Raw genomic sequence first — 105,401 nt, forward strand, 5'->3', positions numbered from 1 at the left:
AGGTGGGGCACCTGAGGCCAATTAAAGGCCTTCTGGGAACTGTAGTTCTCTTTGGTTAACTATTCCAGAGCTTTCTGGGAATTGTAGTTTTCCCTGCACCTTAATCCAAACTTAGCTTTTTTTTTTTTTTAGCTTTCCTGAAGACATGACCTATTTACCCCAGACAAAATATGACCAAACAGACTCCTGCTTACAATTTCCGTGGGCAGGTTGGCCACCTGTAGTTCATCCCTAGCACTGATCCTAAGTCCCTCAAATAGAGTTCATATGCATCCCCACGACTGCCAATCACTTGTACTGTGAGGTACCTGGCTAAGTGTTGAGATTGCAGAACTGGTGGAGGGCTGGGGGTGGGGACTTGGGGGAGTCCCTGACCAGAGGAGCTCACTTGTCACACTCCTCTCCCATGTTTAGGGCTGGGCTCCTTCAGGCAAGGGATATGCAGAGTTGTGACCTCTAGGTATTAAGAACGCAGCGTCACAGGGAGAGGCTGTCTAGGGCAGGATAGTCATGTACACGCAGTTGCCAGAGTGTAAAGGAAAAAAAAAAGTTTTTTTTTTATTTTTTTTATTTTGTGGAAAACAAAAGCAGAAAAACTAAAACCCCAAACTCCAGAAAAAATCCTAAAAAATATGTTTTTTCTTAAAAAATACTGTATGTCTCTACTCCTCTCCCTCCCTCCCAACAGCCCTTCTTGTGTTCTTTCTTTTCTAAGTGCCCTATCCCCCCCACCCCCATGACTATCCATTGTTTCTTGCTATTGTACCCCCACTTCCCAATATCTACCCAGGATGCGCACCCCACGTTCTCTTACCTGGCGTCTTACTTTGTTCTCCCTCAAATTTCAGCAAGCCTCATACTCGCAGTCTCATTTCCCCAGCATGCAAGAACTGTCTCCCACTTCCTTTTCTGGGACTCAGTAATCTTTTCCCCTTACCACTCCCTCGCCCCAGGTCTATTCTAAGCAGGAGCATGTCCTCCTGCCAAATTCCCTCCCTGTTCCCACCCACCCCCCAACCCTTCTTATCTCGAGAAATGTCAGAACCTTCCCCTGGGCAGCCTTAGCCAGGAATAAAACATTTTTGTCTTCCCTCGTTCTATAGGACCCTTTTCCCTCCCTCCACATATACATGCACTTCTAAGAGAAGGAAATCTTTCTCTGGGACCCCGTATTCCCCTGGCCTCCAAGAACCCTGTTCCCAGCTCCAGCTTCTTGCACTCTCAAGAGCAAGTCTTCTCTCCAAGGAATCATCTTCCCTCTCTCAGGATGTGTGCATCTGCTCAGCCTCCCACTCTTACCTTTCTGCCCCAGACCCCCCACCCCCCAATTCTCCTGGGCCAAAGAGCCCTTTTCCCACGCAGCCCAGGGGCCCCAGCCTCCTGGCCTCCACGCCTGCGCGGCTAGCGGATGAGGACGTTGATCTCGGCCACACTGGCCTCCAGCACGTTCTCGGCCGTGGTCTTGCCGTGTTGCTCCTTGAGGTGCCGCCTAATGGCAGGCTTGTGGGCGAAGCGCACGTCGCAGTAGGAGCAGCGGTAGGGCCGCGCTCCCGAGTGCAGGTTGAGGTGGTCGTGAAGGGTGGACTTCTGTGTGAAGCACTTGCCGCAGATGCCGCACGAGTGTGACTTGACACCACGATGCACGTTCATGTGGCGGTTGAGGTTGCTGCTGTGGTTGAACTGCTTGCCACAGCGAGGGCACATGAAGATGAAGTGCTGCGCCCGCATGTGGAAGACCAGCTTCTCCACGCCCTGGAACACTTCCGGGCACTTGGTGCACTTGATGTTCTTTAAGGGGTTTCCACCTGAGAAGCCCCCAGGCAGGGGTCCCCGGCTGCCCCCCGCCCCCAGGCTGCCCCCCGCCCCCCGGGCAGCCATGGCCACCGCTGCTGCTTCCATCAGGCCCGAGGTGGCCCCCACGCTGGCCCGGCCTCCGGGAATCAACAGCAGGCCCTCCCCTTCTGCATCTTCCGACAGGCTATAGCAGGCCTTCACCACACCCTGCGGTGGGGCTACAGTGCTGGGGGGCACGCTGCTCTGGGCCAGCTCCCCAAGGTGGCCACCCACGGAGCCTCCAATACCCAGACCCCCTCCCAGGCCTCCAGGGGGTTTGAGCCGGTGTGCCACCTCCAGGGCCGACTCCACCTTGACGATGCAGATGTCAGACACGTCCTCGTCCTCATCCTCATCCTCATCCTCGGCTTTCAGCTCCAAGTCCTCATCCAGTGGGAACTCCAGCTTCACTGGCCGCAGGAGTGGAGGGGGTAGAGGAGGTGGGGGTGGGGGCTTCGGGGCTGGCTTTGGGGTTCTGGCTGGAGGGAGGAGGGACTTGGTGGCGCTGACGCTGCTCACAAGGCTAGCCTCACTGACCCCATCCTCTTTGAGGCCTATTTTGGGCTCAATGAACTGGCTGAGGGCATTCCGGCATTTCTCCACCACGTGCTCCATCTGCAGGTAGGAGGCGGCTGTAAGGTAGTTGACGATGTCCCTAACAGCGAATTCCAAGGCGCCTGTGTAGCAGGAGAGGAGCAAGTCGGCCACGATGCGTGCACTGTGCATCAGGGAGACCTGCAGCTCCGAGCTGGGGTTCAGCAGGAACTGGTCCCGCAGGAAGGGTGAGCAGGCGGCCAAGATGACCTTGTGGCCTCGAAACTTGAGGCTGTCGGCCACAATGGTCACGTCGCAGAACCGCTCCTCTGCCCGGAGCTGGTTCATGTTCCGTAGCGTTGCGGCCTCGTGGCCGGGCAGCTGGAAGCGCAGGACTTCCACCCCAGAGGCCATTGTGGCGGGGGTGGGCAACCCTGGTTGGGAAGGAAACCGGTCAGAGACAAAGGTCTCTGGCTCTCCGAAGCCAAGGCTCCAGGACCCTCGCCCCCATTCTTGCCCAGCCCCCCGGCATCCGATCTCCCGGTCTTCAGATCTCTTCCTCAGTTTCCCCAACCCTGGGGAGGTGCTGTCCCTCTGAGAGGAGGGAGGCGTGGTTCTCGGGGGCGGGGCAGCGGCGTCCACACCCCCCAGCCCAGCAGCCCGCTAGGATGGGGCGAGCCCGCGCGCCCACGGTGGAAGGACGGAGAAAAAGGGGGGCCAGAGGCCTGGGGCTCTGGACTCCAAGGTGGCCCCGGTTGCAGGCTCTTCTCACCCCGCCCCCTTTACCGGCTGCCTCATTCCTCCGCCCCCCCCTTACACGTTTGCACGCGCTTTTCACGTCCTCCCCCCCGCCGCCAGCACGCACCGTGCACGCCCTGCCCCCACTCTCAGAGCTCCGTGGCACGCCCCCCCAGCCCCACGACCCTGAGTGCACGCTCCTCTCACCTGGCCCGGTTCCGCGCGCTGTTTTTTTAATCCCTTATTTTCCCCACCCCCCCCGGGGCCGGCAGCGCCCCCCACACACGGGCAGGGCCTGGGCAGCGCGCAGGCGCGGGGATGCACGGGGCGCGCGCGCGCGCGCGGGGCCGGCTCCGCGTGGGCGTAATGGGGGAGGGGCGGGGGTGGCTCGTGCCGTGTGTTCCAGGCCTCGCGCGCGCGGCGGCGGCGTCGGCTAGGACTCGGGGAGGAGGAAGAGGGGAGGGAATTAAAGGAGCAGGATCCCCCCTTCCCGACCCCCCTTTCTTCACCAGCACCCCCACGCGGTTAAAGGGCCGGACGGCCTTGCCTCCTCTTTGGCCGGGATTATTTGTCCGCCAGAGCGGAAATACGTTCCACACCCCCCTCTTTCTCGCTCCCCCTCCTCTGTGCCTCCAAGCCCCGCGGCCAGTTTGCGCGTGCGTGCCAAGTGCCGCGCGGAGGCCCGCTCACTCGGGCCCGCCCCCCAATCCCGGCTGCCCATGGCGCTACTCGCTCCGCGTCCCCGCGCGCCCCGCCCGCGCCGCATCCCGCAGCGCGCGCGCGCACCCGTTCTCTCGGCTGCGGGCGCTGCCACCTGCTCCCAGGGGTGGTGCGTCTCCGGTCCAGCTGTGCCGAGCGCTGCCCTGGGTGCATCCGTGGCACCTCTCAGGGCTCCATCCGCCCCGTGGCTAACAGAGTTGTTGGTAGCTATTACCCACGCCTGCCTCCTCTGCTGAGTGTGCTCACAGTTGTTCCAGACACATTCCCAGGCTTTTCCAACTCTTGTAAAGCTAGTAACCGCCTCAGCCCTTCAGGCCTGAAATATGATTTCACTTTCCACAAAGCCAGACGATCCAGTGCCCTCAACTTTCCTCCACTCCATGTCAGTCCTTTAAAATCACACCCGCCCTCCCCTCCATTCTCAGGATTGATCCCAACTTCTTGCCAAGGCAGTCGCCCTCCGCTTGTGCTATCGATGACCTTGCCCATTTCACCTTTAGTATATAATTAACCCTAGGACTAATTTTAATGATGTGATTTATTATGTTAGTATGATTCTACTCTAATCTTCCACCGCTCCGTCCCCCTTATTCCTCACCTCTCCTCCAGACTGACAAGGTCCAGCTCTAAACAAAACTTCCCTTCAACACTGCGCCCGGGTCTTCTCTTTCTCTTGTCTCTCTCAGACTAAGTTACAGCCTCCACAGCTTCAGCGACAGCACTTAGGAGCGTCTTGAAGGCTGGTGCCTTCCCTTCCACTTCCTCGTACCTACACCCACTTCCCCACCTATCCAAGTCCGCGTGAAGATGCCACTGTTTCCTGCCAATTGGATTTCTTTTTTACGTCCTTCAGGAGACTAGTGCGTTTTCCTTACATTTCAATTCTGATGAAGTTTCTTATTATGTGTTCAATATCTGGTTTCCCCATTAGACTATAAACTTCTTGGTTGCAGGAATTATGTTGTGGGTTTTGTTTTGCAAATAAAAATCATGCAATAGGGAGGGTGTGGTGGTTCACGCCTGTAATCCCGGCACTGTGGGAGGCCGAGGCAGGTGGATCACCTGAGGTCAGGAGTTCGAGACCAGCCTGGCCAACATGGTGAAACCCTGACTCTACTAAATATACAAAAATTAGCTGGACGTGGTGGCAGGTGCCTGTAATCCCAGCTACTGGGGAGGCTGAGGCAGGAGAATCGCTTGAACCTGGGAGGTGAAGGTTGCAGTGAGCCTAGATTGCGCCATTGCACTCCAGCCTGGGCGACAGAGCAAGACTCCTTCTCAAAACAAAACACCAAAAAAGATCATGCAACAAATGATTGTTGAAGTAATTCCTCTTTGGCTCAGCCAGCATCCACCCATAAAAAGTTTGTTCTTGAGCTGAAACTGAATTCTTGAACTCAAGGGATGCTGTTTGGCAGGAGGGTGGAGGCAGCGTAGACAGCGTTTAGGTGGTACCTTGACTTTTCGCCTTTTTCTTTTAAATTCTCTGATTTGTATGCCCGCACCCAGGTCCCTCTATTGAATCTAAGAGTCTGTTCTAAACTGCTCTCTTTGTATTTAGGCCTTGTAGATTTGAGGAAGAACACCTGATTTTGTGTCAGATGCACCTAGGCTTAAAGCCACATTCCTAGGAGTTTCTGAGCCTACTCTGGCTCAGAAGGCTGCCAGATTCGCAAATCATTAAAAAAATAAAATAAAAGCCCTATTCCTGTACCAAATGAGGCCCACTGGGCAAGTTACTTAATTCTCTGAATCACAGTGTCCTTATCTTTGTCTCCCCCACCCATCCTTAGCTCATGTGAAAGCATTTTTATCTTGAAGGCCCTGATCTCTCACAGGGCTAATGTGAGGTTTAAATGAGCCTGGCATGCAGTAGTTGCTGAGTAAACAATAGCTCTGTTCTCCTTTTCCTAATCTGGGAGACGGACTATGAAATTTTCAAAAGAATTTTATTTTATTTTAATTTATTTATTTAGCTGGAGTTTTGCTCTTGTCACCCAGGCTGGAGTGCAATAGCACGATCTTGGCTCACTGCAACCTCCACTTCCCAGGTTCAAGTGATTCTCCTGCCTCAACCTCCCAAGTAGCTGGGATTACAGGTGCCCGCCACCATACCTAGCTAATTTTCGCATTTTTAGTAGAGACGGGGTTTCACCATGTTGGCCAGGCTGGTCTCGAACTCCTGACCTCGGGTGATCCACCATGCTCAGCCTCCCAAAGTGTTGGGATTACAGGCGTGAGCCACTGCGCCTGACCCAAAAGAACTTTAAAAATTCTGTTTTTCTGTCTCATCTCTTCTTTTCCACATTGCCAAACTTCTCAGAAGAATAGTTCACATTCCAGCGAGAGCAGAAATACAAAAAGCTGTCAAGTTAAGAATTAGAGTTTGTAAAATTTTGTTTCTTGTCCCTTTCTTGCTACTTTTCCTTTCTAGGAATGTAGATGGGACAGGGGGCCTAATCTCAGCCCATGGCTCAAGACAGGTAGTCCTTGGTGGCAGGTGGAGTTGACAGCCAATGAATCCTTCAAGTGTCCAGCCCACCCAGTTACAACTCTGCGTAAAAACAAGCAGAGGTGCACAAACTCTTTTCCAGGTAGTCTGGTGGAGAGATGATGTGGAGCCATTTCCCATGCATCCCATCCAGGGGGTTTACAATCATCTAGATCCTTGTCCCTTCTTCCCCAACTTCTGCCAGTATAAAACCAGGGGCTTTCCTGTCCTTAGCTTGCAGTACCAAATGCCTTGGTGTGGTGTCAAGAACAGATAAATTTAGGAGATACTTTTAGGATTTTTGGGTCAGGCTCCGTGGTTCATTCCTGTAATCCCAGCACTTTGGGAGGCTGAGGCAGGAGGATCCCTTGAGCCCAGCAGTTTGAGACCAGTCTGGGCAACATAGCAAGACCCCATCTCTACAAATAATAAGAAAATTAGCAGGGCATGATGGTGTGTATGTGCTTGGGATCCCAGTTACACGAGCGGCTGAGGTGGGAGGACTGCTTAAGCCCAGGCAGTTGAGGCTGCAGTGAACCATGATAGTGCCACTGTACTCCAGCCTGGGCAACAGAATGAGACCCTGTCTTTAAAAAAAAAAATTAGGATTCTTAGTGAGCTTTAGAAATAAAATCTGGGCTGGGCACTGTGGCTTATGCCTGTAATCCCAGCACTTTGGGAGGCTGAGGTGGGAGGATCACTTAAGGCCAGGAGTTTGAGACCGGCCTGGGCAACAAAGCGAGACACCTGTCTCGAAAATAATAAAATAATAAATAAAAGTAAATACATTTTTTAAAGGAAATAAAATTTGACTAGGGATGCAAGGAATAACTAGGAGACAAAAGGTCCAGGTTCCAGTCCATCTTGAAGTCATCAAGGCTCCCCAGGTTTCAGTATTCTCTTTAATAAAATGGAGGGATAACTCTCTGAAGTATTTTCCAGTCCTATGAGTCCATAGCAGCTTACTTTGAAAAGGGGTGTTTATGTTTGTGGGCATGTCTGAGAGAAGCTAGCTCACAGCTTAGAGCACTACCCTTGGCTACTCATAGAGGTAAGGAGTGGCCTTGATGATCCAAAACCGTAGCAAACATCGGACATTTGTCTAAGACATTCAAAGTATTTTAGGCTGTGGGCTTACTTTTTTACAACGATGCTTAGCACGTACTAGAATAACCATATTTCCTGAGCAATCTATAGGAAAGGAAGAGGTAAGTCAGCCTGGACTTTTAAATCCAGAGGCTGATGAAACTGTCTTGCATTACAACAAAACCTCCAACTTCTTTCTCTTTCTCCTTTGATCTGCACTCAGCTCTGCCCTCAGCGCAGGAACCCTGGTAAAAACTGCAGGATGTTTTGGCAATGTTGGAAGGGGCTTACTGCTTGGGGAAGGAAGCCATGTGAAAACAAAGTGCCTGCACCACTCCCATCCATCTGCAAAACCACCTTTTCTAAACTCCCATCCATCCCCCTTGACTGCTCCTCAATGCTGGCTCCTCCTCCTTCTTCAGAGCTCGTTATCCCTAGCTCTTCGGAGCCCTCTCCCAGCCTCAACCAGCCTCCAGACAAACTCTTCCCTACCCCTCCTACCTCGGAGGGACTTTACTCCCTGCAGCCCACCACCTTTGCCATCGTCCAAGTCCTCCACACACCCTTGCTGACTCTGCCCAGATCCAGGTCTATCTGGGGAAATGGAGGCAGACTCTCCCAGCACCTTGTGAATTCCAGACAGAAAAAGACTCTTCCACTTCTCGACAAACATTCTATCCTCTGAGCCTCACCAAGTCTGCTCTGCTACCCTATGTCATCCTTGCTGCTTGAGCAACTGACTTTCGGGCCTGTGATACCTGCCTGGATCAGGTTGTCCTCCCCAGGTCTGCCTGTGTCCCTGCAAATGACCTAATCCATATCTCAAGTTTAAAAAAAAAATTGTTCATTTTATTTTATTTTTTTCATGGAGTCATTCGTGAGAGCAGAAATACAAAAAGCTGTCAAGTTAAGAATTAGAGTTTGTAGGACCGGGTACAGTGGCTCACACCTGTAATCGCAGCACTTTGGGAGGCTGAGGTGGCCGGATCATTTGAGGTCAGAAGTTTGAGAACAGCCTGGCCAACATGGTGAAACCTCGTTTCTACTGAAAATACAAAAAAAATTAGCTGGGCGTGGTGGTGCATGCCTGTAATCCCAGCTACTCAGGAGGCTGACACAGGAGAATTGCTTGAACCTGGGAGGCAGAGGTTGCAGTGAGTTGAGATCACGCCACTGCACTCCAGCCTGGGTGACAAGAGTGAAACTCTGTCTTAAAAAAAAAAAGCAAAAAAAAAGCATTAGAGTTTGTAAAATTTTGTTTACAAACTCAAAATTCAAAGTTCAAAATTCAAAATGTAGTTTTGTTCAAAATTCAAAATGTGTAAGTACAATTCCAAATTCAAATTGTAAAGTTTTGTTCAAAATTTAAAAAATATAAGAGGGTACAAGGCTGGGTGTGGTGGCTCACACCTGTAAACTCAGCACTTTTGGGAAGCCAAGGGAAGAGGATCACTTGAAACCAGCCTGGGCAACAAGGCAAAACCCAGTCTCAGAAAAAAAAAAAAATAGCTGTGGGAGGTGGTGTGGCCTGTGGTCACAGCTATTCAAGAGGCTGAAGTGGGAGGATTGATTCAGCCCAGGGAGGAGAAGGCTGCAGTGAGCCTTGTTCGCACTGCTGCACTCCAGCTTGGGTGATGGCGCAAGACCCTGTCAAAAAAAAAAAAAAAAAGTGGTTTCTTTTGCTCAGGCTGGAGTACAGTGGTGCAAAGAAGGCTCACTGCAGCCTCGACCTTCCTGGACTAATTTATTTATTTATTTTTTAGACAGAGTCTTGCTCTGTCGCCAGGCTGGGGTGCAGTGGCACAATCTCGGCTTACTGCAACCTCCACCTACCAGGTTCAAGTGATTCTCCTGCCTCAGCCTCTGGAGTAGCTGGGACTACAGGCGTGCGCTACCACTTCCGGCTATTTTTTTTTTTTTTTTTTTTTTGAGATGGAGTGTCGCCCTTGTTGCCCAGGCTGGAGTGCAATGGTGCAATCTCAGCTCACTGCAACCTCTGCCTCCCAGGTTCAAGCAATTCTCCTGCCTCAGCCTCCTGAGTAGCTAGGATTACGGACGTCTGCCACCACGCCCAGCTAATGTTTTGTATTTTTAGTAGAGATGGGGTTTCACCATGTTGGCCAGGCTGGTCTCGAACTCCTGACCTCATGATCCGCCCACCTCAGCCTCCCAAAGTGCTGGGATTACAGGTGTGAGCCGCAGCAACCGGCCATTTTTTTTTTTTTTTTTTTTAATTAAAAGTGGCAAGACTGGGTCTTCCCGTGTTGCCCAGTCATTGATCTTGAATTCTTGGGTTCAAGTGATACTCCTGCCTTGGCCTCCCAAAGTGTTGAGACTACAGGCATGAGCCACCGTGCTCGGCCCAGATAAATCTTTTATAAAAGTTAGAGTCAGTGGATACAGCAAATTTCATTGTTGTCTTATTTTAAGAAATTGTTGGCTGGGTGGGGTGACTCACTCCTGTAATCCCAGGACTTTGGGAGGCTGAGGTGGGCGGATCACCTGAGGTCAGGAGTTCGAGGCCAGCCTGGGCCAACATGGTGAAACCCGATCTCTACTAAAAACACAAAAATTAGCTGGGTGTGGTGGGGGTGCCTGTAGTCCCAGCCACTTCGGAGGCTGAGGCAGGAGAATTGCTTGAACCCAGGAGATGGAGGTTGTAATGAGCCGAGATTGCACCACTGCACTCCAGCCTGGGTGACAGCATGAGACTTCATCTCAAAAAAAAAAAAAAAGAAAAAAAGAAATTGTCACAGCCATCCCAACCTTCAGCAACCACCACCCTAATCAGTCAGCAGCTATCGATATCAAGATAAAATCCTCCACCAGCAAAAATGTTACAACTCACTGAAGACTCAGATGACTGTTAGCATTTTTTAGCAATACAGTATTTTAAAATTAAGGTTACATACATTGTTTTTAGACGTATGCTATTGCACACTGAATAGACTACAGTACAGTGTAAACATAACTTGTGTGCACTGGGAAACCAAAAAGTTGTTGATATGACTGGCTTTATTGAGGGGATCTGGAACCAAGCCCAAAATATCTCTGAGGTGTGACCGTGTATACTTCATTTGCTTATTGTAATAGTTTCAGTATCTATGCAGTTGTAGGTTTTCCCAGACAGTTTAGTTTTGTCTGTTTGACCATCACACAGATGAATCATACCGTACATGTTCTGGGGCTGGCCTTTTCACTCAACATTATGGTTTTGTTGACTTGTGTAGCTGTAATTCATTCATTGTCTTTTAATTGGATGCTTATACTAGAATTTGTTTGTATACCTATTTACAGTTCTTTTGGATATATACCTAGGAGTGGAACTGCTGGATTATATGGCAATTATATGTTAAATGTTTAATGTATTATTATTATTATTATTATTTTTTAAACAGGGTCTCTGTTGACCAGACTGGAATGCAGTGGTGTGATCTTGGCTCACTGCAACCTCCACCTCCCAGGCTTAGCCTCCCGCCTTAGCCTCCCGAGTAGCTAGGACTACAGGTATGCACCACCATGCCTGGCTAATTTTTGCATTTTTGTAGAAACAGGGTTTCACCATGTTGCTCAGGCTGGTCTGGAACTCCTGAGCTCAAGGGATCCGCCTGCCTTGGCCTCCCAAATTGTTGAGATTATAGGCGTGAGCCATGGCATTTGCCCTCCGCCCACCTCTTTTTTTTTTTTTGTAGAGATGAAGTCTTGCTATGTTTCCCAGGCTGGTCTCAAACTCCTAGGCTCAAGCGATCCTCCAGCCTTAGCTTCCCAAATTCCTCTCAGCCTGGGATCACAGGCGTGAGCCACTGTGCCCACTCTATATGTTAAACCTTTTGAGGAACTGCCAAACTGTTTTCCACAGCAGCTGCACCATTTTATGTTCCCACCAGGAGATTGTATACAAGCTTCAATTTCTCCATATCCTTGCCAACAGTTGTTATTTTCTGTTTTTTTTTGTTTTTTGTTTTTTTTTGAGACAGCGTCTCACTCTGTTGCCCTGGCTAGAGTACAGTGGTGCGATCTCGGCTCACTGCAACCTCTGCCTCCCGGGTTCAAGTGATTCTCCTGCCTCAGCCTCCTGAGTAGCTGGGACTACAGTCACGCGCCACCACACCCGGCTAATTTTTGTATTTATAGTAGAGATGGGGTTTCACCATATTGGCCAGGCTGGTCTCGAACTCCTGACCTCGTGATCCGCCCACCTCAGCCTCCCAAAGTGCTGGGATTACAGACGTGAGCCACTGCGCCTGGCTTGTTTTTTTTTTTTCAATAGACATTCTAGTTGATATGAAGTTGTACTCATTATAGTTTTATTTTCATTTACTTAATGACTAATGATGTTGAGCATCTTTTCATGTCCTTGTTGGCCATTTGTGTGTCTTCTCTGGAGAAATATCTATTCAAGTCCTTTGCTCATTTTTTTTTTTGACAGGGTCTCACTCTGTTGCCCAGGCTGGAATGCACAATCATGACTCACTGCAGCCTTGACCTCCCCAGGCACAGGCGATCCTCCCACCTCAGCCTCCAGAGTAGCTAGGACTACAGGCGCACGCCACCACACCCAGCTAATTTTTGTTATTTGTTGTAGAGACAGGGTTTTGCCATGTTGCTCAGGCTTAGAAGGCTTTCAAGCACAAAATGTATTACATTAGGATAACGTCTTGGGGGTAGAAATAGAACTATGAAAATAAGAATTCAGAAGAAATAGAACAATGTGAAATTTCTGACTGTTAAAGAAGATTATAATCATGTACTTTAAAAATGAATCATGAGCCCAGCATGGTGGCCCACGCCTGTAATCCCAGCACTTTGGGAGGCTGAGGCAGATGAATCACTTGAGGTCAGGAGTTCAAGACCAGCCTGGCCAACATGATGAAACCCCATCTCTACTAAAAATACAAAAATTAGCCAGGCGTGGTGGCGCGTGCCTGTAATCCCAGCTACTCGGGAGGCTGAGGCAGGAGAATCTCTTGAACCCGGGAGGCAGAGGTTGCAGTGAGCTGAGATCGTGCCACTGCACTCCAGCCTGGGCGACAGAGCAAGATTCCATCTTAAAAATAAGATAAAAAATAAATAAATAAAATGAATTGGGCTGGGTGTGGTGGCTCATGCCTGTAATCCCAGCACTTTGGGAGACCAAAGCGGGTGGATCACCTGAAGTCAGGAGTTCGAGACCAGCCTGAGCAACAAGGTGAAACCCCGTCTCTACTAAAAATATGAAAATTAGCCAGACATGGTGGCAGGCACCTGTAGTCCCAGCTACTCGAGAGGCGGAGGCAGGAGAATTGCTTGAAACTGGGAGGCGGAGGTTGCAGTGAGCCGAGATGGCGCCACTGCACTCCAGCCTGGGAGACAGAGGGAGACTCTTGTCTCAAAAAATAAACAAATAAATACATAAAAAAAAAATAAAATGAATCATGAAGGGAATGGTTAAAAAGTGAAATAAGACTTTTTAAAAAAGATCCATGTTTACAACACACTGGAATGGCATTCTTTTGCAACTAAACATTTGGGGAAAGTTTTAGATAGCAGCATAAAAACATGCAAGGGGTACATAATTTGCAAAATTCTTTTAATGTGAGCAAAAGGGTTTGAAGATTAAATGCTTCTTGAAATCAGCATGCACATGAGTCATCTGGAGTTTTAATTAGGAGTCTGAGTCAGTAGGTCTGGGTGGGGCCTGAGATTCTGTGTTTCTTTCTTTTTTTTTTTCTCTCTCTTTTTTTTTGAGACAGGGTCTCGCTCTGTTGCCCAGGCTGGAGTGCAGTGGCACACTGCAGCCTCCGCCTCCCGGGTTCAAGCAATTCTCCTGCCTCAGCCTCCCAAGTAGCTGGGATTACAGGCACACGCCACCACGCCTGGCTAATTTTTGTATTTTTAGTAGAGATGGGGTTTCACCATGTTGTCCAAGCTGGTCTCGCACTCCTGACCTCAGGTGATTTGCCCGCCTCAGCCTCCCAAAGTGCTGAGATTACAGGCATGAGCCACCGTGTCTGGCCTTTTTTTTTTTTTTTTTTTTCAATTTGAGACCGGGTCACTATGTTGCCAAGGCTGGTCTCTAACTCCTGGGCTCAAGCGATCCGCCCACTGCAGTCTCCCACAGTGCTGGGATTACAGGCGTGAGCCACCGTGCCTGGCCAGATTCTGCATTTCTACAAGCTCCTGCTGATGCTGATGCTGTCTGTCTGTGGACCACAGTCTGAGTAGCAAGCATCCACATATTCGTAAGAGTGGAGTTGCTGGATGTTGAGGTCTGCACCTGTTCAGCTTCCCTGCTAATGCTAAACTATTTTCTGAAGCAGTTGTACACCAGCCATGAGACTGTTGCTTCTTGGGAAAAAAGATATAAAGGCTTCAAATTTAATGGATATTATTCAGTGCTCATCTTACTTGAGCTTTCTGCAGTCTGTGACATACTTGACCACACTGTTTGATCCACTGCTTTTCCCTGGTTTCCATGACACCCCTGTATCCAGGCTCCCTTCCTTCTATAATTTCAGTCTGTTCTATAAACCCTCACTCCTTTCCTGTCTTGACCTTTTCCTCTGTTGATGCCTTTGGCCTTCTTGGCCTTTATCTCATTCTCTCTGGGTGGTACCATGTGCTCTTTAGAGATTGGTTACCAGGCCGGGCACGGTGGCTCACACCTGTAATCTGAGCACTTTGGGAGGCTGAGGCAGGTGGATCACCTGAGGTCAGGAGTTCGAGACCAGTCTGGCCAACATGGTGAAACCCTGTCTCTACTGAAAATACAAAAAATTAACCAGGGTGATGGTGTGTGCCTGTAATCCCAGCTACTCAGGAGGCTGAGGCAGGAGGATCGCTTGAACCTGGGAGGCAGAGGCTGCAGTGAGCTGAGATCATATCACTACACTCCAGCCTGAGCGACAGAGTGGGACTCCATCTCAAAAAAGAAAAAAAAAAAGAGAGATTGGTTACCACATTGATGACTCTGTGATGGTTAATTTTATGTGTCAGGCCAAGCGCAGTGGCTCACGCCTGTAATCCCAGCACTTTAGGAGGGCAAGGTGAGAGGATTACTTGAGCCCAGGATTTCAAGACCACTCTGGGTAAGATGGTGAAACCCTGCTTCTACAAAAAAAAAAAAAAAAAAAAAAAAAAAAAAAAAAAAAGATGTGTCAATTTGGCAAGGCTATGGTGCCCTTGGGCACTATATATATATATATACATTTGCATTATTATTTGTCTTAATGAGATAGACTCTCACTACGTTCTCCAGGCTGAACTCGAACTCCCAGTCTCAAGTGATTCTCCTGCCTCAGCCTCCTGGGTATCTGGGACTACAAGCATGCCACCATGCCTGACTGTAGTCTGGATACTTCAGTGAAGGCATTTTGTAGATAACACTGACATCTTGGCTGGGCACAGTGGCTCACGTCAGTAATTGCAGCACTTTGGGAGGCCAAGGTGGGCAGATCACCTGAGGTGAGGAGTTCGTGACCAGCCTGGCCAACATGGTGAACCGCTATCTCTACTAAAAATACAAAAATTAGCTGGGTGTGGTGGCGGGCACCTGTAATCCCAGCTAGTTGGGAGGCTGAGGCACAAGAATCATTTGAACCTGGAAGGCAGAGGTTACAGTGAGCTGAGACCGTGCCATTGCACTCCAGTCTGGGCAAGTCTGGGCAACAAAAGCGAAACTCCATCTCAAAAAAATAAAACAAAACGAAGCAAAGACATTGCCATCTATACTCAGTTGACTTTAAGTAAAGGAGGTTACTCTTTTTTTTTGAGACGGAGTCTCATTCTGTCACCCTGGCTGGAGTGTAGTGGCGTGATCTCGGCTCACTGCAACCTCCGCCTCCTGGGTGTAAGCAATTCTCCCGCCTCAGGCTCCCGTGTAGCTGGGACTACAGGCACCACACACGGCTAATTTTTGTATTTTTAGTAGAGACAGGATTTCACTATGTTGGCCAGGCTGGTCTTGAACTCATGACCTCGTGATCTGCCCGCCTTGGCCTCCCGAAGTGCTGGGATTACAGGCATGAGCCACCGTGCCTGGCCCTTTTTTTTTTTTTTAAGACGGAATCTCGCTCTGTCACCCAGGCGCGATCTCGGCTCACTGCAACCTGCGATCTGACTCCCCGGTTCAAGTGATTCTCCTGCCTCAGCCTCCCAAGTAGCTGAGATTACAGGCACATGCCACCACGCCCAGTTAAGTTTTGTATTCACCGTGTTTCACTATGTTGGCCAGGATGGTCTCGATCTCATGACCTTGTGATCCGCCTGCCTCGGCCTCTCAAAGTGCTGGGATTTCAGGCGTGAGCCACCACGCCCAGCCAGGAGATTCTCTTGATATTGTGGCCTAAAGAGCAAAGACTTAGGTTTCCCAGAGAAGGAATTCTGCCTCAAGACTGTCACATAGAAATCCTGCCTGAGTGGCCGGGCACGGTGGCTCACTCCTGTAATCCCAGCACTTTGGGAGGCCGAGGTGGGCGGATCATGAGGTCAGGAGTTCGAGACCAGCCTGGCCAATATGGTGAAACCCCGTCTCTACTAAAAATACAAAAATTAGCTGGGCGTAGTGGTGTATGCCTGTAGTCCCAGCTACTTGCGAGGCTGAGGCAGAAGAATCGCTTGAACCTAGGAGGCAGAGGTTGCAGTGAGCCGAGATCGTACCACTGCACTCCAGCCTGGGCAACAGAGCGAGACTCTGTCTCAAAAAAAAAAGAAGACTATAGTTAATGAGCAAGCAATCGGCCGGGCGCGGTGGTTCACGCCTGTAATCCCAGCACTGTGGGAGGCCGAGACGGGTGGATCACGAGGTCAGGAGATGGAGACCATCCTGGCTAACACGGTGAAACCCCGTCTCTACTAAAAATACAAAAAAATTAGCCAGGCGTGGTGGCAGGCACCTGTAGTCCCAGCTACTCGGGAGGCTGAGGCAGGAGAATGGCGTGAACCCGGGAGGCGGAGCTTGCAGTGAGCCAAGATCACACCACTGCACTCCAGCCTGGGCGACAGAGCGAGACTCCATCACAACAACAACAACAACAACAACAAAAACAATGAACAAGCAGTCATGGTGCAATGTGATAAGACACCCAGGTGTTCTGAGAGTCAGAAGAGGGCTCAGGGGCCCCGTGGTCTATGCCTCAACATTGGTGCTGGCTTTCCCTTCCTCATTTCTGTGCTTGCTTTTAGCCCCTGTTGTCTTGCCAGGACTCTAAATGTCTCTTAACTGGTCTTCCAGCCCCTACATACTGATTCCAGAATAATATTTCTGAAATGCAAATCAAATCATATCACTTCCTTATCTAAAATTCCATATAGCAAATCGCCTTACAAGCTGTAAATGCTGTTTCTTCCATAAGGCATTCTCTCCTTCCTCCCTGGTCTAGTGTCATTGTGGCCTTCCTTCCCTCCCCAGCCCTGAAAGGTCATGAACTTGCAGTTCCTTTAATGCGCACTAGGGTTTCATTGCTCACCTGGATGCTTGCATCTCTTCCTTGTCAGGTAAACACTCATCTTTTAAGGCTATCTCAAGTTCATTGATGAAACCTTTCTGATCTTCTGGAGAGACCTAATATTCCCCTGTTTGTGTCCCTGTGAACTTTATATGGACTCCTATCTCAGCTTGTATCAGTCAGGATGGCTACATCATGCTGCAGTAACAAACAACCCTGGAATCTCAGTAGCTTAACACAACAGTTTTATTTCTCACTATTGCTCTCTGTTGGGTCAGTAGGAGTGTTGTTAGAGTCTCTGATCATCATAGTCACTCAGGCATCCAGATCAAAGGAGGCTCCATCAAAAGAGGGTGCTGGAGTGTCTTGTGTTACATTGGCAGTTAAATACTTGTGCCTGACAGTAACAACACATGTGACTTCTGCTCTTATTTCACTGGCCAAAGCAAGCCAGTTAGGCCTCTTGCAGTGGCCTAACTTCAGGAGGGCTGAGGAATTCCATCCTATCATGTGCCTGGAAGGCAGAAAACGGGAAAATTCATGAAGAGCCTCAATGGCTGCCTCAACTCAGTGTAGTGCTGACTGGCTCACATATCTTTCTCCCACTGGACAGTGGGGGAACCAAACGTGTCACAGCGTTCCTACCCTTTAGCAGTTTGTGCTCCAGGAATGTGGAGAGACCAGTATATGGATGGATTATAACTCTGTGTTAATGTTACAGTCTGGGTTTGCTGGCGTGGAAGGAGTTTGTGGAAGAAGGGCAGTAGTTTATAGGGAGAGGAGGATGGAAAGGGATGATCTTAATTTTGGTGACCCTGAAAGCAGAGCTTGAGACAGGACTTGGCCATAGGTAGTTAATTTAGGTGATCCCAGAAAGCAGAAGCGAGGCTATAGGGAGTGTGAGATCCTGAAGGAGGAAAGGCCAGTTTAAGAGAATGATGTTGGCCGGGTATGGTGGCTCACGCCTGTAATCCCAGCACTTTGGGAGGCTGAGGTGGGTGGATCACCTGAGGTCAGGAGTTCGAGACCAGCCTGGCCAACATGACGAAACCCTGTCTCTACTAAAAATGCAAAAATTAGCCTGGCGTGGTGGCATGTGCCTGTAATCCCAGCTATTTGGGAGGCTGAGGCAGGAGAATTGCTTGAACCTGGGAGGCGGAGGTTGTGGTGAGCAGAGATTGCACCATTGCACTCCAGCCTGGGCAACAGAGTGAGACTCCGTCTCAAAAAAAAAAAAAAAAAAAGAGTGATGTCACTGTTGTGTGCAGTGGAGTTCGATTCCCCCAGGCCCTCCTGAGGAGAGAGCTGAATGTCTCCAGACGCTTTCCACCTGAAGGACAGGAGGCAGGAGCATCTGTCTACTGCTTCCCACTCTGCAATAATTGCAGGTTGACTCTGGGGCATTAGTTCTCTGCCTTTTTTTTTTTTTTTTTGAGACAGAGTTTTGCTCCTTTTGCCCAGGCTGGAGTTGTAGTGAGCTGAGATGGTGCCACTGTACTCCAGCCTGGGTGACAGGGCGAGACTCCATCTCAACAAAAAAAAAAAAAAAAAGGCTGGCTGTGGTGGCTCATGTCTGTAATCCGAGCACTTTGGGAGGCCGAGGCGGGTGGATTACCTGAGATCATGAATTTGAGACCAGCCTGGCAAACATGGTGAAACCTCGTCTCTACTAAAAATACAAAAATTAGCCGGCGTGCTGGTGGGCACCTGTAATCCGAGCTACCTGGGAGGCTGAGGCAGGAGAATCGCTTGAACTCGGGAGGCGGAGGTTGCAGTAAGCCAAGATGGCACCACTGCACTCCAGCCTGGGTGACAGAGTGAGACTCTGTCTCAGAAAAAAAAAAAAAAAAAAGAAAAAAATTATGATACAGAGAACAATGAGATGTTTTATAATTTTATAGTTCAAAAGAAACATTTTATTTTGGTAAAAGCCAAGAAGTGAAAGATAAATAGTTTTGCAGCCATAAAAAAAAAAATTAAATCATGTCCTTTGCAGCAACATGGATGGAGCTGGAGGACAGAATCCTAAATGAATTAGCGTAGGAACAGAAAACCAAATGCCTAATGTTCTCACTTATAACGGAGCTAAATATTGAGCACATATGGACATAAATATAGGAACAATAGACACTGAAGACTACTAGAAGGGGAGAGAGGGAGGGAGTGTGGGTTAAAAAATTACCTAATTGGTTCTATGACTTACCTAGTGCAATATACCCATGTAACAAACCTGCACCTGTACCCCCTGTATCTAAAATAAAAGTTGGAATTTTAAAAAAAGAAAAAAAGGCCAGGCATGGTGGCTCATGCCTGTAATCCCAGCACTTTGGGAGGCTGAGGTAGGCGGATCACTTGAGGCCAGGAGTTGGAGACCAGCCTGGCCAACATGGTGAAACCCCGTCTCTACTAAAAATGCAAAAATTAGCTGGGCGTGGTGTCAGCCGTTTGTAATCCCAGCTACTTGGGAGGCTGAGGCAGGAGAATTGCTTGAACCCGGGAGGTGGAGGTTGCAGTGAGCCGAGATCACGCCATTGCACTCCAGCCTGGGTGACACAAAGAGACTCCATCTGAAAAAAAGAGAAAGAAAATGTGCTCTTATGTAAGTGAGAAATGTTCTGAAAAAAGAAAAAAAGAGAAATATTTTAAATGAAAAATTTGAGCTTTTCCGTAAAAAAATTTTTAATGAATTCCCAGCACTTTGGGAGGCCTAGGTTGGAGGATTGCTTGAGGCTAGTTCAAGACCAGCCTGGACAACATAGCAAGACCTCATCTCTAATTAAAGTAAACAATTAAAAAAAACTTAGCCTGGCATGATGGCATATGCCTGTAATCTCAGCTACTCAGGAGGCTGAGGTGGGAGGATTGTGAAAGCCCAGGAGTTTGAGGCTGCCATGAGCTATGACCAGGTCTCTGCACTCCAGCCTGGGCAACAAAGCAAGACCCCATCTCAAAAAAAAAATATTCCTCGAGGCCAGGCACAGTGGCTCACACTTGTAATCCTAACACTTTGGGAGACTGAGGCAGGAGGATCACTTGAAGCTAGGAGTTTGAGGCCAGTCCGGGCAACATACTGAGACCCTGTCTTTACAAAAGTAAATAAATGAATAAATTAGCTGGGCATGGTGATGCATGCTTCTTGTCCCAGCTTCTTGGAAGGCTGAGGTGGGAGGATCATGTGAGCCCAGGAGTTTGTGGTTACAGTGAGCTGTGATTGCACCACTAAACTCCAGCCTGGGTGACAGTGAGACCCTGTCTTTAACTTAAAAAAAAAAAAAAAAATCCTGGCTGGGAGCGGTGGCTCACGCCTGTAATTCCAGCACTTTGGGAGGCCGAGGCGGGCGGATCACGAGATCAGGAGTTCAAGACCAGCCTGGCCAAGTTGGTGAAACCCCATCTCTACTAAAAATACAAAAAAATTAGCTGGGTGTGGTGGCGGGCACCTGTAATCCCAGCTACTCAGGAGGCTTGAACCCGGGAGGCAGAGTTTGCAGTGGGCCGAGATTGCATCACTGCACTCCAGTCTGGGTGACAGAGCAAGACTCTGTCTCAAAAAAAAAAAAAAAAAATTCCTGGAAGGAATGGTTGGTGGGTGGTATATAGACATGAACCCAGACCGTCTATGAACCCAGACCGTCTATGAACTGAAGCTAGATGATGGATACATACATGAAAGTTCATTTTACTATTCTCTCTACTTTACAATATGTTTGAAATTTTACAAAATAAAACTTAATCTGCAGAGAGATTGTATCAGGGTCTCTTGTTAGTAGTCCGGTAGGGTATTTCTTTTCTTTTCTTTTCTTTTTTTTTTTCTGGAGACGGAGTTTTGTTCTTGTTGCCCAGGTTGGAGTGCAGTGGCGCAATCTCAGCTCACAGCAACCTCTGCCTCCCAGGTTCAAGCAATTCTCCTGCCTCAGCCTCCTGAGTAGGTGGGATGACAGGTGCCTGCCAACACACCCGGCTAATTTTTGTATTTTTAGTAGAGACGGGATTTCACCATGTTGGTCAGGCTGGTCTCAAACTCCTGACCTCAGGTGATCCACCTGCCTTGGCCACCCAAAGTGTTGGGATTACAGGCGTGAGCCACTGGGCCTGGCCTTGAATAGGTATCATATGTACCCAGTGAAAACTACAAGCAGTAATAAAGGGGATTTGGTGAAAATTAAGTTGCCTTCTTTACCTCCCACCTCATTTTCCAGCCCCCAGTTCTCCCCAGAGGCAACTCTCCTCTCCAGTTTTTTGTAAACTTTTCCAGTGAAATTATATACACACAGACAGCATATGTGGCTACTATCCTCTTTCCCTCCTTTTTTTGCATAAATGGTGGCATCCCGTACATACAGTTCTGAATGTCTATCTAGTTTAAAAGTGTATATTATATTACATATATATCTGGAGACATTCAGCTCTGTACACACAGATAAGCCTTAAGCTTGCAGAGACTGCGTAGTATTCAGTTGTCCCCATACCACAATGTGGTGTGTCTGTCCCCTATTAATGGACGTGGGAGTTTCCAAACATTTCCTCTTGGTAACAGTGAATGCTAAAGCAAATATCCTGGTACCTTTTATACCTCTAGGGTAGCTGATCTTCTCCTTTTGATGGTCCTAATTCTCAAAGGTAACCTTAAGGGGAGTGTATTTTGCTGTTGGTTCTGTGGATGACAGGTGACAAAACAGGGTGAGTAAGGCTACGAAATAGCTAATGAATTTGCCAAGCCAAACCTGAGATTCCAGGCTGTCTTAAGTCAAAGCCTGAATTCCTCATACCACACTGGGGCTGGGGCCAGAGACGGGGCAGGAGGAGCTCTTCTCAGGTATAACCTTTCATTTGTGTTGGGCAGGAAAGCAAGGCATGAACGTATGTCTTTCTACTAGGCAAGTTCCCTCTTCACCCCTTGGCAGCACTGGAGGAGTGAGGGCAGGAGGCTTCTCCCATGTGAGCCCCGGGCTATCCTTTTGGCAAGAGGGGACTGGTACCCAGAACTGGGAAGGGGATGAATATCTCCCCACTCCCCAGGATAAAGGAAAACATTAGAGAGGAATTTTCAATGAAAGGGCAGAGGAGGCTAGTGAGGCCCCTACTGCCACCAATGCTAAGCCCAGAGCTGGGGTTGGGGTGGTGAGGACAGGAGCCAGGGCAATTCAGCCATAGGCCACCCCTCCCCCTGGCCCATCCTCAGCTGACCCCTGAGCACCTGAGTTGTGTTTACCACCCTCTTACCTGGGTTACCCAGGGCAGCCTCCCTGATGGGTAGCAAGAAGTGAGTGATAACATGCACCATGCCCCCCACCAGCCCAAGGACAGTGGAGACCTCAGAGGGCTGAGGTAAGAGCTGCGGTGTGGGCAGATGGACACCCTGGTACACCCCAGGCCTCTGAGTCTTTAGAGGTTGAGTTTTTGTCTGAAAGAGATATGGCGCCTACAGGAGGTCAGGGACAGGCCTTCTGTTTCTTGGGAGGCCCTACCCCACCCCTTAGTTCCTCGTTCCATTCTCAGGAATTGTTTGTGCAATGGATGGACAAGGACAGGAGGTTCAGTGTCTAACCCAGTGTCTGGGCCTGCAGGGTGGCCTCTGAGGCCCAGGGCCCTGGAAGAGCCTGGGCATGGGGAGGAGCCCCATGGGGCAGGGCAAAACCCTTTCTGAGGCTCTAAGGGTGATGTATGTGGAGATTCCTCAAGATCATAGTTGGGCAATCACTTCAAAGTTAGTAGGCAGTGCCTGCTAGGCTGGGGGATGGTGCGTGTACCGAGGAACTTAGCAGAGGCCTTTGTGTGGAAATGGGTGGGGTCTGACCCAATGTAAATATTTTTATTAAAAAAGAAATGGATGAGAAACCAAAGCCAATTCTGTTGCTGACCTGAAAGATGCTATTTACTTGGGGTGGAAATAGGACGGGGGAGGGCATTGGCTTTGACCTTACTTGGATAGCTCATTGTTTAAAAAAAAACTCCTGGATCCTTCCTCTGGGGAGCTTGAGACAAGTGCACAAGTAGCTAGAAGGTGGGAAATGGCATGGACAGGTCTTGTAGGAGTCTGGAAGATGAGGGATTTGAGAAGGATGGAGAAGAAGGTGTTATGGGAGAGGGGGTGCCAAGAGGAAAGAGCCTAGGGGAGAGAGGGCTTGGAAATGCAAGGGGCTGGGGTAGACTTCAGGGATGCGCAAGGAGCTCCCAGCAGTCACTAAAGAGAAGATGTGAGGAAGAGGCACTACCACTTGGTGGCTATGAGTGTGGACCCAGGAGCCATGCTGCCTGGGTTTGAATCCCGGCTCTGCTGCTTAGTACCTGTATGAACCTGGGGCAGCTCACTTAACCTTTGTGTGCCTCAGTTCCCTCATCTGTAAAGTGGGAGTAACAACAGAACCTGTGTCATAAGCTTGTTGTGAGGATTAAGTGAGCACCTACATTTAAGACTTAAAAATACTGTCTGGCACTATGTTCTGCTAATATGAAGTCTTCCTCCCCCAGAAGCAGACCTGGAGACAAGGGTTCCAGTGCAGACAGTGCATTCTGGAGGTGATCGCAAGAAACATGGGTAGTGGAGTGTGATAGAGAAGGAAGGCAGTCAATGAAGGGTGTGTTATCAGGCAAATTTACCATTGTGGGTGAGTGGAGGTCAATCCCACTCAGGAACCCTGGAGTGGTGCAGAGTTATCCCATGGTCCAGGGTGAGGGAGCCCAGTATTTATACCAATCAGTCATTGGTTGAAGGCCTTAATTCTCTGTCATTTCCAGCTTTCTGTGCACAGATGGTGCGGGACACCAAAAACAATCCTTGGGTAGAGACAGAGATGCTGCAGCTGGAAGTCAGTGGAGCACCCCAGTGATAAGGCCCAAGGGATATGGTGGGGCAAGGACAGATCCCCTAAAACCACCAAGAGGCTTGCAGAGCAATGCTGAATCCCCATCTAAAGTCACACATTAAGGCTGTGAACCAGGCCAAGCCAGACTAGTTTTCCAATTTGGGGGTTGACCTGCAGTTGCCATAGAAGGTTGAGGGGTGGCAGATCCTAGGATGACAGCGAAGTCCATGCCCAAGTGGCCAGACTGGATAAGGAGTAGACTGGCCACTAGAGTGGGGTCGGCCTCTGCTATATGCCACATTTCCTCAGAAATTTTCAGCTGCAAGGTGCTGAGCTCTCCAGGGGAGAATAAGGCATCCTGAGAGGCCATCAGAGCATCATTTCTGATTTTTAAACTCTGATTAGGGGGCCTGGCACAGTGGCTCACACCTGTAATCCCAGCACTTTGGGAGGCAGAGGCAGGTGGATCACCTGAGGTCAGGAGTTTGAGACCAGCCTGACCAGCATGGTGAAACCCCATCTCTACTAAAAATACAGAAATTAGCTGGGCATGGTAGCACATGCCTGTAATCCCAGCTACTTGGGAGTCTGAGGCAGGAGAATCCCTTGAACCCAGGAGGTGGAGGTTGCAGTGAGCCGAGATCGTACTGCTTCACTCCAGCCTGGGCAACAAAGCAAGACTTTGTCTCAAAAACAAAAAACCAAAAAAACCAAAAGCAAAAATCCAACTCTGACTAGGAGATGAAGTACAGAATTGGGGTATTGGTTTTTTCTCTTTGGAATTGTACCCTTGGAAGCAGATATTAGAAGCCTAGAATTGATAAGAAGAAATTTGGACAAGATGGAAGAAGCTGGCAGGAGAGGCACGTCTGTTTTTTTAGATATTATTCACCTGCTTCCCTCTACCTGGAGTGAAAACACGGTTACATTTGCTGGGCTTTTGAATGGTACAAGAAATAGAGAAGCCAAGGTCGCCCTCATCTGGTGGGGTCTACTGAAAAGCTAATCGGGAGTGCCGAGGGGAATAAAGGTCTGGCATCTTTAGCCCCACAGGTCAGGTCACGGTCCTTCCACATTCGACTGGGCCTCCTGGAGAGCTGACAGTGGACTATAACTGACTTTTTGCCAATGGAATATGAGTGGAAGAGTGGGGTGGCAGGCAGACTTGATGGAGACCCTGTTTCAACCATGCAGACAAGGACAATTTCCAAAGGCATGAACCACAGATGGAAGGAAGCTGGAGGCCTGAAGGAGGCTGATGAGCAGTTCTGCCAGCCAGGGCCACACACGCCATCTCAGCCTTGTCTGCTTACCCTGAGGCTCTTATTTTATTTTTATTTTTGAGATGGAGTCTTGCTCTGTCACCCAGGCTGGAGTGCAGTGGCACGATCTCCGCTCACTGCAAGCTCCATCTCCCGGGTTCACACCATTCTCCTGCCTCAGCCTCCCGAGTAGCTGGGACTACAGGCACCGCCACCACACCCAGCTAATTTTTTTTTTTTGTATTTTTAGTAGAGACAGGGTTTCACCATGTTAGCCAGGATTGTCTCGATCTCCTGACCTTGTGATCCACCCGCCTCGGCCTCCCAAAGTGCTGGGATTACAGGCGTGAACCACCACGCCCGGCCTCTGAGGCTCTTATTTGAAAGTACAGCAAAATTCTATCTTATTTAAGTTACTGTATTTTCGGGTCTCTTTATTACAGAAGTTTAACATGTATCCTAATAAACACACTTCTCTGAGTGTTGCCTTTGGCTCTCACATTGATTTCTTGCTAGGTATATCAGTTAGACATGGTTTGGCTTTGTTATAACCAAGCTAGAATAACAGCAGCTTAAATGGTCTGAGCATAAGTGGTCCAGGTCAATCCTATTAGCTCTACAGGATTGGAGAGCAGGGCCTCTTTAATTTTGTTTATTTATCATCATCCACATGTGACTTCCATTTTGTGATCTAGGTGGCTGTTCCAAAGTCCACCATTCTGTCCACATTCCAGCTGGTGGGAAGGGAAGAAGTTTTATACATTGAGGAGTAAACACTTCTCCTTAAGAACATACTCCGTGGGCCCAGAAAACTTGGGAGTTTTATTACTTAAGCAGGAAGGGAGAATGAATTCTGCCACACTGTGCCAAGTTGATGTAGCTCAACAAATACTGGGAAAAACTCATGAAAGAAAGGCCCTTTCTTTTGAAGGCAGCTGTTACATATTAGTTTGATGGCTTTAAAATGCACCCAAAGTTTAGTGATTTGAATGTTCAGTCAGGTTAGGCTTCATTATGTTCTGGTAACCAACAACCTAGAAATATTTGTTGCCATAGGAGGGCTTACAAAATATAGCCATCAATCTCTCCTATTCTGATGTGCCTGCCCCTTTGCCGTGTGACTTTGCCATTCCTCCTATCAAGAGGTAAATTCTATGCCTCCAGTCTTAAATCTGGGCTGACCTTGTGATTTGCTTTGACCAATAGAATGTGGCAGAAGTGATGTTATGTGACTTTTGGGGCTAGGCCTCGAGAGACCTTGCAGCTTATGTTTTGGATTCCTCAGAAGTTGTCCTGAGACTGCCATGCTATGAGGGCTAGGGATAAAAGACCCTGGGGAGGAAGGGCCTGCTGTCCTACTGTTAACTGAACTCAGCCCCTAGCTGACTGCCACTGCATGGAAGATCAGCAGAAGAACCTTCTGGCCAATATGAGAAAGAATAAATCATTTTTAAATTTCCTACATATTGGGTGGCACTTTTTTTCCTGCATTAGTAGAAATGCAATGAATTAAAATAACAAAGGTTTATTTTTTGGTCATATTACTTACCCACTGAGAGTCAGCCGAGTATTGTGCTTTTTTTTTCTTTTTTGAGACAGAGTCTCCCTGTGTCACCCAGGCTGAAGTGCAGTGGTGTGATCTCGGCTCACTGCAATCTCTGCCTCCCGGGTTCAGGCGATTCTCCTACCTCAACCTCCTGAGCAGCTGGGATTACAGGTGTATGCCACCACGCCCAGCTAATTTTTGTATTTTTAGTAGGGATGGGGTTTCACCATGTTGGTCAGGCTGGTCTCTAACTCCTGAACTCAGGTGATCCCCCTGCCTCGGCCTCCCAAAGTGCTGGGATTACAGGTGTGAGCCACTGTGCCCGGCTGGTACTGTGCTTTCGATATCACCCAGGGATCTTGGCTGGTGGAGCAGCCACCATCTCAGACGTTACCATACAGAGGGGAAGAGCAGGGTGAAGACTACATTGAGCTTCCATCAGGAAGTGGTACATATCACTTGTACTCACATCTTATTGGCTAAAACAAGTGGCTGGGGAAATCCTATCCTACCATGTGACTGAAAGAAGACAAGGCCACAGTATTTGTGAACATCCTTAAATACCCCCACCTTTACGATAGTTTATTTCTCTCTTGTAACAATCTAAGTGGCTGTGCAGGGCTGGTATGACATCAACACTGTGTCAGACACCCAGGCTCCTCTGTCTGTTTGCTCTGTCATCCCCAGCATGTTGCCCTCATCCTCCTGGTGGAAGACGGATCTCCACTAGGTTTATATTCCAGCCCATGAAAAGAAAAGGCACACTGCCTTTTTATTTTAGGGACATAACTTGGAAATGACATACATAAGTTCTACTAACATCCGATTAGCCAGAACCAAGTCACCTGGCTACCTAGATGCAAGGGAAGCTAGGAAGTATGGTCTTTAGCTGGGTGACTGTGTGTTCCCCTAACCATCTCTTACTGTGGAAGGAGGGAGAAAAGATACTTGAGGGGCAGGGGAGGCACTAGCAGCTCTGCCACAGCAGCCACTTTGGAGTCCCTAACACCAGCATGTCCTGATTTTCATGCACTTAGCCCTGTCCAAGGGGAGTCTCAATTTGTGTACTCTTTTTTTTTTTTTTGAGACAGAGTCTTGCTCTTGTCACCCAGGCTGGAATGCAGTGGCATGATCTCGGCTCACTGCAACCTCTGCCTCCCGGGTTCAAGTGATTCTCCTGCCTCAGCCTCCCGAGTAGCTGGGATTACAGGCCCCTGCCACCACACCCGGCTAATTTTTTGTAATTTTAGTAGAGACGGGGTTTCACCATGTTGGCCGGGCTGGTCTCAAATTCCTGACCTCATGATCCACCCGCCTCAGCCTCCCAAAATGCTGGGATTACAGGCGTGAGTCACCGTGCCCGGTCTTATTTTTTTTTTTTTCTTTTTGAGATGTAGTCTTATTCTGTTGCCCAGGCTGGAGTGCAGTGGCACAATCTTGGCTCACTGCAACCTCCACCTTCTGGGTTCAATCAGTTCTCTAAGGACTCACTTATAAATCAAAAGGGTTTTTATGAACCTAAATGATCACTTCAGAGAGGTTTCATGTTCATTTTTTTATTGGTCTTATTTATTTTTACCCTACATTGTTCAAAAAGGTATTGAAAAGACTTCTGTGGGTCAGGGAGACTAACACACTAGCTTCAAGTTTCTTTGCTTCCTGCATTTCATACAAGTGTAGGTTATGATTTAAAGGCATATCCCAGCCCCCGCAAAAGTTTTATTCCTTTGAGTAACCAACCCCAAATGTATTTACTTTGCCAGTTGGGAATTTCATCTACTAGACTTTCCGTAAAAATGTTGTAAACATTTTTCCTGTCTCCAAAACTAAGTGTTGATTTCATTTTTTCCACCTAGATTATCTCTAGGGAAGGATTGTAGGGAATAAAAAAGTATTGTCAATCTTCCTATTTATCAAGAAGTTCTAAAAAAATTAGTTTCACCCCCCTCGGAAGTTTATCTTCAAGAAGACAGAACTGTTCTAGGCTCTCAGGAAGTAAAACCCACTTGGTACAACCCAAAAGAACACTAAAACTTTACTTAAATGAAATATTTTGCAATATCTTGGGTGGTTTGTGGGTTTGTGTGCTTTAGACTATTCACACAAGAGCAAGGTGCATGTGTGCACACACGAGCCCAAATATGTGTTTGCCTGCGTGTTTGTGAGCATGCGTGTATGGTGCACATGTGCACGCATGGGTGGGTGGAGCGTGGGGGCAGTACACAAAGCCTGTGGGGGAGATCTATTGACCCTATAGATATATTAGCATCAGGGAGACAGGGCAAAGGTTTCACCCTTCAGTTCGGTCCCCAATCCCTGCTTATTATTTCCCTAACAGAAGACCATCCCCCTTGCCACTCCCTGGTTTTTCTTCTCTGGCAGCAATGAAGCAGCTGCTGACCCAGCTCTAGTTTTCGGGAAGTCAGATGACCTTTTCCCTCCCGCGGCTCTCTACCTCTCGCTGCCCCTAGGGAGGACACCATGGGCCCACTGATGGTTCTTTTTTGCCTGCTGTTCGTGTACACAGGTAGGAGGCAGGGAAGGGGGAACGTCAGGGTCCTGTGTGTGAGGTTGGTGCTCCCAGCTTGAATTCCCATGTGTGAAACAGTCTCTTTTGCTTTCCTTTTCTCATCTGTGTCTTCCTTCTTTCTCCATTGCTGTCTCCTTGTTCCCACGGCTCTAGGTCTGGCAGACTCGGCTCCCTCCTGCCCTCAGAACGTGAATATCTCGGGTGGCACCTTCACCCTCAGCCATGGCTGGGCTCCTGGGAGCCTTCTCACCTACTCCTGCCCCCAGGGCCTGTACCCATCCCCAGCATCACGGCTGTGCAAGAGCAGTGGACAGTGGCAGACCCCAGGAGCCACCCGGTCTCTGTCTAAGGCGGTCTGCAAACGTGAGGCTCCCTGTGGGCTTTGCTCAGGGTGCTACACCAGGGGCCACCCCAGAACTTTTGTTTAGGGGTTGCTCAGGGTGGGACTTAACCTGACTAGACGGCAAAGTTGCTTTTGCAGAGGGCTTTTCAAAATATCCAGAAAATGTCAATTGCCAGTAGCAAGGAATTGGGAACAGGTTTTGATGGAGACTGTGGGGTACTAAAGCCAGGGATGACTTTTTATGTACAATTGACTGCCTAGTAGTGACCATTCAGAACAGATGCTGAATGGTCCTGGAGTCCTCTAGACATCTGAGGATCCCAAGGGGAGTGTCTGGGGAGGCCACGGCCCTCAGGAGACTGAGGGAAGTGGCTATTTATCAATCAGTTCGCTTAGACTCTGTGAAATTGGCAATATTCAATCAGTTGCCAAAAACAGCAATTTCACATGTTGCAACCTAATATTTCAGTGTTTTGACAGCCAGTTGACCATTCCCATGCATTCCAGCATAAAATCACCTGCTTAATCCCAGCCCAGGTGTTATCCATCCAGTCCTATATTCCCCACCCACTTCCTCTCTCTCCAGCTGTGCGCTGTCCAGCCCCTGTCTCCTTTGAGAATGGCATTTATACCCCACGGCTGGGGTCCTACCCCGTGGGTGGCAATGTGAGCTTCGAGTGTGAGGATGGCTTCATATTGCGGGGCTCGCCTGTGCGTCACTGTTGCCCCAACGGCATGTGGGATGGAGAAACAGCTGTGTGTGATAATGGGGGTGAGTTCTCTGGCTGATGGGCTACACAGGGGGCTGGGGTCTCCTGGGGAACCCTGGGGCCCAATGTGCATCCAGGAAGCCTCTGTGGGGATAGGGGTCTGTTGTTCAGTGTGCCATAGTAATATTCCTGGATTTTGGTAAATTGAGGTCTACAGGTCACACATCACAAGTCTGCAAGGGCCAGGCCCCAGGCAGCTGGTGCTAAGCTTCAGATGTAGCATAAAGCCTCCACACACTCTGCCTGGCTTTTCTAAGTGCCTCAAAGCAAGACTTCATATTCAGGCCTCACAGATTGTTGTAGGGAAGATATGCTGGGAGAGAGTCAAGTACTGTGCTTTAATGCCTTGCCTTTAAAGCCAGGTTTGGGTTCCAAGCCCTACTCTGTCTTTGACAGACTTTGGGAAGGCTATTTAACCTTTCTAGCCCTCAGTTTTCCCATCTGTAAAACAAGGATAGTGAGTGCTGACCTCATGAGATTGCCATCTGGATTAAATGAGTTGACATTAGTAAGCATATACAACAGCCCTGGAGTGCGGTGGCTCACGCCTGTAATCCCAGCACTTTGGGAGGCCAAGGGGGGTGGATCACAAGGTCAGGAGTTTGAGACCAGCTTGGCCAACATGGTGAAACCCCGTCTCTAGTAAAAATACAAAAATTAGCCGGGTGCGGTGGCACATGCCTGTAATACCAGCTATTCAGGAGGCTGAGGCAGGAGAATCATTTGAACCAGGAGGTAGAGATTGCAGTGAGCCGAGATTGCATCATTGCACTCCAGCCTGAGTGACAGAGTAAGACTCTGTCTCAAAAAAAAAAAAAAAAAAAAAAATGCCAGCCTCGGTGCCTCACACCTGTAATCCCAGCACTTTGGGAGGCCGAGGTGGATGGATCACCTGAGGTCAGGAGATTGAGACCAGCCTGGTCAACGTGGTGAAACCTCGTCTATACTAAAAATACAAAAATTAGCTAGGCGTTGTTAATCCCAGCTACTCAGGAGGCTGAGGCAGGAGAATCACTTGAACCTGGGAGGCAGAGGTTGCAGTGAGCCGAGATCGTGCCACTGCACTCCAGCCTGGGTGACAGAGTGAGACTCTGTCTCAAAACAAACAAACAAACAAACAAACAAACAAAAAACAAAGAAAAAACAGCCCCTGGAATCTGATAAATGCCATGTACACTTTTTTTTTTTTTTTTTTTTTTGAGACAGAGTCTAGCTCTTGTTGCCCAGGCTGGAGTGCAATGGCGCAATCTCAGCTCACCGCAACATCTGCCTCCCGGGTTCAAGTGACTCTCCTGCCTCAGCCTCCCAAGAAGCTGGGATTACGGCATGCGCCACCATGCCTCGGTAATTTTGTATTCTTAGTAGGGACAGGGTTTCTCCATGTTGGCCAGGCTGGTCTCAAACTCCTGACCTCAGGGGATTCTGCCCACCTTGGCCTCCCAAAGTGCTGGGATTACAGGCGTGAGCCACGGCATCCGGCCTTGTTTTTGTTTCTTTAAGAGACAGGATCTCGCTGTGTTGCCAAGGCTGGCTTCAAACTCCTGAGCTCAAATGATCTTCCTACCTCAGCCTCCTCAGTAGCTGGGAATGCAGGCATGTGCCACCACGCCTGGCCATAAGCACTTTTGTCATGGTTATTGCTGCCCCTGTGAATGGTGAGGGGCTCTGCTTGGCAGAAGTAGGGCTCCTAGGATTCCCTGGAGCTGCATTTGCCTGTGAGTTTGGGAGCTTCTTGGATCATGGTTCTTAGCACATCATACAGAAGACACGGAGTCCACAAGATGGCAGGACCACCTTCACCTAGTGGCCCAGACCATGGATCCCCACTCATGCCCTTGGGTTTTGGCAAATGGCCATTTATTCTGTAGGAGGGTGAAGTAGATGCCTGGTAAGATTGTGATAAGTAATGCTTGAATTATTAGACATGACTCTAACTTATTTTAAAATTGAGGCATAATTTACCTATTGTAAAATGTACAAATCTTAACTATTCAGCTCAATGATTTGTTACAATGCATCCACTCATCTAATCACCACCCAAGACAGAATGAGGTTCCCTCTTGTCTCCTCCCACAAGGTAACTGCTCTTCTGACCTCTGTCTCCATGGACTAGGTACCTTGTGCTTACATTTCCTGTAAATGGAATCATGCGGGATGTGGTCTGTTGCTTCTGGCATCCCTTGTTCTATATTCTGCCTGTGAGATTTATCCATGCTGTTGTGTGTATCAGTACTTTGTTCTTTTTTATTGCTGTGTAGTATTCCATTATATGGGTATATTACAATTTATCCATTCCCCTCCTGATGGACATTTGGATTATTTCCAGTTTGGGGCCATTAGGAGTAAAGCTCTAGGAACATTCTTGCATGTGATTTTGGTACATGTATGCACTTGCTTCTCTTGAGTAAATGATCTAAATGTGGAATTGTCACATCACAGGCTGGCATATGTTTAGTTGTAGTAGAGGCTGAGAAAGTTTCACCCATGTACATGCCAGCAAGGTAACAGAGTGCCAGTCGCTCTGCATCCTCTCCAACACTTGGAATTACCTGTTGTTTCAGTGTTAGCCATTTTGATGGGTGTGTAGGGATGCCTCACTGTGGTTTATGAAATATAAATGTTCTCTGAAGGAGTGGAGGGACCATCAGCTGACTTCTTCCCTGGGTCTCTGGGGGCTCTGGGACAGACACGGGTGCATCCCTGGGTTGGAACTGGGAAGCTTCTGCTGGCAACTAAGGCCGCTGAGGAGGCAGAGCCTGATGGGAGGGGGCTACTCACCTCTGCCTTCCTTTGTTCACTCGCAGCTGGCCACTGCCCCAACCCAGGCATTTCACTGGGCGCAGTGCGGACAGGTTCCCGCTTTGGTCATGGGGACAAGGTCCGCTATCGCTGCTCCTCGAATCTTGTGCTCACGGGGTCTTCGGAGCGGGAGTGCCAGGGCAACGGGGTCTGGAGTGGAACGGAGCCCATCTGCCGCCGTGAGTAGCTGCCCTGCCCTCCTGAGATTCCCCGGCACACCCGGCCACTGCCCCGGCTGACTCCTGTGTGGCTCTCCCCACAGAACCCTACTCTTATGACTTCCCTGAGGACGTGGCCCCTGCCCTGGGCACTTCCTTCTCCCACATGCTTGGGGCCACCAATCCCACCCAGAAGACAAAGGGTGAGTGTTTGAGGTGGGGTTTCTGGTTGAGTAGGGTGCTGGATCTGGGCCGGAGCAAGGGAGGATGCAAGCTTCCTGGAGGCCAGGAGCCTTGGTGGGCTCAGCCACTGAAAGGGAGGGAGGCAGAGAAGCTGGACCTGCTTGGCGAGAGCGCAGGAAGGAGGTGGGGATCTGAATCCTCCCCTTCCACATTTCTCCAGAAAGCCTGGGCCGTAAAATCCAAATCCAGCGCTCTGGTCATCTGAACCTCTACCTGCTCCTGGACTGTTCGCAGAGTGTGTCGGAAAATGACTTTCTCATCTTCAAGGAGAGTGCCTCCCTCATGGTGGACAGGGTCAGGAATCAGGAGTCTGCCTGCAGCAGAGGCCTTCCTGTGCTCACTATCTCTCTCTGTCTCCTTCCCCTCCTCAGAACCCCACTCACAGCCCACCTCCTCCAAGAAGTCTTCTCAGATTATACTCATGCCATGTAGGAATCATGAATTCAATTTATACAATCATAATTTTTATTCCACAAGCACTGTTGGGACACTGTGCTGGGGCTGGGGGACAGCAAAGATGGAAAGGCTGAGGTCTTACTTTCCAGGAATTCATCATCTAGAACAGTGGTCTCCACAGAAAGGTAGTGAGATAACCCACAGGAGTGAAGCAGAAAAATACTGGTGCCCCTGTGGAATAATTTAAATCAGATTAATAATTTCATATTTAATAATTTCCTTTTAAAACTTCAACATTTTGTGCAGGCTTTAAAATGTGTGTGATAGACTGGGCATGGTGGCTAGTGCCTGTAATCCCAACACTTTGGGAGGCCGAGGCAGGTGGATCACTTGAGGTCAGGAGTTTGAGACCAGCCTGACCAACATGATGAAACCTTGTCTATACTAAAAATACAAAATTAGCCACGTGTGATGGCGCACGCCTGTAACCCAGCTACTTGGGAGGATGAGGCAGGAGAATCGCTTGGATCCGGGAGGTGGAGGTTGCAATGAGCTGAGATCACGCCATTGCACTCCAGCCTGGGCAACTAGAGCAAAACTCTGTCTCAAAAAAATAAATAAAATAAAATAAAATAAAATATGTGTGATAGAAGTTTGGAAGCCACTGGTTTAAGTTCCTCGCCAGAACTTTGTTTTGTAATTGTGCTTTTCACAATACTTCATGTAACATTATAGATGGTTTTCCCTCCCAGCTACATTTTAAAGAGGGCAGTTTCTGTGCTCTCTTGGGACTCAAAATTAAGTAACTCATTGCACTGCGAGGCGGCAACACACACCAGATGGAGCAGTGATTGAAAATCATGTGACACATTCAGATCCCACTTCCACCTCCTCCTCATGGTGTGATGGGGGAAGGGGGACAAGGCAACATGCCTCAATTTCCTTATCCATAAAATAGGGGTCATCATGCCCCCTCACAGGGTTGAGTGAAGAGAGTCTGTCAAAGAGAAAGATGTTCAACAAAGGTTTCTTCCTTAGCTGCTGCTGTTTCTTCTTCTTCTTCTTCTTCTTCTTCTTCTTATTATTATTATTATTATTTTTGAGATAGAGTCTCTGTCACCCAGGCTGGAGTACAGTGGTGTGATCTCAGCTCACTGCAAACTTTGCCTCCTGGGTTCAAGTGATTCTTCTGCCTCAGCCTCCTGAGTAGCTGGGATTACAGGTGCTTGCCACCATACCAGGCTAATTTTTGTATTTTTAGTAGAGATGGGTTTTGCCATGTTGGTCAGGCTGGTCTCGAACTCCTGACCTCAGGTGATCCACCTGCCTAAAGTGTTGGGATTCAGGCATGAGCCACCACGCCCAGCCCCTAGCTTCTTCCTAACAGCCATTTCCTAGTGTCTCCCCTGGTCCTTGCCTCTGTCAGTCTCACTCCAGTTTCTCTGCCTCCTCCAGGGCCCTTTGTTTGCTCTCTTACCATCTCCCCTTTGGCTTCAGGGCCCTTTACGCTGCCTCTCACTTGCCCCGCACAGATCTTCAGCTTTGAGATCAATGTGAGTGTTGCCATTATCACCTTTGCCTCCAAGCCCAAAGTCCTCATGTCTGTCCTGAACGACAACTCCCGGGATATGACTGAGGTGATCAGCAGCCTGGAAAATGCCAACTATAAAGGTACGGGTGTCATCAAATGATGGCGATGAGAGAGGAGAAGATGGACCCTCTCAGGGCCTGCAAACAAATTCTGGATGAGTTAGAAAGAGAGTGAGGCCTCTTGGTGGCACCTGAGTCCCACGAGTCTGGGGTAGTTTCAACGTCCAGGGTTATGGTGGGGGAGTCCAGCTGCCCCCAGCTCATAGCTCATTCTAAGATGCTGCAGGTCCAAAGACACTGTGCAGGTCTTCAATTCCTTCCAGTTGCCAAAACCACACTGTCTGGTTTGCATGGCTGCACACTGCCATCTCCCCATGTCATTAGCCACCCATACACCATGTAAAGCGCCTGGTTGGCACTTAGCAAATGGCTGAAGCCACTCAAGGTTTTGGAAACCTCATCTTTGAATCTTGGGACTTTAGTGTGGTCTTGGATTGGGGTTATGCAATGAACATTTCTTTTTTTTTCTTCTTTTTTTTTTTTTTTTTTGAGATGGAGTCTCGCACTGTCACCCAGGCTTGAGTGCAGCGGCACGATCTTGGCTCACTGCAACCTCTGCCTCCAGGGTTCAGGCAATTCTCCTGCCTCAGCTTCCCGAGTAGCTGAGATTTCGGGCACCTGCCACCATGACTGGCTAATTTTTTATATTTTTAGTTGAGACGGGATTTCACTATGTTGGTCAGGCTGGTCTCGTGATCCTGACTTTGTGATCCGCCCACCTCAGCCTCCCAAAGTGCTGGGATTACAGGTGTGAGCCACCTTGCCCAGCCCTATGCAATGAACATTTCTAAGGTGGAAAGGCTTTTAAAGTTTGAACAAGCAATGATGCCACATCTCTATCTGAACGGCAAATATCTGAGTTTATCAAAACAATCGATAAATTGCATTTCCAGGCCGGGTGCAGTGGCTCATGCCTGTAATCCCAGCACTTTGGGAGGCTGAGATGGGAGGATCACTTGAGGTCAGGAAACCAGTTTGGCCAACATGGTGAAACCCCATCTCTACTAAAAATACAAAAAATTAGCTGGGCATGGTGGCCGGCACCTGTAATCCCAGCTACTTGGGAGACTGAGGCATGAGAATCGCTTGAACTGGGGAGGTGGAGGCTGCAGTCAGCCAAGATCACGCCACTACCCTCTAGCCTGGGTGGCAGAGCGAGACTCTCTCAAAAAAAAAAAAAATTGCATTTCCAATAATTGGGGGAATAGAGTGATTCCCTACCCCTAGATGGTAGGTGGGAAGTTTCTAAGAGAGTCCTTCCTTTTGGCATATTCCAGATCATGAAAATGGAACTGGGACTAACACTTACGCGGCCTTAAACAGTGTCTATCTCATGATGAACAACCAAATGCGAATCCTTGGCATGGAAACGATGGCCTGGCAGGAAATCCGACATGCCATCATCCTTCTGACAGATGGTGGGTATCATGGTCTCTGAGTGTGTCTGGAATAGTGGAAGGGGCACCAATATGGGGTCAGAAGCCCTGAATTCTGATTCTCCCTCTGCCTGCCACTTTGGGCCCCAGTTTTGTTTTTGTTTTTAGAGATGGGGCCTTGCTATGTTGCCCAGCTGATCTCAAACTCCTGGCTTCAAGCAATCCTCCTGCCTCAGCCTCCCAAAGTGCTGGGATTACAGGCATGAGCCACCACACCTGGCCCAGTTTCTTATTTATAAAATAGGGCCAGTGTGGTGGCTTATGCCTGTAGTCCCAGCACTTTGGGAGGCCAAAGCGTGTGGATCACTTGAGGTTAGGAGTTTGAGATCAGACTGGCCAACATGGTGAAACCCCGTCTCTACTAAAAATACAAAACCATTAGCTGGGTGTGGTGGCAGGCGCCTGTAATCCCAGCTACTTGGGAGGCTGAGGCAGGAGAATTGCTTGAACCCGGGAGGCAGAGGTTGCAGTGAGCCAAGATCATGCCACTGCACTCCAGCCTGGGTGACAGACCAAGATCCTACCTTGTCTCAAAATAAAATAAATAAATAAATAGAATTAGTGTTGATGATGATGACCGTAACCACAATGACAGCAATGATGATCATGATGGCTGTCCTCCTTTCCTTACACAATTTTTATGGAAAGCTATTTAAGTTGCCTGTGTGAAAGTGCTCTGTGTTAGCTCTTGTTACCATCTGGGAGGTAACTTGGAGATAGATGAGGAAATGTGGCTCTTGAGCAGGAATGTCGAAGGGCACGGATGCAAGGAACAGTCTGTAGTGGATCTGGCCTTGTCATTTGCCTCTTGCTATTGTCCAAATTACACAATTCCTCCAGGACTTAGTTTATAAAATGAGGATACCCACTCTACCTGGGGTTTCATGAGAATTAAATGAGTTAAAGTATAGGAAGCACCTGGCCTGGTGCCTGGAATGTAGAACACTTCAGTAAAACTGTGTGTGTATGTATATATATATATATATATATATATATTTTTTTTTTTTTTTTTTTGAGACAGGGTCTCACTCTATTGCCCAGGCTGGACTACAGTGGTGCGATCTCGGCTCACTGCAACCTCTGCCTCCCAGGCTGAAGCAATTATTGTGCCTCAGCCTCCAGAGTAGCTGGGACTACAGGCATGTGTCACCATGCCTGGCTAATTTTTATTTTTATTTTTTGAGATGGAGTTTCACTCTTGTTGCCCAGGCTAGAGTGCAATGGCGCGACTTCGGCTCACCACAACCTCCGCCTCCCAGGTTCAAGTGATTCTCCTGCCTCCTGAGTAGCTGGGATTACAGGCATGTGCCACCACACCCGGCTAATTTTGTATATTTAGTAGAGGTGCGGTTTCTCCATGTTGGTCAAGCTGGTCTCAAACTCCCAACCTCAGGTGATCCACCTGCCTTGGCCTCCCAAAGTGCTGGGATTACAGGCATGAGCCACCATGCCCGGCCACACCTGGCTAATTTTTTGTGGTTTTAGTAGAGACAGGGTTTCACCATGTTGCCCAGGCTGGTCTGGAACTCCTGAGCTCAGGCAATCCGCCTGCTTCGGTCTCCCAAAGTGCTAGGATTACAGGTGTGAGCCACCATGCCCAGCCTAAAAGTATATTTTGAAGCTCTTACAGGCAATGTAAATGTTGAGGTTCCCAGGCTAAATGCTTTCCTACTCTTCCAGGGCCTGGGGAAATCCTGATATTACCTAGAAGAATTCTTTATTCTCTTTGTTCTAGGAAAGTCCAATATGGGCGGCTCTCCCAAGACAGCTGTTGACCGTATCAGAGAGATCCTGAACATCAACCAGAAGAGGAATGACTATCTGGGTGAGCCCCTGACACTGCCACCACATTTGTTCTGCTCCTGCAGAGGTCACGAGATCTTCAGCCAGGGATCCCAGCATCTTAGCTATGGTCCAGAGCCACATGGTTTTATTTCTGCGTTGTTCTGTACAAAGGCAACTCATGTTGAAGAGCCTGGAGTCAAACTACTGCCCATGGTCTCAACCTTACCTTCTTTTTTTTTTTTTTTTTTTTTTAAGACAGTGTCTCACTGACACTTGGTATATTCCTGCAAAGATGTCCACCCATGCTGGCCCAGAAGCTGGTCCAGAAAGTAACGATGTCCACCATGCCACCATGAAGTGCAGTGGTGCAATCATAGCTTACTGCAGCCTCAAACTCCTGGTTTCAAGTGATCCCCTCAACTCAGCTTCCCAAAGTGGTAGGATTACAGGTATGAGCCACTATGCTCAGCCCATCTTCACAAATTTTTTAAAATTAATTTTTAAATATTTTTTGAGACAGAATCTTGCTGTGTTGCCCAGGCTGGAGTGCAGTGACTCGATCTCAACTCACTGCAACCTCCACGTCCTGGCTTCAAATGATTCTCCTGCCTCAGCCTCCAGAGTAGCTGGGATTACAGGTGTGTGCCACCATGCCTGGCTCATTTTTGCATTTTTAATAGAGACAGAGTTTCACCATGTTGGCAGTCTGGTGTCAAACCCCTGGCCTCAAGTGATCCGCCTGCCTTGGTCTCCCAAGGTGCTGGGATTACAGATAGGCGTGAGCCACTGTGCCTGGCCAATTTTTAATTTTTTAATTATTATTTTTAATCAACAGCTTTAGACAGAGAACCTTGGTTTCATCTTCAGTGGGCTGTGGCCGTGGGCAGTTTCTTCATCGGCAAAAGGGGAGTAGTACTACGACCCAGCTCACAAGCTGACAGGGGAAGATGCTCAGACAAACACTGCCTGCCTGGCACAGAAAAATGCCCAGCATATGTTAGCTATGACCACGACCATCGTCGTTATCATCATCATCATCATCAGCATCTCATGTTTCAGGAAACTTTCCAGGAAGAAGGGACCTCGATTCCCTCTAGGGAACGTCCCTGGTGGTTTCTGTTTCAGCAGCACAGCTGGCTAACTAAGGCGTTGGCAGTTGCAGCCTCTAAAGGAACAATTCCTCAGATTCAGACTAAACACAAATTGCACTGACCTTTGATCAGAAAGTAATTTCAGAGAGAGATGCTCAGACAGGGAGGGCAGCTGGTTTTGAGCCCCAACCTTTCATCTTCCCCTTAGCTCCTCTCCTTTCCATTCACACTGCCCCCTCCCCCATCACCTGGCCCTCGGGGGTAAGCTGATTCCTCCTTAAAACTCTGGCCCAAGGAAGACAAAATTTAAAGCCCACTCCCTTCCTCCTTAGCATCACTGGGCCAAGGTCAAATGCTACAAAAACATTTTATTGAAAATAAGCAGGAAACCAAACGAAAATAGTCAAAGAAAACGCACAAGGCACGATCGTTGTCTAGCTCCAACTGTAACTGTTTCTATCTGGGCCATTGCCAGATTGCCTCCTGGCTGAAGATCTCTTGGTCCACCTAAGCACCTTGCTTTTTACACACAACGCGGGGCTCTCTGAGAGCAAAAATGGGCCACAAGGGGTGCAAAGGCTGGGAGAGGAGTAGACTCTGTGGTCTGTCTGAGGGCAGTTCTGACTGGCACCACAGTCGGAGGACAGGCGCGGCCTGTTGTGTGGGTCCAGGGCCTCCAGTGAGAAAACGTGGCTTTAGGCCCTTCTCCCAGATGCTACCTTTTACAGAGGAAGACCAGATCTGAGGTTTAGTTTCCATGTTATGTTCTGAGTTCTTTCTATTCATTCAGTCATTTAAAAGTACTTACCAAAGTACCACAAACCTGGGTGGCTTAGAACACAGAATTTCTTTTTCTTACAGTTCTGGAGGTTAGAAGTTCGAAATCAAGGTATTGGCAGGGCCGTGCTTCCTCAGAAGGCTCTTGGGAAGAATTCTTTCCTGCCTTTTCCGGCTGCCGGCAGCTCCAACCTTGGCTTGCGGCAGCATAAACCCATTCTCTGCCTCTGTCTTCAACTCGCCTTCTTTTCTGTGTGTGCCTCTGTGTCATTACATGCTGTTCTCTTATATAGATAGGAGACCCACTACCTGTGTCTTTGTGTCCAAATTCCTTTCTTCTTTTTCTGTTCATTTGTTTGAGACAGAGTCTCGCTCTGTCACCCAGGAGCCCAGGCTGCAGTGCAGTGGCGGGATCCCGGCTCACTGTAACCTCTGCCTCCTGGGTTCAAGGGATTCTCGTGCCTCAGTCTCCCAAGAAGCTGGGATTACAGGCATGTGCCACCATGCCCGGCAAATTTTTGTATTTTTAGTAGAGACATGGTCTCGCCATGTTGGCTAGGCTGGTCTTAAACTCCTGGCCTCAAGGCGATCTGCCTGCCTTTGCCTCAAAAAAACTGCCGGGATTACAGGCATGAGTCACCACCATGCCCAGCCAATTCACTTTTTTTTTTTTTTTTGAGATGGAGTCTTGCTCTGTTGCCCAGGCTGGAGTGCAGTGGTGCAATCTCGGCTCACTGCAACATCCGCCTCCCGGGTTCAAGCGATTCTCCTGCCTCAGCCTCCTGAGTAGCTGGGATTACAGGTGTGTGCCAGCATGTCTGGCTAATTTTTGTATTTTTAGTAGAGACAGGGTTTCACCATGTTGGTCAGGCTGGTCTTGAATTCCTGACCTCGTGATCTGCCCGCCTCAGCCTCCCAGAGTGCTGGGATTACAGGCGTGAGCCACCGTGCCCGGCTCACCTCTTTTTTTTTTTTTTGAGACGGGGTTTTGCTCTTGTTGCCCAGGCTGGAGTGCAATGGCGCGATCTTGGCTCACCACAACCACCGCCTCCTGGTGATTACAGGTGTGAGCCACCACGCCTGGCTCTGGCTTACCTCTTCTTATAAGGACCTCAGTCATTGGATTAGAGCTCACCCTAATCTAGTATGACTTAATCTTAACTTGATTACATCTGCAAAGACTCTTTTTCCAAACAAAGTCACAGATACTGGGGATTAGGACTTGAACACATCTTTCTGGGGGACACAATTCCACCATTACAGGGAATAAACAGGATAAGAAAACCATAGAACCCAGCAGGTGGTAGGTGACACAAGCTAAGGGGTGTTGCCATGTTGCCCAGGCTGGTCTCAAACTTCTGGCTTCAAGGGATCCTCCCACCTTGCCTCCCAAAGTGGGGATGAAAGTTTGTCTGGGGCATTGCAGTTTTAGACAGGAAGACCAGGGAAGGCCTCACTGAGAAGGTGACATTTGAGCCAAGACTTAAAAAGGTACGAAAGTGAGCCATGTGGAAGTCTGGGGGGGAGGAGTGAACTAGGCAGAGGCACAGCTGGGCAAAGGGCCTGAGGTGTGACCATGCCTATGGATTTGAGGAACTTCAAAGAGGCTGTGTGCTGCAGGAGAGTGAAGGGCAGGGAGTGGCAGGAAATGAAGGCAGACAGGTAGCAGTGGGGAGGACGCAGGGGTCCAGCTCATGTAGGTCTTGATTGGACACAGTGAGTTTCAGATGACAGCCTCCTGTCTCATGGGGTAGCCCCAAAGCCACAGGAGTCTGGTGATTTCCCTCTTCCCCACCAGACATCTATGCCATCGGGGTGGGCAAGCTGGATGTGGACTGGAGAGAACTGAATGAGCTAGGGTCCAAGAAGGATGGTGAGAGGCATGCCTTCATTCTGCAGGACACAAAGGCTCTGCACCAGGTCTTTGAACATATGCTGGGTGAGTGAGCTTTGCCCTCCTTGGTGTGGGGAGGACGGTGAGGAGCCCGCCAGAGGCCCGTGTTGGGAACCTAGACACAGTGCCCCTCACTTGCCTCCTTCCCCATCTGATCCTCACACCCACAGATGTCTCCAAGCTCACAGACACCATCTGCGGGGTGGGGAACATGTCAGCAAACGCCTCTGACCAGGAGAGGACACCCTGGCATGTCACTATTAAGGTACCAGGAAGGAGGGGCAGGGCTTGGATTCCAGAGGTGAAAGCGGCCATGGGCCAGACATACTGCAATCTCTGAAAATCACCTGTTCCCCTGCAGCCCAAGAGCCAAGAGACCTGCCGGGGGGCCCTCATCTCCGACCAATGGGTCCTGACAGCAGCTCATTGCTTCCGCGATGGCAACGACCACTCCCTGTGGAGGGTCAATGTGGGTAAGGCAGGGGATGCACCAGCCTCCTGATCCTGAAGCCACAGATCCTACCACCTCACCCAGCCTCTGGCCCCTGCAGGAGCCCTGGTCTAGCCTAATCCAGTGTATCATTTCCAGGAGACCCCAAATCCCAGTGGGGCAAAGAATTCCTTATTGAGAAGGCGGTGATCTCCCCAGGGTTTGATGTCTTTGCCAAAAAGAACCAGGGAATCCTGGAGTTCTATGGTGATGACATAGCTCTGCTGAAGCTGGCCCAGAAAGTAAAGATGTCCACCCATGCCAGGTGCCTGGAGTCTGGGATGGGAGGGTGCCCTGCAGGGAAGAGTGCTCTGGAGATCCCTGGAAGAGATACTGGGGACAGGCTGGTGTGACCCTTGCTTTTCTCCCCAGGCCCATCTGCCTTCCCTGCACGATGGAGGCCAATCTGGCTCTGCGGAGACCTCAAGGCAGCACCTGTAGGGACCATGGTGAGTGCTGGGACTTATGGTGCTTGAGAGCTGGGGCCGGGGTTTGGGGGTGATGACAAGGACTAGGCTGCAGTCCCCAAGCCAGGAACCTGGATTCTGGGTAAAAGGACCAGCACCAACATCCCCTTCTCTTGACTATAGAGAATGAACTGCTGAACAAACAGAGTGTTCCTGCTCATTTTGTCGCCTTGAATGGGAGCAAACTGAACATTAACCTTAAGATGGGAGTGGAGGTGAGGGTCTCAGGTTGGGGATGCTGGGATCCCCCTGTGACAGCTCCCAGAATGTCTCTCTTCCTTCTCCAGGTCTGGCTGCTTTCTCTCTCTGATGCGGGTCACCCCTCCTCCCAAACCTCACAAACCTGCTAGGTGTCCCTGGGTCTGCTTATTCTTTTTTTGTTGTTATTGAGATGGAGTCTTGCTCTGTCTCCCAGGCTGGAGTGCAGTGGCACGACCTCAGCTCACTGCAACTTCTGCCTCCTGGGTTCAAGCGATTCTCCTACTTCAGCCTCCCGAGTAGCTGAGATTACAGGTGCCCACCACCACACCAGCTAATTTTTGTATTTTTAGTAGAGACGGGATTTCGCCACGTTGGCCAGGATGGTCTTAAACTCCTGACCTCAAGTGATCTGCCTGCCTCAACCTCCCAAAGTGCTGGGATTACAGGCGTGAGCCACTGCACCCACCCGGGTCTGCTTATTCTACCCTTCTCTCTGGTTCCACCCCTGCTGCAGTGGACAAGCTGTGCCGAGGTTGTCTCCCAAGAAAAAACCATGTTCCCCAACTTGACAGATGTCAGGGAGGTGGTGACAGACCAGTTCCTATGCAGTGGGACCCAGGAGGATGAGAGTCCCTGCAAGGGTGAGTCCCTCACCATGCCTGGATTCCCAAGGGGAAGGCCACCTGTGTCTCTGTGGCCAGCATGCATGCCAGAACACCAGTCCACTGCCCTAGATGACACTGTCTCCTGTCACCCTTTGCTGGCAGGAGAATCTGGGGGAGCAGTTTTCCTTGAGCGGAGATTCAGGTTTTTTCAGGTGAGAAGGTAGAAGCTTGCAGGACCCAGGGGTTACAGGATCTCAGCCTTGTTGGGGGGATGAGGGAGGCCTTTGAGGGATCTAGGGAGGTTGGGGCTTACAGTTGGGGCTGTGGCAGCCTCCCAGCCAGTTCTCTCCTTTTCTCCAGGTGGGTCTGGTGAGCTGGGGTCTTTACAACCCCTGCCTTGGCTCTGCTGACAAAAACTCCCGCAAAAGGGCCCCTCGTAGCAAGGTCCCGCCGCCACGAGACTTTCACATCAATCTCTTCCGCATGCAGCCCTGGCTGAGGCAGCACCTGGGGGATGTCCTGAATTTTTTACCCCTCTAGCCATGGCCACTGAGCCCTCTGCTGCCCTGCCAGAATCTGCCGCCCCTCCATCTTCTACCTCTGAATGGCCACCCTTAGACCCTGTGATCCATCCTGTCTCCTAGCTGAGTAAATCCGGGTCTCTAGGATGCCAGAGGCAGCACACACAAGCTGGGAAATCCTCAGGGCTCCTACCAGCAGGACTGCCTCGCTGCCCCACCTCCCGCTCCTTGGCCTGTCCCCAAATTCCTTCCCTGGTTGACTTGACTCATGCTTGTTTCACTTTCACATGGAATTTCCCAGTTATGAAATTAATAAAAATCAATGGTTTCCACATCTGTCAATGCCTCTATCTGGAGGCCAGGTACGGCTGGCCTTGGGGGAGGGGGAGGCCAGAATGACTCCAAGAGCTACAGGAAGGCAGGTCAGAGACCCCACTGGACAAACAATGGCTGGACTCTGCACCATAACACACAATCAACAGGGGAGTGAGCTGGATCCTTATTTCTGGTCCCTAAGTGGGTGGTTTGGGCTTACTGGGGAGGAGCTAAGGCCGGAGAGGAGGTACTGAAGGGGAGAGTCCTGGACCTTGGGCAGCAAAGGGTGGGACTCCTGCAGTTTCTGTTTCCTTGACTGGCAGCTCAGCGGGGCCCTCCCGCTTGGATGTTCCGGGAAAGTGATGTGGGTAGGACAGGCGGGGCGAGCCGCAGGTGCCAGAACACAGATTGCATAAAAGGCTGGGGGCTGGTGGGGAGCAGGGGAAGGGAATGTGACCAGGTCTAGGTCTGGAGTTTCAGCTTGGACACTGAGCCAAGCAGACAAGCAAAGCATCCTGCCCCAGGCCCAGCTTCTCTCCTGCCTTCCAACGCCATGGGGAGCAATCTCAGCCCCCAACTCTGCCTGATGCCCTTCATCTTGGGCCTCTTGTCTGGAGGTAAGCGAGGGTAACCTTCCCTTCCTGCTGTCTCCAGCATCCCTCCTTGGCCTTTTGGGGCCAGGCTTCATCAGCCTTTCTCTTCAGGTGTGACCACCACTCCATGGTCTTTGGCCCGGCCCCAGGGATCCTGCTCTCTGGAGGGGGTAGAGATCAAAGGTGGCTCCTTCCGACTTCTCCAAGAGGGCCAGGCACTGGAGTACGTGTGTCCGTCTGGCTTCTACCCGTACCCTGTGCAGACACGTACCTGCAGATCTACGGGGTCCTGGAGCACCCTGAAGACTCAAGACCAAAAGACTGTCAGGAAGGCAGAGTGCAGAGGTTTGAGGGCAATGAGTGTGGGCAGTGGCCTAAGGGAGAAACAGGGCAGGCAGCAGCAAGGTCAGGACTAGGATGAGACTAGGCAGGGTGACAAGGTGGGCTGACCGGGAGTAGGAGCAGTTTTAGGGTGGCAGGCGGAAAGGGGGCAAGAAAAAGCGGAGTTAACCCTTGCTAAGCATTTACCCTGGGCTTCCAGGCAGCTCTAGAAGTCAAGAGAACACTCAGAAATGGGGAGGGAGAAGCAGCGGAAATCCATGTGGGTTGAGGAGTAGGTAAGATGCTGCTTCTGCGGGACTGGGAATGCGCTGTTTCTCAGTGACATGGTCTCCAAGACCAGGAGGGATACACCTAAGGCAGCCTTTCCCTCTTGATGACTTCTACTTGTCCCCCCTTCTCAAAGCAATCCACTGTCCAAGACCACACGACTTCGAGAACGGGGAATACTGGCCCCGGTCTCCCTACTACAATGTGAGTGATGAGATCTCTTTCCACTGCTATGACGGTTACACTCTCCGGGGCTCTGCCAATCGCACCTGCCAAGTGAATGGCCGGTGGAGTGGGCAGACAGCGATCTGTGACAACGGAGGTGAGAAGCATCCCCTCCCCCCACATTGCTGTCTCCCTGATGGCGCCCAGCCCGAGGAGTGGGCACTCGGCTTCAGACACTGTAACTCTTGCTCTCTACCTTGCTCATGGGGCCTCAGGCTTCAGCGCTTACCTCGATGTCTCATACCTCTGCAGCGGGGTACTGCTCCAACCCGGGCATTCCCATTGGCACAAGGAAGGTGGGCAGCCAGTACCGCCTTGAAGACAGCGTCACCTACCACTGCAGCCGGGGGCTTACCCTGCGTGGCTCCCAGCGGCGAACGTGTCAGGAAGGTGGCTCTTGGAGCGGGACGGAGCCTTCTTGCCAAGGTGACCTTTGACCTGTACCCCCAGGTCAGATCCCGGTCTTCCATCCTACTGTCTTCTCTCCCCACCTCAACCCTGCTCTTTCCTCACTTTGTTTAAACCTCCCTGTACAACTATCTCACTTCTGAGCCTTTTATACCCTGGAAACCCATGATCCCCCATCTCTTTGGTCACTGTATCCCTGACACTCCCAGACGTTTGACCTCATTTCTGACTCTCCCAGACTCCTTCATGTACGACACCCCTCAAGAGGTGGCCGAAGCTTTCCTGTCTTCCCTGACAGAGACCATAGAAGGAGTCGATGCTGAGGATGGGCACGGCCCAGGTTTGAAGACAGAGAAGGGAGGCAGGGCAGGGAACTGGGGGAAAATGGAGAAGGGACAGAACTGTTAATGCTGGAGCCTGAGCCACTCTCCTGGCACCCAGGGGAACAACAGAAGCGGAAGATCGTCCTGGACCCTTCAGGCTCCATGAACATCTACCTGGTGCTAGATGGATCAGACAGCATTGGGGCCAGCAACTTCACAGGAGCCAAAAAGTGTCTAGTCAACTTAATTGAGAAGGTGGAATCCTCCTATCCCTGAACTCGGGGGAATGGAATCTCGCTGATCTTCTAGGACTAGCTCCCTGATCATTCCAGCCCCTCTGAACAACAGGGCCCCAGGAAAATCTCCAGGTCCTATTCTGTCCTCCTTCCCTTTTACTTGAAGCAGTTTCTTGACTGGTAATTCCTCTATGAACCTCAGCCCTTGAGCCTCTTACTGAGAGCCTCCCTGTCCCAGCAAAGTCACTGAAGTCTCCCAATCACAGTATTCTATTTTCAATGCCATGGCACCTTGTTCTCCTCACCCACAGGTGGCAAGTTATGGTGTGAAGCCAAGATATGGTCTAGTGACATATGCCACATACCCCAAAATTTGGGTCAAAGTGTCTGATCCAGACAGCAGTAATGCAGACTGGGTCACGAAGCAGCTCAGTGAAATCAATTATGAAGGTCAGAGGTTAGGGAATGGTGGGAGGTTCACTTTGGGGTCAGGAGGTTCAGGGTGGAGGGGGTCATGAGACTACCTTGAGGGCGACAGGGAGGACCACTTTGTAGTCAAAGGTTGAACAGCAGGGTCGTTGGGCAATGGAGGTTAGTGGGAACCTGTTGGGGGCTGGAAGGGCCACTTTGTGGTCAAAGGAAAGTCCGTGCAATGATGATTAACTTAAAAAGTTGAAAGATGTGGGATTTCAGTTGCAGATTGGTCTCTGGGGTTAAAAGATGGCTTGGAAGACCAGGTGAGGTGATGGTCTCTTCCCTCTCCACAGACCACAAGTTGAAGTCAGGGACTAACACCAAGAAGGCCCTCCAGGCAGTGTACAGCATGATGAGCTGGCCAGATGACGTCCCTCCTGAAGGCTGGAACCGCACCCGCCATGTCATCATCCTCATGACTGATGGTCAGGAGGGACCTCTCTCCTGTCCCAGCCTCCCCAGCTTCTCAGACCAGCATGTGGCCCTTAAGTCCACTTGTAACACTATACCCATGTTTGGGGCCCTGAATGTGACTCATAGCTGGCTGTTCATCTCTCCTGTGACCCTTCATAAGGAATTCTTCCTAAGCCCTGTGATCAACTATCTCTAACCCTTCCTCAACTTGCTCACCCTGCCACGTGTATCCCTGCCTTTAGCCAATTTATCTTCCTTATCTCCTACCCTGATGGTCCTGTCTCTTCTGCAGGATTGCACAACATGGGCGGGGACCCAATTACTGTCATTGATGAGATCCGGGACTTGCTATACATTGGCAAGGATCACAAAAACCCAAGGGAGGATTATCTGGGTGAGTAACCTGCCTAGGACCCAGCACCCCACTTCCTCAGGGCTTGGACCCTCATCCTTCCTTTTTCTCCCTCAGATGTCTATGTGTTTGGGGTCGGGCCTTTGGTGAACCAAGTGAACATCAATGCTTTGGCTTCCAAGAAAGACAATGAGCAACATGTGTTCAAAGTCAAGGATATGGAAAACCTGGAAGATGTTTTCTACCAAATGATTGGTAGGGAGACACAAGGGAATAAAGAACACAACTCTCCTCAGGTTCCCCTGAAGTAATTCATTCTTCCTCTACACCTGAAGCTCTAGTTGCCTGGAAAGCCTTCTTCATTCCTCCTTCTCTACCTCAGTGTCACTATTCTTGTTTCCTGGCACTGTTCACTTAACCTTAGAATCACAGAGCTCTGAGCACTTCAGAGATCTTTCTATAGTCCTACATTTGACACATGTGGAAACAGAGGCCAAAGGAGGTCAAGGGACAGCAAGTTAGCAACAGGGTTGGGCTTGAAAACAGCCAGGCCTCTGACAGCTTGATCCCAAGTTCTTTCCCTTTTCACTCCACCATAGCAGTTTTCTCCTAACACGAGGAAACAAATACCCATGGCCTTTCCCTTTCTCCTTTTGGGCCTTTGCTCCCCATAGACTCCTACCCAAAAGGCTGCTGCCATTTGGGAATGAAGTGTTCCGAGTTTTCAGCACATTCTCCTTCTCTGCCAGATGAAAGCCAGTCTCTGAGTCTCTGTGGCATGGTTTGGGAACACAGGAAGGGTACCGATTACCACAAGCAACCATGGCAGGCCAAGATCTCAGTCATTGTAAGCACAGAATCCCAGCAGTGGGGACTTGGGGGAGGTGAGGTCAAGGTGAAATGGGAGTAGGGGAAGGAAAAAATGGCCATAAGAGATGGTGGTTTGTGAAAGTTGAGCTTTCCCTCTCTACTGTTGTGTCCCCAGCGCCCTTCAAAGGGACACGAGAGCTGTATGGGGGCTGTGGTGTCTGAGTACTTTGTGCTGACAGCAGCACATTGTTTCACTGTGGATGACAAGGAACACTCGATCAAGGTCAGCGTAGGTAAGGATGCAACTGAAGGTCCTGGGCTGCACCTATGCTCTCCAGGCAACACCTCCCACTTTCTACAGATCCTACACTCCACCCATCCTCAATGCAGCCCCATTCCTTGCACCCCAGACCAGTCAGGGATGGGGGAAGACGTGAAGTTAGGAATGACACAGAACCAGAGGCAGGAAGCTGCCCACAAAGAGGTGGTACCTACTCTCCTACTTCAGGAGGGGAGAAGCGGGACCTGGAGATAGAAGTAGTCCTATTTCACCCCAACTACAACATTAATGGGAAAAAAGAAGCAGGAATTCCTGAATTTTATGACTATGACGTTGCCCTGATCAAGCTCAAGAATAAGCTGAAATATGGCCAGACTATCAGGTGAGAGCATCCAGATCCCTGAGGAAAGGCTGGGAAAGGCTGGAGGACTGGGGTGAGGAGCAGGCCTGGTTTGCTGTTCTCCTTGTCCTTTATAGGCCCATTTGTCTCCCCTGCACCGAGGGAACAACTCGAGCTTTGAGGCTTCCTCCAACTACCACTTGCCAGCAACAAAGTAAGACATACTTGGCAAGAGGATAAGGATGAGATCCCGAGAGACAAGTGGGGCATGAGAGGGAGGTGCAATAGGAAGAGATAATGCCTGGCCCAGAACCTAGCTCTAGAAGGGCTTAGGGGACATCTACTGAGTGACAAAGGCAATGGGGAGATGACAGTGGTGGGAGCAGCTGAAGTGACGCAGTCTATTTGTCCAGAGGAAGAGCTGCTCCCTGCACAGGATATCAAAGCTCTGTTTGTGTCTGAGGAGGAGAAAAAGCTGACTCGGAAGGAGGTCTACATCAAGAATGGGGATAAGGTGAGGAATGGGCATCCTAAGGAGGCACTCTAGGCCCCAATCCTTCCTAAGCCACTTCTGTTCATTACTTCTCCATGCTTCCCACCTCCCCTACAGAAAGGCAGCTGTGAGAGAGATGCTCAATATGCCCCAGGCTATGACAAAGTCAAGGACATCTCAGAGGTGGTCACCCCTCGGTTCCTTTGTACTGGAGGAGTGAGTCCCTATGCTGATCCCAATACTTGCAGAGGTGAGAGAATGCTCTTTGGTTGTGCTGCAAGTGCCCAAGGCCCAAGAGTCCTTTTCTCTACAGCTTCTCCTCTCCTTGCAGGTGATTCTGGCGGCCCCTTGATAGTTCACAAGAGAAGTCGTTTCATTCAAGTGAGTCCTCCCTTTCCTATCTGGGGAGATGCCAAGTGGTCAGCATGGGCCCCAAAGCAGGAAAGCTCAATGCATGTGGCTAGTAATTCGAGGTAGGCAGAGCCTGCCTCACCTTAGGACCGCATGTCTTGCCTGTGTGTGTCAAGAACGAGGCTGAGCTGGGTCCCTAGTCTGATTCCTTTAGGTCAGCTAAGACACAAGCAGGAACAGCCATGCTTCCAGGATTAGGAATTCTACTGAATGATCCATGGCACCCCACTGCCTCTGCAGGTTGGTGTAATCAGCTGGGGAGTAGTGGATGTCTGCAAAAACCAGAAGCGGCAAAAGCAGGTACCTGCTCACGCCCGAGACTTTCACATCAACCTCTTTCAAGTGCTGCCCTGGCTGAAGGAGAAACTCCAAGATGAGGATTTGGGTTTTCTATAAGGGGTTTCCTGCTGGACAGGGGCGTGGGATTGAATTAAAACAGCTGCGACAACACCTGTGTTCCAGATCCTTTTGGGGCAAGGGAGTGGGGAACAGGCACTGGCCATATTGTTACACTGAGATCAAACCTGACAGCCGTTTTTAAAGGCTTAACCCCAATCCCAAGTGCTGAAAAACCAGAGGCTGAGGGAGATGTGTAAGCTTCCACCTCAGTGTTTTACTGAGACCAGCATTGGGGCATATGAGGCACAAGGAATCCAGCTCTGTTCCCTAGAAGCCATCCACAAGGTTTTCCTTGTAGACGTCATCACTGTAGACAATCTGGGTCCTCTTGTCCCGGTGGCAACCCTTAGGGCTGTTCTGGACAGCTAGGGAGGGAGGAGAGGAACAGTTAAGGTCTAAAGGAGATCATAGAACAGACCCTGAGGCTGACTCCTGGCCACTGGAAGCCCAGTTTCCACGCTGCCCTCTGGTGGCCAGGATGGCCTGTCTTCCTTAGCTCCTTTGTGCCAACCCATGGCCAACGAAAGTATAAGTGGACATTTTGATGAATGTTTTGTTCTTAGAAAAATCCCAAATGTCATTGTTGAGACACGTGAATGATATTAACCCACTACTTACAGTCAGTATGTCAGAAGCTAAAAACTAGAAAACCTCTGTAGCCCTTTTTTGACATGCTGGTCAATTCTAGTTCCTTTCTTTTGCCTGAAGGGCCACTGTAGCTGAGCCCTTCTTTCTGCTCACTCCTTTCCCAGGAAAATCTACTTTCAGGGAAAATGGGTTATTCACACTAAGAAATGCTACTAGCTCCACCAGAACTCATTCAGGGTGTAGCTTTGGCCCTCACCATTCTCTCTCAAGCCTCTAGCTGTTTCTTCCCCTTCCTCTTTCCTCCCTCCACCAGACATGTTACTCTCTTCACCCCATCCAATGGTTCCATCCCCACCACCCTTGAGCTACAGAGAATCTCTCTCACCCACTCCCATCCTGTGATCTCTGTACCTCAACACTGCTGGCTACTCCCTCTTTCTCAAAGTGTGTGTCATTTTGCTTCAGTGGCCCAGGCCCCTGTGGTGCTGCTCCCAGCCCTCCGACCCCTCCTCCTGTCTCCTTTGCTAACGTTAGGCTCAACGTTAGCCTAACATGTCAGGACAGCTGGGGACATGTGGTGTGTGAGGTGAACAGTCCTGTTTCCTAACATAGTCCCAGAGTATTCCTCAAACTGAGTCCTGGGTCGTTTTTTTTTCTCCGAAATCAGAGTCTCCCTGATGATCCTATTGTTTGGCAGCCACCCTGTGATGTGGAAGACTTAATCTATGTTTTCCTTCCTTACCTCACACCTGAGTTCCAGATCCCTGATTTCGAATACTTACGAAACTCACTCTACTCCATCTCAAAATGAACAAGCCCCATGAGACACTCATCTTCCTCACCAATCTCACTCCAGCTCCCACTTTCTTCCCTGTTCCAGTCACTGCTTTGGAAGCTGTTTTCAATCCTTTTCTCTCCTTTCTTTACCTCTAACTGACAGAGGATCTGAAATTTTCCTTCCCATTCCCATAGCCTCCGCACACACTCTGACCTCGATCATCTCTAGGAAACCCAAGGATGTGTGGGGGAACCAAAAGGAATGGCCTGTGGGGGAGAGGATGGGAAAGGAAGAATCCCATTCTTACCGAGGGAGCCCCAGACAGACTTGCCAGTAGCGGCATCCAGCATGGGCTGTTTTCGGGCTATGTTGACTTTGAGCTGTACGGACTCCACCTGGGTCCCGTTGAGCTGAAGCAGAAGAGGGAAGGCAGAGGATGGGGAGGAAACATTACAGATAAACCAAAGAAGTTATTCCAGGAGTTGCTATCCTAGGAGTAGACTGAATAAGGAATCTGCGAATGTAAGTTTTTCTGTGTGAATAGGGAGAGGCTTTCTTTATCAAGAGGAACCAACTTCTTCCTGGCATCTAGTATTTTGAGGAGAACACATGAGAACAGCAGAAGCGATGGGAAGAACAGATTTGGGAATTTCCAACCTCAGCAACGGCCTGATCTGCTGACTCCATCTTTTCATAGGTGACGAAGGCACAGCTGGGATAAGAGAAAACACGGTCAGTGGAGAGCCAAGGGGCTCTTCTGGACCCAACCAAACCCAGTGATCATAGGCGGCTGCAGGGAGGGCAGCTTCTTCCCTCAGGTCTCACACCCCAGGATTCTCCCAGGACTTCTCATCATGCCCTGTTGTCATCCTTACTTTCTGGGTGGGTCCATGGAGAGGTCAATGATGTTTCCAAAAGGAGAGAAGGCCCCACGGAGAAGGGTGGGTGTCATGTCTTCTCCATATACATAGAGGGTATTCCCTTTCCTAGGGGCTCGCCGTTCAGGGAATGAATCTGACCCTTTGGGAGCACAAATCATAGTCACAAGACATAGCCCATGCCACATTTCACTTAGTAGGACGCACATAAACCTCAGTTAAGGTCACCTTGACCTCCAGCCAAAATCACTCACTGCGGAAAGGACCCTCTCGGTCTCGGTCTCGATCCCGCTCCCGATCCCTGTCCCGTTCCCGGTCTCGATCTCGATCCCGATCCCGATCCCGATCCCTGTCCCGCTCTCTGTCTCTGTCTCGATCCCGCTCCCGATCTCGGTCTCTGTCCCGGTTCCTCTCGTGGCTGCGGTCCCGGCTGCGGCTTCGGGGAGGGGAGGCTGAGGAGTGGGCACCACTGCGTTCTTCATAGCCCCAGTCAAAGCTTCGAGGGGGACCATCACCAGCCCCTGGGCCCTCTGCCTCTTCTCCATCTGGTCCTAGTTCTCGAAGTCGATCACTAGAAGACACAAAGCTGGGGAGATGCAGACTGAAGATCAAAGGGGGGTTTTACCTTCTCCCCTCAGACCCTGTGGAGACTCAATATTCCCTCTGTAGCCCAGCTCCTACAGCCCAAACCTCCCAAGGACTCAGGCAATCAACTCCACCAAATGGGCCCAGTCTTATCTCTACTCTCTAACCTCTCATACAGAGATTTCCTCTGGGGACGTCTGGATGACTGTAAAAGAGACCAAGAACAGTTAAGATGATTTCCAGTTGCTGACATGTGGTCCAAAATATATTTGTCTCTCATATTCCTCCATCCCCAACCCCTCAGGGACAGAAATTAGGAGCCTTTACCTCTTGCAGGTCATCATCAGCAGATATGCTCCTCTGGAACGGCTGGAAAGTGGGGACTGGTCCCTTCTCGGGGTCCTGGAGTGGTGAGAGACCTACCTCAGTGTGGAGCAGGAGGTTGCCCAACCATGGACCAGAGGTGTTCCCTTCCCTCACCCTCTTCTAGGTTTCCTCTGATCTTTTCTTCCCTTTTAATTCTACGTACATTTCTTATTTGACTACGTGGTTTTACTTATTTTTTTTTCTTTATTTTCTGAGACACGGTCCTGCTCTATTGTCCAGGCTGGAGTGCAATAGAGCAATCGTAGCTTGCTGCAGCCTTGACCTCCCATGCTCAAGCAATCCTCCTACCTCAGCCTCCCTAGTAGCTGGGACTAGAGATGTGCTCTACCATGCTTGGCTAATTTCTGTATTTTTTTTTCTAGAGATAGGGTTTCACTATGTTGCCAGGGCTGGTCTCAAACTCCTGGGCTCAAGCAATCCTCCTACCTCGGCCTCCTAAAGTGCTGAAATTAACCAGGAATGAGCCATTGCCACACCTGCCATTGTGGCTTGTTTTGTTCTGTTTTTGAGACAGAATCTTGCTCTGTCGTCCAGGCTGGAGTGCAGTGGTGTGATCTCCACTCACTGCAACCTCTGCCTCCTGGGTTCAAGTGATTCTCTGGCCTCAGCCTCCTCAGTAACTGGGACTGTAAGTGTGCACCACCACACTCTGCTAATTTTTTTTTTTTTTTGAGACGGAGTCTCGCTGTCACCCAGGCTGGAGTGCAGTGGCACAATCTCGACTCACTGCAAGCTCCGCCTCCTGGGTTCACGCCATTCTCCTGCCTCAGCCTCCCAAGTAGCTGGGACTACAGGCGCCCGCCACCACACCCGGCTAATTTTTGTATTTTTAGTAGAGACGGGGTTTTACCATGTTGGCCAGGTTGGTCTTAAACTCCTAATCTCAAGTGATCTGCCCACCTCAGCCTCCCAAAGTGCTGGGATTACAGGCATGAGCCACCACGCCCAGCTGGTATTTTTAATAAGTGACTCGATATATTATGTATTCAGTTTATTTGAACCTCTCTTGAACCTGATAACATTTTCAGCCCTTTCCATCCCTTAGGGCAACATATTCCAAGAGCTCCAATCCAAGGTGGATTAGAACCACAGAATTTGTAAAATGGAGAATTCAGGAGTCGTCTAGTTTTTTCATTTTATACATGAGAGGTGAAACTCAGAATGGTACAGCAATTTGCCAGTGCTTGAGTATGCATATTTTTCCCCAAACCATCTACATTCCAACTTGGAGGGATGCCCTTTAAACAATCCTTCTGCTTGTGCTCACCTTTAACTTCCCCTCAAGGGTTCGAGAACGCTTGAAGCCTGAGTTCTTGGTCTCAGCCTTGATGGCACTGATGGCTCCTGACTTCACCAGCTGCTTTGCCTGCTCTGTTGCTGTGGCTGTGTCCACGACAGGCTGCTCTGATAGTGCTGGAGAGACAAAGGGAAGAGGCATTATGTTGGCCAAGCCATGATGAAGGTCAGCTCCATGCTGCCCACTTCCAGTCCATCCCCATTTCCCCTGTCACTCACAGCGTTTGACACCACCTTGGCTGGTTGTGCTGCTGCTACTTTGCTTCTTCAGAGCCAGCAATGCCTTTTTCTGGGAACAAGGGTGAGAAGAGAGAGGTAAGTGAGGGCCAGCCCCTAGCCGGTTCCTCTCCTAAGGCCCCTGGGCACATCACTCCAGGGACCGTCTTTCTTGATGCCCTCAGAGTGGTACATTGATGTGCTCTGCCTCTTGCCTCTGGTCCCCTAGATCATGTATGATGCTGGAAATTCCTAATCTAACCAAACCACGGAACCCAAAGGTTTTCCAGAGTGTTACATTTTTGAATTTGAAGACAAATAATTCAATCATGGACTAGAATCCTAGGATATAAGCTGCAAGTAAGTTTAAGTTTATGTGCCTTTCCTGGAGGTTTCATCCATCTATTTCCTGCATATTGAATGAGGCCCAGCCATGACTTCGTAACAGGGATATCCAGGAGGCTAATGCATTGTTCCTACCCTCAAGAAGCTTACAGTCTGAGAAATAAAATAAATTGAGTGAGTTAGCAATACAATTATAAGAGGTGCAGATTATTCATAGCTGAAAGCTAGTAAGATTTTCTGATGTTTAATGGCTATTAAACTAGGCCCTCCCCCGTATCTCTGCACAACACAGAGAGGAGAAGGGTATTTTAGAAAAAGAAAACAGGGTGGCAAAGATGCAGAGATAAGAAGGCTTTGGGAATCCATGCTTTGGAAGTAGTGAATAGTTCTACTTTACTAGACAAGGCTGCCAAACTAAGGTTTTGAAGCTTTTTTATAGACAATGTGAAGCCATTTATGGTTTTTGAGAAACAGAGGGAGCAGAATTTTGTGTTTTCAATGGATCATTTGAACAGGAGTGAAGAAGTCTGTTCAAAAAAAAAGACTGAGAAATTTGTTGAGAGACCATTACAATGGCCCACATGAATGTCAATAAAGCCCTGCTCGGGGGAATACACAGTGAAGAATAAACAAGAAAAATTACTTCAAAAGAAGAAACAATAAGACTTGGCAAAGGTTTGACTATGCAAATAGTGGGCAAGTCAGAGTTTTGAGTCCAAACATGTGGCAGAATTGGTGTAGTCAATCTTCTTTGGAAGATCAAGAATAGAAAGATGATAGCTTCAACACTGAGTATCTGAAGTTTTTCAGTATAACACTGGATAGAACTGGAAAAAACAAACTTGGGGATCATCAGCTCTTAAGCGGTACTAAAAGCCATGGGAAAGGAAGACAATCCATGGCAAATTGCATAGAAAAGACAGAAGGTCCACACCAAGGCTTGGGAAAGCCCACCTCTTGAAGCTACACTGTGAGGTGATATGTCTCTAGGTATGGGCCAGAAAAACTTCCCCATTCGCTCACAGTCACCCCATATCTTCTCAGAGTGCAGAGTCTGTGAATGGTTAGGCCATGTCCTCACACAGTCCCTCACCTTTTTCTTGAGTTTGTTGAATTTCTTCTGCAGAGCCTCCTCTTCCTCGCTCAGTCCGGGGGGTATCACCAACATGGTGGCTCCTAGTTCAGGGGCAGGGCCCAAGACATCTTTCTCCACTGTTACCACCCGGGGTTCACACGCCGTCCACACTGTACCCAACCCCACCCCTTCAGGTCTGCCTACTCTTGTCTTTTTGGCTTTCCCTACCCCTTGCTTAAACCAGGCTGCTGTCCAAGCTCCCGTTGGTCGGGATCATCCAGCATTCCCTCCTGTCTCCAGGGATCACAGACACCAGCACCTTTAGGTACCATGTGGTTCAAGGAGGGACAAATATCCACTCCGTCGGAAAGACGATGGCACCCGACCCCCCTACCCTCGCTAGGGTAAGGACAACCCCGGGGTTTGAACGGCAGAGAAGGCGGTGGAGCCAGCGTAGCGCCCGCAGAGCAACGCAAAGAGGAAGAACAGAGAAACGGCTATGAGAAAAAGGGCCGAAGAGTGAGGAGCAGAGGGCCTTACCCGAGGGGGCGGCAACCGGAGGCCCCACGGTCTCCGGCCGCGCCCGCGCTGGCCGCTGATAGCGGGCTCACAACGATGACGTAGCGAGGAGCGCAAAACGCGGTAACCAAGGCGGCCCCAGGCGCGCACTTCCGCCCGGCCTTCCACCGGTCCAGGTCTGCCCCTCCGCCGCGATAGTTCACGCTCGAGGCGGGGCTGTGCCGGAAGTTGCCTCTACTTCCGCCCGTTCCAGGGCGGGGCTTACTTCGCAGCGACTACTTGCCGCACTTCCGGGCTGCAAGGCAGCTGCTGTGGCTCCAGGATGATGGAGACAGAGCGACTTGGTGAGGGGGAGGGGAGGGAAATGGAACGGAGTAGCCGATATGGAATGAACTTTGACCCCTGACTTTTGACCTTTCCCCGTAGTGCTACCTCCTCCAGATCCCCTGGACCTACCCCTTCGGGCCGTGGAGCTCGGATGCACGGGGCACTGGGAGCTGCTGAACTTGCCTGGAGCTCCAGAGAGTAGCGTGAGTGACTTTTGACCCTAACCTTTGACCCGCATTGAGTCCAAACCTCCTTCACCCTCCTCACAGTAGGATCTAGCTTAACCTTGTTCATCTGTGCCTGTACTCCTGTCCATCCCAGCCTGAAGGGGTGCTGGACAGATTACAGCCCAGTGTACCTGCAGTACGTGTGAGGACAGAGCAGAAAGGGCTGGGGATATTTTTGCTTTGAGAGCTGCTCTTTCAAATGTGGCATTTCTCTGTGGAGCTCCCTTCTGTATCCAAGCACCAGGGCACTTGGTGACTGAGATGATAGGCTTTGAGCCTCCAACTCTTCATCCTTAGGTCTGGGACCCCTTTTTCTAAAATCAGCGAGTCTCCAATTTCAGTGTGCTTCATGATTAGCCAGGGAGCTTTTTAAAAATGCACATTCCTAGGTCCAGCCTCCATGTTTCTGAAATCCAAAATCTGCCCCAGGTAATTCAGTAGCAGGTAGTTTTTGGCCAAGCCTGATTGTCCTAGTCTGTTTGACACATCTGCCATTTCTGATCGGAACACAAGTCCCATCACCTCTTTTGTCTGCATTTTATCCTCTTTCCTTACCTAATGCCTCTCATCTTGCCCTTGTTTCAGCTTCCCCATGGCCTCCCTCCTTGTGCCCCAGATCTGCAGCAAGAAGCAGAACAGTTGTTTCTGTCATCCCCAGCCTGGCTGCCTCTGCATGGTGTGGAGCACTCAGCCCGGTGAGGAGTCTGGAGGGGCTTAGACTAGGGTGATGGGTTCCTGAAGGAAGCTGGGACAGAGGAAGAAAGAAGACCCAAAAGTTACTATTTTTCTCTCCAGAAAATGGCAGAGGAAGACGGATCCCTGGTCTCTTTTGGCTGTCCTGGGAGCCCCAGTCCCATCCGACCTACAGGCCCAAAGACACCCAACCACAGGCCAGATACTGGGTTACAAAGAGGTAGGAGGTCAGGGGTCATGAGAAACAGCTGGGGAGAAGGGGAGGTGGTCAGAGACAAGCTCAGCCTCATTGGGGCTCTGATCTCTTGCCTTAGGTCTTGCTGGAGAACACAAATCTCTCGGCCACAACCTCCTTGTCTCTTCGCCGGCCTCCAGGGCCAGCCTCCCAGTCCTTATGGGGAAATCCAACTCAGTATCCCTTCTGGCCAGGTGACTCTTGTGGAGATGGGATGGTAGAAGAGGGTGTCTTTAATCTCCAGGGAAGGGTTCCCCACCTATCTCGTATTACCCTCATCCCATGAATCCCTGTCTGTCCTGTCTCTTCCCAGGGGGGATGGATGAACCCACCATAACAGATCTGAACACACGGGAGGAGGCTGAGGAGGAGATAGACTTTGAGAAAGGTAAGGTGGGGCTCTGAGTCTGAGCCTTGAGGAGGAAGAGCCCAGGCTATCACTGGGCTACTGCTAGCCCTCCCATGTTTTTGAGAAAATTAGAAAAAGAAATTCTGTCCATAACAACCTTTACTGTCATCTGTTGGGAAATTTCCACAACAACCTTTACTGTCATCTGTTGGGAAAGTGTCATAGCAAACATCCCTATCTACAGCATCTGTCCTGTAAATGGTATCTTTTAGGTTTATATAATGTACACAATTTGTTCACCAGTGTGCAGTGACCTGATTCCATGTCCCTATCCTACAGATCTTCTTACTATTCCACCTGGTTTCAAGAAAGGCATGGACTTTGCACCAAAAGGTTAGTTTTGGTTTTTGAGTGGGGTGTAGGAGAAGTCATGTCCTTCTCCTAAGGAACAGAGATGGACATGACAAGGTTGACCTTGTTGGCTTGCTCCTCAGATTGTCCAACTCCAGCTCCTGGACTGCTAAGCCTTAGCTGTCTGTTGGAACCTCTGGATTTGGGTGGAGGTGACGAGGATGAGAATGAGGCAGTGGGACAGCCAGGAGGTCCCAGAGGGGACGCTGTTTCAGCCTCTCCCTGCAGTGCTCCCCTGGCCCGAGCAAGCAGCTTGGAGGACCTAGTGTTGAAGGTTGGTGGTTCTGTGTAGTGGAGGCAAGAAAGAGCCTTGCCACCAGGATGTGGGCTGGCTAGGATGGGTCTGAGGGGAAGAAAGGGACATCTTTTGGGAGGAGTGCTAATTGAGAGCCCTCTGGTTGTATCTTTATCACTCCTACCCCTGACTCTTCCAGGAAGCGTCCACAGCTGTATCCACCCCAGAGGCCCCAGAGCCTCCATCTCAGGAGCAGTGGGCCATCCCTGTGGACGCCACCTCCCCTGTTGGTGATTTCTATCGCCTCATTCCCCAGCCAGCCTTCCAGGTACTTTGGCCCCATCTTCACACGCTCCTCTCCCTCTTTCTGGGTCACACTCCCAGCCGACCCCTTGTCTCCTCTATCCACCAGAGGTCAGATCCATCCCAGGCCAGTCTTGGTACTCAGTCCCAGCCTCGGCTGGCTCCGGCCTTCATCCGCCCGCCCTGCGTGCTCCATGAGCAGGAGGCAGCAAGGCCCCGCTCCTTTCTTCAGCTCCTGTCTATTTCTCTCTCCCATAGTGGGCATTTGAGCCAGATGTGTTTCAGAAACAGGCCATCCTGCACTTGGAGCGGCATGACTCTGTCTTTGTCGCAGCTCACACATCTGCAGGAAAAACAGTTGTGGCTGAATATGCCATTGCCCTGGCCCAGAAACACATGACACGGTATGAGTTCCTTCGCCAACCTCCCCCTTCACCAGCCAGCCCCATTTTCTCCCGCATCCTTTGAAAATCTCATCTCTTCCCCCACCTCTCTGGCTCATCCTTTAAGTGAGAGGTTCAGGGCTAAGACTGAGACAAGAACCCAGAGAGAAATGAAAAGACATGGTGGGGAGAAAGTTTAGAAGAATGACCTAGGTTAGTTTAGGAAGAGGTTGGGGACAGAATTTTTCTGGGGTTATATCATGCAGGAGAATGTAAGGGCAGTTTGGGTGAAGAAGAGGAGCACCTGAGCTTCTGGGGCATGCTTCCATGAGGGCTCCATGTGGGAGAGGAAGTGCGGGCCATGAGTCTGCGGAGGGACTGGCTAACTTCATGCTCTCTCCCCAGCACCATCTACACTTCGCCCATCAAGGCCCTGAGCAACCAGAAGTTCCGGGACTTCCGAAACACATTCGGGGATGTGGGGCTGCTCACCGGGGATGTACAGCTGCACCCGGAGGCCTCCTGCCTCATCATGACCACGGAGATCCTTCGGTGAGAGATGGACACTCAATACAGGGGATTTTTGGCTGGGAAGATGTGGCCGTTGTGGAGAGTGTGCTGTCTGAGGAGGGGGTGGAGATGAGCCACTGGGGAGTCAATCCTTGGCCTCTTCTCCCCAGCTCCATGCTGTACAGTGGCTCAGATGTTATTCGGGACCTGGAGTGGGTCATCTTTGATGAGGTTCACTATATCAACGATGCCGAGGTAAGGGCCATGGGCTCCCCAGAACCCGGCAGTCCTCTCCTTTGGGACCAGTTGAGCGTCTCCCTTATTCCACACACTCAGGGCACCTTACTGCTTTCTTTACCCCCATATGGAATCCCGTGCCTCTTTGTGGGCAGAAGGGCGGCCCCTGCCCTCATGTGACCTCCCTTCCCTCTCTGTGCCCAGCGTGGGGTCGTGTGGGAGGAGGTGCTTATCATGCTACCTGACCACGTTTCTATCATCCTTCTGAGTGCCACCGTCCCCAACGCCCTTGAGTTTGCTGACTGGATTGGGTGAGACGTGTGTCCTGGGTTGCCTGGGTGAAGGGGGCTACAGTACTCCTTGATTCGGGTCGGGGGACTAAGTCTCCCACAGCAAGGAGAGCGGTCAGGCCTTAGGGGTGACGCTGGGGAACATGTCCCACCTGGTGGCTGTGGGATCCCCTTTGGGTCCAGATTACTTTGCATGTTGAAATGGGATGAGATGTTGGGGGATAGCCTTCCATTCTGGGTCTCAGAAAAGACTGGGTAAAGTTGGAGGGGTAGGGAAGGGGGTGGGGATGTGGGTTCCTTCCCACTTTCCCACCCCTGACCTGCTTCCCTCTCCTTCCTTCAGGCGACTGAAGCGTCGTCAGATCTATGTGATTAGCACTGTAACCCGCCCCGTGCCCCTGGAGCACTATCTTTTCACAGGGAACAGCTCCAAGACCCAGGGGGAGCTCTTTTTGTTGCTGGACTCCCGAGGAGCCTTCCATACAAAAGGGTAAGCCTCGAGATGGGGGAAAGAGTTAGGGCTGGGCCTCCAGCTGGACATGGTGGCTACCCCTCCCTGTGCCCCAGGTACTATGCAGCTGTGGAGGCCAAGAAGGAGAGAATGAGCAAACACGCCCAGACCTTTGGGGCCAAGCAGCCCACACATCAGGGGGGCCCTGCACAGGTGAGAACTGGGAGGGTTTTGTACCTGCCAGCACCTGTTTTTCCTCCTATCTTTTTTTTTCCCTTGTCCCCCAGGGGTTTTGACTTGAGCTTTGAGCACTGCCCCAGTTAACACTAGCTCACCTCTCATTGGTTCAGGAACTCAACCTCTGCTCCTTCCCCTTCCCCTTCCTTCTCCAGGACCGCGGAGTGTACCTGTCCCTCCTGGCCTCCCTCCGCACACGTGCCCAGTTGCCCGTGGTGGTGTTCACCTTCTCCCGGGGCCGCTGTGATGAGCAGGCCTCAGGCCTCACCTCCCTTGACCTCACCACCAGTTCGGAGAAGAGCGAGATCCACCTCTTCCTGCAGCGCTGCCTTGCTCGCCTCCGTGGCTCTGACCGCCAGCTGCCCCAGGTGCGTCTGTGTGTGTATGTGTGCGTGCATGCACACATTTGGCAGACTGGTGGGGATAGGGTGTTCCGAGACTCCATCCCTGACCGTGGGCCTCCTCCCACCAAAGGTCCTGCACATGTCAGAGCTCCTGAATCGCGGCCTGGGTGTGCACCATAGCGGCATCCTGCCCATCCTCAAGGAGATCGTGGAGATGCTCTTCAGCCGTGGCCTGGTCAAGGTGCATGTGGTGGTGGAAAGGGACTCCTCAGGGTGCTTGTTGCCCACTTAGGGGCTGCCCAGAGGGCAGAGGGGCAGAGGTTTAGGCAGGCCAGTGCTGTGGTTAAGAATCTGGGCTCTGGATTCAGACTACCTGGGTTTGAATCCCAGGTCCACCATGTATTCACAGTATCATCCTGGACCAATTATTTAACCTTCCTGAACTTTAGGTTTCCCATCTTAAAATGGGGATGCATAAGATATGAATACGTAGGTCTCAGAAAAGAAATCCAGGAAGCTAGCAAGCATTCGAAAAGTTATTAGTAATCAGAAATATACAAATTGAAGTACTCACAAGATACGACTTTACAGCTATTAGACTGGTAAAATTTAGGAAAGTAGTTAATGCCGAGTGTTGCCAGAGATGTAGGAGGTTGTAGGGTTCTGGGAATCCTTTACAGGATGCCTAGCCAGTTTGGAATGCACGCTGGCACTATTTAGACAAAATAACTATATTGGCCGGGCATGGTGGCTCACGCCTGTAATCCCAGCACTTTGGGAGTCTGAGGCGGGTGGATCACAAGGTCAAGAGATCGAGACCATCATGGCTAACATGGTGAAACTCTGTCTCTACTAAAAATACAAAAATTAGCTGGGCATGGTGGCAGGTGCCTGTAGTCCCAGCTACTCGGGAGGCTGAGGCAGGAGAATTGCTTGAACCCAGGAGGCAGAGATTGCAGTGAGCCAAGATAGCACCGCTGCACTCCAGCCTGGGCAACAGAGGGAGACTCCATCTCAAAACAAAAACAAACAAAGAAACAAACAAAAACTATATCATACTCTGAGCTTATATTTCATTCCTGGGTATATATCACAAAGAAATTCTCACCGTGGTCTGTGAGAGAACATGTACACCCGTCCTTTGTTTGTGGTGGCACGGTGTTGGTAGTACCAGGGTGCCCTTCACTGGGAGAGAGGGAAGGTCAGTGTGGGGGATGCACCCATAGAATGTTCTGCAGCAGTTGGAAGCAGTGGGTTAGATGTGGCCACAGGAACATGGACAGATGTTGAAACACTAGGTGGAGAAAAAGAAGCAAAAAAAAATCAGATATATAACCACTTTTTATATGAATTATAAACTACAAGCTCACAAAAGAAGACATGTTCTATAAGATCATATTTATATAAAAAGATACTTGTTGGATACATTGGAATGATTGCAGTCAGGGATGGGAATGGGATATGAAGGTAAAAGTTAAGAAATAGAAATAAGTAGCTACATAAGTAAAATGAGGAAAACAATAATACCTGCCCTATAGATTTGCCTGGAGAGTTCAGTGAGATCCCATAAGTAACAATTGGGATGGTGCCTTATGCCTACAAAGTAAGGTGGGCTTGGCCGGGGCTGGGGGCGTGTGTATGTAGAGCCTTTGCTGATCCTTTCTGTTCTCCTCTGTCCCAGGTCTTGTTTGCCACAGAGACCTTTGCCATGGGAGTAAACATGCCTGCTCGTACAGTAGTGTTTGACTCCATGCGCAAACACGATGGCTCCACCTTCCGGGACCTGCTCCCTGGGGAGTATGTGCAGATGGCAGGCCGGGCAGGGCGGAGGGGCCTGGACCCCACAGGCACCGTTATCCTGCTCTGCAAGGGCCGAGTGCCCGAGATGGCAGACCTGCACCGCATGATGATGGTGAGCGGGCCAGCATCCTCGGCAGGGCCCCAGCTCCAGGACCTTGCTGGATTCTGTCTTCGATTCTCCTCTCTTCTTTTTCTTCTTCCTTTTTTTTTTTTTTTTTTTTTTTTTTTTTGGAGACAGGGTCTTGCTCTGTTACCTAGGCTGGAGTGCAGTGGCACAATCTCGGGTCACCGCAACCTCTGCCTTCCAGGCTCAAGTGATCCTCCCACCTCAGCCTCCCAAGTAGGTGGGATTCCAGGCACATGCCACATAGGCCTGGCTAATGTTTTTTTTTTTTTTTTATGCTTTGTAGAGATGAGGTTTTGCTATGTTGCACAGGTTGGTCTTGAACTTCTGGGCTCAAGCAGTCTGTCTGCCTCAGCTTCCCAAAGTACTGGGATTATAGGTGTGGGCCACAGCGCCCAGCTTCCTCTGACTTTTTTGTTTTGCCTGGGAGAAGCTGAGGTAGGAGTGAGTGAATCCAAGGATGAGATTGGAGTCCATCTCTTCCAGTTTTCTCCCATGTGAATATGGAGCTAGATGGGGCCTTTGAGTCCATTTATTTCAGTTTGCTCCCTTATGTTACAGAAGAGGTGAGCAAGTGGTTTGTCCAAGGCCCCATGGTTGCAGAGCTAGGACCAGATCTGACGGGAGTAGGCCCAGTCCAGAAGACTGGCTGGGGTTCAGTAGGTCCCACCCTGATCTCAGTGACTTCTGTGACCTGACTCCAGGGGAAGCCGTCCCAGCTGCAGTCCCAGTTCCGCCTCACGTACACTATGATCCTCAACTTGCTGCGAGTGGATGCCCTCAGGGTGGAGGACATGATGAAGAGGAGCTTCTCTGAGTTTCCCTCCCGCAAAGACAGCAAGGTAAGGAGCCTGGGGTAACCAGTGTGTGGAGCAGGAGGTTGGACAAAGACAGGCTGGGAATAGGTAGGCATCCAGAGGCCAGTGTGTTGAAGGTGGGGAGTGTGACAGATTGGGCCCAGAGACTCCCCTTTCACAGCTTCCCCCTGCTCCCACCCAAGGCCCATGAACAGGCCCTGGCTGAACTGACCAAGAAGCTGGGAGCTTTGGAGGAGCCTGACATGACTGGCCAACTGGTCGACCTGCCTGAATATTACAGCTGGGGGGAGGAACTGACAGAGACCCAGCACATGATCCAGGTGAGCAAGTGTGAGTGCTGAGGAGGTGATAGGAGAAGGGAAGAGAAGATCGTGTTACTCTAGGTGCTACTAAACTTAGTCCAAGTGTCTGTCCCTGTGATGCCTCCTCCCATCTGTCCTTTGCTCTTCAGCGACGCATCATGGAGTCTGTGAACGGGCTGAAGTCTCTCTCAGCAGGAAGGGTGGTGGTTGTGAAGAATCAGGAGCATCACAACGCATTGGGAGTGATCCTACAGGTGAGGGTGATGGGAATTTGGACTCCAGAGGGTGGGAGGGAGCAAGCCCTCTCTCCATTTTCCCCACTTGGCCAGGGCAGGTTGCGTCATCATAGGGCCCTCATTTTCCCCTCTTGCCCTCCTTTTCACCCTCTCCCTTCCCATCACCACATCATGCTCACTCCTTCCTCCCACCACCCCAAGAAGTCTGCTCTGATCGCTTGACTTGGTCGCCCCTCTCTACTGGTGAGCTCTGCATGGTTGCTTCCTGATTCCTGCCCAAGGGTGGGTATCTGGTCTCTGCCTTTGATGTCTACTCATCACACCCCCCTCTCCTGGCCTCTCTGACCACCCCCAGGTCTCCTCGAACTCCACCAGCAGAGTATTCACAACCCTGGTCTTGTGTGATAAGCCCTTGTCCCAGGACGCACAGGACAGGGGGCCAGCCACTGCAGAGGTGCCCTATCCAGATGACCTCGTGGGATTCAAGCTGTTCCTGCCTGAAGGTGAGAGTGTGGCAGATGTCTGTTTTCTGCCAGCAGTATAAGCAGGATGCCTGGGTCCATGGCAATGTCTGCCCTGCTCTCCCCTTTTCACAGGGCCTTGTGACCACACCGTGGTCAAGCTCCAGCCAGGAGATATTGCTGCCATCACCACCAAGGTGCTCCGGGTGAATGGGGAGAAGATCTTGGAGGACTTCAGCAAGAGGCAGCAGCCAAAATTCAAGTCAGAGATGCTAGGGAGGCCCTTCTCCTCCAGAGGGGCGTGTAGAGGCAGGGAGGGGCAGTGGTCTGGGAGTTTCCCCCAGCCTGAGGGAGACCATGAAGTGGTGGGGTTGTAGTGAGGGGGCTCCCCCAGCCTAAGGGAGACTGTGAAGTGGGGGTTGTAGTAAGAGGGCTCCCACAGCCTGAGGGGGGCTTCTGTGGGAGAGAAGATCTTACCCCAGATCTTAAGATCTGCTCCCTCTTCAGGAAGGATCCTCCCCTTGCAGCTGTGACCACTGCTGTCCAGGAACTGCTGCGTCTGGCTCAGGCCCACCCAGCCGGACCCCCCACCCTCGACCCTGTCAATGACCTGCAGCTCAAAGATATGTCAGTTGTAGAGGGTGGGCTCCGGGCCCGGAAGCTGGAGGAGCTGATCCAGGGGGCTCAGTGTGTACACAGCCCCCGTTTTCCTGCCCAGGTAGGACCCTGGGTGGTAACTCCCAAGCTGGGAGTAGGGGCTTTTCCTCTGTGGTCCCCTGTAGACTGACCGCCCCCATCTCAGCCCTTGTCTTCAGTGCACCCCTGCTAAGGGGCAAGGAGAAGGCTGACGGGTGGCTCTCTGCAGTACCTGAAGCTGCAGGAGCGGATGCAGATACAGAAGGAGATGGAGCGGCTGCGCTTCCTACTGTCGGATCAGTCACTGCTGCTGCTTCCTGAGTACCATCAGCGAGTGGAGGTGGGTGGGGCAGTGGTTGGGGCAGGGGGGCTAGGGGACAGCAGTGTGTCCAATGCCCACCCTTTTTCTTGCAGGTGCTCCGAACCCTGGGTTACGTGGACGAGGCGGGCACTGTGAAGCTGGCAGGGCGGGTGGCTTGTGCCATGAGCAGCCATGAGTTGCTCCTCACTGAGCTCATGTTTGACAATGCACTGAGCACCCTGCGGCCTGAGGAGATTGCTGCCTTGCTCTCTGGCCTGGTCTGCCAGAGCCCTGGGGACGCTGGGGATCAGCTCCCAAACACCCTCAAGCAGGTAGGGGACACCACCCCTTTCTCCCTGCCAGGGCTGTGGCATTCCTGACCTTCACCTTCAGGTAGTCCCCCAGGTGACCCCCTCCAGCCCTGTAAGTGCCTCAAGGATGGAAAATGGCTGCCTTCTTGATCTGGTCCTTCCCTGTCCTGGAGCAGGAAGGCAGGCCTTAACCTCTCCTTCTTTCCTGCAGGGAATAGAACGTGTCCGGGCTGTGGCCAAGCGGATTGGTGAGGTCCAGGTGGCTTGTGGCCTGAACCAGACGGTGGAGGAATTTGTGGGGGAGCTGAATTTTGGGCTGGTTGAGGTTGTGTATGAGTGGGCCCGGGGCATGGTGAGTACCTGAGGTTTGGGATTTTGCAGACGGCTGGCTGGGGAGAGTCTGCCCAGGCTGAGCGCATCCAGTCCTCACCTTACTTTCCCCACAGCCCTTCTCCGAGTTGGCAGGGCTCTCAGGGACCCCTGAGGGCCTGGTGGTCCGCTGCATTCAGCGCCTGGCTGAGATGTGTCGCTCACTGCGGGGGGCAGCCCGCCTGGTAGGAGAGCCTGTGCTGGGTGCCAAGATGGAGACAGCGGCTACCTTGCTACGGCGGGACATCGTATTTGCGGCCAGCCTCTACACCCAGTGAATGCCCCATGTAAAAATGTGATGATAAAACAGCAAACCACTGTTGTGTGCTTGAGTTGTTGGGCAGGGATGACTCAGCTAAGAAGACAGCAAGAGAACCTCTTAGAAATATGCTTTTATTATCTGCACACAGAGATATGACTGCCTCCCTCTAAAGCATTACTATTTGGGGGAGGGAGTCTTGGGGGGTGATGGGAGGTCCTGAGTCATGGCTTCCACATACCATATGGGCAGGAAGGCGTAAGGTGCATCTCGGTGTACAGACACGGTGACTGGGCCGCCAGGCTCCCAAGAGAAGAGGTGAACGAGCCTGGGGGGGCAGACGGAGGCATCAGTTGAGGGCCAGAGGCTGGATCCTGGGATCCAGAGGGGAGGGACAGAGCTGAATGCCTCACCTGGGGTCATCCTGGACAACCGTGCTCTGGGCAAAGCTAAGGAAGGCGGCACAGAAGTTCATGCACACAGAGGGATTCCAGCCGTCACGGTCATTCTGGAGCAGGCAGAGGAGGGGGCAGAAGATGGGCAGTGGGGGTGGTGGGAGGAGAGAAGGCAGGCTGTTGCCCTGGATGCTAGACCTGTGGTCTTGGTGTTTGGGGATACGGGTGGGAGCTGCAACATCGTTCCCTTACCCTGACATATTCAAACATCTTCATGGTAGGAAAGGTCTTGAGGGAAGAGACAAAACCGTCTGGGTTACGGAAGCCAGCAACAACATTCGGGACCCCTGGGAGGAATGACTGAGCCCACCATTTCAGGAGCTTGTGTCTGTCAGGAAAAGCAAGGGATCAGTGGGACCCCTCGTCCACCCTCCATTCTGCCTTCACCCTCCTCCCCAAGTCCCTTTCCCAGCCTTCAAGCCTAAGCTCTCGCCCTGCCCACCCCGATCCTGAACCTGTAGAAACTCCTCCATTGGCCAGGGCTGTGCATCTCCTTGGAGGTCTTGAGCTCCACATAGCAGGTCGGGGGCTGTGTGGATGGGGCCTGGGGGTCTGTGCAGTCTACCTCCCCTGAGAAGAGCAGAGGGTGGCTTCCCAGGCGGCTGCGTAGCACAGAGCAGAAGGCCACGTTGGTGTTAACCTCCCCAGAGGGGTCTGGGGAGCTTCCAGGTTTGTCTGCACAAGGAGAGAAGCAGCAGCAGGCGTGGGGGGCTCTCAATCTCTGGGAAGGGGAAGGGGGCTATGAAGCAGGGGCAACTCACCTGCACACATGTACTGCTCAAATTTGTATCCCATGTACATAAGCTCCCGGAGGAGCGGTGGCCGAGCAAGCCTCTGGGCCCGAGCGTTCGGTGTCTCCACTTCACTCAGGTATAGTGTTCCCTGGAACCGGGAGGCTGCCAGCTGCCAGCCCTCCTGCCGCTCATACGGTGTCGTCAGCAGTTTTGTCAGGTGCCCCCGCCACGTCACTATGGCCTCTGCCAGCCAGCCTGGACCCCTGAGAGGCAGGAGTTACAGGCTGAAGGTCTGACACAAGCATTAGTGAGATGCTCCCCTCGAAGAATAGTCTTGTTTCTTCTAAGGACTGATTCTCACCCCGGCTTTGGCTCTCCTAATTTTAGAGGGTAGGTACGGGTCTCCAGATATACTGCCTACCACGCTTTGCTCACCCCTCCAACCGGCCTCGGTGTTCCAGGAGCCAGCACAGCAGGTGGTCCAGCCTTTCTTGGACCTCCTCGTCCCGGGGCTGGTATCGATCCGGGTATCCGTCTCTGAGGTCAAAGTTGGGGCTTGGACCGTTAGTGGGGGGTGGGCTATAGTAGCGCAGGGCTCGGGCATCTCCATGGTACTGGCGTTGAGCATCCAGGGAGAAGCAGCCCAGTTCCGAAGGGCGCCGGTAGAAAGGAAAGGGCCCAGAGTAGAGGGCAGGGTCTGTGGGCAGAGAAGGTGCTGGACGAGGTAGTTTGTTCCGAGGCTCAGCTACCTCTGTCTTCTCAGCTCCTCTCTTGGTCCCCCTGGGATCCATGAGGTCCTAAGACAAGCAGGGGTACAGAGTTTCCATTTTACAGAGGAGGGCTGGAGAAGGATGACTGGTTTAGGACTAAGCGAGCCACCTGATCGCCAGGCTCTGGCCTTGAAACATTCAGGCCCCTCAGACGCCACCGCGGCCAAGCTCTCATCCTGCCTCTTTCCTTGCCCTTCACCCACCCTCCCTCCAGGTCCTCCAAATGCAGTGAGGTTAGGAAGGACGTCTGCGCTCAGATCAAGAATCCAGTTACCTCAAATCTCCCCAACTTCCACCTCCGCAGAGCTATGACGTCATGGCAGGCAAGCCAGAGGCCGAAGGATGCAAAAGTGGTTTTCTGCTTTCGATGATGCAATCATTCAGCGACAGTGGCGGGCAAACCCCTCCCGGGGCGGGGGAGGTGTGAGCTTCACGAAGGAGGTTGACACCAACGTGGCCACCGGCGCCCCTCCACGCCGCCAACGAGTCCCCGGGCGTGCGTGCCCTTGGAGGGAGCCAATCCGCGGCCGGCGTGGGGCCCGGCCTGGCGGAGGTGATGCTGGTATCTGCGTCGCCACCGCCCCTCCCAGCACTGACGGGCCTGAGGGATGACAAGTTGACGCCCCTTTCGTCATCACCTGGTCTAGGAGGGACGCCCGGGGAGACCGTACGTCACTGCTCTGCGCCGGAAGACCCTATTTTCAGGTTCTCTTCCCTCCATTCCTACCCTTTCCCCGGTACCATAAAATCCCGGGATATGAGCCGGAAGAGGCATCACCTGATCCCGGAGACCTTTGGAGTTAAGAGGCGGCGGAAGCGAGGGCCTGTGGAGTCGGATCCTCTTCGGGGTGAGCCAGGTAACCATGGCAACCCCGGGGGTGGGGCCTCGCTTCCGGTAGCCGAGAGTTTTGTTAGAACCGCGTCCCCGCCCCAGTTCTCTGTCCGTGAGCCGATTTATCTGCCCAGGGTCGGCGCGCGCGGCTGTCTCAGAACTCATGCAGCTGTTCCCGCGAGGCCTGTTTGAGGACGCGCTGCCGCCCATCGTGCTGAGGAGCCAGGTGTACAGCCTTGTGCCTGACAGGACCGTGGCCGACCGGCAGCTGGTGAGGGGCGTCGGTGCGACCGCCGGAAGCCCCTTTCCTAACTCCTGGAATTCCCTGTCACTCAGTCACTCCGCCAGCCGTTCAGCAAGCATTAGGCCTTTCAGGCGAGGGCACTGTGCCAGGCACTGGGGTGCCACAGAGACCCTGTTAAAAGGCCCGCAGGTAGTACAGGGCATTTCAAATCATGGAGGCAGAAGAACGAGGCTTTTGGGGAAACCGAGTCATGGGGCATGGTTCGAACATACAGCACTGGGAGTGCAGTCAGACGTCAGATCATGACAGGCCTTGTACATCGGTGTTGTTTCCATCTTACACTGAGGCGATGGGCTGGTAGAGAATATCATAGAGAGAGAGAATGGTGTATTGGAGATAGTGGATGAGGCAGGGAGGTCAGCTAAGAAGATACTGCATCTGAGAAGTGGTGAAGGCCTAAATTAGGTCAGTGCAGTAGGGAGGGAGAGGAGAGTGAGGAAGAGGGAGGAGTCCAGGACAACTCAGACTTTCCAGATGACTGCGTGGCTGGTGGTATTAGGAGCACATTTAGTTGTTGGACTACAGATAATGTGTTTAATTTTATACAAGTTGAGTTGATGGTGCATGTGGAGCATCCAAAGACAAAGGTATTAGACAGTTGGATATGAGAGTTGGAGAGAATTCTGGGCCAGTGATAATAGAATTACAAGTCATGGAGGTGTGAATAGCAAGTGGTTAATTCTGTGATGTGGTGAGATCCAGTAGGAAGAGTGGGTAGAGGAGTGATTTCTAACCTTTTGGTAATCTTTAGAAGGTGATAAAAGCTATGGCTATCTCTCTCCAGAAAAATGCACGTTTGCCACATATACATAGGGTGTATGTACAGTTAGGAGGGAAATATTTTACTAATCCTGCGAGGTCTGTGGTTAAGGACTCCAGGTTTAGAGTGGAAGTTAATAGGGTCAAATCCACAATGCTGGGAAACACCATCATTTAAGGCAGTGTTACTGAATATATGAGCTGAGTTATTATGCCTGTGTCAAAATTACATGGGCTGCTTGTTAAAAAAAATACAGGTTCCTGGGACTCATCCAAGGTTAATGAATTATGCTCTCTTGGGGTGGGATTTGGGACTCTACATTTTTGAACTGCCTCAAGTGCTTTTTAAGTGTGCCTTAAAATTTGAGATCCACTGACATAAAGGGAAAGCAGAAGAAGAGGAATCTGTGACAGAGGCAGAGAGGGACTTGCCCGAGTTAAGAGGAACCCAGAGGCCGGCGCGGTGGCTCACACCTGTAATCCCAGCACTTTGGGAGGCCGAGGTGGGTGGATCTCTTGAGCTCATGAGTTTGATACCAGCATGGGCAACATGACATAACCCCATCTCTACAAAAAATACGAAAATTAGCCAGGCGTGGTGGTACGTGCCTATAGAGCTACTGGGGAGGCTGAGGTGGGAGGATTGCTTGAGCTGGGGAGGTGGAGGTTGCAGTGAGCTGAGATAGCACCGCTGCACCCCACCCTGGGTGATAGAGCTAGACTTTGTCTCAAAAAAAAAAAAAAAAAAGTAACCCAGGAAGAGGCCTACTGTGAAAGTAAAGAGATTTTTGAGAAAGTGAAGTAGTTGGCAGTATTAGAACCTGTGATTCAAGACAGTGGTCTAAGAAGAGGGAAGAGGTAAAGTAAAATATAAACTGAAATCTAGGCTGAGTGTGGTGCCTCATGCCTGTAATCCCACCACTTTGGGAGACTGAGGCAGGAGTATAGCTTGAAACCAAAAGTTTGAGACCAGCCTGGGCAACAAAGTGAGACCCCATCTTTACTAAATAACTGAGACCCCATCTCTACTAAATAAATAAATTAAAACACAAAAATTCTTAGCTGGGCATGGTGGTGTGCACCTATTGTTCTAGCTGTTTGGGAAGTTGAGGCAGAAGGATTGCTTGAGCCCAGGAATTTGAGGCTGCAGTGAGCTATGATTGCGCGACTGCACTCCAGCCTGGGTGACAGAGGGAGACCCTGTCTCTAAAAAAATGAAAACAACAACAAAAAAACCCAGAACTGAAATCTGTCCATTGGATTTAGCAGGTAGAAGGTTAATAGTGATCTTTCAAGAAAAGAGGAAAGAAAAGGAAGGCAGTCTAGCGCTCACTTGAGGTGAGCTAGTCTCCCTGACTAGGTCTCCCATGAGGAAGCATGCCAGATGGAACCACTCCTTAAGGAGTATTTGTTGTTTTTAATGTATTGGTGTTAGCTTTTGTTTTTAAAAACCTTTAAAAGTTGCAGAATGAAAATATAAACATATATAATTTAAATGATGTTTATAAAGCAGATACCTATCTAGCCACTCCCTAGGTCAAACTATAGAATATGACCAGTATCCCCCATATATCCCTCTCTGATCAAAATGTCTCTGATCAGAATGTCCCTGGGTGGTGACTGCTGTGGTCATTGTTGCCTTAGTTTTCCCTTTTTTTTTTTTTTTTTTTTTTTGAGGTGGAGTGTCGCTCTGTTGCCCAGGCTGGAGTGCAGTGGTGTGATCTCAACTTACTGCAACCTCTGCCTCCTGGGTTCAAGCAATTCTCCTGCCTCACCGTCCCGATTAGCTGAGACTACAGGCATGCGCCACCATGCCCAGCTAATTTTGGTATTTTTAGTAGAGATGGGGGTTTCATCGTGTTGGCCATAATGGTCTTGATCTCCTGACCTCGTGATCTGTCCCCCTCGGCCTCCCAAAGTGCTGGGATTACAGGCATGATCCACCGCACCCGGCCTAATTTTGTATTTTTAATAGGGATGGGGTTTCACCCTGTTGGCCAGGCTGGTCTCAAACTCCTGACCTCAGATGATCCGCCTGCCTCGGCCTCCCAAAGTGCTGTTTGTTTTTTTTTTTAATTGTCTTTTTGATAATTCCACTATTACTTGTCTTTTGGGGTTTGTTTTTATTGTCTCTTTGAGTTTTGTTTCCTTATGCGCCCAGTTACTTTTGAAAATGTTCTGGGCAGATTTGCCTAGATTAATAAATGCCCTCCATGTTCCAATTACTTTTTTTTTTTTTTTGAGACAGTGTCTTACCCTGTCACCAAGCTGGAGTGCAGTGGCATGATCTTGGCTCACTGCAGCCTCTGCCTCCTGAGTTCAAGTGATTCTCCTGCCTCAGCCTCCCAAGTAGCTGGCATTACAGGCACCTGACACCACGCCCAGCTAATTTTTTTTTTTTTTTTTTTTTTTTTTGAGATGGAGTCTTGCTCTGTCACCCAGGCTGGAGTTCAGTGGCATGATCTCGGCTTACTGCAAGCTCTGCCTCCTGGGTTCACCCATTCTCCCGCCTCAGCCTCCCGAGTAGCTGGGACTACAGGTGCCCGCCACTATGCCTGGCTAATTGTTTTTTTTTTTGTATTTTTAGTAGAGACGGGGTTTCACTGTGTTAGCCAGGATGGTCTTGATCTCCGGACTTCGTGATCCACCCGTCTCAGCCTGCCAAAGTGCTGGGATTACAGGCATGAGCCACCGCATCTGGCCTATTTTTGTATTTTTAATGGAGACCGGGTTTCATCATGTTGGCCAGGCTGGTCTTGAACTTGAACTTCTGGCCTCAAGTGATCCACCCTTAGCCTCCCAAAGTGCTGGGATTATAGGCATGAGCCACCGTGCCTGGCCCCAGTTATTTTTATTTTTATTTTTTGAGTTAGAGTCTCACTCTGTCACCCAGGCTGGAGTGCAATGGCATGATCTCAGCTCACAGCAACTTTCTGGGTTCAAGCAGTTCTCCTGCGTCAGCCTCCCGAGTAGCTGGGACTACAGGCACACGTCACCACGCCCGGCTAATTTTTGTAGTTTTAGTAGAGACGGGGTTTTACCATATTGGTCAGGCTGATATTGAACTCCTGACCTCAGGTGATCCACCCACGTCAGCCTCCCAAAGTGCCGGGATTACAGGCTTGAGCCATCTCGCCCGGCCTACTTAGATGTTATATTAGTGGTAATTCCTGTTATCTTGTGAGCTCTTTAGTGTCTAAACAATTTTTTTTAAGAGATGGGGTCTCACTGTGTTGCCCAGTTGCAATCATATCTTACTGCAGCCTCAAACTCCTGGGTCAAGTGATCCTCTTGCCTCAGTCTCCCAAGTAGCTAGGACCATAGGTGTCTGCCCCCACGCCTGGCTAAGTTTTTACATTTTTTGTAGAGATGTTGGGGGCGGGGGGGGTCTCACTGTGTTGCCCAGACTGGTCTCGAACTCCTGTCCTCAATTGATCCTGCTACCTCAGCCTCCCAAAATGCTGAATTACAGGCATGAGCCACTGTACCTGGTCTTAAACAATTTTAAAATAACATTTTTATCCAGCATTTTAGTTAATTTTCAACAGGTGGATTAGTTCTTGCTGTATTCTCGTAAACAGAAGTCCTGGTTTATTTTTATTTGTTTTAAACATTGAATCCCATACTCCTCCCCACCTTACCCTACCCAGAATTCAGACTGTTAATGTTTCGAAGCCAGAGCCTGCATCTTAATCACTATTTTATCTTAGTGCCTGGTCTTAGAAAATTATATGGACTCTTTGATAGACCATATATAAGGCAGGTGGATGAGAATGTGGGTAGCTAGTTGGAAAAGGCTGCTTGGTCATTTGCTTGATTATCTTCTCACACAGTTTTTCCTTTACTAAGAGAAAATGCCCCAATATTGGCAAACAAAATCTCCCTGCCTGAGAGCGCCCAGAGTATAGCAGAGCATCTTACCCTGATACGCCTCTTTTCACTCCCTTCTCTGTGGAGACAGAAGGAGCTTCAAGAGCAGGGGGAGATCAGAATCGTCCAGCTGGGCTTCGACTTGGATGCCCATGGAATTATCTTCACTGAGGACTACAGGACCAGAGTATGTGACTGTGTGTGTCAGGGGTGCCGGGGGCAGGGCACAGGTTGGGGGAGACAGGGAAGTTGGGAAACAGAAATAAAAACAAAAGAAAGAATTTCCCTGCCCCAACATCCCATGGAGAGGGCACAGGGCCCTGGTAAATAATAATATGAGGGAGAGAGACAGGAGGGAAAGAGGGAGGAGTGAGAGGGTAAAGAGGGGGGAGAGGAGGGGGAGGAGGAGGAAGGAAGGGGGAGGAGGAGGAGGGGGAGGAAGAGGGGGAGGAGGATGAAGAGGAGGAGGAAGAAGAAGGGTATGAGAGGTGGAAGGATCTGAGCAAGAGGTAAGACAGGAAGAGAAATGCTGTCCTGGGGGTGGAGGTTGGTAGAGAGTGAGGGTGGGGATGGACCATGTCTCTCATCTCTGCTTGTAGGTCCTCAAGGCCTGTGATGGCCGACCGTATGCTGGCGCAGTGCAGAAATTTCTAGCTTCAGTACTTCCAGCCTGTGGGGACCTTAGTTTCCAGCAGGACCAAATGACACAGACCTTTGGCTTCAGGGACTCAGAAATCACGTGAGACTTGTGGAACCAACCAAAGTCAGGCATCTGGTGCTTCCCTGCCTCCCTCCAGTTCCATCCAGCCTGTCCTTCTGTTTTTTTGGTGAACCTGCCAGAAAAGCTGCCAAAAAGCTGACTCTTCTTTTTAATAAAATGACCCAAGTTTGTATTCCTCCCCACAAGAGAGGAGGCCTATCTTACCTGGGCCTTAGAAAGAGCCCTGGAATAGAATTCAGTTCTTGGTGGCTTATGAAAAGCACACAGGAGCCTGGCAGGAACCGTAAAAGCTTGATGTTAATCATACTGGAACTAAGAGGATAGAGAATGGTAGGAGCTGGGATACCCCTAAACATTCACATTAAAACAAAACAAAAAAAAACCCAAAGCTAAAAAACAACTGGGCAGGAGCTAAATAAAAATCTAATTTTGAGAGGCTGTATCTGGCTCAGGCCTCCTACTTTGTAACCCATGGAATATGTGAAAGCATTTGAAAAACTATAGCACCGGTCTCACATGGGCAGACACACTCTCAGAGAGATGTGGTGGGAGCCATGGTGCAGTCTGCCTAGGCAGTGGCAGGAGCGCAGAAGACCCTGATTCCTCTCCTCGGTCCTAAGACTGAATGTGTGTCAGGACATGTGGTCAGGGAAGAGAAGCTATTTAACTGAACCAGTAATAGTAGCAGGAAAAGAAAGAGTGGAGGGAGGGCAGTCCAGGTAGGGGGCCTGGAACAAGCAACTGCACCAACAGAGGCAGTTGGTGCGAGCACAGAACCATCCCAGGTTGGGATTTTGTTATCCAGTCTCTCTTGCATGGTTGCCCATGTTTCTGGAGACTTGTGTAAACATTAATGGATGAGGAGGAGAGATGGTTCTCAGAGCCCAGCCCTCATCTCTGCTGGCTTCCCACTGCCCTCAGGCATCTGGTGAACGCTGGAGTCCTCACCGTCCGAGATGCTGGGAGCTGGTGGCTAGCTGTGCCTGGAGCTGGGAGATTCATCAAGTACTTTGTTAAAGGTATCCCATCTGCAGCTCAAGCCTGCAGCCCCTCACCTTTTGGTGGCTCCTGAGGCCTCTAGGCCTTATTCACCTTTCCCCTCTCCTGTGCCACTTCTCCTTTAGGGCGCCAGGCTGTCCTTAGCATGGTCCGGAAGGCAAAGTACCGGGAGCTGCTCCTATCAGAGCTCCTGGGCCGGCGGGCGCCTGTCGTGGTGCGGCTTGGCCTCACCTACCATGTGCACGACCTCATTGGGGCCCAGCTAGTGGACTGGTGAGTCTTTCCCTGGCCTCTGGCAGATTATGGAGCAATGACCCAAAGTGGGATTTCCTCCCAGCTCACGCTTAGTTTCCTAGTGAAGGCCAGTGGCTCTCATTCTTCTCTGGAACCCGGGAGCACCCCTTCCCAAGTTCTAAGTTCTCCTCACAGCTTGAGCCTAGGCGTCTGGCTCCAGCCTTGTCTTTCTCCTGCACAGCATCTCTACCACTTCAGGAACCCTCCTCCGCCTGCCAGAGACATGAAGATTCTGCTCATCATTGCTCAGCTCCTCAGAGTGGGCCGGGAGGGGACTAGAAGAGCTGCATGATGGTGGCTGAGACACGGTCACCTTGGGAAGGCTTGGGAGCCAGGATGAGTGTCGGGCTCTCGTGTGTGCAAAAGGTCAGATGTGACTGCTGCTGTTTGCCTGGTTTCTGACCCAGTGGTGGGGTTTGAGCAATGCTTCTCTGCCCTTCCATGGAAAGTGAAACCAGAAATGGTGCCAAGGCTGTGGCTGTTCCCTTTCATGTTAAATGGTGCTGTTATTACTCTGTCTTGAAATAGGAAGGTGGGATTTCTGGGGAGGCTGGTGAAGGAGGGCAGGGTTCTTTTCTCTACGTGTCATGTTAAAATTGCCAAATAAAGTACCTCTGCCTGTGATATTTTCTGGCTGTCCTTTATTTACTGTGACGTGTGTTTGGGTGCCTTGTTTAGGGGTAGAGGTGAAGTCTGAGCTTTGCCTCATTCAGAGAGGAAAGGGGTCAGGGGTTCACTCTGACGTTCAGGCCATTCTCCCTGTGGAGTGGTGAGGGTGTACCTAATCTCCTAAACCACGGAATTTCTGTTAGGGCCTAAAAAAGCAAAAGCCTAGTATAGTTCAATTTGTGTTGGAATGAAAGTAAGAGACAAGTGTCTTAGAAGCCTGTCATTGTTTTGTGAGGGCCTTTAAATATCCTGTACTCGTGGGCCATGTTGGGCCCTTGTACACCCAGGTATACATGAGCTTGTGTGCACCTATACCCTGATACAGATATACCTGGTAGGGGGAGGTGCTCAGGCACTGGAATGAGAGGGGTTAACGGGGAAGGACAGGGTTATTTCTGGGCCAAGATTCAGAGATTCCCCTGAAGACCCAGGTGTCCGGGGTGCCCCCACAACGCTGGGCCTGAGGCCAGTTGCACTTCTTGGCTGTCACGTGGTTTCCCAGCTTAGCTGGGCTGGGGGAGGAGCAAGGTCCAGAGTCAACTCTGCCCCGAGCCCTAGCTTGGCCAGAAGGTAGCAGACAGACAGACGGATCTAACTTCTCTTGGATCCTCCAGCCATGAGGCTGCTCTGGGGGCTGATCTGGGCATCCAGCTTCTTCACCTTATCTCTGCAGAAGCCCAGGTCCTGGAGGCGGGATGCTGGGTGCTTGGATTGGGGCAGGGCTGGCATCGGGACCCGATTCAGGAGTGAGGGAGAGCAGGGGTGGAGGTGTCAGAGCGAAGTCTGACTGCTGATCCTGTCTGTTCTCCCCAGGTTGCTCTTGTTCTCTCCTTCTGTGGTTCATCTGGGGGTCCCCCTATCGGTGGGGGTGCAGCTCCAGGATGTGCCCCGAGGACAGGTAGTGAAAGGATCAGTGTTCCTGAGAAACCCATCTCATAATAATGTCCCCTGCTCCCCAAAGGTGGACTTCACCCTTAGCTCAGAAAGAGACTTCACACTCCTCAGTCTCCAGGTAACCAGACCCCATGCCCTCCTGCTGCTTGTGGGGGCCTCCTGCCCTGTTCCCATCTGTCTTGTAAGTGTCATCATCTTCCCACCGGCCTCCTCCCCTCCTGTCTTCCCACCCTGGCATTCTCCTTCCATGTTTCTCCCTTGGTCTCTGTCCTTTTTGGTCAGCTGTCTCTTGCTCTGTGACCCACTCCCTCTCCCTCTCCCTCTTCTGACAGGTGCCCTTGAAAGATGCGAAGAGGTGTGGCCTCCATCAACTCCTCAGAGGCCCTGAGGTCCAGCTGGTGGCCCAGTCGCCATGGCTAAAGGACTCTCTGTCCAGAACGACAAACATCCAGGGTATCAACCTGCTCTTCTCCTCTCGCCGGGGGCACCTCTTTTTGCAGACGGACCAGCCCATTTACAACCCTGGCCAGCGGGGTGAGTCTCAGCCCCAGGGCCTCAACCTTTAACCCCCTCCGAGCCCTCTCAGGATGAGTTTGGTGCCCCCTAAGTGAGATAACCTGAAAGAAAGTGCCACACGGAAGGGGTGCTTAGGAAACATTTGTCCCCTGCTCCCTCTGTGGAGTTTGACCCACCCTCCCCTTGCACATGGACCCCTGCTCACCTCTCTCCTCCTCCACTCCCAGTTCGGTACCGGGTCTTTGCTCTGGATCAGAAGATGCGCCCGAGCACTGACACCATCACAGTCACGGTGGAGGTGAGTCCCCGACCTCTGGCCTTCCTGATCCTGGCCACTGATGTGACCTCCTGCCTGTGACCACTTCTCCCCTTGCAGAACTCTCACGGCCTCCGCGTGCGGAAGAAGGAGGTGTACATGCCCTCGTCCATCTTCCAGGATGACTTTGTGATCCCAGACATCTCAGAGTGAGCGCTCCCAATGTGGGGGCTGCCCCCAAGCTACACCACCCCAATTCCTGTTAGGCTCTCCACCTCCCACACCGAGGCACGTCCCGAGATGCCCTGACCCTCAGCCTCCTGAGCCTCTGGTTAACCCCTACAGTCCTCTTCCCAGGGAAGCAGGCCGCTGGCTCTCCGTGCCCCACTGTACAGATGGGCTGAGCCCCTTCCTTGTCCATTCTCAGGCCAGGGACCTGGAAGATCTCAGCCCGATTCTCAGATGGCCTGGAATCCAACAGCAGCACCCAGTTTGAGGTGAAGAAGTATGGTGAGAGCTGGAAACTGGAGGGACAGGCAGCTGCTTTCCTGAAGGAAATAAGGGTGGAAGGAGAGGTAGTGGGAGCAGCTCAGGGCAGGGAGATATGGGTGCCACAGCCCTGAGCGGAGGGGAGTCTTTGAGCTGGAGTCTGACCTGCCTATCCCTTCACCCTGGGTCAGTCCTTCCCAACTTTGAGGTGAAGATCACCCCTGGAAAGCCCTACATCCTGACGGTGCCAGGCCATCTTGATGAAATGCAGTTAGACATCCAGGCCAGGTAATACCTCCCTCCCCACCTCTGCCCACCAGCACCGGGTCCTGCTCCCTACTCAGTATGAATGGGCTCCTGCTTCCCTGCCCTCGGGCCATTATTCCCCCCAGCCCTTGGCCCACCCTCTTCTCTCTGCCACGACAGGTACATCTATGGGAAGCCAGTGCAGGGGGTGGCATATGTGCGCTTTGGGCTCCTAGATGAGGATGGTAAGAAGACTTTCTTTCGGGGGCTGGAGAGTCAGACCAAGGTAGGAAGGAGAATAGGGGCTGGGGAGGGGAAGGGGCAAGGGAGGTGAGGTGGGAGACACAGTCTCACCCTATGTCCTGTTTCTTTCTATGCCCCAGCTGGTGAATGGACAGAGCCACATTTCCCTCTCAAAGGCAGAGTTCCAGGACGCCCTGGAGAAGCTGAATATCGGCATTACTGACCTCCAGGGTCTGCGCCTCTACGTTGCTGCAGCCATCATTGAGTCTCCAGGTGGGTGACTTTCCCTTATTGTAACCCCAGACCCTTGCCTCTGACCTCTGAGCTAACCCTCTGTCCTCCAGCACCAACACCACCCCACTTCTCACATCTCATCTCAGACTCAAAACCAGGAAACACCCAGGAGACCTGGTTTCTCTCCAACTCTGTCTCCGTGACTCGGCCCTTTTCCCTGGCTGAGTTTATTTATTTCTTTGCTCGTTCTGCTCATTCATTCACTCCTCCAGTGGACATGTGTTGTTCAATGCCCTGTGCTGGGCCTCAGCATGCACAGACAGGAATACAGCAGCCTGCGCCCTGGGAGCTCACTGTCTTGTGGGAGGGAACCACTCAAGCCACTCCCCACTTTTCCTCCTGTCCCTCTCTTCTTGGACTCTGTCCCCCACCTCTCTCTGTCCTTTGTCTTGCAGGTGGGGAGATGGAGGAGGCAGAGCTCACATCCTGGTATTTTGTGTCATCTCCCTTCTCCTTGGATCTTAGCAAGACCAAGCGACACCTTGTGCCTGGGGCCCCCTTCCTGCTGCAGGTTTCTTCCAGAGGGGAAGGATGAGTAGGGAGGATGTGGTAGTTAGGAGGGCTCAGGGTCTGACCACTCTCTTTTGCCTGCCCTCCTTTACCTGCCTAGGCCTTGGTCCGTGAGATGTCAGGCTCCCCAGCTTCTGGCGTTCCTGTCAAAGTTTCTGCCACGGTGTCTTCTCCTGGGTCTGTTCCTGAAGTCCAGGACATTCAGCAAAACACAGATGGGAGCGGCCAAGTCAGCATTTCCATCATTATGCCTCAGACCATCTCAGAGCTGCAGCTCTCAGTAGGACTCCTCGGACCCCTGGGAGACGGTGGGGGAAGGGGAGGAGGGTGAGCTGGGGTCCCAAGGATCCATGGCCTGACTTGGGGGGAAGGTGGGGTACCTGGCTCTGAGCTACTACCCTATTCGCACCTGACCCCCTCTCCAGGTATCTGCAGGCTCCCCCCATCCAGCGATAGCCAGGCTCACTGTGGCAGCCCCACCTTCAGGAGGCCCCGGGTTTCTGTCTATTGAGCGGCCGGATTCTCGACCTCCTCGTGTTGGGGACACTCTGAACCTGAACTTGCGAGCTGTGGGCAGTGGGGCCACCTTTTCTCATTACTACTACATGGTGTGCATGAGCTGGGGAGTCAAGGAGGGCTGGGGTGCAGGGAAGAGCCCTCTGGGTGGGGCTGGGGGGTTCAAGGCTGAGGCTGTCCCATGAAGAGGCAACCACTCTTGTCCCTCCCCTTCTTGGCCCAGATCCTATCCCGAGGGCAGATCGTGTTCATGAATCGAGAGCCCAAGAGGACCCTGACCTCGGTCTCGGTGTTTGTGGACCATCACCTGGCACCCTCCTTCTACTTTGTGGCCTTCTACTACCATGGAGACCACCCAGTGGCCAACTCCCTGCGAGTGGATGTCCAGGCTGGGGCCTGCGAGGGCAAGGTGACCGGGGTCAGGAGAGATGGCACCTGTGCTGAGGGGGTTGAGGACAGGGTGATTGCCAACAGGGCATGGATTTAGCTTGGGGGCAGTGAGGATACCGGGACTGAAGGAAGCTCTCCCACTCTGACCGCCCCCACCTCCCGCCCCTGCCAGCTGGAGCTCAGCGTGGACGGTGCCAAGCAGTACCGGAACGGGGAGTCCGTGAAGCTCCACTTAGAAACCGACTCCCTAGCTCTGGTGGCGCTGGGAGCCTTGGACACAGCTCTGTATGCTGCAGGCAGCAAGTCCCACAAGCCCCTCAACATGGGCAAGGTTTGTCCAGACCCTCTCCACAGCTCTCTCACCCCTCCATGGCTCATCCCCCTGCTTCCCTGAGCCCTGGGCGCAGCCCCTGGATCCCACTGAGGCTCCCCACAGTCTCTTCCCCACTTGGCCCTGTGGTCTCCATCTCCTGGCTCTGTATCCTTTCCTATCCCCCCATGCGCTGCCCTCTCACCTGTGCCGAGTGCTCAGTCCTGCCCCTCAGCCACACTTGGCTCCTAGCATTCCTGCCTTTCTTGCAGGTCTTTGAAGCTATGAACAGCTATGACCTCGGCTGTGGTCCTGGGGGTGGGGACAGTGCCCTTCAGGTGTTCCAGGCAGTGGGCCTGGCCTTTTCTGATGGAGACCAATGGACCTTATCCAGAAAGAGTGAGAACAGAGAAGGAAGGGGAGTGGGTGGCGGGAAGATAAGGAAGGAGGAAGGGCCTGAGGGGACCAGGTAGGAAGAGTCCAGGCAGGAAGGGCTGGGCAGGGGAAGGGGAGGAGGGGAGGAGGGGAGGAGGCCGAGTGCCTGACGGCTGGACTGCAGCCTTTCTCTCTACCAGGACTAAGCTGTCCCAAGGAGAAGACAACCCGGAAAAAGAGAAACGTGAACTTCCAAAAGGCGATTAATGAGAAATGTGAGTTGCGGGTGCCTAGGCAGTAGCTTGGGCTCTCCGCCTGGGATCCGGGTTGGGGGTCTGCCTCTCTGCCCCTCGGCTCCTTGCTGAACCCATGTGTGGTATTTGGGGCCAGAGATCCGAATTCCGGGATTACAAGTGGAAGGTGGGCAGCTCTCTCCAGCAGCCTCTCTTCTGTTGCTGGTCTCAAGGGGTCGGGGCGGGGGCTGAGGTGTATGTCCTTTTTGTCCTCTCATGCTCACCCCCACCTGGCCCTGCAGTGGGTCAGTATGCTTCCCCAACAGCCAAGCGCTGCTGCCAGGATGGGGTGACACGTCTGCCCATGATGCGTTCCTGCGAGCAGCGGGCAGCCCGCGTGCAGCAGCCGGACTGCCGGGAGCCCTTCCTGTCCTGCTGCCAATTTGCTGAGAGTCTGCGCAAGAAGAGCAGGGACAAGGGCCAGGCGGGCCTCCAACGAGGTGAGGGGCTGGGTGGGGCTAGGGCACAGGTGGCAGCGCTTGGAAAGGCAGAACGGTCCCCTCCTCACTCCCGTCCACCGTGGTCCCCCAGCCCTGGAGATCCTGCAGGAGGAGGACCTGATTGATGAGGATGACATTCCCGTGCGCAGCTTCTTCCCGGAGAACTGGCTCTGGAGAGTGGAAACAGTGGACCGCTTTCAAATGTGAGAGCGTGTGCCGGCCCAGCCTTTTCTCTGTGCTGTGTCTCGGGGCCAGCCGGGGTAGACGGGCCTTCTCTGCCTTTCCCTACACAGATTGACACTGTGGCTCCCCGACTCTCTGACCACGTGGGAGATCCATGGCCTGAGCCTGTCCAAAACCAAAGGTGAGGTCACCCTGTCTGGGCCTCAGGTGACCCCGCTTCCATTTCCCTGTACCCCAGCTCCCTGTTCCCTTTGCTCTTAGTGTAGGAAGAGGGTCCAGTGATCTGGGGAGGTCTGTGCCAGCGTGCAGCTGGCGTGGGCCAGAGGGCAGAGGCAGACTGAGACAGAGCTGGGTCACCCCCACCCCTCCCTCCTGTGGCCCTGAAGCTTTGATGGCCCCTCTGATCTCTGCCCCTGCGCCCACGCTTCCCTTCCCTCAGGCCTATGTGTGGCCACCCCAGTCCAGCTCCGGGTGTTCCGCGAGTTCCACCTGCACCTCCGCCTGCCCGTGTCTGTCCGCCGCTTTGAGCAGCTGGAGCTGCGGCCTGTCCTCTATAACTACCTGGATAAAAACCTGACTGTGAGGCCCCATGGGAGCCTGAGCATACAGGAGTTGGGGGAGCCAGGGCCCAGCGAGGGGTGGGGAGGCTAACCGGGCCAGGACTCTGGCCATCCTCGTTTTCCTGCCCTCAGGTGAGCGTCCACGTGTCCCCAGTGGAGGGGCTGTGCCTGGCTGGGGGCGGAGGGCTGGCCCAGCAGGTGCTGGTGCCTGCGGGCTCTGCCCGGCCTGTTGCCTTCTCTGTGGTGCCCACGGCAGCCGCCGCCGTGTCTCTGAAGGTGGTGGCTCGAGGGTCCTTCGAATTCCCTGTGGGAGATGCGGTGTCCAAGGTTCTGCAGATTGAGGTGAATGGAGCACCCCTGAATATAAGTCCCCAGGCCCCCAGCTTTGTCCTCCACCCTCAGCACTCTCTCTGCTGGCCAGGCCAGGGGCCCAACACCCAAACCAATGCCTTGGTCTGTTCCCATCTTCTACAATTCTGATCCAACTCTGTCCCTGGAGTTGAAATTCAAAGTCCCGGGGGAGTCTGTGCTGGCAGGGCAGGCTGTAGTCCTGTGTGACCTCACAGCCATGTTTTCCCTGAGACAGAAGGAAGGGGCCATCCATACAGAGGAGCTGGTCTATGAACTCAACCCCTTGGGTGAGTGACCCTCTACCTCCAGCCATTGGTTTCCTAAGTGGGTACAGGTGGTGGGGGATGTGGACAGCAGGACAGGCTGCCAACTTCCCCCATTTCCCTAGACCACCGAGGCCGGACCTTGGAAATACCTGGCAACTCTGATCCCAATATGATCCCTGATGGGGACTTTAACAGCTACGTCAGGGTTACAGGTGGGAGTGCCCTTTAGTCCCTTCCCAGTGGCCACCTTTGGATTCATGTGGGACCTGTGGATCCCTGTTTGGTCCCACTCCCCGTGAGCCTCTGACGCAGAGTCCTCAGACCTCCACCCTCTCCCTCCCATGTAGCCTCAGATCCATTGGACACTTTAGGCTCTGAGGGGGCCTTGTCACCAGGAGGCGTGGCCTCCCTCTTGAGGCTTCCTCAAGGCTGTGGGGAGCAAACCATGATCTACTTGGCTCCGACACTGGCTGCTTCCCGCTACCTGGACAAGACAGAGCAGTGGAGCACACTGCCTCCCGAGACCAAGGACCACGCCGTGGATCTGATCCAGAAAGGTTCTGGGTGCAAGGGCAAGCAGGAGGGGGCCCAGGAAAGGACAGTTACTGGAAGATGCACAGCCCAGGAGGCTACAGAGGGAAAGAAAGGGGGCCCCTGATGGGGATGGGGAGCATGGCCTTGGGCTCAAACAGCAGAAGGGTGAGTGTCACCTGAGCAGCCACCTTTCCTCTCCAAGGCTACATGCGGATCCAGCAGTTTCGGAAGGCGGATGGTTCCTATGCGGCTTGGTTGTCACGGGACAGCAGCACCTGGTGAGCTTCGGAGAGTGGTTCCAGGGTTCTGAGGGGGTCAGGGCTGGGGCAGGGATGGGACAGAGCTGGTACAATGGGAGGGTGGATAACCAGGCACCTGGGGGCGTGGGCATAATGAGAAGCAAGTCCTTATCCCCAACCCTCCTTTCCTCCCCTCCAGGCTCACAGCCTTTGTGTTGAAGGTCCTGAGTTTGGCCCAGGAGCAGGTAGGAGGCTCGCCTGAGAAACTGCAGGAGACATCTAACTGGCTTCTGTCCCAGCAGCAGGCTGACGGCTCGTTCCAGGACCCCTGTCCAGTGTTAGACAGGAGCATGCAGGTGCGGGCATGCTGGGGCTGGCCCGAGAAGCGCCTGTCGGAGGACTCTCTTTGCCCCTTCCCCCTCCTGTTTGACATCTTCTTTTCTCCCCTCACTAGGGGGGTTTGGTGGGCAATGATGAGACTGTGGCACTCACAGCCTTTGTGACCATCGCCCTTCATCATGGGCTGGCCGTCTTCCAGGATGAGGGTGCAGAGCCATTGAAGCAGAGAGTGGTAAGTTCAGTGGCGTTTCTGCCCTCTGCTGGCCCCCAGCTCTCCCCCTTTTTCCTCAGGAACCCAGGGGTCCAGGCCTCAGACCCTCCTCCCGTTTTCTTCCAGGAAGCCTCCATCTCAAAGGCAAACTCATTTTTGGGGGAGAAAGCAAGTGCTGGGCTCCTGGGTGCCCACGCAGCTGCCATCACGGCCTATGCCTTGACACTGACCAAGGCCCCTGCGGACCTGCGGGGTGTTGCCCACAACAACCTCATGGCAATGGCCCAGGAGACTGGAGGTGAGGGGTGAGGGGCTCCTGGCAGTGAGCCTGAGGCCCAGGGGACCTTAGGATCCCTGAGTGTGCCCAGAGGGAGAGGCTGGATGAAGACTCAGAGGAGGAATGAAGGTATAAGCAGGGGTGGGTTGGGGGAGACTCAGGAGAGCCCAGCAGGGGGTGGCTAAGGGCCAGGGGACCAGGCTCTTCTCCCTGCCCTCCTGTTTACTCGTGGTCTCCCTTCACTTCCAGATAACCTGTACTGGGGCTCAGTCACTGGTTCTCAGAGTAATGCCGTGTCGCCCACCCCGGCTCCTCGCAACCCATCCGACCCCATTCCCCAGGCCCCAGCCCTGTGGATTGAAACCACAGCCTACGCCCTGCTGCACCTCCTGCTTCACGAGGGCAAAGCAGAGATGGCAGACCAGGCTGCGGCCTGGCTCACCCGTCAGGGCAGCTTCCAAGGGGGATTCCGCAGTACCCAAGTAGGGGCCGTCCCCGGGCTCTGGGGGTGGGTAGTCCTCAGACCAAGGGCTTGCTTGAGTCCTGGCTCAACCTCCCTAGGACACGGTGATTGCCCTGGATGCCCTGTCTGCCTACTGGATTGCCTCCCACACCACTGAGGAGAGGGGTCTCAATGTGACTCTCAGCTCCACAGGCCGGAATGGGTTCAAGTCCCACGCGCTGCAGCTGAACAACCGCCAGATTCGCGGCCTGGAGGAGGAGCTGCAGGTGAACCACTCCCTGGTGAACCACTCCCTCGCCTGTGTAGCCAGGACACCTGGGCCTCGTGGCCAGGCCAGAAGCCGTCCCCACCCTCCCACCCGTGGCATCCCCGCAGCACTTCTTCCTGGGGTCTTCGGGGGAAGACTGACTTCCTGGCTGTGTGACCTGGAGCTCTGAGCTTCAGTTTTCTCACTTGTAGAGTAACATATACAGAGTTCACCCTACAGGGTCGTTAGAAGGCTGAAGTGAGATAATTCACGTGCTGGTATAAACTTTGTGGAAATGTGAGGTGGGGAGAGGAGGTGGGGCTGTTTTGAGGAAGGAGATAAGTTATTGGAGCCACAGAAACAGGTTTGCTTGTGCCCTTCTAACATCGCCTTCCCTTTTCTGTTGCTGAAAGTTTTCCTTGGGCAGCAAGATCAATGTGAAGGTGGGAGGAAACAGCAAAGGAACCCTGAAGGTGAGGGCCAGGGAAGGGGCGGGGCCAGGCACTGGTGGAGGAGAGGGTGTGGAGTGAGAGGCCTGTGGGCAGAGGCGCATGGTCCGGGGAAGGAGGCAGACACCTCAGGGTTGGTGTCCCGTGCTTCCGTCCTGGGTGTTTTTCCCCCTGCTTGCTCTCTCCATCTCTGGGTACCTGTTGTTTCCTTTACCCGCCTCAGTGCTGGTGGCTCCGAATTCCACTCCTCAGCCCAGGCCTCTTCCCTGAACCATGGGCCCCACTCGTCCCACTCCCACAGCACCTCAGACGAGGCACGTCCCAAAGCCCTTCTTCATTCTGTGTCTCTTGTCTGGCTGATGGGAGCCCCTCCCAGCCAGGAGCCCAGCCACTACTCTAGAGGCCGTGTTAGTGGCCCCTCTCCCAAGCCTGTCCTCATGTCCCTAGTGACTCCTCCTCTGCTCCCCTGCTGCCTGTGGCCCTTGGTGCTGCATCCTAGATTCTGTGCTAAGACGGCCTTCTCCCTACCTGGAACTTCTCTCTACCTCCTGTCTCCCCTGTCTGATCCACTGTCCACACGGCAGTGACACTGACCTTCCAAAAGCCCCAGCCAGATCAGCCTTGGGGAAAAGTCACTCCCCGCTGCCCATGGCTCAGATGGCTGGGCCTCTGCCCACCTCTCCGGCCAGACAGATCTCCTTGTCTACACAGATCCCCTTACCTTTCCTGTCCTTCCCTGCTTCTTGGCCCACAGGACAAGCTCTTTCTTCTCCTTCAAGCCTTGGCCAGAAGCCTTTCCTGAGCTTTTCAGTCCAGCCTCTTCCCAGCACAGTCTAGAGTGTTGGCCTCTGGGGGCAGGCCCCTGCTTCTTTACCTCTCTGTCTCGCCTGACGCCTGTGGCGAATGTGGTGCCACTCGTGTGTGTGGACTGTGCAGTGACGGGGAGGAAAAGGGGCTGAAGGCCTCAAATCCCGTAGCCCGGGGAGATGCCCTTAGGTATGGCACCAGAGAGGTCTGTGGCCTCACATGTCCCACGTCCTCTCCCTGCCCCTTGCTGAGCCAGGTCCTTCGTACCTACAATGTCCTGGACATGAAGAACACGACCTGCCAGGACCTACAGATAGAAGTGACAGTCAAAGGCCACGTTGAGTACACGAGTGAGTGTGGGGGTTGGGAGGCCTTGGGGCCAGGCAGGGGCTGGCGCAGGGAGCCGGGTGGCCATCCCAGCCCTCCTCACAATGCTTCCCTGTGCAGTGGAAGCAAACGAGGACTATGAGGACTATGAGTATGATGAGCTTCCAGCCAAGGATGACCCAGATGCCCCTCTGCAGCCCGTGACACCCCTGCAGCTGTTTGAGGGTCGGAGGAACCGCCGCAGGAGGGAGGCGCCCAAGGTGGTGGAGGAGCAGGAGTCCAGGGTGCACTACACCGTGTGCATCTGGTGGGCGCCGGGAGCTGCCTTGGGCCAGGGGAGGGAGGGCAGGACCCAGGCTGGGGCTGGGCTTCTGGAGCCCGCGCAGGCAGAACCTGGACGACAGCTCACACGTCTCCACAGGCGGAACGGCAAGGTGGGGCTGTCTGGCATGGCCATCGCGGACGTCACCCTCCTGAGTGGATTCCACGCCCTGCGTGCTGACCTGGAGAAGGTGTGGTCAGCCACCCAGGGCAACCCCCTCTGTCCCAGGTACTGAGCCCTGTCATGTGCAGGGCCTGTGACCAACTCCCCTTTTCCACAGCTGACCTCCCTCTCTGACCGTTACGTGAGTCACTTTGAGACCGAGGGGCCCCACGTCCTGCTGTATTTTGACTCGGTGAGTGGGGAGAGATGAGGCAGGAAGGGACTCGATGGCACCGGGTTTACTGAGTATGCGTTCGGAGGTTTCTCAGGAGACAGCTGTGTCAGCGGCTGGTGCTCTTGAGAACTTGTGATGTCATCAGAGAGAAGGACAAGAATGTGAGCCCGTGAGACACAGCAGAGTAAGGGGCAGACCTGCAGGCGGCAGGGACCGATGCCAGTCAGCGGGGACCCTCAGGGCTTGAGAGGGAGTCTTTCCTAATGCTGGTTTTATTCAGCTTGAGGGGCTGCCTTTGTTTTTTTGTTGAACTTCCTATCTTTTTTTAAATATTAAAGCGTATTTTCCTTTACAAAGTGATGGTGGCCATAGATGATAGTTGTATTTGTCTTTTCACGACCTTATTTGGCTAAAATAGTTATCAACCCTCTTACGGCCCTCAAAACATTTTTATTTGTTTATTTAGTAAAGACAGGGTCTCGCTCTGTTGCCCAGGCTGGTCTTGAACTCCCGGCCTCAAGCGATCCTCTGGCCTAGGCCTTTCAAAGTACCGGATTTACAGGCCAGAGCCACCATGCCCGGCCTTCAAAAAAAGTTTTGGAACATTTACTGTAACCTCTGGGAGAAAATGTGAGAAAGGTGTGGTGGCTGTCATTAGCCAGCTGTTTGTAGGTCAGGGAGACCCCTACCCAGTGTGTGCAGAGGGGCCAGCCCCCATCAGCTGGGGAAGCCTGGCTGACACATCTGGGCTGAACACAATAGAAAACACAGAGCCAGCAAGATTCCCGGATAGGGAGCTGACGGTGCAGGAGCCTAGCTCAGGAGGGACACTGGCACGGCACCGTGTGGACTGGGCCCGCGTGGGCACGAGGAGGGGTCAGGCCTGGGACCTGAGTCGGGGGGTCAGGCAGGATGACAGAACCTGCAGTTAGGTTGTGGCAAATAAAGGAGGACCCAGTTGTATCCATGACAAAGATGAGGCCGCGAGGAGGGCGAGTGGGTTTGGGGGCAGGCAGAGTGCCTTGGAGAACTTACAGGTCCTGCCACAATCCTAATGCAAGGATGGAGCTGCAAGTTCAGTTTGGGAATCAACAGCCTGGACTGGTTTGGTGGAAGCCAGGGAGTGGTTGAGACCCCCACAGGGGAGCTCTGAGGAAGGAAGTTCCAAAGGAGGGAACGTAAGAAATGACCAGGTCAGAACCAAGGGTGGTCCAGAAGCTAACCCTTAGCTTAGGGACAGTTTCACAGAGAACACGTCCATGATGCAAGACTCTGCTGAGGGCCTGGAGCAGTGAAGACTGGGGCAAGGTCACTCTCTGGGAAGTGAAGTCACCAGAGACCTTGCGGAGCAGCTTTGAGAGTTCTCTGAGTAGGAAGGTAACAGAATGTGAAGGACACTGGAGAGAAGGCCAATAGGAAGCAAACAAAAACAGGCCAAGGAAACCCAGTACAGGGGGCTGCAGGGCCCAGGGAGTGGGTCCCTCATCTCTCCTCCCCACGCTTGGCCAGGTCCCCACCTCCCGGGAGTGCGTGGGCTTTGAGGCTGTGCAGGAAGTGCCGGTGGGGCTGGTGCAGCCGGCCAGCGCAACCCTGTACGACTACTACAACCCCGGTGAGCACTGCAGGACACCCTGAAATTCAGGAGAACTTTGGCGTAGGTGCCCTCCTATGGGACGGTGGACACCGGGGTAGTGAGGGGGCAGAGAGCCCTGGGGCTCCCTGGGACTGAGGAGGCAGAATGGAGGGGCCTGTGCCCTAACTCCTCTCTGTTCTCCAGAGCGCAGATGTTCTGTGTTTTACGGGGCACCAAGTAAGAGCAGACTCTTGGCCACCTTGTGTTCTGCTGAAGTCTGCCAGTGTGCTGAGGGTGAGACTGAGGGCCTGGGGCGGGGCAGTGGAGGTGGGATGGCCGGGGCCCCCCCGCACTGTCTGATGGGTTCCCCAACTTCAGGGAAGTGCCCTCGCCAGCGTCGCGCCCTGGAGCGGGGTCTGCAGGACGAGGATGGCTACAGGATGAAGTTTGCCTGCTACTACCCCCGTGTGGAGTACGGTCAGTCTTCCCACCGAGGCCCTGGCCTGACCCTCCCGCGGGGACCGGCTGTTTTGGTCTCTCTGGGTGTAGCCTGCTCCTCTTACAGGTCGTGCACGCAGCCTGTTTGCTCTGACACCAACTTCCTACCCTCTCAGCCTCAAAGTAACTCACCTTTCCCCCTTCTCCTCACCCCCTCTTAGGCTTCCAGGTTAAGGTTCTCCGAGAAGACAGCAGAGCTGCTTTCCGCCTCTTTGTGACCAAGATCACCCAAGTCCTGCACTTCAGTATGAAGCGAACCGGAGAGGCGGGCAGGGCTGGGGGGAGACAGGGAGGCTGAGGTGTGGCCGAGGACCTGACCATCTGGAAGTGTGAAAATCCCCTTGGGCTGTCAGAAGCCTTGGGCTTGGCCATAAATAGGGAGGCAGTGGCACCTCTCCATGGGGGTGGCGAAGGTGGAATGAGAGGATCTACACAGAGTCCCCAGCCTGGGCTCACCCTGCACCTTCTCTTCCCCTCTGACCACTTTTGCGCACGTCATCCCCGCAGCCAAGGATGTCAAGGCCACTGCTAATCAGATGCGCAACTTCCTGGTTCGAGCCTCCTGCCGCCTTCGCTTGGAACCTGGGAAAGAATATTTGATCATGGGTCTGGATGGGGCCACCTATGACCTCGAGGGACAGTGAGTCATCTGGTCCCCTCAGTCTCTTGCCCTCCCCATGCCTCGCCACCTAGGCCTTGTCCCTCAGAAGCCAGATGCCTGTGCTCTCCGTTTCCACCTGCCATCCTCCCGAGCCCTGCTGACTGCCCCTTTGCCCCCTGCAGCCCCCAGTACCTGCTGGACTCGAATAGCTGGATCGAGGAGATGCCCTCTGAACGCCTGTGCCGGAGCACCCGCCAGCGGGCAGCCTGCGCCCAGCTCAACGACTTCCTCCAGGAGTATGGCACTCAGGGGTGCCAGGTGTGAGGGCTGCCCCCCCACCTCCCCTGGGAGGAACCTGAGCCTGGGAACCATGAAGCTGGAAGCACTGCTGTGTCCGCTTTCCTGAACACAGCCTGGGACCAGGGCATATTAAAGGCTTTTGGCAGCAAAGTGTCAGTGTGTTGCTAGGGCTGAGAGCAGTGCCCCTGCCCGATGCAGTTCTGGGCAGGCCAGGTTGACATAACCTTAGACTCTCTGAGCCCTGATGACCCTTGGGCTGTCCAGCTCTGCCAGACCCTCCCAGATGACCCGCTAGGAGTCTAGTGCTTCATAGGACCACCCCGAGCAGAACTGGGACCCAAGAGCCTGCACCCCAAGGACCAGAGTCCATGCCAAGACCACCCTTCAGCTTCCAAGGCCCTCCACTGCCCGGCTGTCGCCAGTCACCATGGCCTCAGACAGGGCTTGTGCTCAGCTGACACCTCTGACACAGCTCTTCTGCCGCATGAGCTGTTGTCCAGCTACACCTCCCCGACTCTGTCCTCGTGCTGCTGGCGGTTCTGAGGTCTGTGGATTTTAGCTGAGTTCCGGGCTGTTGAAAGCCTGCTGACGCTTGGTTCTGTTATCAGTGGAATGAGGTGACTTTCCCGGAGTTGTGCAATCCTCAGGTCCGGCAGTGTCTTCTTCCAGTTACTGGTTTCAAACAAGCCAAAAGTCTGACTTTGGTGTGTTTGTGAATCCTCTGAGGAAGCCGCTGTTCTCCTGGGGTCTCCCCTTCCCACCGGACCTGCCTAACTTTCCCCCATTTAGTGGCACACCTGGGGTCTTCAGAGATGACTCCGCATCTGTCCAAAGAAGTTTGGTGAGATCAGTTTCCGTAGAGGTCATGACAGTTCAGCAGCCTGCCATCCAGTCATTCGACAGAAATTCGGGAATCTTTCACTTCATGCCATGCCCTGTGCCAGGTGCCAGAGATACAGCTACTCACTCCAGGGCTCATCGCTGGGGAGACAGATAAGAGGACGGGCAGTCCCCACCCTCTGTGAAAGATGTGATGTCAGGGAGCAGCGTGGTCCCGTGGGGCATCTAACCAAGTCAGGGGCATTGCCAGGCAGGGACAGGGAAGGCCTCCTGGAGCAGGTGGCCTCCAAGTGGGGCTCTGAAGACTGAGAAGGAGCCAGGCAAAGAGCAGGGGTAGATGAGGGCATCTGGGGCAGAAGGAGAATATACAAAGGCCCAGAGGCCGGGGGCAGGACAGGGTACCTTTGGGGACATTGCATGTAATTGACCACATTTGGAGTTTGGATTTGGAAGTGGTGGAAGAGATGGAGATGGTGAGACAAGTAGTAAGCACGTCAGCCTTCCAGGTGCGCTCCTTGCCGATGAGCGCTGTCTTATCCCACGTAACTTTGAGAAGTTTGGGCCTTTCCCACTGTGGCAGAGGTTTCCTGAGGCTCTTGCATACATGGCCCTATGGTTGCTCGTCAGATCTTTCTCCCAGTAGCTGCTCAGCACGGTGGTGGCATAAGCCCATTTTCCGGAGCCAGGGGATTCAGTTGCAGCAAGACATGGCCCGGTCTGGGAGGTCAACCATGAAGAAGGCAGTAGCTGTCATTGCCCAACCCCAGAAATCCCAATCCTGTTTTCTCCCTCTCAGTCCTGATCATGGATTCAGCAGCAGCGAACTCGCCAATGTAGTGGGTGGCACAGCCAGGGTCTTGACTCTGGCTCTGCAGTAGCACAGTCTGGAGAAGCTCTGAGGGGAGAGAGACTCCCACTGGTCCGAGGGTCTGGCACAGAGCCAGAAATGGGGGGGAAGGTATGGGGCTGGGTCGCCTCTGACCTCTCACGTACCATCCAGGAGGCCCTGGCCTCTCACTGAACCCTGCCACTCCTCTTTGGCAAGACCTCTTCCCAAACCCCCAAACTGCCTCCTTACCCACAAAAGTGGTCTCTGAGTGTCAGTCCAGTGGGATCCCCACCCCTTATGGCTTCAGTTCCCCAAATAGGGCTGGACCCTTAATCCTGATCCAGCTGTGGCTATCCAGCCCCTTCCTGGGGACTTTGGACTTTGATGGGGGCATGCCCAGTTGTGCTGGGAATCCATACTCTCTCTGGCTGGAGTAGAACCTGTGGACTCTAGTCCTGAGGGCAGTCATGTTCTGCCTGTGCCTGGAAACACCAGAAACTTGACTGCAGAGAGAAGAAAGAGGAGAGAGGAACAAAGCAAGGAAACTGCCCGTCTCTGGGGCTTTGTCTGTTCCCTATCCCTGGCTTTCTAAGATCAGTGGGGTCCCCTCCTCTGCTTCTTTTTCCTGAGTTCTGTGAAATTCCCCAATCCTTACTTTTTATCTCAAACCAGCTCAAGGTGGGCTGTTTTCCTTTCAACCAAAGAAAGGTGCTCCTGGCGGCTAAAGGTACATATTCGACAGCTAGATTTCCAGGCTAGAATCCTGCCCTCCACAACATGCGAACAATACCCGTGTTGCATATAGAGCGTGGCTGTGAAGAGTTGAGTGAGTGCCCGCAAAGCACTTAGAGCAGTGTCTGGTACATGCTAGTACTCCGCAGCGGGAAACCACCTCCTTTGTCTTCTGGGCACTTTTGCGAGTGAAAGGAGGCACTAATAACAATCACACTGGGATGCCTGTATATACTGGAATGCCCCAGGCAAACCAGGCGTAAACTGTATTACTCTATCTGTAGCTTAAACTAACAACCCACACAAATCACATTTTGTTCTTCAGGCGATTCAGGAAGGCCTATTAGGCAGGGACTGCCATTTTCTCTCTGAGACAAACATCATGCCAGTAAACTGGCCCACAGTGGGGTGGCAGAGGGAGAGGGCCCAGGTGGGGGCGGACACCCTTGCCTGCACGGGTGATGTGGAACCAGAAAGCTGACTCTGGATGCAGGAAAAAGGTCAGGGTTGCATTTCCCTTCCTTGCTTCTCGATGGGTGATTAATTTTTTTTGAAATACGGACGTCCCAAGGCCAATGAGACTGGTGTCATTCCAGAAAAGGGCCACTCTGTGGGCGGGTCGGTGGGAAGGGACCTGAGGGTGGGGACAAGGGAGGCCCCAAAACAGTCTACACAGCAGGAGGGATGGCCGGGGCTCTTGAGCTATAAGTGGCACCTCAGGGCCCTGACGGGCGTCTCGCCATGCTGCTCCTGGGCCTGCTGCTGCTGCTGCCCCTGCTGACTGGCGCCCGCCTGCTGTGGAACTGGTGGAAGCTCCGGAGCCTCCACCTCCCGCCTCTTGCCCCGGGCTTCTTGCACCTGCTGCAGCCCGACCTCCCCATCTATCTGCTTGGCCTGACTCAGAAATTCGGGCCCATCTACAGGCTCCACCTTGGGCTGCAAGGTGAGAGGCTGATCTCGCTCTGGCCCTCACCATAGGAGGGGGCGGAGGTGACGGAGAGGGTCCTCTCTCCGCTGACGCTGCTTTGGCTGTCTCCCAGATGTGGTGGTGCTGAACTCCAAGAGGACCATTGAGGAAGCCATGGTCAAAAAGTGGGCAGACTTTGCTGGCAGACCTGAGCCACTTACCTGTAAGGGCTGGGGGCATTTTTTCTTTCTTAAACAAACTTTTTTTTGTTAGAGATGGGGTCTTGCTATGTTGCCCAGGCTGGTCTTGAATTCCTGGTCTCAAGTGATCCTCCCACCTCAGCCTCAACTGGGAGCCACCTTTGGGGCATCCCCAATCCAGGTCACTGGAAGCTATTGGGGGGGCATATCTTCAGGAGAAGAAGCAGGTGTTGAGGAGGCAGAAGAAGGTCAGGCCCTCGGCTGCCTTGGTCAGTTCCCACCCTCCAGCCCCCAGCTCCTCCTGCAGACAAGCTGGTGTCTAAGAACTACCCGGACCTGTCCTTGGGAGACTACTCCCTGCTCTGGAAAGCCCACAAGAAGCTCACCCGCTCAGCCCTGCTGCTGGGCATCCGTGACTCCATGGAGCCAGTGGTGGAGCAGCTGACCCAGGAGTTCTGTGAGGTAAGGCTGGGCTCCTGAGGCCACCTCGGGTCAGCCTCGCCTCTCACAGTAGCCCCCGCCCTGCCCGCTGCACAGCGGCCTGCTGAACTCACGCTGTTTCTCCACAGCGCATGAGAGCCCAGCCTGGCACCCCTGTGGCCATTGAGGAGGAATTCTCTCTCCTCACCTGCAGCATCATCTGTTACCTCACCTTTGGAGACAAGATCAAGGTGCCTCACAGCCCCTCAGGCCCACCCCCAGCCCTTCCCTGAGCCTCTCCTTGTCCTGAACTGAAAGTACTCCCTCCTTTTCTGGCAGGAGGACAACTTAATGCCTGCCTATTACAAATGTATCCAGGAGGTGTTAAAAACCTGGAGCCACTGGTCCATCCAAATTGTGGACGTGATTCCCTTTCTCAGGGTGAGGACCTGGAGCCTAGACACCCCTGGGTTGTGGGGGAGAGGCTGGGGTGGAGGGAGAGGCTCCTTCCCACAGCTGCATTCTCATGCTTCCTGCTGCAGTTCTTCCCCAATCCAGGTCTCCGGCGGCTGAAGCAGGCCATAGAGAAGAGGGACCACATCGTGGAGAAGCAGCTGAGGCAGCACAAGGTGGGGACTGTACGTGGACGGCCTCCCCTCGGCCCACAGCCAGTGATGCTACCGGCCTCAGCATTGCTATGAGGTGGGTTCTTTTGCATACCCCAGTTATGGGCCTGTTGCCACTCTGTACTCCTCTTCCCAGGCCAGCCGCTCAGCCCGCTTCTTTCACCCTCTGCAGGAGAGCCTGGTGGCAGGCCAGTGGAGGGACATGACGGACTACATGCTCCAAGGGGTGGCGCAGCCGAGCATGGAAGAGGGCTCTGGACAGCTCCTGGAAGGGCACGTGCACATGGCTGCAGTGGACCTCCTGATCGGTGGCACTGAGACCACAGCAAACACCCTCTCCTGGGCCGTGGTTTTTTTGCTTCACCACCCTGAGGTGCGTCCTGGGGACAAGCAAAAGGCTCCTTCCCAGCAACCTGGCCAGGGCGGTGGGCACCCTCACTCAGCTCTGAGCACTGTGCGGCTGGGGCTGTGCTTGCCTCACCGGCACTCAGGCTCACTGGGTTGCTGAGGGAGCGGCTGGAGGCTGGGCAGCTGTGGGCTGCTGGGGCAGGACTCCACCCGATCATTCCCCAGATTCAGCAGCGACTGCAGGAGGAGCTAGACCACGAACTGGGCCCTGGTGCCTCCAGCTCCCGGGTCCCCTACAAGGACCGTGCACGGCTGCCCTTGCTCAATGCCACCATCGCCGAGGTGCTGCGCCTGTGGCCCGTTGTGCCCTTAGCCTTGCCCCACCGCACCACACGGCCCAGCAGGTGACTCCCGAGGGTTGGGGATGAGTGAGGAAAGCCCGAGCCCAGGGAGGTCCTGGCCAGCCTCTAACTCCAGCCCCCTTCAGCATCTCTGGCTACGACATCCCTGAGGGCACAGTCATCATTCCGAACCTCCAAGGCGCCCACCTGGATGAGACGGTCTGCGAGAGGCCACATGAGTTCTGGCCTGGTATGTGGGGGGCCGGGGGCCTGCCGTGAAAATGTGGTGGAGGCTGGTCCCCGCTGCGGCTGAACACCTCCCCACCCACCTGTCCACCCGCCCGCAGATCGCTTCCTGGAGCCAGGCAAGAACTCCAGAGCTCTGGCCTTCGGCTGTGGTGCCCGCGTGTGCCTGGGTGAGCCGCTGGCGCGCCTGGAGCTCTTCGTGGTGCTGACCCGACTGCTGCAGGCCTTCACGCTGCTGCCCTCCGGGGACGCCCTGCCCTCCCTGCAGCCCCTACCCCACTGCAGTGTCATCCTCAAGATGCAGCCTTTCCAAGTGCGGCTGCAGCCCCGGGAGATGGGGGCCCACAACCCGGGCCAGAGCCAGTGATGGGGCAGGACCGATGCCAGCCGGGGACCTCAGTTTCTCCTTTATTGCTCCCGTACGAACCCCTCCCCTCCCCCCTGTAAACACAGTGCTGCGAGATCGCTGGCAGAGAAGGCTTCCTCCAGCGGCTGGGTGGTGAAGGACCCTGGCTCTTCTCTCGGGGCGACCCCTCAGTGCTCGGCAGTCATACTGGGGTGCGAGAGAGGTGGGCAGCAGCTCAGCCTCCCCCCGCTGGGGAGCGAAAGTTTCTTGGTCTCAGCTTCATTTCCGTGAAGGGCACCGAGAACTCGAAGCCCTTCCAGTGGTACCAGCTCACTCCCTGGGAAAGGGGTTGTCAAGAGAGAGTCAAAGCCGGATGTCCCATCTGCTCCTCCCGTTCCCCTTAAGGAGGTGGCTCCCAGCACTCAACCAACCTCCCCGCAGAGCTCCCCTCCTGACCCTCTGCTGCAGAAGATTGAGGCTTAATTCTGAGCTGGCCCTTTCCAGCCAATAAATCAACTCCAGCTCCCTCTGCGAGGCTGGCATGATTGTTCCATTTCACCCAGCCGCTCAGTCCCTTGCCTGTTACACTGTGGGGCTGAAACCTAGGCAGGCCGAGCCCCAGCCACCCCAACTCTGAGCCGCCTCCCCACCCCTCACCTGATGGTCCACTGTGCTCCCGTAGAGCCCGTTGAGGTTGGCGTAGTGGCAGTTCCTGTACCACCAGGCCCCTCGGTAGGAGACAGCGCAGGAGATGAGCAAGTTATTGGGGTCCCGATCACGGGCAGAGAAGACACTGCCGCTGTGGTAGCTCATGGAGTCCCCTGGGCAGGGTGGAGGAAGGAGCCATGAGGGCCTCCCCTCCCAGCCTCACCCTCCCAGCCTCGCAGCCTCTGCTTACCTGCGGTGCCGTGGTAGCCCTCCAAGTGGAGGCGGTAGTACTCCGCAGCCGAGTCTACGCGGAAGGAGTCGTACTGGGCGAACACAGCCTCGTCCCTAGCCCGCAGGTCCACGCGCATGGAGTAGTCACCTGCCTGCGTCAGGCTGTGCAGGGCCTCATTGCCTGGGGGTGGGAGACATGCCCTCATCAGGGTCCTGGTGTCCACAGGGCCCCCATCCCCATCCGTACTTCCCCAGTCCCTGTGAGGCACTGACCCAGCCAGAACTCTCCAGAGATGTTCCCAAAACCATGGGCATAGTCCTCCCAGTCCCTCCAGAAGTCTGTCTGTCCATCCATGCGGCGCTGGAACACCTAGGAAGCAAGTGGGGGCACCATCGGCCTCTGGCTCCCGGGGCAACAGCCCTTGCCCTGCACAGACCCCTGGGCTTCCCAATGCCACCCACCAGCCAGCCGCCCCCATCAGTCTCCATGTCGCAAAACACGTTCAGGGGCCGCTCGCGGTTGCCGTTGAGGAAGATGGTGCTGGTCCTGGAGGCACCGGCTCCGTTCTGCATCTCCTCCCCGCAGTCCCTGGGGAAGGGGATCTGCAGCCCACCTGGGAGAGGAGAGCAGGGGCCAGTCCTTTTCCAAGCCTTAGGCCCTGGCTGCCCACCCAGCCCCCGGCCCCCGGCCCGTGCGTCCAGGTACCCGTGGTGAAAGAGGTGGACACGGGCGGCAGGAGGCTCTGGCCCCACATGGCCTGGAGCCGTGCATTGTAGGGGGTGGAGGGAAAGAGGCCGAGGAGCTGGTGAGATGTGATCCCTCCTGGGAGCAGGATCTCCTGTGGGACAGACAAGGGGGGGTCAGGGGAGAGGGAGGTGGAGACCCTCCGGGAGGGCCAGAGGCAGCACCTCCTGGAATCACCCAGGGAGGGGAGTTGGTCAGTGGGGCCGGGGCACCTGGGTCTGTCCACCAGGGGTGTCGAAGCTGAGCAGGTAGCCTGTGGGCCGGACTTGGGGCTCAGTCCAAGTGAGCAGGGAGGTGCGGGGGGTCACTTCCTTGGCCTCCAAGTCCCGAGGGGCCTCTAGCCCTAGGAGGGAAAGCAGGAAGAGGAGATGGGGATGAGGCCCATCCTGGCTCCCTCTACCTCCTCTCCCCGTCCCACACACCCCACAGACCCTACCTGTGGTGAAGGTGATGGTGGCTGGGGAAGTGAGGTTGGGGCCCCGCAGGCCACGCACTGTGGCAGTGTAGTTGGTGTGGAGGACAAGGTCATGCAGGGGGTAGTCCACCACGCTGCCTGGGGTCTCGGCCTGCAGAGGCGGGGCTGGGAGTGTAGATAGGGGCATCAAGGCCTGCCCCCTCCATCCTTGGCCAGAGTCCAGCCTCCCCCCTGCAATCCCCACCCTGAACAAGTCCCCTCCAGAGGCCTCAGCCCTGCTCACCCCCAGGGGCTGTGACCTGGACGTCATAGGTGTCTACAGGATTCTGGGGGGGCTTCCAGTGCAGCACGGCGAATCCCTCGGTCAAGTTCAGTGCACGCAACTGCGTGGGACCGTCAGGAACTGGGGGAAGGGGAGGGGCTCAGAGGGGTCCCCGCTGCTCTCTCTACTCCGTGCCTCCCCAGACTCCACTGGCCTCCCGTCCGCAATCGGAGCCTCCACCACCTCCCTTTCACCCTGCTCGTTCTCTCTCAACTCCGACCCATGCAGTTTTCTTGGCTCCCACCTCTTGCCCCGGGTCCCAGTCCATCTCACCCGTGGTGAGGAAGCCTGTGAGAGGCTCACTCTCCTCAAAGCCTCGGACGGAGACCACGGTCACCTCGTAGCGAGCGCCTGGGATCAGCCCCTGGAGTTTCTGGGTCCGGGCCTGGCCGTCCACCTGCACACTCTGCGGCTCCCCTGAAAACATTGGGGATCGAGGGTTACCCAGGGAACCGCAGGGCGGCTGGAGGGTGGGCAGAGTGCAGGGGGGAGAGGAAATGCGAGGCGATGAGCACATGGCAAAGGCACCACCTCCATCCGCCAGCTGGTACGAGACTTTGAAGCTGTCCGCCCGGGATGGTGGGGGCATCCAGTTGACCTTGGCTGAGGTCTCCCTGATTTCACTGAATTGGAGGTCACGGGGGCTCTCCAGAACTGCAGAGGGGTCAAGGAACAATGATGCAGGCAGGGGCAGGGAGGCTCCTCCCTACGAGTCCCCCCCTCGCCTCTGCTCCAGCACAGGCTCACCACCCCTTTTCCTCTAGTCCCCAGGAATGGAAGTCGCTCTGCAGATTCCTCCAGGCCCACCACCAACTCGCCCACCCCCACCGCTGGCTGAGGCACTAGGTCCCCCCGTGAAGTACAAAGACCCCCACTTTGGGGCAGAGTGTGTGTGGGTCCTTACCTGGGCTGAGGGTGCGGGCGGTTCCCTGGATGCTGTCGGCCTTGTGGGGTCCTCGCAGCCCATACAGTGTCAGGCTGTACAGAGTCCCGGAACGCAGGTCCCGGAGCACGGCCGAGTGCCGCGTCCCCGGCACCATCAGCTCGCGCTGCAGCAGTGGACGCGGATGCGGCTCCAGAGTGCTTGGTGATGGAACCCCAAAGCGGAGCAGGAAGGAGTCGAAGGCCCCAGGTGGGGCCTCCCAGTTGAGCCTCAGTGAACTGGTGGTCACGTCAGTCACAGACAGCTGGGACAGGCGGGGCCTTGACTCTGCTGAGGTCTGACCAGCAGGGGCCGGCCCTGCACGGAGTGGGTGGGGGAGAAGGGATTGGAGACAGAAGCACACCAGCTTGGTGACCCAGAGCACGTCCCTTCCACCCCCCTCCCTGCCCCTGTTTCTCTATCTGTAACCAAGGACTTGCAGCCACAGGGGGGTCCTGTGGGGCAGAGCTAAAGGCCACTCGCATCCAGCCCATCCATCCTCTCTCCCTGGTACCCGCCTCACGCTCTTTCCCTGCGACCACCACTTCTGAGCCCCCGTTTCTCCCTTCCGAGTCCTAGACTAGAGGCCGGAGACGCCTGGTGGTACCTGTGGTGCCCTCAGCTGAGAGGGGCCCCAGGCGCTTCCCTTCATGGAGGCCATAGAGGAGGAACCTGTAGGGGGTGCTGGGCTCCAGGCCTGAGATGAGGATCTTGCTCTGGTCGCCGTCCACGAGCAAGGCCTGGGGCTGCCCGTTCGTGTCCTCATACTGGACCACGAAGGAATCAAAGGGGCCCTGGGCCACGCTCCACGAGAGGCGCATGGAGTCTGGGGTTGTGTCGGTCACGGTCAGCACTCCTAGGCGGGGCTCTTCAGGAGGCTCAGGGGCCTCTGGGGCTAACTCTGGGGCTGGTGTGTCCTCTTCTGGGGCTGCATGGGAGAAGCCCAGGGGAGAATCTGAGTGAGGGGCGCCATGGGGTGCTCCATTTTTATCTTCCAGGCTTGGCCCAAGGCTGAGGTGGGAAGTTTACAGGTCCAGGCCCAGTCAGACAATGAAGTCGCTGTGGCCTCGTGACTCCTGCGAGCTCCCGCGCTGTCTGAGTCAGGTGCTCGCTTCCCCCTTCCACACCCCGGTGTCCTGCCGAGCCCACCTCCAGATATCACAGGCTCTGGCCCCACCCATGCCGGGACACATTCACTGAGCTTGAGGAGTGTGGTGCTCCCTTCTGAGAGAAGCTGAGGGTGGAACTGGCTGGTTGAGGTGACTGGCAAATCCCACCAGCCGTGCCGTGGTCAGGCCTGTCTGAGGTGGGCATCAGCGAGCTCTGGAAGAGGAGCCTGTACCACAAATGCAGCCACTGCTGTTGGTTTCTGTGTCCCCGCTCATTTTGTTTTCCAGTGATGTTCCTCTTAAGAAAATGCTCCTGACTCATCCACGGCAGGGAGGTTTGCCGCTATCTGGACAAGGCCACCCTTCGGGGAGGCGACAGCTGCCCCAGCGAATAATGAGGAGCAGCGGCAGTGATGGGGCAGAGTCAGGGCTGGGAGATTAGAGAGCCCCTGCCAGGGCCTTTCCCTCCCGCCTGGCCTGGCTCCTGCTCTGGACTCCTTGATGGATGTTGAAGCCCACAGGGCTGCAGACTCCTCCTCCTTCCTGGGGACAGGCCAGGGCGCCCCACTCCGGCCTGCCCACTCCTGCAGTCATCTTTGTCTTCAGCCCAAATGCACAAGTACTTTGTTAAAGGTATCCCATCTGCAGCTCAAGCCTGCAGCCCCTCACCTTTTGGTGGCTCCTCAGGCCTCTAGGCCTTATTCACCTTTCCCCTCTCCTGTGCCACTTCTCCTTTAGGGCGCCAGGCTGTCCTTAGCATGGTCCGGAAGGTAAAGTACCGGGAGCTGCTCCTATCAGAGCTCCTGGGCCGGCGGGCGCCTGTCGTGGTGCGGCTTGGCCTCACCTACCATGTGCACGACCTTATTGGGGCCCAGCTAGTGGACTGGTGAGTCTTTCCCTGGCCTCTGGCAGATTATGGAGCAATGACGCAAAGTGGGATTTCCTCCCAGCTCATGCTTAGTTTCCTAGTGAAGGCCAGTGGCTCTCATTCTTCTCTGGAACCCGGGAGCACCTCTTCCCAAGTTCTAAGTTCTCCTCACAGCTTGAGCCTAGGCGTCTGGCTCCAGCCTTGTCTTTCTCCTGCACAGCATCTCTACCACTTCAGGAACCCTCCTCCGCCTGCCAGAGACATGAAGATTCTGCTCATCATTGCTCAGCTCCTCAGAGTGGGCCGGGAGGGGACTAGAAGAGCTGCATGATGGTGGCTGAGACACGGTCACCTTGGGAAGGCTTGGGAGCCAGGATGAGTGTCGGGCTCTCGTGTGTGCAAAAGGTCAGATGTGACTGCTGCTGTTTGCCTGGTTTCTGACCCAGTG

General features: G+C 52.7%; 10 protein-coding genes across 21 annotated transcripts; 6 read left to right on the forward strand and 4 right to left on the reverse strand.

Moving 5' to 3' along the window:
* Positions 1 to 579: 579 nt before the first annotated feature.
* On the reverse strand, positions 580 to 3,561 carry ZBTB12 (zinc finger and BTB domain containing 12). The gene is made up of 2 exons (XM_055390087.2): positions 3,313 to 3,561; positions 580 to 2,801 (listed from the first exon to the last, which is right to left on the reverse strand). The coding sequence occupies exon 2, from the start codon at positions 2,779 to 2,781 to the stop codon at positions 1,402 to 1,404; it is 1,380 nt and encodes a 459-aa protein (XP_055246062.1). The 5' UTR covers positions 2,782 to 2,801; positions 3,313 to 3,561; the 3' UTR covers positions 580 to 1,401.
* A 25,073-nt stretch (positions 3,562 to 28,634) lies between these two features.
* Positions 28,635 to 44,929, forward strand: C2 (complement C2). 8 transcript variants are annotated; one of them, XM_055390080.2, is made up of 19 exons: positions 28,673 to 28,968; positions 29,125 to 29,334; positions 29,901 to 30,086; positions 31,291 to 31,428; positions 32,889 to 33,062; positions 33,146 to 33,244; positions 33,445 to 33,578; positions 35,213 to 35,351; positions 36,608 to 36,748; positions 38,502 to 38,591; positions 42,218 to 42,358; positions 42,484 to 42,578; positions 42,675 to 42,786; positions 42,903 to 43,068; positions 43,176 to 43,252; positions 43,394 to 43,485; positions 43,986 to 44,112; positions 44,239 to 44,288; positions 44,437 to 44,929. In XM_055390080.2, the coding sequence occupies exons 1-19, from the start codon at positions 28,923 to 28,925 to the stop codon at positions 44,614 to 44,616; spliced, it is 2,397 nt and encodes a 798-aa protein (XP_055246055.1). In that variant the 5' UTR covers positions 28,673 to 28,922; the 3' UTR covers positions 44,617 to 44,929. The 8 variants fall into 8 exon arrangements, with proteins under 8 accessions (XP_018884522.2, XP_055246059.1, XP_055246058.1 ...); XM_019028977.4 differs by lacking the exon at positions 31,291 to 31,428 and having other exon boundaries at positions 28,635 to 28,968; XM_055390082.2 differs by lacking the exon at positions 44,239 to 44,288 and having other exon boundaries at positions 28,671 to 28,968.
* A 114-nt stretch (positions 44,930 to 45,043) lies between these two features.
* CFB (complement factor B) lies at positions 45,044 to 51,330 on the forward strand. Its single transcript, XM_004043712.5, has 18 exons — positions 45,044 to 45,529; positions 45,617 to 45,850; positions 46,251 to 46,436; positions 46,592 to 46,765; positions 46,986 to 47,087; positions 47,189 to 47,325; positions 47,618 to 47,756; positions 48,074 to 48,205; positions 48,487 to 48,588; positions 48,664 to 48,801; positions 49,296 to 49,393; positions 49,532 to 49,649; positions 49,865 to 50,018; positions 50,114 to 50,190; positions 50,390 to 50,490; positions 50,587 to 50,719; positions 50,801 to 50,850; positions 51,121 to 51,330. The coding sequence occupies exons 1-18, from the start codon at positions 45,466 to 45,468 to the stop codon at positions 51,274 to 51,276; spliced, it is 2,295 nt and encodes a 764-aa protein (XP_004043760.2). The 5' UTR covers positions 45,044 to 45,465; the 3' UTR covers positions 51,277 to 51,330.
* Positions 51,331 to 51,473: 143 nt separating this feature from the next.
* NELFE (negative elongation factor complex member E) lies at positions 51,474 to 58,093 on the reverse strand. 2 transcript variants are annotated; one of them, XM_019028983.4, is made up of 11 exons: positions 57,968 to 58,093; positions 57,446 to 57,528; positions 56,011 to 56,080; positions 55,763 to 55,908; positions 54,436 to 54,510; positions 54,276 to 54,313; positions 53,778 to 54,094; positions 53,521 to 53,665; positions 53,303 to 53,357; positions 52,953 to 53,055; positions 51,474 to 51,644 (listed from the first exon to the last, which is right to left on the reverse strand). In XM_019028983.4, the coding sequence occupies exons 2-11, from the start codon at positions 57,518 to 57,520 to the stop codon at positions 51,547 to 51,549; spliced, it is 1,122 nt and encodes a 373-aa protein (XP_018884528.2). In that variant the 5' UTR covers positions 57,521 to 57,528; positions 57,968 to 58,093; the 3' UTR covers positions 51,474 to 51,546. The 2 variants fall into 2 exon arrangements, with proteins under 2 accessions (XP_018884528.2, XP_004043761.3); XM_004043713.4 differs by having other exon boundaries at positions 53,778 to 54,109.
* SKIC2 (SKI2 subunit of superkiller complex) lies at positions 58,067 to 68,854 on the forward strand. 3 transcript variants are annotated; one of them, XM_004043710.4, is made up of 28 exons: positions 58,067 to 58,290; positions 58,373 to 58,476; positions 59,086 to 59,195; positions 59,296 to 59,413; positions 59,508 to 59,622; positions 59,742 to 59,816; positions 60,117 to 60,170; positions 60,272 to 60,462; positions 60,623 to 60,751; positions 60,985 to 61,130; positions 61,515 to 61,661; positions 61,790 to 61,874; positions 62,061 to 62,167; positions 62,490 to 62,636; positions 62,714 to 62,810; positions 62,990 to 63,202; positions 63,309 to 63,419; positions 64,860 to 65,090; positions 65,807 to 65,944; positions 66,103 to 66,240; positions 66,372 to 66,476; positions 66,814 to 66,961; positions 67,055 to 67,181; positions 67,427 to 67,637; positions 67,785 to 67,895; positions 67,970 to 68,188; positions 68,379 to 68,519; positions 68,614 to 68,854. In XM_004043710.4, the coding sequence occupies exons 1-28, from the start codon at positions 58,269 to 58,271 to the stop codon at positions 68,812 to 68,814; spliced, it is 3,741 nt and encodes a 1,246-aa protein (XP_004043758.3). In that variant the 5' UTR covers positions 58,067 to 58,268; the 3' UTR covers positions 68,815 to 68,854. The 3 variants fall into 3 exon arrangements, 2 of the variants coding, with proteins under 2 accessions (XP_004043758.3, XP_018884521.1); XR_008680584.2 differs by lacking the exons at positions 68,379 to 68,519; positions 68,614 to 68,854 and having other exon boundaries at positions 58,110 to 58,290; positions 67,735 to 67,895; positions 67,970 to 68,006; XM_019028976.4 differs by having other exon boundaries at positions 58,110 to 58,290; positions 67,722 to 68,854.
* Positions 68,855 to 68,909: 55 nt separating this feature from the next.
* On the reverse strand, positions 68,910 to 71,170 carry DXO (decapping exoribonuclease). Of its 2 annotated transcripts, none has more exons than XM_019028981.4 (7): positions 71,029 to 71,170; positions 70,420 to 70,781; positions 70,012 to 70,247; positions 69,706 to 69,925; positions 69,443 to 69,578; positions 69,209 to 69,303; positions 68,910 to 69,123 (listed from the first exon to the last, which is right to left on the reverse strand). In XM_019028981.4, the coding sequence occupies exons 2-7, from the start codon at positions 70,773 to 70,775 to the stop codon at positions 68,976 to 68,978; spliced, it is 1,191 nt and encodes a 396-aa protein (XP_018884526.2). In that variant the 5' UTR covers positions 70,776 to 70,781; positions 71,029 to 71,170; the 3' UTR covers positions 68,910 to 68,975. The 2 variants fall into 2 exon arrangements, 1 of the variants encoding a protein (XP_018884526.2); XR_010134241.1 differs by having other exon boundaries at positions 69,061 to 69,123; positions 69,209 to 69,367.
* WHR1 (winged helix repair factor 1) lies at positions 71,097 to 79,157 on the forward strand. Its single transcript, XM_031012551.2, has 8 exons — positions 71,097 to 71,316; positions 71,402 to 71,611; positions 71,721 to 71,857; positions 76,611 to 76,706; positions 77,119 to 77,258; positions 78,162 to 78,259; positions 78,365 to 78,512; positions 78,715 to 79,157. The coding sequence occupies exons 1-8, from the start codon at positions 71,097 to 71,099 to the stop codon at positions 78,758 to 78,760; spliced, it is 1,095 nt and encodes a 364-aa protein (XP_030868411.1). The 3' UTR covers positions 78,761 to 79,157.
* Positions 79,158 to 79,753: 596 nt separating this feature from the next.
* On the forward strand, positions 79,754 to 94,008 carry C4A (complement C4A (Chido/Rodgers blood group)). The gene is made up of 41 exons (XM_004043724.5): positions 79,754 to 79,883; positions 80,016 to 80,214; positions 80,429 to 80,630; positions 80,840 to 80,910; positions 80,989 to 81,077; positions 81,296 to 81,378; positions 81,549 to 81,645; positions 81,784 to 81,889; positions 81,987 to 82,119; positions 82,536 to 82,651; positions 82,751 to 82,930; positions 83,076 to 83,258; positions 83,390 to 83,575; positions 83,729 to 83,887; positions 84,139 to 84,265; positions 84,442 to 84,516; positions 84,777 to 84,974; positions 85,066 to 85,177; positions 85,268 to 85,338; positions 85,597 to 85,736; positions 85,850 to 86,059; positions 86,304 to 86,355; positions 86,457 to 86,546; positions 86,682 to 86,891; positions 87,071 to 87,146; positions 87,307 to 87,463; positions 87,562 to 87,678; positions 87,784 to 87,955; positions 88,184 to 88,416; positions 88,496 to 88,663; positions 89,058 to 89,117; positions 90,157 to 90,250; positions 90,348 to 90,534; positions 90,649 to 90,739; positions 90,830 to 90,904; positions 92,396 to 92,498; positions 92,664 to 92,753; positions 92,838 to 92,936; positions 93,119 to 93,202; positions 93,465 to 93,597; positions 93,741 to 94,008. Exons 1-41 carry the CDS (start codon positions 79,819 to 79,821, stop codon positions 93,880 to 93,882), a joined length of 5,235 nt encoding a protein of 1,744 aa, XP_004043772.3. The 5' UTR covers positions 79,754 to 79,818; the 3' UTR covers positions 93,883 to 94,008.
* A 123-nt stretch (positions 94,009 to 94,131) lies between these two features.
* Positions 94,132 to 100,222, forward strand: LOC101147473 (steroid 21-hydroxylase). Its single transcript, XM_004043729.5, has 10 exons — positions 94,132 to 97,202; positions 97,300 to 97,389; positions 97,674 to 97,828; positions 97,936 to 98,037; positions 98,126 to 98,227; positions 98,329 to 98,415; positions 98,585 to 98,785; positions 98,986 to 99,164; positions 99,248 to 99,351; positions 99,449 to 100,222. The coding sequence occupies exons 1-10, from the start codon at positions 97,001 to 97,003 to the stop codon at positions 99,712 to 99,714; spliced, it is 1,488 nt and encodes a 495-aa protein (XP_004043777.4). The 5' UTR covers positions 94,132 to 97,000; the 3' UTR covers positions 99,715 to 100,222.
* On the reverse strand, positions 99,734 to 104,705 carry LOC115935022 (tenascin-X-like). The gene is made up of 13 exons (XM_031012552.3): positions 103,584 to 104,705; positions 102,959 to 103,294; positions 102,586 to 102,708; positions 102,328 to 102,471; positions 102,016 to 102,135; positions 101,754 to 101,897; positions 101,530 to 101,660; positions 101,279 to 101,411; positions 101,035 to 101,186; positions 100,846 to 100,942; positions 100,592 to 100,753; positions 100,351 to 100,514; positions 99,734 to 100,030 (listed from the first exon to the last, which is right to left on the reverse strand). The coding sequence occupies exons 1-13, from the start codon at positions 103,795 to 103,797 to the stop codon at positions 99,929 to 99,931; spliced, it is 2,022 nt and encodes a 673-aa protein (XP_030868412.2). The 5' UTR covers positions 103,798 to 104,705; the 3' UTR covers positions 99,734 to 99,928.
* Positions 104,706 to 105,401: the final 696 nt, after the last annotated feature.

The sequence above is a fragment of the Gorilla gorilla genome, chromosome 5, assembly GCF_029281585.2.
Source record: "Gorilla gorilla gorilla isolate KB3781 chromosome 5, NHGRI_mGorGor1-v2.1_pri, whole genome shotgun sequence".
Taxonomy (NCBI): Eukaryota; Metazoa; Chordata; class Mammalia; order Primates; family Hominidae; genus Gorilla; species Gorilla gorilla.

Bases quoted from the DNA above. Each gene is read 5' to 3' on its own strand.
- C2 (XM_055390080.2), top strand. From the start codon at position 28,923: ATGGGCCCACTGATGGTTCTTTTTTGCCTGCTGTTCGTGTACACAG. The intron at 28,969-29,124 runs GTAGGAGGCAGG...CCACGGCTCTAG, and splicing joins CCTGCTGTTCGTGTACACAG to GTCTGGCAGACTCGGCTCCC. The intron at 31,429-32,888 runs GTAATTTTGTAT...GTTCACTCGCAG, and splicing joins GCATGCGCCACCATGCCTCG to CTGGCCACTGCCCCAACCCA.
- ZBTB12 (XM_055390087.2), bottom strand. From the start codon at position 2,781: ATGGCCTCTGGGGTGGAAGTCCTGCGCTTCCAGCTGCCCGGCCACGAG.
- LOC115935022 (XM_031012552.3), bottom strand. From the start codon at position 103,797: ATGCGCCTCTCGTGGAGCGTGGCCCAGGGCCCCTTTGATTCCTTCGTG. The intron at 100,943-101,034 runs GTGGGTGGCATT...CTTGCTTCCTAG, and splicing joins CTGATGGGGGCGGCTGGCTG to GTGTTCCAGCGCCGCATGGA. The intron at 100,515-100,591 runs GTAAGCAGAGGC...CACCCTGCCCAG, and splicing joins GGGCTACCACGGCACCGCAG to GGGACTCCATGAGCTACCAC.
- DXO (XM_019028981.4), bottom strand. From the start codon at position 70,775: ATGGATCCCAGGGGGACCAAGAGAGGAGCTGAGAAGACAGAGGTAGCT. The intron at 70,248-70,419 runs GTGAGCAAAGCG...CCTGCCTCTCAG, and splicing joins CACCGAGGCCGGTTGGAGGG to GGGTCCAGGCTGGCTGGCAG. The intron at 69,304-69,442 runs GTAAGGGAACGA...TGCCTGCTCCAG, and splicing joins AGATGTTTGAATATGTCAGG to AATGACCGTGACGGCTGGAA.
- NELFE (XM_004043713.4), bottom strand. From the start codon at position 57,520: ATGTTGGTGATACCCCCCGGACTGAGCGAGGAAGAGGAGGCTCTGCAG. The intron at 56,081-57,445 runs GTGAGGGACTGT...CCTTGTTCCCAG, and splicing joins TCAACAAACTCAAGAAAAAG to AAAAAGGCATTGCTGGCTCT. The intron at 54,511-55,762 runs GTGAGCACAAGC...TCACCACTCCAG, and splicing joins CCCTTGAGGGGAAGTTAAAG to GACCCCGAGAAGGGACCAGT.
- LOC101147473 (XM_004043729.5), top strand. From the start codon at position 97,001: ATGCTGCTCCTGGGCCTGCTGCTGCTGCTGCCCCTGCTGACTGGCGCC. The intron at 98,038-98,125 runs GTGCCTCACAGC...CTTTTCTGGCAG, and splicing joins CCTTTGGAGACAAGATCAAG to GAGGACAACTTAATGCCTGC. The intron at 99,165-99,247 runs GTGACTCCCGAG...AGCCCCCTTCAG, and splicing joins CGCACCACACGGCCCAGCAG to CATCTCTGGCTACGACATCC.
- SKIC2 (XM_004043710.4), top strand. From the start codon at position 58,269: ATGATGGAGACAGAGCGACTTG. The intron at 61,875-62,060 runs GTAAGGGCCATG...CTCTGTGCCCAG, and splicing joins ACTATATCAACGATGCCGAG to CGTGGGGTCGTGTGGGAGGA. The intron at 63,420-64,859 runs GTGCATGTGGTG...CCTCTGTCCCAG, and splicing joins TCAGCCGTGGCCTGGTCAAG to GTCTTGTTTGCCACAGAGAC.
- CFB (XM_004043712.5), top strand. From the start codon at position 45,466: ATGGGGAGCAATCTCAGCCCCCAACTCTGCCTGATGCCCTTCATCTTG. The intron at 47,326-47,617 runs GTGGAATCCTCC...CCTCACCCACAG, and splicing joins TAGTCAACTTAATTGAGAAG to GTGGCAAGTTATGGTGTGAA. The intron at 48,206-48,486 runs GTCAGGAGGGAC...TCTCTTCTGCAG, and splicing joins CATCATCCTCATGACTGATG to GATTGCACAACATGGGCGGG.
- WHR1 (XM_031012551.2), top strand. From the start codon at position 71,097: ATGCAAAAGTGGTTTTCTGCTTTCGATGATGCAATCATTCAGCGACAG. The intron at 71,612-71,720 runs GTAACCATGGCA...TTATCTGCCCAG, and splicing joins TCCTCTTCGGGGTGAGCCAG to GGTCGGCGCGCGCGGCTGTC. The intron at 78,513-78,714 runs GTGAGTCTTTCC...TCTCCTGCACAG, and splicing joins GGGGCCCAGCTAGTGGACTG to CATCTCTACCACTTCAGGAA.
- C4A (XM_004043724.5), top strand. From the start codon at position 79,819: ATGAGGCTGCTCTGGGGGCTGATCTGGGCATCCAGCTTCTTCACCTTA. The intron at 83,259-83,389 runs GTGTGCATGAGC...TTCTTGGCCCAG, and splicing joins TTTCTCATTACTACTACATG to ATCCTATCCCGAGGGCAGAT. The intron at 92,754-92,837 runs GTGAGACTGAGG...CCCCAACTTCAG, and splicing joins AGTCTGCCAGTGTGCTGAGG to GGAAGTGCCCTCGCCAGCGT.